Genomic DNA, 136,098 nt, shown 5'->3' with positions numbered 1-136,098 from the left:
GAAGGGAGAGGGAGAGAGAGAGAGAGAAACATCAATGATGAGAGAATCATTGATTGGCTGCCTCCTGCACGGCCCCTACTGGGGATCAAGCCAGCTGGTTTGGCTCAGTGGGTGAGCATGTGCCCTTGATGGGAATCAAACCCGGGACCCTTCAGTCCTCAGGCCGATGCTGTATACACTGAGCAAAACTGGCTAGGGCAGTGGTCGGCAAACCGCGGCTCGCGAGCCACATGCGGCTCTTTGGCCCCTTGAGTGTGGCTCTTCCACAAAATACCACGTGCGGGCGCGCACGTACAGTGTGATTGAAACTTCGTGGCCCATGCGCAGAAGTCGGTTTTCGGCCTGGGCGAGTCTGTTTTGAAGAAGTGGTTCTAACGCTGAGCCACACTCAAGGGGCCAAAGAGCCGCATGTGGCTTGCGAGCCGCGGTTTGCCAACCACTGGACTAGGGCAAGGGTCATTTTTTTAAAAGGCAAAATCATGACTCTCATACAGTATGAAATTAATACATATCAAAATTTTTATTTAACTAGTCAAATAATTAGGGAACACGTAGTATGTTCCAAGTGGTTCAAAGGAAATTGGAACAACACACATACACAGGTGGATAAGGAATGTCAACACGGGTCAGTAATCACAGGGCAACCATCAGTTGCATTCCACTGGACAAAAGTCATTGGCGTTTCTATGGACAGGAATAATTTGCATTGCAATAAGTTTTCTACAACTTAGATTTGCTCAAAGACCAAAAACAATCATTAAAGGCATGGGGGCCCTAAATAAAGAGAACACCCAGGAGTCTTTTTTGGTCCATTTCAAAGTCAGTCCAGTTTTTCCTGTTGCACAGGAGATAACTCCAGCCCTAACCGGTGTGGCTCAGTGGATAGAGCTTCAGCCTGTGAACTGAAGGGTCCCGGGTTCGATTCCGGTCAAGGGCATGTACCTTGGTTGCGGGCACATCCCCAGTAGGAGCTGTGCAGGAGGCAGCTGATCGATGTTTCTCTCCCATCGATGTTTCTAACTCTCTATCCCTCTCCCTTCCTCTCTGTGAAAAATCAATAAAATATATATTTTTTTTAAAAAAAGAGATGACTCCAAATGCAAAACTCAGGGACAAAACGTGCTTTAAAAATGCAATGGAATCACCCGAGCTGGTTTGGCTCAGTGGATGAGCATCAGCCCGAGAAAGGGTCCTGGCTTCGGTTCCGGTCAAGGACATGGACCCAGTTGCAGGCTGGATCCCCAGCCCTGGTTGGGGGGCGTGTGGGAGGCAAATAATCGATGTGTCTCTCTTACATCGGTGTTTCTCTTCCTCTGTCTCTCTCCCTTGTGCTCCCTAAAAATCAACGGGAAAATATCCTCAGGTGAGGATTAACAACAAAAAATAAAAAAAATTTTAAAAATGCAATAGAATCTGCTTAAATACAGGACTAAGATGAAATACTAGGAGAATTATGGTTGCAGAACAGAGTAGAAGTGTTATAAGCCTTGACCAAGTGAACATACTAGAATCAAAATCAGGAGTTTGGGCGGAGGGGGAGATGTATAAGGGGGACTAGTGACCTTTTCATCTCCAGAAATGATTGAGCCTGCCCTAAGTGAAGCAATTATTCGTCTTCCCTAAGACTCCATTCTCTTAATGATTTTCATAATCATTTTTTCTTAACATCAGAGAAATTCATTATGAACTAATCTCTTTTGTAGAAAGTAAAAATTTATCTAAAATTCAGCAACTTTTCAAGATTTTCTTTCCTGTTTTAAACTCAAGAAAAATTAAATACTTTTAGTTTAAAACAGGCGTCCTCAAACTACGGCCCGCGGGCCACATGCGGATGTTTTTGCCGTTTTGTTTTTTTACTTCAAAATAAGATACGTGCAGTGTGCATAGGAATTTGTTCATAGTTTTTTTTTTTAAACTATAGTCCGGCCCTCCAACGGTCTGAGGGACAGTGAACTGGCCCCCTGTTTAAAAAGTTTGAGGACCCCTGGTTTAAAATATCGTAGATGTGGCCGAAACCGGTTTGGCTCAATGGATAGAGCGTCGGTCTGCGGACTGAAAGGTCCCAGGTTCGATTCCGGTCAAGGGCATGTACGTTGGCTGCGGGCACATCCCCGGTGGGGGGTGTGCAGGAGGCAGCTGGTCGATGATTCTCTCTCATCGATGTTTCTAGCTCTCTATCCCTCTCCTCTCCCTTCCTCTCTGTAAAAAATCAAATATATATATATCGTAGATGTGGTACAATCCCATCTTTTAAAAATATTTGGACCTACTTACCTTTCTCTCTACCTATACCTCTTTCCCTCTCCAAAGTGCTCTGGGAAATGACAGTCGGCAAATGTTCACGCTGCGTGATAGGCCGTATGAAGCATCTACTCTGTGCCAAGGAGGCCGAGGTGCTGGGAAGACGGCAGAGAACAGAACAGATCAAAATCCTACCTCAGAAGCGGCTTTCTAAAGAGGGAGGGGTGTGTTGCTTCCTTCTTTGTACTTTCCTATATCGCTTGTTTTGTTTGAGAATTGAGCATGTATCATTTTTATAAAAACAATGTTCACTGCTTTCATACACACACACACACACACACACACACACACACACACACACACACACACACAACCTCAGATGATTGTTCCAAACAGCCAGAGTTGAGAACCACTACATTTTAAGCCATATATCTCACTGATACCTCAGTGTAAATGCATTTTCAGGAAGACAGCGTTTCTCTGCCCGAGGAGCCTCTCACTGTCATCCTTTAAAAAGAGAGAAAATCACCCGAGCTGGTTTGTCTCAGAGGACAGAGCGCTGGCCTGCGGACTGAAGGGTCCCGGGTTCAGTTCCAGTCAGGGCACATGCCTGGGTTATGGGCTCGATCCCCAGTGTGGGGTGTGCAGGAGGCAGCCAATCAATGACTCGCTCTCATCTTTGATGTTTCTCTCCATCTCCCTTCCTCTCTGAAATAAAATATATATATATTTAAAAAAGAGGCAAAATCATGACTGTCATACATAAAGTGAACACGTGTTAAAGAGTTTATTATAGTCCTAAATTGGTGAGAGAACCAAGCAGATATTATCGAATGTGAAGAACAGACACATTTATTGATCAGGAATATTTTTTAAAATATATTTTATTGATTTTTTTACAGAGAGGAAGGGAGAGGAATAGAGAGTTAGAAACATCGATCAGCTGCCTCCTGCACACCCCCCGATGGGGATGTGCCAGCAACCAAGGCACATGCCCTTGACCGGAATCGAACCTGGGACCCTTCAGTCTGCAGGCCGACGCTCTATCCACTGAGCCAAACCGGTCAGGGCTTGATCAGGAATATTGAAATGAATGTGCAAATGGAGGCAAAACTGGGGAGGGAGAGTCAGTTGGTGTTCCATAGGACAGCTCGGAATCTGCCGTCTATAGACAAGAATGGTTTGGCATGACTAGCAATTCCTACAATCTTCAGAGTTCATAGACTAGAATCAGGTAACCCCAGGAGTGCCCCGCAGAGTCGAGATAACACATAGCTTTTGCACAGATACATGAATATTTTCTTACAACCCTGACCACTGAAGTCCTTCACCTGGCCACATCAGCCCACATCTCATCCAGGAATCCTCCCTGGCTCCAGACTGGGGTAGGTGACACCCACTGGTCTCCCCCAGTCCTTGAACTTCTGATCACTGTTCTGTCTTCCCCATCAGACTTAGGAGATTCTTAAAACCAGCTGTGTCTTCTCCATCTTTCATTGTGCCTGTGAAAACTCGAGAAGACATTTTTTTTTTAAAATGTATTGATTTGAAAGAGAGAGTGAGAGTGTGAAAAACATTGATTTGATTTGTTGTTCCACTTATTGATGCATTCATTGGTTGATTCTTTTTTTGTTTGTTAAATATATTTTTATTGATTTCAGAGAGGAAGGGAGAGGAAGAGAGAGGTAGAAACATCAATGATGAGAGGGAATCATTGATGGGCTGCCTCCTGCACATTGGACCAAGCCCGCAACCCAGGCATGTGCCCTTGACCGGAATCAAACCTGGGACCCTTCCGTCCGCAGGCTGCTCTATCCACTGAGCCAAACCGGCGAGGGCTCATTGGTTGATTCTTTAAAAAAAATGTTTTATTAACTTTTACAGAGAGGAAGGGAGTGGGACAGAGAGTTAGAAACATCGATGAGAGAGAAACATCGATCACACCCTCCACTGGGGATGTGCCCACAACCAAGGTACATGCCCTTGACCAGAATCGAACCTGGGACCCTTCAGTCCGCAGGCCGATGCTCCATCCACTTGAGCCAAACCAGTCAGGGCTGGTTGATTCTTAAATGTGCCCTGACCATGGATGGAACCCACAACCTTGGTGTATTGGGACAACGCTCTACCCGGCCAAGGCTCAAAGACATTTGTTGACTGAATTAGAGAACAAAGGAACGATATGGATTCCTAAAACTAGGGTGGTCCATGGTGTGCCCCCAAAGACAGTGAAACTGGGAGGCAGCAGTGAAGGTCAGTAGTGCCTCATGCATGTGTGGAGGTTTCAGGCTTGAACCTAATAAGGGCTCCTCAGAAAGAGGGTCCCAAGAGCCAGGGAGCTTGGACATGCTGGGTCGAACCCACCCATGTTGTTTGCTGTTTTTCCTTTGAACCACAGCACTCCTGGGAGCCTTCGGTGTATCAAAGTGACCTGTGAACCTCTCAGAAGGAAAATGCAACGTTCCAGCGTTTTCCAAGCTTATCTGGTGGTCAGGCTTTTTTTTTTTTTTTCTTTAATTGGAGCAAAGATGAAGGTTCTGGAGAATTTACATTGAGAAACACCAATTCCATCCAACCTGCCAGATTGACTTAATATGTACACTGTGAGTGCCTAGGTCAGGATGCTGTGTGCCGCATCAGCGCTCCTGTGGCCTCGGATCAGTTTCCTAGTGTCTCCACTACCCACTGTCTTCGTCTGTAACAGTGGTCGGCAAACTCATTCGTCCACAGAGCCAAATACCAACAGGACAACGATCGAAATTTCTTTGGAGAGCCACATTTTTTAAACGTAAACTTCTTCTAACGCCACTAATTCAACATAGACTCGCCCAGGCCGTGGTATTTTGTGGAAGAGCCACACTCAAGGGGCCAAAGAGCCGCAGTTTGCCGACCATGGGTCTACAACGTGGAGCCGGAGAGAGAACTGGCCTCCATTCTGCTGGGAGGATTCAGTGAGTTGCTGTGAGGGGAACGCTTAGCACAGAGCCCGGTACAGTGTGTACTCAATAAATGTCAGCCATGCTGTCGCTATTCATGAGAGCACAAGGTACCATTTATTGACTGCCTCCTCTTGCTTGACCCTCGCCACAACCCTGAGGCCAGGGGAGGAAGATGAGGCAGAGGAGGATAGGAACCTTTGGAGGCGAAGTCCCTGGCCCGAGGCCTTAGAGCCAGCAAATGGCCCAAGTTCTTGGACCAGACTCAAGGCCCTGAGAACAAGCTAGCCGAGGGCTTGGCATGAAAGAGGTGCTAAATAAAGACTGTATTTTTTCCATCCTGCCCTTCTCCCTCCTTCCAGCCAACAGTCATGTGGGCCCCCATCTGAGGGTCACCTCTGGCCAGGGCTAAGGTGGATGCACAGTGCTTGAGGCCAAGGCTCCCAGGTGGTTGGGCAGGGCAAGACGTAGGCTAAACCTGACTTCCATCCCAGCTGAGGTCCACCCTTCCCTCCTCTGCCTCCTCTTCCTCATGCCTCACCCTCTGTGTACTCCCTCAGGTCTCTGGGGACGTGAGAACCCAGGGGTCCCTCCTCTTCAGCCATGACAGGACTCCACTCTCAAAACACCGAAAAGGGGCTTAAAGTCAGTATTGATCCCACGCATGAAGGAAGGAAGCCAGTGTTCTGGGCCTTGAGTGGGCCTGCCAGGCCACCTGAGGCTGTCCGCAGGATAAACACAGGCTCACCCAGCGCCCCACCCAGGCCTGACCGAAAATGCTGCCCCAGTGGGAGGCTCGCTCACTGAAATGACTCAGCTCCGGCGCTCAGATGCAGTTCCCATGTTCTGTGAACTAAAGGTGTTTTCCTAACAGCTCGTGGTGATGAGCGAGCATCGGTCTGTAAACAGCACCATAACCTGGTCCAAAATGCGGGTCTGAGCCCCCCGCCACTGAGGCTGCAAGCCCAAGGCGGGGCCTCCTTCATGACCAGGTGAAGCCAGCTCCTTGCAAATAGCACAGATCCCCGAAGTGACACGGAGACTCCCCCAGGCCACTTCCTTCACGGAGGGACCTGAGTCTGTCCTCCCCAGATGCCTCCAACCTGCTGTGGGACTGCAAGCCTTCCATGAGCCAGGGTCCTGGGACCAAGAATCTGGGGCCCAACACGGAGCCAGGGGCAGGGTGGGGAGGAACCACCACCCAGGCAGGGAAGATGCCCCCCCCCCCCCCCATCAATGACAGTCATCCTTGGGGACCATGACACAGATGGCGCCGAAAGAGCTGATGTTGTGAAACAAGAAGGGTGGTGCTTTATCCTACCTGAAGACTCAGAAGTCAGGGCTGCGGGGAGTGGGGCGGCAGCGCCCTCATTCACCACCACCTGCCCCCCACTCCTCATTCACCCTTTCAGTCCCTTATTGGGCATTTTCTAGGGGCCGACCTGCCCGCTTCACCCCAGGCTTTCTCATCTCAGCAAATGGCATCACCATCCTCCCAGCTAGTTTGAGCAAAAACCCAAGGAGTCATCTTTGATCGCCGTTTTTCCTGACCCCAGCAAATCCAGTCTGCTTTGCCTCCACTACACACCCAACATCAGCCCGCTTCTCAGCCTCCACCGCGGCCGGCTCTCACCTCTCGCTTGGACACTGCAGCAGCCACCAACTGGACTCTTGACCTTTGGCCTTGGCCTCTAAAACCCATCTCCAAGTCATCAGAGTTGCCTTGTCATCATTCTAACTCTATTTCCTGTCTTCGAGTCCTCCATTGAATCTTACCAAATAATGAAACTTTTTTAAAAATACATTTTTATTGATTTGAGAGAGGAAGGGAGAGGGGGAGAGAGAGAGAAACATCAATGATGAGAGACAATCATCGATTGGCTGCCTCCTGCGGAGATAGAGCCCACAACCCTGGCATGTGTCCTGACCGGGAATCGAACCGTGACCTCCTGGTTCATAGATTAGTGCTTAACCACTGAGCCACGCCAGCCGGGCCCAAAGAATGAAGCTTTTTAAAGAAATCAAGCAGACCCACTTTGGCATCCGGCGATAAAGAGATGAGATGGACAGAGGAATGGCCCAGAGGAAGAACTGTGCACAGATGAGAACTTGCTACATGACAGTCATCACCAACCAGTGAGGAAAAGACCGACTCTCATAAACGGTATGAAAACAAGCGGCGATCCATATGGATCCCCACCTACGCCCACACACATCTCCAGGTGCACTCCAGGCTTACATGTGAATAACAAAATTTAACACATTGAGAAGAAAATCCAGGAGAATATCTTTGTGGCCTCGGGATAAGGAATGATTTTTAAATAAATTTCCTGTTAGTTACAATCGGCACAACAAAAATGCATGCCTTAAGTGTGCAGCTCAGTAAAATTTCACAATCTGAAAAGAGAATCCAAATGCAATACATACCACCAGCAGGAGTTTAGTTTCCAGAATATGTAAAGAACTTCTGCAAATCAAGAAGAAAGACAAAGGACCCAAAAGCCAATTCACTGTAAGTTGTGAACAAGCACCTCATAGAAAAAGAAACCCGGAGGGCCCTAGCAAGTTTGGCTCAGTGGATTGAGAATCAGCCTGCAAACTGAAGGGTCCCGGGTTCGATTCCGGAAAAGGACATATGCCCAGGTTGCGGCTTGATCCCCAGTGGAGGGCGTGCAGGAGGCAGCCGATCCGTGATACTCTCTCATTCTATCTCTCCCTCTCCCTTACTTTCTGAAATCAATAAAAATAAATTTAAAAAAGAGAAACCCAGATGGCCAATCCTATATAATAAAAGCCTAATATGCTAAGTGTCCAGTCGTCTGGTTGTCCGTTCAACCAATCAAAGCATAATATGCTAATGATATGCTAAGGCCGCTCAACTGCTCGCTATGACATGCACTGACCACCAGGGCGCAGACGCTCTGACTGGTAGGTTAGCTTGCTGCTGGGGTCTGGCCGATCGGGACTGAGCAAGACGGGCCGGACTCGCCCTGGAGCCCTCCCGCATCCCTCCCCAGCTGACCAACCTCCCGCATCCCTCCCTGGCCCCGATCGTGCACCGGTGGGGTCCCTTAGATTGGCTTGTGATCTCTCACAACCTGGGACCCCTTGGGGGATGTCGGAGAGCTGGTTTCGGCCCGATCCCACCGGCCAGGCCGAGGGACCCCACTGGTGCACGAATTCGTGCACTGAGCCTCTAGTAATCCTATAAGAAGAGGTATCAGAGAAATGTAAATTAAAAGAACAACGAGAGATTATGACTTATTCACCAGATTGACAAAAAAAAAGTTGATGCCACCACATGTGGACTCCAGCCTTAAACACGGTGGGTGGAGTGGATTGGTAAAGCCACTTGGCAGTGGTACAAGGTGGCATCTTGCCAGGTTGGAGGTGAGCGTATCTGTGACTCAGGTCTTCTTTCTCCAGGTACCGACTCTCGCATGAGTGCAGCTGGAGGGAAACTGGACGCATCGCTGAATTCTGATTCGGTCACAGTCATGCAAGGAGATGGCCTGGCGAGTAAACACAATAAAAGTGAGTAGTCAAGCCCTAACCGGTGTGGCTCAGTGGATAGAGCGTCGGCCTGCGGACTGAAAGGTCCCAGGTTCGATTCCGGTCAAGGGCATGTACCTTGGTTGCGGGCACATCCCCAGTTGGGAGTGTGCAGGAGGCGGCTGATCGATGTTTCTCTCTCATAGATGTTTCTGACTCTCTATCCCTCTCCCCTCCTCTCTGTAAAAAATCAATTTTTAAAAAAAAGGTGAGTAGTCAAGATCAACTAGGACATGTGTGCAAAGGTGGCAAGACCAGAGAGCCTTTGGGAAGAGAGAGGAGACAACCGTCCCGCCCCCTGCCCCCTGCCCTTCCCCCACCCCGCCACCCCACGCCTGAAAGGACTGACTTTACCACTGGGGAGAATTTTTGTACAAAGAAACACCACCATTTATTTCTTTTTGCCTCACTCATTTCCCAGGTGGCAAAGGTAAGCTCCAAGAAGGAGAATGACTTGCCGTACTGGTGCCCAAGCTGAGAGGCGATTCTGTCTCCTTTCTTATTTTTTTTAATATTTTTATTAATTTCAGAGAGGGAGAGGGAGCTAGAAACATCCATGATGAGAGAGAATCATGGATCGGCTGCCTCCTGCACGCCCCACGCCGGGGATCGAGCCCGCAACTCGGGCACGTGCCTCCGCTGGGAATGGAACCGTGACCTCCTGGTTCTTAGGTCGACGCTCAACCACTGAGCAACACCGGCCGGGCTGACTCTGTTTCCTTTCTATTACTCCCTTTCCCCCCTCCTCCCCATGCTGTGGCCCCTCCTCCCAAAGGCCTGGACTGCCTCCTTTGACCACCCCGCTTCTCCTCTACTCTGCGCATGACCAGAGAGGCTTTCTTAGCCCAGCGCCGTGGTCACACCCCTCCCTACCCAGAAGCGCCCAGCAGCTCTCAGCGCTCCCGACGCTAAGGCCAAACTCGTCGTGTTCTCCTTTCCCGTGGAGCGAAACAACTGTTACTCGGCTCACGGGCTCTGTGGGCCAAGCATCGGGACAGGGCCCCGAAGGAACAGCTTGTGTTGGCTCCGCGACATCTGGGGCCTCAGCTGGAAGCCTTGAAAGCTGGGGGCTGCAATCCTGAAGGTGCCTTTACTCGCAGGGGATGATTCAGCAGCAGCTGGGCATCGGCTGGAGTGCTCCATGGGGCTCGGCCATGTGTGCTCGGCTTCCTCACAGCATGGTGGGCGGGCTCAGAAAGAGAGAGAGAGAGAGAGAGAGAGAGAGAGAGAGGAAGAGAGAGGAAGAGCCCGAGAGAGAGAGAGAGAGAGAGAGAGAGAGAGAGAGAGAGAGGAAGAGCCCGAGAGAGAGAGAGACAGAGAGAGACAGAGAGAGAGACAGAGAGAGAGACAGAGGGAGAGCCCGGCTGGCGCAGCTCAGTGGTGGAGCGTCGACCGGTGAACCAGGAGGTCCCGGTTCGATTCCTGGTCAGGGCACATGCCCAGGTTGCGGGCTCCATCCCCAGTGGAGGATGTGCGGGAGGCAGCTGATCCATGATTGTCTCTCATCGTTGATGTTTCTTTCTGTCTCTCCCTATTCCTTCCTCTCTGAAATCAATAAAAATATATTTTAAAGAAAAAGAAAGAGCCCTGACCGGTTTGGCTCAGTGGATAGAGCGTCCGCCTGCGGACTGAGGGGTCCTGGGTTCGATTCCGGTCAAGGGCATGTACCTTGGTTGCGGGCACATCCCCAGTGCGGGGCGTGCAGGAGGCAGCTGATCGATGTTTCTCGCTCATCGATGTTTCTAACTCTCTGTCCCTTTCCCTTCCTCTCTGTAAAAAATCAATAAAAATAAATTTAAAAAAAAAAGAAAGAGAGAGAGACACTTTACCACCTTTTATGACCGAGCCGTGGAGGCTATGCATTTTATTCATTCAGCAGCCACCAAGGCCTGCTCCATTTCAAAGAGAGGGGAAATGGACTCTACCTCTAATGGTAGCTCTGTGGCCATTGTTAGGTCACACACACAGGAAAATATTAATATTTAACGCTGCAGCCCAGCCAGTGTGGCTCAGTGGTTGAGCATCAACCCAGGCACCCAGAGGTCGCTGGTCTGATTCCCGGTCAGGGCACATGCCCAGGTTGCAGGCTTAATCCCTGTTGGGGGTGTGCAGGAGGCAGCCAATCAATGTTTTTCTCTCACTGAGGTTTCTATCATTCTCCCTCCCTATCCTTCTAAAAAGCAATAAAGGCGTATTTAAATATATATATATATATATATGTATATATATATATATATATATATAGAGAGAGAGAGAGAGAGAGAGAGAGAGAGAGAGAGAGAGAGAGAGAGCTGCAGAATCACAGCAGCCTCAGGCCTTGTGCAGAGGGAGAAGAAGCAGGGGGGCCAAGGACAGGAAGGAGGGACGGGGAGGGGACTTAGAGAGGGCCCGGATTGTGCCGAGGCCCAGTTATCATCTCAGCTCGGTCACCAGCGTGGCAGGTCATTTTCCTTCTTGGAGCTTACCTCTGTCTCCTGTAAACTGAGTGAGACAGAAAAAAAGGGAGGAGGTTTCTTTTCTTTTTTTTTTTCTTTTTTTTTTAATATATTTTATTGATTTTTTACAGAGAGGAAGGGAGAGTGATAGAGAGCTAGAAACATCAATGAGAGAGAAACATCGATCAGCTGCCTCCTGCACACACCCCCTACTGGGGATGTGCCCGCAACCCAGGTACATGCCCTTGACCAGAATCGAACCTGGGACCCTTCAGTCCGCAGGCCAACGCTCTATCCACTGAGCCAAACTGGTTAGGGCAGGGAGGAGGTTTCTTATTCATATTGTGGCTCCTGTGAGAATCTGATGACAGGAGTGAACCCTCTCCTCAGGGGAAGAAAGATGCATTCATTCACGCTCATAGGTGGGAAACTGGGCCGAACCTTCTGGAGCGCTCAGCGTCAGCCCGGCTCTGGTTGGGGACGGGGCTTCTGGACCCTGGATGTCTGTGTGTGTACCCTTCCTCACTCCTCACCAGGGGAGAGAAGAGACCTTGGGCAGCTGACTTGACCTCCCCGTGCCTCAGTTTCCCCCCACCCCGTAGCAGCTGGGAAGGACCCCAACTCTCAGTGACTACAGCAAAATGGCAGCTGTTCCTCTCATCTGGAAAAGCCCACCTGTGTGCTTGGTGGTGGTGGTTCTGGAGCTGAGACAGAGGATCTTTGTCTCTTCTCTTAGAAGATTTCTCTGCCCTGAAGACACCCCGCCCGCCCCACCCCAACCCCCGTCCCTTAATCTCATTGCTCAGAGTGGAACCACGTGACCGGCCCCTGTGACCAAGTGCCATGGCTCAGTAGCTCTCCACCAGGCCAGTACCGCAGCTCTACGGATGTCTGCAAATGTGTGGGGACAGTTCAGGGTGTCACAGTGATTGGGCATTTAGTGGGAGGTGCCCGCTACCACGCATGAGCCAGTCTTGCATGAAGAATGATCCCCCCTCCCCCCAAAATGCCAAGAGCATCCTCCATTGAGAAGCTGTGCAGCCCTCTGATCTCTGTAGCAAAGGCAATGAAGAAGGAAGGGTGGGAAGGAGGGCTGGATCAGCCAGCCCGTGGCATCCGCCACTGCGCCCCCCTCTTGGGCTGCTGTGAGGAGCCTGGGTCAGTGCTTAGGTCAACGCACAAGCAGATGCTGGGGTTCCCTACAGATCAAGAGGCTGCAGCCCAAACCGGTGTGGCTCAGTGGATAGAGCGTCAGCCTGCGGACTCAAGGATCCCAGGTTCGATTCCAGTCAAGGGCATGTACCTTGGTTGCAGGAGGCAGCTGATCGATGTTTCTAACTCTCTATCCCTCTCTCTTCCTCTCTGTAAAAAATCAATAAAATATATTAAAAAAAAAAAAAAAAAGAGGCTGCAGATGAGGCGCTCAGAAACCGTCGGGGGCCCTGCTGGGCCTGTGGCCGAGGCCTGAGAGGAGGCACTGCAAAGAACAGCCGCAGCCCGGGCGGCCGGCGCACGTGGGCCACAGCGTCGCTGCTGGCTCTCACCGTCCTCAGAGCTTCTTGCCTCTCCGAAGCCTGCCTGGCACTCGAGGGCTGCCCAGCGGGCCCTGCCACATCCGACAGTGTCACGCCACATCTCTCCGTCAGTCCCCAAAGGGACCCTGACTCAGCAGACACGGCAGAGCAGGGCAAAGGAAGTGGGGAGAACGTCACTGTAGCTTGTCACCACGTCCGTCCATCTGGCCCAGTTCCCGGCAGGCAGGGAGTCAGCCCCCCGGTGGGCGTGGGCCAAAGCCACAGCTCCGTCAGCGGGCCAGCAACGTGGCTGAGGACCCGGGGACGGGAGAAGTCTGGATCTGACCTCCGGCCTCAGGGCTGCTGCTCAAAGAAAGAGCACCCTGCCGGGCTGGCGTGGCTCAGTGGCTGTGCATCGACCTATGAACCAGGAGGTCCTGGTTCGATTCCCGGTCAGGGCACATGCCCGGGTTGTGGGCTCCATCCCCAGTAGGGAGCGTGCAGGAGGCAGCTGATCCATGTTTCTCTCTCATCATTGATGTTTCTATCCCTCTCCCTTCTTCTCTGAAATCAAAAAAGATATATATATTTCTAATTCCACGATTAGGTAAATTGTTTTAAAAATAAAAGAGAGCCCTGACCGGTTTGGCTCAGTGGATAGAGCATCGGCCTGCGGACTCAAGGGTCCCAGGTTCGATTCCGGTCAAGGGCATGTACCTTGGTTGTGGGCACATCCCCAGTGGGGGGTGTGCAAGAGGCAGCTGATGGATGTTTCTCTCTCATTGATGTTTCTAGCTCTCTATCCCTCTCCCTTCCTCTCTGTAAAAAAATCAATAAAATATATTTAAAAAAATAAAATAAAAGAGAGAGCACCCTAATCCCTTTTGGCCTTCCCCAAACTCAGGAGAAATCAATGTTCTCCCCTCCAAACGTGGCCAAGTTCTGGTGACTGCCGAGCCGGTGTTCGATGGAGGAATTCCCACGGGAAGGTGAGGGTCTCAGGCAGGGCTCTGAGAACCGGAAAGTCCTCAGGCGGTTCCAGCTGCCCGCCCTGAACACCTGCTGTGCGCAGGGCGCTGTGCCAAGCATTTTATAGAATTAGTTCATCCCGTGCTTATGACATATTCGCAGGGGAGGTGTCCTTACCCACAGGCGATGGATGAGGAAACTGAGGCCCAGCCGAGTTCAGCCACCGGTTAGCTTCCTCATTGATGGGTCAGGCATCTGAGGATGACCCGCCCAGCGTGGGGACCACACAGCAAAAAGGCTTGTCTCCCTGGGCTGGGCCTGGCTGCTTTGTTGGAGGACATTGGTCCTGGACAGAGGCCAGGCACTAAGGCTCGGATGGACATGTCAGGCCAGCAGCCAGGTTCCAGGCACCAGGCCTCCCCGACGTCTGCCTAATGCTGCCCCGTTGACTCACGGAGCGCAGAGAGTCCAGCTTTTATAAGGTCAACCCAAGTGCCCTGGGACTTCACACTCGGCCCTTGTTGACATGCAGGGCTAGACCAGCTTCTTCCGTCGGGTGTGCGGACACGGGTCACACACGTGCTCTCTGGCTCCTAGCCCCGTGGTCGGCAAACCGCGGCTCGCGAGCCACGTGCGGCTCTTTGGCCCCTTGAGTGTGGCTCGTCCACAAGATACCACGGCCTGGGCGAGTCTATGTTGAAGAAGTGGCGTTAGAAGAAGTTGAAGTGGAAAAAATGTGGCTCTCCAAAGAAATTTCAGTCGTTGTCCTGTTGATGTTTGGCTCTGTGGACTCATGAGTTTGCCGACCACTTGGGTAGACCAACATCCAGTCATAGGCGACAGCTTCTGGGCCAGGAGTGGGAAGACCTGGGCTGGAGACCCAGCTTCCCCCACCGACCCTGACCTTGGCCAGGTCTCCCTGTCTCCCTGAGCCTCAGTCTGCTCCTCTGAGGAAGCCTGACCCTGTGATTCCCAAAGGGCAGGGAAGGTGGAGATATACTTCTCCTTTTTTTAAATCTATTTTTACTGATGTCAGAGAGGAAGGGAGAGGGAGAAAAAGATAGACATAGAAACATCAATGATGAGAGAGGATCATGGATCAGCTGCCTCCTGAACACCACCCCCCACACACTGGGGATTGAGCCTGTAACCCAGGCATGTGCCCTGACCAGGAATCGAACCGGCCACCTCTTGGTTCCTGGGTCGACACTCAACCACTGAGCCACACCCTAGGCTGGAGACACGTTTCTTTTGTTCCACCCTCAGCAATGTCTCTTGCACCACAAATAGCCATTGTGTTTCACCTCCTGTGCAAATGCTGGTAGGTTAGCAGTGACTGTTTGGAAGACTGTGGGGAGAAGGATTGGTGTTTGGTGATGGATTAGCCATGTCTGTCATGGGCCAGGTCGGAGGGGCGGTGATACGTGTGCCGTGCATTTACCATAACTGTGATCCCCCCAAGCGTGCTGTCCGAAGTGAGCCCTCAGGGAGTTCCCCAGATGCTCCCCGGAGATAAGGTGCCCCAGTAACCCCATTTCTGTGAAGGCCGAGTCCTTGGAAAAATTACGCAGCCTCTGAGAGGGGGTTTTGCATTGGTTCAGGCCTCTCTTAGCCACTTCCTGTTCCAGATAACCGGCTCCAGTGGCTGCTCTGGGGTTTATCTGTGAGGTCACAGCTGCTGCCTTGAGGCCTTCAATTCTCCTGTCGGAGAACAGTGCTCACAGGCTGCCTGCTTTCCTGGCAGTGCCCCTGCTTCTAAATGCCCCCATTACCTAAACACATCCCCCCCCGCCACCCCCACAATCTCCCCCCCCCCCCGCCCCGCGTGACCCATTCTCTGCTGACATGCAAATGTAGACCTGGTTTATGGGGCTGAGATGGCAGCTGCCTGGCTCCCCCAGGACTGCATTCTCAAGGCAGAACCCGAAGTCTCTCTAATGATGGAATTCCAGACATTGTGGCAGGTCAGCGGGGACAGGGACGCATCGGAGGCTGTGGGGGCGGCCTGACATGCCTCAGATCCGCCAGGCTGCTGAGTGGCCAGGTCGGCCTGACCCCGCCCGTCACTGTTGGCCAGCCCTGAGCCGGTCTCTGCTGCGCTTCCTCCAGGGACAGACTTGTTCAGTCCTGATGGGTGATTCCACTCCACCCTGCCTCCCAAGCTTTCTGGGTCACAGGGCTCCCTACCCAGGGCCGAGGCCCGAGGGGAAAGCCCTGTGCTGGTCATTGGCTCTGAATCCCAGAGAACGCCCTGGCCGGTTTGGCTCAGTGGATAGAGCATCAGCCTGCGGACTGAAGGGTCCCGGGTTCGATTCCGGTCAAGGGCACATGCCTGGGTGCGGGCTCGATCCCCAGCGGGGGGCGTGCAGGAGGCGGCCGATCCATGATTCTCTCTCACCTTTGATGTTCCTCTCTCTCTCTCTTCCTCTCCCTTCCTCTCTGAAACCAATAAAAACATACATGTAAGCAAATCACAGAGAATGACTTGGGGCGGTGGGGAGCATTTTGCAGGATCCCAGAATTTTCCTGAGAGAAGGAACCCCACCTCTACCCGGTACACCTGTCCTTTCCACAACCCTTCGCCAAATGGATGCTCAGCTTCCGCTTAAATGGCTCAGTTGGGAGGGGGAGGGCTGGAAATTCTAGGCATTCCTCTTTTTTTTTTTTAATATATTTTTTTTATTTCAGAGTGGGAGAGAGAGGGAGAGAAACATCAATGATGAGAGAGAACCATGGATCGGCTGCTTCCTGCATGCCTCCTCCTGGGAATCAAGCCCGCAACCCAGGCATGTGCCCTTGACTAGAATCAAACCGGAACCCTTCAGTCCGCAGGCCGACGCACTATCCACTGAGCCACACCAGCTAGGGCTCTAGGCATCTTTTGTTTCTTCTTTGTGAAAAGTCGTTTTCCACAACAAAGTCATTCATTCAACACATATTTATGGAGCACCTACTGTGTGCCAGGCACTGTTGAAGCCATTGGGGATACAGCAGTGAGCAAAGCAGACAGAAACCTCTGCCCACGCAGAGCTGACATGCTATGGGGGGCGGGGGGTGGGGGAAGGAGATGGGGGAAAAGCAACAAACAAACCAATAAGGAGAATATACAGTGCGTCCACTGGTGAAAAGTATTATGAGGAAAAATTAATCAAGGAGCCGAAACCGGTTTGGCTCAGTGGATAGAGCGTCGGCCTGCGGACTGAAGGGTCCCAGGTTCGATTCCGGTCAAGGGCATGTACCTTGGTTGCGGGCACATCCCCAGTAGAAGGTGTGCAGGAGGCAGCTGATCGATGTTTCTCTCTCATCGATGTTTCTAGCTCTCTATCCCTCTCTCTTCCTCTCTGTAAAACATCAATAAAATATATATTTTTTAAAAATTAAGGAAGAGGGATTGGGAGTGCCATGTTTGCATTTTAGCATGCTGTAGGCAATGAAGGCACCATTCCAGCAAAGTCCTGAGAGAGGAGAGCAGGCTGAGGCACATGGGTGTCCGCTGAGAGGTCCGGATAGAGGGGACGGGCAGTGCAAAGGCCCTGAGGTAGGAGTGCGGCTGGAGAGAGAGGGAACCAACGGAGGCCAGCGCTCGGGAGCCAAACCAGCCAGGTGGGGACTGTGGGAGATGAGATGAGGTCAGGAAGGCACAAGGGTGGGGTGGATGGTGATTACATCGTATAGCTTTTGGTGTGTGTGTGTGTGTGTGTGTGTGTGTGTGTGTGTGTTTTGTTTTTAATATATTTTTATTGATTTCAGAGAGGAAGAGAGAGAGAGAAACATCAATGATGAGAGAGAATCACGTATCAGCTGCCTCCTGCACTCCCCCTACCGGGACCGAGCCCACAACCCCGGCATGTGCCCTTGACCAGAATCGAACCCGGGACCCTTCAGTCTGCAGGCCGACGCTCTATCCACTGAGCCAAACCGGCTGGGGCCATAGTATGGCTTTTGTAATGCAAGAAGCCAAATTTTTTCAACAGGAAAGAGTTGGATTCTAGTAGAAGCTCAAACCCAGACAAAAAGAAAACCCCAATCCGGTCCCGGTGAGCCAAGCGAAGACCACATCAGGACTGCATGATGAGACCGGCATTTCTGGAGCGCTGACGGTGCCTGGCAGGTCACCTGGAGCCAAAGGGACTGGGTAGCTGAGTTGTTACGATCAATTGTATCGATCCAGGAAAACGGAAACCAGAATAACTCTGTGAGGTCAGAGGCCTGACGGAAAAGGGCTGGGCTTCCTGGGGCACGGTGGGGGGGAGGGGGCGTGTTAGCGTTCTCATGCCTGGACCTGAGGAAGGGGGCGGAGGTGGGCATGGACTGGTGCCCTCCCCTGCCCCTTGGGCCAGGGAGTGACGCCCAGGGCCAGTCTTTGGCAGGGTCCAGGAGTTCGTTATGCAAACCTTCGTGTGAGTCCGGCCCAGCAGCCGGGCCTGCCCGGGTATCCAGACCCCTGAGGGCCAAACCCCCACCCTGGATGGCCGTTCAGGAGGCCACCTTCCAGAGGACTCCACTGGGTCCTCATGTTCCTCACCCAACTATTTTTTTAAATATATTTTATTGATTTTTTACAGAGAGGAAGGGAGAGGGATAGAGAGCCAGAAACATCGAGAGAGAGAAACATCGATCAGCTGCCAGGATCCTGCACACCTCCTACTGGGGATGTGCCCGCAACCAAGGTACGTGCCCTTGACCGGAATCGAACCTGGGACCTTTCAGTCCGCAGGCCGATGCTCTATCCACAGAGCCAAACTGGTTTCAGCTTCACCCAACTATTGATACGCCCACTGACCAGGAAGCGTAGGCCACTCAGATGTGCTCCATGATGTGGCCGCTAAGCTTGGGCCGAGGGCTTCCGTCCCAGGCCTACGCGACTGCCCCGTCTCTCCTGGAATGAGCTGAGGCTGTGCCAGGGAACAAGGACAGGCCCCGGGGACAAGGAAGGAGCCAACGGGCAGCAGCAGGAGGGAGGGTGGGAGATGGCGTGAGACGGGGCAGGAGTAGAGGGAGGTGGCCGGCCACAGGGAGCGGATGGCCACAGGGCAGCCAGGCAGGGCCCGCGGGAGAACATTCAGAACGCCCAGTCCTTCGCCAGAAGCTAACAAAAGTCATTGTTACAGTCACGGACATAGATCCTTATCTTCTAAATGGTATATTTTGGCGTGTGCGTGTTTATTCTCTTTGATGTTGGAAGAGAGGAGGCGGGATCACGTGGCCAGGCTTGGCACACTTTCACCCAGAACGGGCGCAGGGAGGCCAGGCCCTAACAGGGACTGTGGGTCCCACACTCCCCTTTCCACCCTCTGCCCCAGATGCCAAGTATCCTGCCCAAGCCCCGCCCCGCAGGGCACAGACAGTGAGCAGTAATGGCCGGGACCTGAGGGCAAACAGAACAGTGAGGTCTCTGCCCCCGCCACCAGCCCTTGCAGGGGTCACTGGGGTCAGCCGGTTACAGGTCCACCTTCTGGCTGTGCCACGTTCTGTACACGCGTCCTTGACAAGTTTTGTTTGTATGTTTAAATATGTTTTATTGATTTTTTTACAGAGAGGAAGGGAGAGGGATAGAGAGTTAGAAACATTGATGAGAGAGAAACATCCATCAGCTGCCTCCTGCACACCTCCTACTGGGGATGTGCCTGCAACCAAGGTACATGCCCTTGACCGGAATCGAACCTGGGACCTTTTTCAGTCCACAGGCCGCCGCTCTATCCACTGAGCCAAACCGGTCAGGGCTTGACAAGTTTTTTATTTTTGTTAATCCTCACCTGAGGATATTTTTCCATTGATTTTTTAAAATATACCGTATTTTCCGGAGTATAAGACGACTGGGCGTATAAGACGACCTCCAACTTTTCCAGTTAAAATATAGAGTTTGGGATATACCCGCCCTATAAGATGACCCCCAACTTCTGAGAAGATTTTCCTGGGTTAAAAAGTCGTCTTATACGCCGGAAAATACGGTATTTTTATTGATTTCAGAGAGGAAGGGAGAGGGAGAGAGAGATAGAAACATCCATGATGAGAGAGAATCATGGATCGGCTGCCTCCTGCAAGCTCCCAACTGGGGATCAAGCCTGCAACTGAGTCGCGTGCCCTTGACCAGAATCGAGCCTGGGACCCTTCCGTCCGCAGGCTGATGCTCTATCCACTGAGCCTTGGCAAGTTTTTTAATCCTAATGCCCTCATCTGTGAAATGGGCGTGCTTTATAGGGCTGTTTGGAGGATTACGTAAGACCTCGCATGTGAGGCACTTAGCACCGTCCGGCCAGAGAGCGAGTTCCGAGTGACTGTTACCATTACGCTTATTTTCATCATCATTACTGCCGGCGTGACCACCTTCCAATCTACTGTTGACACAGGATTTCACTGCCCGAGTGTGCGTTTGTGTGGATGGTTTGTGTTGGCACCGAGCAGTCCTTTTTAATTGCTGCTGGCTAGCAAGAGAAGAGCAGAGGCGGATTTAATGCGTAAATGATGTGGTGAAGCCAAGAGGAGGCCAAATGATGGAACAGCCCCCTGTGCAAACAGACGTATTGCAGTCATTCAAAGAGAGGAAAGTAGTGGGAGAACTGAGTCACCCCCGGCACATGGCAGCACCCACGGGCCTGTCACGTTCCACGGCGGGGGGGGGGGGGGGGGGGGGGCCTGCTCTCATTGGCCAGCCCCATATCTCCGTGTGCGGCAATTTGGTTTCAGCCAAACAGCATCATCCTTCCCACTGAACGAATGTTTCATGAATTGTGTTGAGTGTGTAGTTTTGTTTATTTTTATTGTGTCAATTTCTCTAGAAAGTATTGCTAAGTCAACATAAAAATTAAAAAAAAACAGCTTGACTGGTGTGGCTCAATGGTTTGAGTGTCGATCTATGAACCAGAAGGCTCCGGTTCAATTCCCAGTCAGGGCATGCATATGCCTGGGTTGTAGGCTCAAACCCTGGGGTGGGGCATGCAGGAGGCAGCTGATCAATGGTATAATATATATAAAAATATTGGCCAGGTAGGGCCAATGAAAATATATTAAAAAACAAACCAATAAAAAACCCCAGCCCTACGCAGATTAGCTCAGTGGTTAGAGCGTCGGCCTGCAGACTGAAGGGTTCAGGTTCGATTTGGGCCAAGGGCACAATCCCAGGGCTGTGCGGGAGGCAACCAATCAATGTGAGTCTCACGATGATGTTTCTCTCTCTGTCTCTCCCCGTCCCTTCGACTCTGTAAAAATCATATCCTTGGGTGAGGATCAACAAACAAACAAACAAACAAAAACCCAAATTATAATATGCTACCTTTTGATAAAAAAGGGAAATACTATAAGAATAGAGAGGTAGCCCTGCCAGTGTGGCTCAGGGGTTGAGCATCAACCTATGAACCAGGAGGTCACGGTTCAATTCCCGGTCAGGGCACATGCCTGGGTTGCGGGCTCGATCCCCAGTGTGGGGCGTGCAGGAGGCAGCCGATCAATGATTCTCTCTCATCACTGATGTTTCTATCTCTCTCTCCTTCTTCCTTCCTCTCTGAAATCAATAAAGATATTTAAAAAAAAAAGAACAGAGAGGTAAATGTATGTGTATATATAATTTTTTTTCTTTTTTGCAGAAAGGAACACTGGAAAGATCAATCAGATCCAATAAAAATTGGCACTCAGGTGTGGAGGGGTTTGCATAGAAGGAGCAGAGGTAGGAGCAAGACTGCTTTCTGTGTGGTTTTCTGTATCGTTTTGACCTTTGAATCATTTGGGATGGATGGTTGCATGAGAGCGAAAGGAGGACTGTATACCTAACATAACAGAAATCGCTTACCTCCGTCAGCCTTGGGGAGGCTGCGGGAGCCTCCTCCCTGTAAAAGGAACGAACTAGCCAAAACCGGTTTGGCTCAGTGGATAGAGCGTCGGCCTGCGGACTGAAAGGTCCCAGGTTTGATTCCGGTCAAGGGCATGTACCTTGGTTGCGGGCACATTCCCAGTGGGGGGTGTGCAGGAGGCAGCTGATCGATGTTTCTCTATCATCGATGTTTCTAACTCTCTATCCCTCTCTCTTCCTCTCTGTGAAAAATCAATAAAATATATTTAAAATAAAATAAAAAAGGAACGAACTAGGCTCAGCTTAGAGACCCCACGGACAGAGCGTTGCTTCCCAGGAGAACATCTTCCTAGAATACTATCTGGAAAGTATTTCTTCTCCCTAAAACGGAGACGGTCAGGAAGGCCAGTCCTGCCTCGACTCTCTGAGCAGAAACTCAGCAAGCACAGTGATGTGGCCGACACTGGGAGACAGTATAGCCACTGGTCCCCATGGGGCCAGACTGCCAGGCCCTCCCCCCTTAGAAAGCACTGCCCCCCAGTGTGTCTGCCATGGGTGCTAGCGCCTCCATCCCCAAGCTGGCATCCAGGTGTGAGGCCCTGCCAGCCTCCGTTATCCTGGTTCACGCGCCCCAGCCGGCGGCCCGCATGTTCTGCAAGTCATGAGGGGAACAAGTTGGGGAACACCGCCACAGAGGGCTGCGCTGACCTCTGACCTCAGACGCCAGAGGTCAGAGGAGCGGGCAGCTTACAAAGTAAGTACTAGGCACCGCGCGGGCCGCAGCAAAAGCTGCTGAGCCCACACAGCAATGCCAGGGAGGCTGGCCGCGCTATCGAGGAAAGAATAATAACCTGAGAGCACAGAGGAAGCGGCTGCAGTGAGGGCAGAGATTTAATCCATGAAAGCCTGGGTTTAGGCCAATGAGGAAGAGCTAGAAAAGCCCTCTGCCTTGGACGGAAGGACGGGATGACCTGATCACAGTGGCCATTGCCACAGGCCAGGCGCTGTGCTGAGCCTTTGCAGGCCTCGCCGGATGAGCCGGGTAGCTTGTCCCCCATGTTACAGACGAGGAAACTGAGGCCCCAGGGGGTTACATAGTTTACACAGGGAGCATTCAAGCGACTCTCAGAGCTGGAATTGGCCCCCGGGGCTGGGCTGGGAACCTGGGCTGGGACCACCGACCCCGGGGTTTGTGGCCAGGACCACAAATTACAGAAACACCAACCAGGTCACCTGGGAAGCGGCAGGCGACCAGCCTTTTCCAAGAAAGCGTCAAATGGTAATCAGAGCAGAGCTCCCCACATCACATTTTCCTAAGGAAACGGCTGGTGGCTGATTCAGCCACAGTTCTCTCTCCCTCTTCTAGAGGCGGAAAGCTTTCTTTCCATTCTCACGCCCCAGGTTCAAATCTTGGGTCGTCTTACAAATCCCCAGCAAGCTCTCCGGGCCTCAGTTTCTTAATCTGCAAAATGGGGGTAACCGTAGCGCCTGCCTCGATGACGTTAGGCGCCGCAAAGGAGGCCATTCGTGTCAAGTACTTCGCATAGTGCCTGAGATGGCATGAGTGAAGGCTGTGCGGGTTTAACTGTTAACCCAAAGCTTCCTTTATTGCCAGGTTTCCTACTAAAGCTGCCCACGTGGGTGTGGTATAGGGAGAAGCTGGGCAATGGGGGGCACCCCGTCCTTCCCAGGAGCCCACAAACCCATTTACTGGATTATGGAAGTCACTGTTTCTCCAAGCCGGCCCCCCACCCAGCATGGAACCCGGGAGGGTCACGAACAGTGCCTCCTGCGGAGGGCTGCACCCCTGTATGTCTCCTCCCCACAGTAGTCACAGGGGCCTTTTAAAAAGGTAAATTAGCCCTAACCGGTTTGGCTCAGTGGATAGCGCATCGGCCTGCGGACTGAAAGGTCCCAGGTTCGATTCCGGTCAAGGGCATGTACCTTGGTTGCGGGCACATTCACAGTAGGGGATGTGCAGGAGGCAGCTGATGGATGTTTCTCTCTCATCGATGTTTCTAACTCTCTATTCCTCTCCCTTCCTCTCTGTAAAAAAAATCAATAAAATATATTTTAAAAGGGAAATTAGTGCCCGGCTGGCGTGGCTCAGTGGTTGAGCGTCACCCTATGAACCAGGAGGTCAGGGTTCGATTCCCGGTCAGGGCACAGGCCCTGGTTGCAGGCTCCATCCTCAGTGGGGGTGTGCAGGAGGCAGCCCATCGATGATTCTTTCTCATCATTGATGTTTCTATCTCTCTCTCCCTCTCCCTTCCTCTCTGAAATCAATAAAAATATATTTTAAAAATATTTTTTTGTTTAAAAAAAGATAAATTAGTGAAATTCTCCAAAAACTGTCCACTGCTCTGAGAATTTAATTCATTCTGACTGGGCTGCCACATGCTCCAGGATCTCGTCCTTGTCTACCCCTCTCACCCCATCTCTCCCCCGCTCGCCCTCTCCACGCGCTTTGAGAAGTGTCTGCTCTCCAAGTGCACGAGCTCACGTGCCAGGCCTGCCTTGGAAGCCCGCTCGTCACACCTCAAATATCACTTCCTCCCAGGCGCCTGCGCTGACCACCCAAGGGACTGTCCCGGGCATAACCACATCACCCTCTCTATGATTTTTCGCCAGAGTACTTCCGATGACCCGAACGTCTCTGATGAACTGGCTTCTCGTGCTGTCCTCTGCCTCCCTCACCACCGCTGGCGCCCTGGAGGAGGTCCTGCAGCCGGCGGGCTCTCAGTCCGTGTCTGAGAGGTGAGTGAATGAACTGCCTGCTGCACAGTCCACCCTCCACAGAGGTTTGTTTTTTTTTTAATATATATATATATATATATTTATTTTATTTTTTTAAATATATTTTATTGATTTTTTTACAGAGAGGAAGAGAGAGGGATAGAGAGTTAGAAACATCGATGAGAGAGAAACATCGATCAGCTGCCTCCTACACACCCCCCACTGGGGTTGTGCCCGCAACCAAGGTACATGCCCTTGACCGGGATCGAACCCGGGACCCTTCAGTCCGCAGGCCGATGCTCTATCCACTGAGCCAAACCGGTTTCGGCTTAATATATATTTTATTGATTTTTTACAGAGAGGAATGGAGAGGGAGAGAGAGTTAGAAACATCGATGAGAGAGAAACATCAATCAGCTGCCTCCTGCACACCCCCCACTGGGGATGTACCTGCAACCGAGGTACATGCCCTTGACCGGAATCGAACCTGGGACCCTTCAGTCCGCAGGCCGATGCTCTATGCACTGAGCCAAACCGGTTAGGGCTCCACAGAGGTTTTTATTGTCACACATAACATATCCTCATCCCAAGCCCTCTTCTTTTTTTAAAAAAACATATTTTTATTGATTTCAGAGAGGAAGGGCGAGGGAGAGAGAGAGAAACATCAATGATGAGAGAGAATCATTGATCGGCTGCCTCCTGCATGCCCCCCCACTGGGGATCAAGCCTGCAACCCGGGCATGTGCCCCTCACTGGAATCGAACCCGGGGCCCTTCAGTCCGCAGGTCGATGCGCTACCCACTGAGCAACACCAGCTAGGGCCCAAGCCCTCTTCTTGCTCCCAAGCCTCACCCGGGCTCCTGGGAACTTCGGGGGAGGTCTCCTTCAGCTAAAAAGCGCTCCACTGTCCGTGAGAGGCCCTCACTGCTTGCCACCCGAGGTTTTCTCACCTGGCATGTCTGGCACCCTCTCTGCCCAGGGCAGCCCCTTGGGCACTGGCAGCGCTGGCGCCTTTCATGTGCGGGCGGCTCAGGGCGGACTGCTCCCCAGGTGTTCGCACCGTGCCCCGCTGAGCCAGGGCACCCTCCCTCCTCCAGGTAGTGGCTAACTCCCCCCCCCCTCCCAGCAATGTTTGTTTTAGGGATTAAAGTTAAGGTGGCGGAGCCTGTCATTTCCAGAATCGTCTCTTCCTTCCCTGGCAGCCAGCAGTACGTTCGTTATTTTATTTTCCCAAGACCCTGATCATAGCGTCCCAGACAAGTTGGTTGATAACAGCATCCGACGGAGAAGAAAACTCGCCGATGCTGCGCTGTGCCATGGGGGCAGACTTGCTGGCTTCACGGGGGGGGGGGGGGGGGGGGGGGGGGGAGCCTGGACCCAGAGTGGCACCCCTTTCGCTCCTTTTTCGGGTCAGCCCTGAGGCCTAGTCATTTTCTCCTGTTTCTCTTTTCTTTTTAAGTAGTGCAGTAATGCCGAAACCGGTGTGGCTCAGTGGATGGAGTGTCAGCCTGGGGACTGAAGGGTCCCAGGTTCGATTCCGGTCAAGGCCATGTACCTTGGTTGCGGGCACATCCCCAGTGGGGGGTGTGCAGGAGGCAGCTGATCGATGTTTCTCTCTCATTGATGTTTCTGACTCTCTCTCTCTCTTCCTCTCTGTAAAAAAATCAATAAAATATATGTTTTTTTAAAAAGTAGTGCAGCCGAAACCGGTTTGGCTCAGTGGATAGAGCATCGGTCTGCGGACTGAAGGGTCCCAGGTTCGATTCCGGTCAAGGGCATGTACATTGGTTGCGGGCACATCCCCGGTGGGGGGTGTGCAGGAGGCAGCTGATCGATGTTTCTCTCTCATCGATGTTTCTAGCTCTCTATCCTCTAGCTCTCTATCCCTCTCCCTTCCTCTCTGTAAAAAAATCAATAAAATATATATATTAAAAAAAAAAAGTAGTGCAGTAACCCCCACCCAGACACACTGCCTTTATCCGGCACAGTGCAGAAATGGGCTGCCCTGGCAGGTGTGGCTCAGTGGATAGAACATCGGCCTGTGGACCAAAGGGTCCCAGGTTCAATTCCGGTCAAGGGCACGTACCGTGGTTGCGGGCTCCTCCCCAGCCCGGGCCCTGGTCGGGGCGCGTGCAGGAGGCAACCAATCGATGTGTTTCTCTCACATTGACATTTCTGTCTTTCCCTCTCTCTTCCACTCTCCCTAAAAATCCATGGGAAAATATCCTCGGGTGAGGATTAACGAAACAAAACAACAAGAAACTTAACTCTAGAAGAAAACAAAAAAGAAAATGGGCTACGTCATGTTAGTAAATTTTCAAAATCATGTCTTTCAGGCACCAACTCTGGGAACAAATATATTTTATAAACAGCCCTGTTGAGGTGTGATTGACACGCTGTAAACCGGCATGTTTAACGTGTACAGCTTGATCTGTGTTGACGTCCCCATACACCCGTGAAACCATCACCACCCTCTAGATAATGAACCGATCCATCATTCCCAAGAGGTTCCTTCCGCCCCGCGGCCCCCCTCCCCGGCCGCCACCGATCTGCCTTCCAAAGGCGCATTTGAAGCCGAGCTGCCTCACCCACTTCCCCACCCTGTAAACAGGGTGATCGGCCCGATTGTTCCCGTCCTGGCTCAGCATGATCATTAACGTTACTGAAAGCCGTGTCCTCAGATGTCAGGGGGAGACGAAGCCTGTTGGCCGCGCGCACTAAATGGCCCCATTGTTGCACTGCCGTGCCTGGCAGTTTGGGGTTTGGGAAGTTTCTCCCTCGCTGCCAGAGTTCCCAGCGGACCCCTCCTGGGGCCTCGCAGGCTGCACACCACCACCTCCCCCGCGCCATTCCCACTCCTCACTCCCCATCGGTGGTCCTCAGCCAGGGGCACTTTTGCCCCCCAGGGGACCCTTGGCAGTGCCTGGGGGACATTTTTTTGGCTGTCCTAATGGCGGTGGGTGTGCTGCTGGCACCTCCCAAGTGTTTAGAGACAGGGGTGTTGCTAAACATGCGAGGCGCACAGGACAGCCCCCCGAAAAAAAAACAGTGATCCGGCCCAAGATGTTCAAGTGCCGAGGTTGAGAAACCCCTTCCAGATGCCAGAACTAACTGGGAAAGGGAACAAGAAGTCATGACAATGGACTGCTTTACTTTTCTGGATCAAGAGGGAGGAGCCCTGGCTGGTGTGGCTCAGTGGATAGAGCATCAGCCTGTGGACTGAAGGGTCCCCGGGATGATTGCGGTCAAGGGCACATGCCCAGGTTGTGGGCGTGCAGGAGGCAGCCGATCCATGATCATGGATGTTTCTATCCCTCTCTCCCTCTCTCTTCCTCTCTGAAATCAATAAAAAATATTTTTTTAAAAACAGGGAGAAGCCAAAACCGGTTTGGCTCAGTGGATAGAGCGTCGGCCTGCAGACTGAAAGGTCCCAGGTTCGATTCCGGTCAAGGGCATGTACCTTGGTTGCGGGCACATCCCCAGTACGGGGTGTGCAAGAGGCAGCTGATCGATGATTCTCTCTCATCGATGTTTCTAACTCTCTATCCCTCTCTCTTCCTCTCTGTAAAAAATCAATAAAATATAAAAATAAACAAATAAATAAATAAAATAAATAAAAACAGGGAGAAGGCAGAGGTTTATTGGAGCTGCAAGGCCACACAGTAGGACCGAGTCAGGAAGACCTTAGCTGTCTCAGCTACCTCCTTCCAGGCGTGGGCGCTGGCTTCCGAGCACTAGCTCTAAGGGACTCCGCTTGAAGCACCAGGGCCCAGCACTCAGTAGGTGCTCAATGAATGTCTATCCGATTGTCTGATTGCACCCAACACACCTACTCGGTGCCCAGTCCTGGGGTAGCAGTGGCTAGACATGGATGGCAAGGCAGGAGACACAGAAGGGGGCCATTAAACCGACAAGTGAGTGTGGGACTTGGCAGAGCCCGCTGAGGAAAGATAAGTGCGACCCAGCCCAGTAACTGGGAAAAGGAGGGCTGGCCGTGACGGGATCCTGTCCCAGCGATCCGGCTATTTCACCACCCAATCACTTCTGGCTCCTCCCCCCACCCACAGGCACCCTTTCTGCTTGCCATATAAAGGAGACTTTCCCAAGGCGGTTTAGCCAGAACGGGCAGGGCCCTGCCCCAGGTTGGGGTAGGAGGAGCCTGGCTGAAGCTGGATGGTGACGTATGGGCATGATTCCTTCCACTCTGCATGACTTCAAGGTTTTGTTCCTTTATTATAAGTTACTGTGGACCAGCGGCCGCCAACCTCTCAGACCTCACGGCCCACCAGTTGGCGACCACGGCTGTAGACCCTCCTGAAAACGCGTGTAAGCAAAAAGAAAGCTCACAAACCCCACCCTTGCAGAGAAAACCATTTTGTGTGGCCTTCTATGCAAGCATGAAGGTGGTGTAGACATTTTTTTAAAATATATTTTTTTTATTGATTTCAGAGAGGAAGGGAGAGGGAGAGAGAGAGAGAAACATCAATGATGAGAGAATCAGCGATGGGCTGCCTCCTGCACGCCCCCTACTGGGGATCGAGCGCAATGTTGGCATGTGTCCTGACTTGGAATCGAACCATGACCTCCTGGTTCATAGGTCGATGCTCAACCACGGAGCGTTTTTATGAAAACCAGGTGTGGGTGCTGCGACCAAAGGCTTGAGGTGCCTGAGAGTTGAGGAGGAGGAGGTTTTGAGAGGAGGGGACCCCAGAGAGCACACCAGGGGGACACTGGAAGTGCCCATGGTGAGTGTGACTGGGTGGGTTTAGCTGAGTGGTTGCTCTCCAGAGCCTCCCCAAATCCAGAGAAAAAGAGGCCTGGGAGGCTGGAGACTTCTCTCCCGGGTCTCCACAGGCAAGGTGAGAACTCCCTCACAGCCTTCCTTCCTTCCTTCCTTGGGCCTTAACTAACCATCATGCCCTGCTTCTCCCCACAGGTGGTCCTCCCTCCTGTTTGCCAGGCTTCTGTCACAGGGTGCCCCATCCTATTGACCTCTGTGTCCAACTGATCAAGTAGGGTCCACAGGTCAGTACCGCCCCTACACCCCCAAGTCCCGACTCCTGGGCTCCGGGGGAATTCACTTCCTAGGGCAAGCATGTCCAACTCAAAGGCTCACACGGGCCAAATAAACGAAGCATGCGGCCCGCGGGCCGTGAGTTTGACATGCTTGTCCTCGGGCCTTAAGGCCTCTGATACGGATATCAGATATCGGAGGGGAGTGACAGAGAGAGCAATACCTGCCCACGGGACTGGCTCCAGTGAGATAAAGGACCTGGCTGGCTATCCGTCAGCGATTGAAGCAAGCTGGGACTCCCTCCAGAGGGGTCTCGAGGAGAGTGGTTGTAGCAACAGCACTGTGGTAAAATACAACCCCAGGTGCAACCCTGGGTGAAGCCAGGACAGGTGCTCACTTGCTCAGTCCGAGCCTCTCCCCTCCCTTCTGCGATGCACCTCTGAGCAGCACCGGTGCAGGATTTCAGCTCTCAGTGCCAAAGGCAGGCTTGGGGGGCCTGGCTTGGGGGAACGGGGGAAGTTCAGTGCTGCCTCTTCCTTCACCCCAGACCCCTGAGGCTCCCCTGGGACCAACCTCCCGGACGGGTGGGGCGCCTAGAGGCAGCCAGTGTTGCTTTCTCTCTGGCTTGACCTTCTAGGTCAGAGGACAAGTGGGAAGGGCACTGGGAGGCTCCAAGGCTAGATGGGGCCAGCCCTGTCCCAGTTTCCCCTCAATGGGGTTCGCTTGCTCAGACGAAGGAAGAACCGTGACTCACTTCCTGCCTCGTTGGGTCTGACTGCAGAAGTATTGTTCCTACCGAGCGCGGCTGCTGCTGGTGGGGCTACCCCAGTGTGGCCCCTAGCAGTCAGGCCCTTGTTGGGGAACGTTCCCGCTCCCAGTCTTCTCCCCCAGCTAAGCTTTGGGAACCCCTCATTCTTCCCCCAAGTTCCCGGTTTTTGCAGCCTTTGTAAGGATGCCTGTATGGTACCTTATCCTATTAACTGAATATTCTCTCCATTTTTAAATTTAATTAATTGATTTATTTTTGGTATTCCTCACCCAAGGATATTTTTCCATTGATTTCTTAGAGAGAGTGGAAGGGCAGGACAGAGACAGAGAGAGAAGCCCCGATGTGAGAGAGACACATCGGTTTGTTGCCTCCCGCATGCGTCCCCGACCAGGGCCCAGGGATCAAGCCTGAAACCGAGGTACGTGTACGTGCGCCCTTGTGCCCTTGACCGGAATCTAACCCGGGACCCTTCAGCCCGCAGGCCGACAGTCTATCCACTGAGCCAAACCGGCTAGGGCTATTATCTCCACTTTAGAGGGGTAAATTGAGGCTTCGTTATTGTGTGTCTAACTAAGGTGGCGTAAAATAGCACAGCAGGGTTTGAACCCAGGTTTGCTGATTGCGTGTCACAGAGTGAGTCCTTAGGAATGTCACTTAACCTCTCTGGCCCCGATTTTGTCCTGTGGAAAATGTAGTGATTCATGAAGGTACCCGAAGGAGCCTGGCCAGTGTTGCTCAGTGGTTGAGCGTCGACCTATGAACCAGGAGGTCACGGTTTGATTCCTGGTCAGAGCGCATGCCTGGGTTGTGGGCTCCATCCCTTTTGTGGGGGGGAAGGCGGGAGCATCAATGATTCTCTCTCATCATTGATGTTTCTATCCCTCTCCCTTTCTCCCTCTGAAATCAATAAAAACATATATATATGTTACATGGAAAGAGCATATTTTATTGATGTTTTACAGAGAGGAAGGGAGAGGGAGAGTTAGAAACATCGATGAGAGAGAAACATCGATCAGCTGCCTCCTGCACACCCCCTACTGGGGATGTGCCCGCAACCAAGGTACATGCCCTTGACCGAAATCAAACCTGGGACCCTTCAGTCCGCAGGCCGACGCTCTATCCACTGAGCCACACCGGTCAGGGCTGGGCCCTGTTCGTTTTTGTCCTTATCCCCAAACCTGTGTTGAGGAGGCCACTGGATAGGACTGTGCTGCCAGGTTATCTCACAGGGAACAGGAAGGGATGGGCAGACTGCTCGGCGACCTTGGAATAACCTAGCCTGGGGAACTCTTGGCCACAGTTCCCCTCTTTTCTCTCGCAGCTCGAGCAGGGGCGGCCTGGCCAAGTAGCACAGACGTTTTCTAGGGCAGGGACCCAGGGAGAGAGCCGAGCTGGCGAGCGCATTGCAAGGACTGGGACCCAAGGACTGGGATCCGCGGCCTGCTAGCTTGGGGACTCGGACAAGTTATTTAAACTTCGTACGCCTCAGTTTCCTTATCTGCAAAATGGGATTAGTGTCAGCTTGAAAGGATTATGTGGGTTAAATAATGTACATAAGAAGGAGATAATGGAAAGTGGCGGGCCTGGCGCCCGTCCGGCGGTTCCAGGAAAAGGCGATGGGCTTCTCGTTGTGCTTATCCACCTGTCTATACCGATAACAGGTTCAAAGCAGATCTTGGCTCCGAGGTCCGAGGTTTGCCGCCTACTGTGCAGTCCGATCACGGGCGGGGTGCCCCAGATCCGTCGTCCAGGGCACTGACCCGGTCACGCTCAAACTCGCGGCTCAGGAGTGGCAAGTGGGGGGTGGTGGGGAGGGCCGGTTCCCCCCAGAATCCAGCCGCCACTGGGCTCCGAGATCCTCCCCAAGTCCCTCCCCGCCCAGGCCCAGGGTTTGCGGGTCTCCGCGCCTCCGGCCGGAGGAGCTCGCAGCGCGCAGAGCCGAGCCGGGGCGCGGGCAGCGGGGCCTGGGGGATGCGCCCGGAGCCCGCGATGGCGTGGGGATCGCCACCCCCGTTTCCTACCCGCCACTCCCGGGAGCCGGCGGCGGCGGCGGGCGCCCCAGCGGCTGCAGGGCCTCCGCTGGGGGCCGGCGCGCCTCTCCACGCGGGCCGGGCGGCCTGGGCGGCGCGGCGGCGGCGGGGCGGCGGGCCGGAGGCGGCGGCCGGGAGCGCGGAGGTGGCGCCGCGCGGGGGGAGGGGCGCGGCGGCGGAGGAGGAGGAGCCGGGGCCGCCGCAGCCGCTGACAGCGGCCGGAGTAAACAAGCCGCGCCGCCGCGGCCCGGCCGCTGCCCCCGCCCGCGCCGGAGCCCGAGCCCAGGCCGAGCCCTGCCCTCGTCGCCGGCCGGGCCGAGGCCGCGCCGCCGCGCCGCCCGCCCGCCCGCCCGCCTCCGCGCGGTGACGCCGCTGCCGGGCGCGGGGAGCGCGCGGAGCTCAGGCCCCGCCGCCGGGCTCTCCGCTCGGCCGAGGGCGCCCGAGCCGCCGCCGGCGCTCGCCCGGAAAAGTTTCCCCGCCCGGGCTCCCCGAGGTGAGCGGCGAGGGTGCGGGGCCTGGGAGCCGGGGAGCCGCGGGCCGGGCCCGCGCGGGAGGCGCCCCCCGAGCGCGCGGCCCGGCCTGCCCGCGTCGGTACTTTTCCGCTGGGGCCGGGCGAGCCCTCTGACCCCGGGGAGCGCCGCGGGGCCGCCGGGGGCGGGATGGGGAGGGAATTCCAGAGGCGCCGGCGCCCCCCTCCCGCCCCGCCGTGCCCCGGGGGCCGCCCCCGGCTCGGCCCCTCCGCGCCGGGGGAGGAGGAGGAGGAGCTGCTGTTGGGGGGGGCGGGGGTGGGACCCGGCCGGGCCTCGCCCCGCCCGCACACCTGGGCTGCCGGAGACTCAGGTGCGGGACCCGCGGCGGCTGGAGGCCGGTCAGGTAGGTTCCGGGCTGCCTCCCGCGGAGGCCTGGCCGAGGCGCCCGCTGCCCCGGACGGACGGACGGACGGAGGGGCGGCCTGCCTGCCTGCCAGACAGACAGGTCTGACAGCCGTCGGTCAGGTCGGAACCTGCTCTCCCTCCGTCCCTACTTCCTCGTCCCTGGCTCCAGCCCCGCTTTCCCGGGAGGGGGGTGGAATTCTCTGGGACTCGGACAGCGCGCTGCGAGCCGGCGAGGTGGCCTGGCGAGGGCCGGGCAGCTGTGGCCAGGTGTGGACACGGCGCCCGAGAGCAGTTGAGCCTGAGCCTGCTCAGCCCCAGTGGCCCCAGGGTTACAATCTACTACCTTGGGCTTCCACGTGTACGATTTGATCTCCCCCCCTCCCCCTTTAAGGATTCTGTGGCTTTAGAAAAAAGTTTGAAAAATCTCTTGGCTAGCAGTTTTGACCACCAAGGAAACTGAGGCTCAGAGAGGAAGTGACTTATCTAAGATCACACAGCAAATGTGAGTTGAGCAGGGCCTGGAAGTCCCAGTTTCAGGGGAGCCTTTGAGTGTAACAGGACCTGGCCTGGTGGGAGAGACCGGAAGGAGAGACGGGATCAGGTTTCCCCGGGGCAGCCTGGTCCGCGCCAGACCCCCAGTGCCTGGCCCACAGCGGCCGGACCCGGGGGGGCAGGTTCGGTGTGGGTGCCTTGGAGTGGCTGTCGGTGTCCGGGCCTGGGAAAAGGGAGAACACAGCCGGGAGCCGCGTCCCATGTGAGAGGGCATCACGGGAGGCTAGAAATACAGCAAGAAACTGGGACTCAGGGTGAGTCAGAGTCTGGGATGGGGGTGGGGAGAAGCCCATTCATTCATTGTTCTCAGCGCCGGCTCTTTTGGGAATTGGGGGGTCCCAGCTCCCTCCAGGATGCTGAGGCAGGGCTGTCTGGGGCGGGGGGGGGGGGGTGTCCGGGCTCTGTGGAAGCCATACCCCCCTGCCACAGGGGGGGAACGTTGGTCCCGGCGAGCCCGCCCGCCCGCCCTTGGGGATTGTTCGTCAGCGCCTGTTTTCTTTCCGGGTGCTGCAAGGTAATTAAATAGTTGGTTAATCACCTTTAACGCCAAGCAGCTGCCGCTCGCTCCATCCACGTTCCGCCGGAACTTGGGCTAGACCGAAATGAACCCCGTCTGAGTGTGTGGGGGTTCCAGCGGCCGGCTGGGCGCACAGCGCTGGGGTCGGGGTGACTTTGCGTGACATCTGGACCCAGGAGGCAGCTATCGTGGTGGCAAGAAGGGGAGACCAGGCCTCTTTCCCCAGAGCCTGTCCCCAGAGCCCCAATATCCTCTGTTCAATGAGGGGCTTGGGGGTCCCTTCACCTCCCGGGGTCCGCCTGTCCAGCCATTGCTTAGACCAGCTTCCTGGAACTGGGCCGCCCAAGGCCTCCCGGGGCCGTGGCTTCTGAGCCCCGTCCCGGGGAGCCGTGTGGACTTTGACCCTCCAGGGTGAGGAGCTGCGGGGTGGAGGCCGCCTGCCATCAGCTGTCAGGTTATTTTGGTGTAAACTGAAAATACTCCAGGAATAGCCCGCGTCCCCCCGGCCTGCGTGGTGGGGCTGCCACAGGAGGGAGGCTGGTCGTGGCTGAGGGCTGCCCTGGAGAAGTGATGGGTTCCCAGGGGTGAGCCTGCCCCCCCCCCAGTTCCCAGGGCCCCCCCGGTGAGCGGGGAGCTTCATTTTGCCGCCTGGCAGAGTGGCCTTTTGTGGAGCTGGGCCGCGGGAGTGGCGGGGCATCCTGGGCCCTGTGGGCAGGCCTTGGCACTGAGATAGGACACCTTCAGCAGCCCCACAGGGACCTCCCCCAGCTCCCCCTGCCCCCGTGGTTGGCTTCTGGGTATTTAGGGGCCCTCTGTGGGGACAGTTATGTGGCCCTGGGCAGAGAGGTCCCCCTGTCTGTTTGCTGAAGGAGGAAAAACAACACGAGGTCTATTGATTCAGCCTCACCTTGGGGCTCCTGGCTCGGCAGCGTGTTTGCCCTGGCTGCCCGCTTGCTGGGATTGCGAAAGGCCGGTGGGCGTGGAAGGAGCAGGGGGGCTGCTGGCGACCTCCAGGTCCAGGGGGGATAGGGCTGGGCAGCCCCAGCGTCCCCCAGGAAGCAGGAAAAAGGAATCTGGGCCCCTGGCTTGGATGGTGGCCGAGTAAGCCATTGCGATCCCTGCCCTTAGCCCGGGCCAGGCCCCCCTCCCACCCGGGCTCACCAGGGTTTCTTCCCTGTGCCTCTTTGCAAGTAACTCGGGGGCTGGGGCTGCTTTGCCGAGCCAGGAAACCCCCATGAACGTGGTCGAGGCCGCCCGTTAAGAAACTTGAAAAAGCCAACATTTTATTCCTGTATAAAACATACCTGGTCATTGGGAAAGCAAACAGTGGCACAGAGGAGAAAACAGTTCCTCGTCATCCTCACTGTTTTGAGAAAGCCATTGTTCATGTTTTAGCGTGCGTCTGCCCAGATTTTGTTTTGTGGTGCTATATAAACACACATGTATAAATAGTTTTTTGAAGACAAAATGGAATCACTTGTACACGCTGCTTTGGAACCCATCTCTTTTGCTTCGATTCTGGCGAGCGTTTATTTAGTTGCTCCTGTTCCGAGTGACTCAAGCCTGGATGTTCTTCGTCCCACTTGCGTGTTCTTACGCGGAGGGAGGCTTGGGAGCTGCGGGTGTGGAGGGGGCCGTCTGCCTACCTCGCCGGCTGACCTTGGGGGCTGGTGTTCGCGCCTCTCCCCCAGGGCCCTGGAGGCCTGCACGTGTGGGAAGGAGCTTGAGCCCGTGGCTGGGCGGGGGGACACTCACTCTCTCCCCCTTTCCTCCCTTGTCCCCCGCAGAGCCTGCAGCCCGCATCCTCCCGCCACAGCCCTGCCCGTCTCGGCCCCATGCCCCCGCCAGCCAGCCCCGGGCCACAGGCGGTGTGTCGGCACGTGGGAGCCGAGGCCCTGTGACCAGGCCGAGGAGGCGAGGGCTCTGTGGTCCCAGTCACCTGTCCCCCCATGGAGCTGAGGCCCTGGTTGCTATGGGTGATAGCAGCAGCGGGACCCCTGGTCCTGCTGGTGGCTGATGCCCAGGGCCAGCAGGTCTTCACCAACACCTGGGCTGTGCACATCTCTGGAGGCCCGGCTGTGGCTGACCGCCTGGCACGCAAGCATGGCTTCCTCAACCAGGGCCAGGTAGGTTCTTACCGCCTGCCGGCCTGCGCCGAGGGCTTTGCGGGGGGGTGGGCCGGTGAGGGCAGGGGTCCTGGCACTGGGCGAGAGCTATGGGGCCTGTCTTCTCAGGGGCATGTTCCCAGTGGTCAGGGGACGCGAGCAGTGCTTGCCCTGTCCCTGGGCTTCTAGCCGAGGTTGCTCAGAGGACCCGTGGACCCCAGGGCGGGTCAGTCCCCCTCGGCCCTCTGCGCCTGGGGGACAGGGAGCAGGTGCCCTGCCACGCCCTGCCGTGGTGTGCCTCCCCGGAAGCCCGGTGCCCACCCCCAGTCCCCCCCCTCCCCGGGGACTGGCAGATGGACAGCCCAGCTCCCTCTTCCTGCTCGGTTGCAGATCTTCGGCGACTATTACCACTTCTGGCACCGAGCTGTGACAAAGCGCTCCCTGTCGCCTCACCGCCTGCGGCACAGCCGGCTGCAGAGGGAGCCTCAAGTGAGTGCAGCCCCGGCCTCTCCCGCCCCACCCTTTCCTTCCTCCCCCTCCTGCGCCCACACCAGCTCCCCCACCCCCTCGCAGGTGCAGTGGCTGGAGCAGCAGGTGGCAAAGCGGCGAACCAAACGCGACCTGTACCTGGAGCCCACGGACCCCAAGTTTCCCCAGCAGTGGTACCTGGTACGTCACTAGGCTCTGGGTCCCCCTCTCCTTCTTCCTCTTCCTGTCTGCTGAGCTGCCTTTCCCTATCCCTCCCTGCTGAGCCTGGGGGTGCCCTCCCAGAGTTCTTTTTTTTTTTTTTTTTTTTAGGTAAACCATACTTTTTTAAAAAGTATGTTTTTATTGATTTCAGAGAGGAAGGGAGAGAGAGAAACATCAGTGATGAGAGAGAATCATGGATCGGCTGCCTCCTGCACGACCCCAACTGGGGATCGAGCCCGCAACCCACGCATGTGCCCTGACCGGGAATCGAACCCCGTGCCCTTCAGCGCTCAGGCTGACGCTCTATCCACTGAGCCACACCGGCTAGGGCTCCCCGAGTTCTTGACCCTTCCGTGGAGCCCAGACAACCAGCTGTGGCATTACAGGCGCAGCAGTGGGTGGAGGAGGAGGCGTTGAGATGGTGAAGGGGTTCTTCCAGGTACCCTAACGTCACCCAGTTAACCACCCCTCCTAAGTGCCGGGTGATGGGGGTGGGCGTCTCCGCAGTCTGGCGTCACCCAGCGGGACCTGAACGTGAAGGAGGCCTGGGCCCAGGGCTACACGGGGCGCGGCATTGTGGTCTCCATCCTGGACGACGGCATCGAGAAGAACCACCCAGACTTGGCAGGCAATTATGTGAGCAGGTGGGGGTGGGGGCCGTGCTCCCTGTGAGGGCGCCCGGGGCAGTCCCCCCCCTGCCCGCCTGGCTGGGCTGCTCCCGACAACAGCCGTGTCTTTTCCAGGATCCGGGGGCCAGTTTCGACGTCAACGACCAGGACCCTGACCCACAGCCTCGGTACACCCAGATGAACGACAACAGGTCAGAACCCGCGGTCCCGGGCCTCTGCCCCCCTCCGCCCCTTGCAGCGAGGAAGCGGGGCTGAGCCCGGGGCAGACGCATAATCCCCCGACAGGCTGACGTCTCTCCTGCCGCCCCGGGCCTGCTGGGGCTCCGAGGGAGGGTTTGGTCAGAGCGGAGGCGGCCACGGCCCAGGCGGAGGGGGCGGCAGGGGGCTGTGCTCACACGGGGACAGAGGTCATGGGTGGAGGGGCTTGGGGACCCTTCTGCTCCGCAGGCCGCGCCTGCCGGGCTCTCCCCACCACTCACGCTGCGCTCTTGGCCCTGGCAGGCATGGCACACGGTGTGCGGGCGAAGTGGCCGCGGTGGCCAACAACGGCGTCTGTGGCGTGGGGGTCGCCTACAACGCCCGCATTGGAGGTGGGTGTCGGCCTCGGCCACCCCCCGTCTTCGGGAGGGCCCCCTGGGGGGCGCTTTTCTCTGTCCATTTTCCCACTTGGGTCCTGTGGCCACGTGGCTAACCTTAGACGGTTCTTAGCACCTCAGAGAGCCGAACCCCAGTGCTGGGGGCCCTGTGCTGGGGTGGGGGAGTGTTTCTTAGCAGGCGTCTCCCTCCTTCCTCACCAGCCATTCCGAGTCCTTCCATGGCAGGCTCTGATCGCCGCGCTCCTGTGGGGACCCAGAGCCTGATCCAGAACCTTCTTTTTCTCCCCTCCCTGCGTCTTGTCTTTGAGAGGAAGAGGCAGGTCCGGGAGTTCGGGCTCCGGGTCTCCCTGCACAGCCTCTCTCCTCGCCTGCCCATCCTTCGGGTGCAGGGCGGGGGTGCTCCAGGGTACCCCTGGCAGCGGGACCCATGCGGCATCCCTCCCCCCCCTTGTGGCCAGGGGTGCGCATGCTGGATGGTGAGGTGACAGACGCGGTAGAGGCACGCTCGCTGGGCCTGAACCCCAACCACATCCACATCTACAGCGCCAGCTGGGGCCCCGAGGACGACGGCAAGACCGTGGACGGGCCAGCCCGCCTCGCCGAGGAGGCCTTCTTCCGGGGCGTCAGCCAGGTGAGGCGGGGCCAGGCTCTCTGCCTCCCACGGCTTCTCCCTCGTGTTTCTGTTTCTATTTATTCATTTTGGGGCTCAATTTTAATTGTACACAAAGCACGTTTATTAAAATGTTAGGAGACTAGAAGGACAGAAAAAGAGAAAAAGCCAATTAAAATCACCCATAATGCCACCCCCTGGAGTCACTGCTCTGAGCCTCTGTTGGTCTGTGCGCGGACAGACAGACGGGCCTGTTGACCTAACCCACCAGGGCCTCTGGGGCGGTGGGCAGGGGGTCCCCGAGAAGGAGGCCCCAGCCTTCCCCGTCTCCAGCTGCATCTCCTCCTGCCAAGCCTCCCCCCAGGCCCGTTCCCCAGTGACCCCGCTCCACGCTGTCCACAGGGCCGCGGGGGGCTGGGCTCCATCTTCGTCTGGGCCTCGGGGAACGGGGGCCGGGAGCACGACAGCTGCAACTGCGACGGCTACACCAACAGCATCTACACGCTGTCCATCAGCAGCGCCACGCAGTTCGGCAACGTGCCCTGGTACAGCGAGGCCTGCTCCTCCACGCTGGCCACGACCTACAGCAGCGGCAACCAGAACGAGAAGCAGATTGTGAGTCTCGCCCGCGGGCGCGGGGAAGCGGGCCGCTTGCCAGCTCTGCCCAGACCCATCTGCCTCCCACCCGCACGCGCCTGGTGGCATGGCTCCTGCATCACGGTGTGGGAGTTGGGGGGCTCTCTAAGACTCTTGGGAGCCGTGGAGCCCCTGAGAAGTGTAGACACCCCCTAAAAACCATCGTTCTCTTTTTTTTAAGTGGTTTTTTTTTAATTGATTTCAGCGAGGAAAGGAGAGGGAGAAAGAGAGAGAAACACCAGTGATGAGAGAGAATCATGGATCGGCTGCCTCCTGCACGCCCCCTACTGGAGATGGAGGCCGCAACCTGGGCCTGTGCCCTTGATCAGAATCGAACCCGGGACCCCTCAGTCCTGAGGCTGACTCTCTATCCACTGAGCCACACCGGCCAGGGCCAGTCGTTGCTCTTAATGATCTCCAACCTCTAGTGCAATCCCCTCGTTCCCTGGGAGGCTGGGAAGGAGTCCGGCATTGGCCTGTCCCCAGCAGGACCGCCTGGGACATGGACTAGCCCTGGCTCACCACACCACCCGTGGGCTCAGGGCCCGTAGGAGAGGGAGGGCGGGCAGGTGGCCACTCTGGCCTCCACTCACCACGTGCCCACCACCTCCGTTGCCCCTGCAGGTGACCACTGATTTGCGGCAGAAGTGCACCGAGTCTCACACGGGCACCTCGGCCTCTGCCCCCCTGGCCGCTGGCATCATCGCGCTCACCCTGGAGGCCAAGTAAGTGGCGGGCGCCGAAGGGGAACGTTCGTACAGCGCCCCCTGCAGGGCAGCCCTGTGTCTCTAGCGCCTGCGCCCAGAGACTGAGCCCGCCTCTCCCTCCCTCCCTCCTTTGCAGTAAGAACCTCACCTGGCGGGACATGCAGCACCTGGTGGTACAGACCTCAAAGCCAGCACACCTCAATGCTAACGACTGGGCCACCAATGGCGTGGGCCGGAAAGGTGGGGACGGGGTGGCCCAGGGGGCCGGACTGGGGGGCGATGGGGAGCTCTCTGTGCCTCCCGGCTGACCCACCTTCCCCTCCCCACAGTGAGCCATTCCTACGGCTACGGGCTGTTGGACGCAGGCGCCATGGTGGCCTTGGCCCAGAACTGGACCACGGTGGCCCCCCAGCGCAAGTGCACTATCGACATCCTCACCGAGCCCAGGTGAGGGCTGGGGCTTGGCTGGGGGGCGGGGGGGCCCTGAGAGGGGCAGGGGTGCCCTCGGGCCCCTCCGGGCTCAGCTGAGGGACCCTCCTGGTGCTCTGTGCTCAGGGACATCGGGAAGCGGCTGGAGGTCCGGAAGACGGTGACCGCCTGCCTGGGAGAGGCCGGCCACATCACGCGGCTGGAGCACGCGCAGGCGCGCCTCACCCTGTCCTACAACCGCCGGGGTGACCTGGCCATCCACCTGGTCAGCCCCATGGGCACCCGCTCCACTCTGCTGGCCGCCAGGTGCTTGCCCTGTCCCCTGCATGGCCTGACCTCCCCTCAGGCCCACACACATTCATTCATTCACTCACTCATTCACTCATTCACTCACCTAGTCCTGATGGTCACCGAATGCTCCCCCTGCTGGCATTCTGGCAGGGATGGTTTTGTCCTATGGGACCGTCCATACTGCAGGAATCCCCCATTCCACCCACCAAATGCCACGTCTGGGTGCCTTCCCTTGCACATTTCCAGAAACTTCCGGTTAAGAATATCTGGCCTAATGGGAGTCAGAGCCAGCAGGCATTTCCGGCCCTGCGGCGGGGTTGGTGTTGCAGGGGGAGGGTGTGCGGTGGGCTTGGGGCTCCCGGCTGGGGTCCCCCCGGGCTTGAGACGGCTGTGTGCACCCCACTCCCCAGGCCACACGACTACTCGGCGGACGGGTTTAATGACTGGGCCTTCATGACCACCCACTCCTGGGACGAGAACCCCTCTGGCGAGTGGGTCCTGGAGATTGAGAACACCAGCGAAGCTAACAACTACGGTACGGGGGACACTCGAGGGCGGGGGGCGCAGCGGGAGAGCCGGGGTCCCCGTGGGGTCCCAGTGCCGCTCACTCTGGCCTCCTCCCCCACCTGGAATAGGTACGCTGACCAAGTTCACCCTCGTGCTGTACGGCACGGCGCCCGAGGGGCTCCCCACGCCGCCCGAGAGCAGCGGCTGCAAGACGCTTACGTCCAGCCAGGCCTGTGTGGGTCAGTGACGGGTGCTGCTGGGTTTGGGGCCCGAGGCTCGGGGACACGGGGTGCTTGTCCCAAGCCGTGCTCTGGGAGGAAGGGGGTCTGAAGGGATGCTGCATCCCGTGGGGTGACAGTGCTGGGGCTGGGAGCTCCCGGGGATCGTGGGGACTGCCTGGTCCCGGGGCTCACCCGCGCCTCTCCCTGCCGGCAGTGTGCGAAGAAGGCTTCTCCCTGCACGAGAAGAGCTGCGTCCAGCGCTGCCCCGCAGGCTTCGCCCCGCAAGTCGTCAGCACGCACTACAGCACCGAGAACGACGTGGAGCCCATCCGCGCCAGCGTGTGCGCCCCCTGCCACCCCTCGTGTGCCACGTGCCAGGGGCCCGCGCCCACAGACTGCCTCAGCTGCCCCGGACACTCCTTCCTGGACCCCGTGGAGCGGGTCTGCTCGCGGCAAAGCCAGAGCAGCCGAGAGTCTCCGAAGCAGCCGCTGCCGCCGCCGCCGCCCACCCGGCCCGCCCAGGAGGTGGAGGTGGAGCCGCGGCCCCGGGCGGGGCTGCTGCCCTCGCACCTGCCCGAGGTGGTGGCCGGTCTCAGCTGCGCCTTCATCGTCCTGGTCTTCATCACGGTCTTCCTGGTCCTGCAGCTGCGCTCGGGCTTCAGCTTCCGGGGGGTCAAGGTGTACACCATGGACCGCGGCCTCATCTCCTACAAGGGGCTGCCCCCCGAGGCCTGGCAGGAGTGCCCGTCAGACTCGGAGGAGGACGAGGGCCGGGGCGAGAGGACCACCTTTATCAGAGACCAGAGCATCCTCTGACGAGCGCCCGCCGCCGCCCCGCCAAGCCCATCCCCTCCTTGGGCACTTTTTAATTCACCAAAGTATTTTTTTACCTGGGACTGGGCTTGGACCCCAGCTGGGGAGGCACAGGGAGCAGGGATGGCTTCCCACCTCACCCTTGGGCCTCCTGGCTGCCTGAGGTGGGGCCCCAGGACCAGCTGGGGGACAGGGGAGGGCCTCACCCCCTCCCACCCCACCCTGCTCAGCACCCTCGCTGCGGGGGAAGGAGCGAAACCTTACGGACAGCTTTCCGAGCGTGTCCAGGCCTCGGCCGGAGTTCCCTGCGCGGTAAAGAGGGGAGGCCCTTCCATCGGGGTCCCTGGCCCGGATGCAGCTCTGGCTTCTTGTCCCTCTAAAGCAATAACGGTCCCCAACCAGGCAGCAGGGAGGCTGGCGCAGGGACACGGGAAGGAGGAGGCCACCTCTTCAAGGGCTTGCGCATCCCCGCCACCGCCCCCGCCTCTGATGAGCCTCAGGCAGAAGCAGTGATGGAAGGAAGGGACCAAGGCGAGGCAGGTGCTTCCAGGGTGCGTGTGCGCGCACGTGTGTCTGTCTGCTCACCACAGCTGGCTGCCCGCTGAGCGAGGCCGGCCCAGCCAAGCCCCACGCCGGCGTCCTGCCCACCCCCTCCTGCCGGGGCCCACGTCCCCGTTCTCTGAGCCCGGGGCTGCCTGGGCTGTGGGCACTCAGCCCCGGAGCCCCTGGGTGGGTGCCGGGGAGGGACGGGGGCCAGCCGGCCCCTCCCGCCTCCCACCCAATGCTGCTTTCCCCTGTGGGGATCTCAGGGGCCGTTTGAGGATATATATTTTCACTCTGTGATGATTTCACTTTAGATGCTGATTTTTTTTTTGTTTTTTGTATTTTTAACGGGGGTAGCAGCTGGACCACCATCTCCCCACACCCACTTTCCACCCTGCGGTTCTCCCAGCTGCCCCGACCCAGAGGTGTGGGGGGGCTGCAGCATGTTGCTGGGGAGTGCGGTGTAGCTGAGCCCCAAGTTCTGAGGAGGCTGGCCAGGGGGGGCCCTTGGAAATGGGGATTGCGTTAGGAGGGGGGCGACTGTGGTCCTGTTTCAGATGGGGCTCGCCGTGCCGAGGGCTCATGGGTCACCGGTTCTCCAAGTGCCAGGGGTGGGCAGGCGGCGCCGTGCCCCCTCCAACACTGTGCCCTGGTGGAGAAAGCACTGTCCTGGCCTGCCCCCCCCCCCCCCAAGTTCCGCTCTTCTGACGTGCCTTTTGCACCCCTCCCCCTAGGACAATCAGTCCCCTTCTGTTTGGGAGCCCTCTTCTTTCTCACCCCTAACCCCTCCCGGCACCCAGCCCCCTGCCCAGGGGTGCCTGCTCCCCGCCCCCCCCCCCCCTTGTGGCCAGCCCGGCTGGTTTTGTAAGATACTGGGTTGGTACACAGTGATTTTTTTTTTTTCCTCCTTGTAATTTAAACAGGCCCAGCATTGTTGGTTCTATTTAATGGACACAGATAACGTTAGAAGTTTTAAAGTGATTAAACTTGCATACCTATGCAATCGAGACCTGGTCTCCAGTGTGGTGGTACTGTTCTTCCCGGGACCCCAGGACCGCATGGGGTGGGGATGGGGGTGATCAGCTGCCCAGCGTGATGTCCCGAGTGCCTCGAGATGGGCCCAAGTCGGGACGCCAAGGCCTGTCTGCTGAGGGGTTCCGGGGCCTCCGTTAGGGAGCAGAGGGGTCTCGGAGGAGACAGCAGCTGGAGACCAGCCCCTGGGGTGGGAGAAGCTGAGCACCCCCTCCCACAGGCCTGGTGTCCAGCAGGGGGTGCCCCGGTGCTCAGGGTCTCCCTTGGCTGGAGGAAGTGGCCTGGGGCCTCCGGTGGGAGCCAGCTGGGTAAACGCGACTCCACTCCCCAACCCCACCCCACAGGTCTCCCTGGGACAGGAAGCTCCTGCCGGGGGCAGGGGAGTGGGGATAGGTCCCTCAGGACCTGTGCCTGGCAAGCAGGCCTCTCCTTGGTAGACGTACTGGGAAGTTTTACGTAAATGGAGCCTGCACCTGGGTGCCCCTTGGGGAACGCTGGGGTGGGGAGTACCTGGACGACGCTCTCCGTTACTCTTCTGGCCACCGGGCTGCTGCTGGGACCGCCCACCTGCCACGGGACCCCCGGCTCAGAGGCCCAGCACCTGCCCGTAGCCTCTCGCAGTGCCCGCCCCCTCCTAGGCACCCTGGGGCCACTCTGCGTCCCCACCCCAGGCCCTGGGGATTGCTGGCCCAGGCTGCCCTCTGCAGGGCTATTCTTCCCCGGCCCCTCCTCCCTTCCGTTTCCGCGGCTGGAGCTGGGGCTGGGCCGGAGGGCCCGGCAGGCATGGGGGCTACTGCCCGCCCCTTCCCCTCGGCGGCCCGCCCCGGGGCCTGAGCCAACTGAAACCGCGGGAGGAGGAAGCACCGAATCAGGAACTGGCCAGTTGGCCGGGCCTAAGTCAGCCCTCTGCGCCCCCCGGGAGCAGCTGCCCAAGCCGTGAGTGAGTGGTAACGTCTAGCCAAGGCCCAGGAGGCAGGCAGATGGGGGAGGGGGGTGGCCCAGGAGCAGGGGCTGGGGCTCAGCAGGCCGGCAAGAGACTCAGGACCGGGTGGGGCAGGAGGGGCTGCAGGGGCAGGGCCCAGGCTGGGGCTACCTGGGGCACCTGCTGGGGAGACCTTGGCCCTGCCAAGGGCCCAGGGTGCATGCGCCCCTGGAACGGGTGCTGGGTGGAAGCCCGGGGAGGAGATCCCTCCTGGTGGCTCTGTCCCGGGACTGGGGAGCGGACCCCTGTCCCAGGCCTAGGCCCGGCACACGGGAAGCAGTGAGAGTCTGTCCCAAGCCAGGTGGCGTTGGTACCTGTGACTGCCCGTCAGCAGGACAGGCCCCCACCTTCCTTCCTCCCTCCCTCCCTCCCGCCTGCCTGCAACTTCTCTCGGTCCTCAGCCCCCCAGGCCTCCCTGCCCTACTCCTCCGCCTCCAGCAGCTGCCTCCCCCACCCACAGCCTCTCCTTCCTCTGTCCCCAGAACAGCGCCATGGGCTTCTCGTCGGAGCTGTGCAGCCCGCAGGGCCACGGGGCCGTGCAGCAGATGCAGGAGGCCGAGCTGCGGCTGCTGGAGGGCATGCGGAAGTGGATGGCCCAGCGGGTCAAGAGCGACCGGGAGTACGCGGGGCTGCTGCACCACATGTCCCCGCAGGACGGCGGCCAGAGCCGGGCTGGTTCCGACAGCCCCATCAGCCAGGTGGGCTTCAGGGGGCCGCGGGCCTCCTCGCTCCCTTCCCGCCCTCGCCCGCCCGAGGAATTCCTGTGGGTCCCAGGGTTATCTGCGTGCCCCTTCCTTTCCTGAATGCTCCTGGGGGGGGGGGGGGTTAGAGAGGGGGGCGGTCCCAGGCTCCGCAGCCACCCTCCCCTCCCCGCCCTGCAGTCCTGGGCAGAGATCACCAGCCAGACGGAGGGCCTGAGCCGGCTGCTGAGGCAGCACGCGGAAGATCTGAACTCGGGGCCCCTGAGCAAGCTGAGCCTGCTTATCGGGGTGCGCCAGCAGCTGCGCAAGACCTACAGCGAGCAGTGGCAGCAGCTGCAGCAGGAGCTCACCAAGGTGGGTGGGTGTCCTGGGCCCTGTCGCCTGGGCCTTTCGGCCTGTGCTCGGAGCTGAAAGGGCTGGCCTTGCACAAGAGCCGCTGGATTCACAGGGAAGTGGAAGTCCTGACCGCAGGCCTGCGCCCCGCAGCTTCCTTTCCCGCCGGGTGGGCTGCCCTACAGCAGGGCCTGCCCTGTGCGTTTTCTGTCCCTCTGTGCGTCCGGGCAGAGTGCTGGGAGTTCAAGGACGAGGGGTCCCGCCATTGCCTGGGGAGCGCAGGACACCAGCTGGCTCTGGGGCTGAGAGACAGAGAGAGGAATGAGGGCTAGCCTGTCTGGCCTTGTCCCGGGGGGACTCCTCCCAGGGCCCAGGAGACACCACAAGGTGAACACAAAGGTTAAAGACTGGGCCTGTGGCCCTGACCGGTGTGGCTCAGTGGATAGAGCGTTGGCCTGGGGACTGAAGGGTCCCAGGTTCGATTCCGGTCAAGGGCATGTACCTTGGTTGCGGGCACATCCCCAGTAGGAGGTGTGCAGGAGGCAGGTGATGGGTGTTTCTTTCTCATCAGTGTTTCTAACTCTCTATCCTCCCTTCCTCTGTAAAAAATTAATAAAATATATTTTAAAAAAATAAAAAAAGACGGGCTGGGAAGTCAGCCTGCCTGCATTTGAATCCGGCCCAGCTCCTACATCTGTTGATCTCCCAGCGCCTGGCACTGTTGATCGGGGTGTTTCAGTCTTGTCATTCAGCGGTTTTCAACAGGTGTGCTGCGGCCCACTGGTGCGCCACAAGGATTTTTTTTTTTAAATATATTTTTATTGATTTTTCACAGAGAGGAAGGGAGAGGGATAGAGAGCTAGAAACATCGATGAGAGAGAAACATCGACCAGCCGCCTCCTGCACGCCCCCCACCGGGGACGTGCCCGCAACCAAGGTACATGCCCTCGACCGGAATCGAACCCGGGACCCTCCAGTCCTCAGACCGACGCTCTATCCACTGAGCCAAACCGGTTTCGGCCACAAGGATTTTTTAAAAATATATTTTCATCGATTTCAGAGAAGAAGGGAGAGGGGGAGAGAGAGAGAAACGTCAATGATGAGAGAGAATCATGGGTCAGCTGCCTCCTGCACGCCCCCTACTGGGGATCAAGCCCGCAACCCGGGCATGTGCCCTTGACCGGAATCGAACCCGGGACCCTTCTGTCCACAGGCCGACGCTCTATCCACTGAGCCAAACCAGCTAGGGTGCCACAAGAATTTTTAAAACTTGTAATACCTGACTGTTTAGTCAGGGCCACTGACCTCTTTTCCCTAGATTGTCAAGTAAAAAAAATGACAACAGCCAACAAAACAACAGCTCTCCAGCGTGAATGCCCTGTCTTGAACCATAAATAGATAAGTCATATAATGGAGTGCGTCTTGCTGATCATGTCACATAATAAGGTTGTGTCTGACTGGTTAATTCTTGGTACCAGAAATCCTTATATACAAGTATAGACACCTGATTTTTTTTTTTCCTTTTTTTTGGCACCTGATTTTTTTAAAAGTCACTTTGGAGCAAAGGGGTAGGTAATTACTTCTTAAAATCCTCACCCGAGGATATTTTTCCATTCATTTTTAGAGAGAGTAGAAGAGAGAAGGGAAGACAGAGAAATATCAATGTGATTGAAATACATGGATTGGTTGCCTCTGGCACATGCCCCACCCAGGGCCAGGGAGGACCCTATCACGGAGGTATATGCCCTTGACTGAAATCGAACCCGGGACCCTTCAGTCCGCAGGCTGACACTCTATTTATTCACTGAGCCAAACCAGCTAGGGCAGTAATTACTATTTTTATTATTAGTAGTAGTATTTTGTAAGTCAATCAAAATCACCCCTCTTTCTTTTGTCAGACCGGCAAAAATATTTTTTTTTTCGGTGTGCCGCAGAATTTTGGTGATTAGTTTATGTGTGCCACGAGAAGGAAAAGGTTGAAATTGCTGTTCTATTTCAATGTACCGGTCAGGTCCCTGTACCACCCCCTTCTACTAGCGCAAAAGCCAGCCTTGCTGTAGACCCACAGCGGCCCCTGGTGGCCAGTGTCAACCCACTTCTCTCTCTCCCCGAAAGCTTATCTTAAAAACAGGGTTAGCCAGCCCTGGCTGGTTTGGCTCAATGGATAGAGCATCAGCCTGCAGACTGAAGGGTGCCGGGTCCAATTCCAGTCAAGGACACATACCCAGGTTGTGGACCCAATCCCCAGGTTGGTGGGGGGGGCATGCAGGAGGCAGCCAGTCAATGATTCTCTCTCATCATTGATGATTCTATCTCTCTCCCTCTCCCTTCCTCTCTGAAATCAATAAAAATATATTTTAAAAATAATAATAATAAAATAAAGACAGGATGACCTGTGGTTATAGGTACTTCTGGCACACAGCCACACCTACCCATTGATTCTCATTACCTATGGCTACTATCGAGCGACAAAGGCAGAGCTGAGTAATTGCAACAGACTATGTGGCAAATATGCCTAAAATGTTCACTGGCCCTGGTCGGTTTGGCTCAACGGATAGAGCATCAGCCTGCAGACTGAAGGGTCCCGGGTTCGATTCCAGTCAAGGGCTCATGCCCGGGATCGAAGACTTGATCCCCGGTAGGGGGTGTGCAGGAGGCAGCTGATCAAGGATTCTCTCTCATCATTGATGTTTCTATCTCTCTCCCTCTCCCTTCCTCTCTGAAATCAATAAAAATATATTAAAAATAACAAAATAAAATGTTCACCAGCTGGCCCTCAAAGGAAAAGGCTCAGTTACAGATGGGGAAACTGAGGCTCAGAGAGGCCGGGACTGGCCCGACAGCATCCCAGTATCTCGCAGGGGAATTGGGATGAGAACTCTGGTCTCGACCATCTATTTTGCCTGCCACCTTGCAGGACTCCGTGCAAAATGAAAATGTGGGGCCCTGTCCAAGAATTATTATTTTTCCCCCAAGGAAGTCATTTTATTCTCATGAAATATAATAAAACTAAGCTGTGCTATTTTGTTATGGCAGCCTGAGCTAAGTCATTCACCCTGCCAGACTCCTTTATTTATGGTGATTTTTTTTCTTCTTTTTTTATTTTTTTAGCATTTTTAAAAATCTTTATTGTTGCAAGTATTACATATACCCCCCTTTCCTCCCCATTGACCCCTTCCAGCTCACCCCCTGTCCCAGGCCCTCATCACCCTATTGTCTGTGTCCATGGGTTATGCATATATGCTTTCCAGGTCTTGTCAAAGAATTATTATTTTTTTATATTATTATTTTTTTTTAAAATATATTTTATTGATTTTTCACAGAGAGAAAGGGAGAGGGATAGAGAGCTAGAAACATCGATGAGAGAGATACATCGACCAGCTGCCTCCTGCACACCCCCCACCGGGGATGTGCCTGCAACCAATGTACATGCCCTTGACCGGAATCGAACCTGGGACCCTTCAGTCCGCAGACCGACGCTCTATCCACTGAGCCAAACCGGTTTCGGCAATTTTTTTTATATTATTTTTTATTGATTTCTCACAAAGAGGAAGGGAGAGAGATAGAGAGTTAGAAACATAGATGAGAGAGAAACATCGATCAGCTGCCTCCTGCACGCCCCCTACTGGGGATGTGCCCGCAACCAAGGTACATGCCCTTGACTGGAATCGAACCCGGGACCCCTCAGTCCGCAGGCCGACGCTCTAGCCACTGAGCCAAACTGGTTTCGGCTGTCTTGTCAAAGAATTACTGATCATTTCTGGATGGCATCAGCAGAGCACGTTGCTCAGTGTGGAGCTCTGTGTGCCTGCAGCTGGGCCTGCTGCCACCAGATACCCCTCTGGGCCGAGGAGGGGCGGTTGTAACCTACCTGGTCCCCTCCCTGCCTCCCCAGGGGCTGGCCTCAGCCCGGCTCCTCTGCCGTCGCCTCAGCCGCAGAGGGCAGGCCCCCGAGGCCCGTCGGCGCTTCCTGGGGGCTGGCCTTGGACTTGCTGCCTTTGGGAGCTGCTGGCCACACCGCCTCTTCTCTCCCCGCAGACCCACAGCCAGGACATTGAGAAGCTGAAGAGCCAGTACCGAGTCCTGGCGCGGGACAGCGCCCAGGCCCGGCGCAAATACCAGGAGGCCAGCAAAGGTGTGTGGCTTCCCTCGGACCCGTCCACAGGTGCCCGGGGAGCGGGAGCGGGGGGCGCTGCCTGGGCCTCTGTCCTGTCACCCACACCCCCAAATACCAGGAGGCCAGCAAAGGTGTGTGGCTTCCCTCGGACCCACCCACAGGTGCCCGGGGAGCCGGGGGGGGGGGGGAGGAGGGGGCTGCCCGGGCCTCTGTGCTGTCACCCACACCCCCTTCCCCCTAACCTGGCAGACAAGGACCGCGACAAGGCCAAGGACAAGTACGTGCGCAGCCTGTGGAAGCTCTTCGCGCACCACAACCGCTACGTGCTCGGCGTGCGGGCTGCGCAGCTGCACCACCAGCACCACCACCAGCTCCTGCTGCCCGGCCTGCTCCAGTCACTGCAGGACCTGCACCAGGAGATGGCGTGCATCCTGTGAGTCCCGGGCCCCCGCCGCCGTGCCCAGGGGCAGGGCCCAGAGAAGTCCGTCCTGGAACAGTGAGGGTCGTAGAGTCACGTGGGACAGGCCTTGGGCTGAGGGTTGGAGCTGTTCAGTTCATATCTGAATGACATTATCCCAGGGCCCCTTATTCCAGGGCTTGTTATATATATATATATTTTTAAATATATTTTATTGATTTTTTATAGAGAGGAAGGGGGAGAGGGATAGAGAGTTAGAAACATCGATGAGAGAGAAACATAGATCAGCTGCCTCCCGCACACCTCCCACTGGGGATGTGCCTGCAACCAAGGTACATGGCCTTGACCGGAATCGAACCTGGGACCCTTCAGTCCGCAGGCCGACGCTCTATCCACTGAGCAACACGGGCTAGGACTGTAGCTCACTTTTTTAAAAAATATATATTTTATTGATTTTTTACAGAGAGGAAGGGAGAGGGAGAGGGAGAGGGATAGAGAGTTAGAAACATCGATGAGAGAGAAACATCCATCAGCTGCCTCCTGCACACCCCCCACTGGGGATGCGCCCGCAACCAACGTACATGCCCTTGACCGGAATCTAACTCGGGACCCTTCAGTCCGCAGGCCGACACTCTGTCCACTGAGCCACACCGGCTAGGGCTGTAGCTCACTTTTAACCAGCACGTTCATCATGTGTACCGCACACCGTGCACAATCTCACTGGGCCTCATCCCCGCTCCCAGCACCCCCGTTACCCACAGACAGGGAGCGAAGGTCAGGAGGTGGTCAGTAGTTTGCCTTGTGGACTGGTCATCTGGCTGGTAAATGAGGAGGTGGGGGCTCAACCCCACCGCTGACTCCCAACCCAGAGTCGAGCCCCCCGCTTCCCGGCCTTGCCCAGGCCCGAGGCCCGGCTGACCCGGGTCCCGTCGGGGGGGCAGGAAGGAGATCCTGCAGGAGTACCTGGAGATTAGCAGCCTGGTGCAGGAAGAGGTGGTGGCCATTCACCAGGAGATGGCTGCAGCCGCTGCCCGCATCCAGCCCGAGGCCGAGTACCAGGGCTTCCTGCAGCAGCATGGGTAAGCCCCTCCTCGCCCCTGCCCCGCACCGCCCCGGAGCGGCTGGCCCGTTCCCTGACGGGGCCCTGTCCCCCCGCAGGTCCCCCCCGGATGTCCCCCCCTGCATCACCTTTGATGAGTCGCTGCTGGAGGAGGGCGAAGCCCTGGAGCCCGGCGAGCTGCAGCTGAACGAGCTGACGGTGGAGAGCGTGCAGCACGCGTGGGTGGCCGGCACGGGGCGGGCGCTGTCCACACCGCCGGGGCGGCTTGTCTGGCCCTGCAGGGTGCGTCTGGGGGGCGGCTCCAACCCTGCCCTTCCTTCCGGCACAGGCTAACGTCAGTGACCGAGGAGCTGGCTGTGGCCACCCAGAGGGTGCTCGGCCGGCAGGAGGCGGTCACTCAGCTGCAGCGTGAGCTCCGGCATGAGGAGCAGGCCATCCACCCGCGGCAGCGGTGAGTGGTCCCACCTACAGCGGCTCCCCACCACCCTCCCGCTGCTGCTGCAGGCTGAGCCCTCTCCCCGCTCCCCGCCCCCCTGCCTGCTGCAGGGTTTACCTGCTGAGCAAGAGGCAGGTGCTGCAGGCTGAGCCCTCTCCCCCACCCCGCCCCCCCTGCCTGCTGCAGGGTTTACCTGCTGAGGCAAGAGGCAGGTGCTGCAGGCTGAGCCCTCTCTCCCCCCACCCCCCCTGCCTGCTGCAGGGTTTACCTGCTGAGCAAGAGGCAGGTGCTGCAGGCTGAGCCCTCTCTCCCCCCTCCCCCCCCTGCCTGCTGCAGGGTTTACCTGCTGAGCAAGAGGCAGGTGCTGCAGGCTGAGCCCTCTCCCCCCTCCCCGCCTGCCTGCTGCAGGGTTTACCTGCTGAGCAAGAGGCAGGTGCTGCAGGCTGAGCCCCCTCTCCCCCTGGCCCCCCTGCCTGCTGCAGGGTTTACCTGCTGAGCAAGAGGCAGGTGCTGCAGGCTGAGCCCTCTCCCCCCTCCCCGCCTGCCTGCTGCAGGGTTTACCTGCTGAGCAAGAGGCAGGTGCTGCAGGCTGAGCCCTCTCCCCCCTGCCCCCCCCTGCCTGCTGCAGGGTTTACCTGCTGAGCAAGAGCCAGGTGCTGCAGGCTGAGCCCTCTCCCCCCGCCCCTCCCCCCTGCCTGCTGCAGGGTTTACCTGCTGAGCAAGAGGCAGGTGCTGCAGGCTGAGCCCTCTCCCCGCTCCCCGCCTGCCTGCTGCAGGGTTTACCTGCTGAGCAAGAGGCAGGTGCTGCAGGCTGAGCCCTCTCTCCCCCCCCTCCCCGCCTGCCTGCTGCAGGGTTTACCTGCTGAGCAAGAGGCAGGTGCTGCAGGCTGAGCCCCCCCCCCCCCCCCGCCTGCTGCAGGGTTTACCTGCTGAGCAAGAGGCAGGTGCTGCAGGCTGAGCCCCCTCTCCCCCCGCCCCCCTGCCTGCTGCAGGGTTTACCTGCTGAGCAAGAGGCAGGTGCTGCAGGCTGAGCCCTCTCCCCCCTGCCCCCCCCCTGCCTGCTGCAGGGTTTACCTGCTGAGCAAGAGCCAGGTGCTGCAGGCTGAGCCCTCTCTCCCCCCCTCCCCCCTGCCTGCTGCAGGGTTTACCTGCTGAGCAAGAGGCAGGTGCTGCCTGCCTGCTGCAGGGTTTACCTGCTGAGCAAGAGGCAGGTGCTGCAGGCTGAGCCTTCTCCCCCCGCCCCCCTGCCTGCTGCAGGGTTTACCTGCTGAGCAAGAGGCAGGTGCTGCAGGAGGAGCTGCAGGCGCTGCAGGTGGCGCTGTGCGGCCAGGCCAAGCTGCAGGCCCAGCAGGAGCTGCTGCAGGCCAAGCTGGAGCGCCTGGGCCCCGGCGAGCCCCCGCCCGTGCCCCTGCTGCAGGATGACCGCCACTCCACGTCGTCCTCGGTGAGCGCCCCCCCCCCACACCCCCACCCACGGGGCCACCCCGCCGGCCTGCCCAGGCCGAGCTCCTCATTCTCGCCCTCCCCCTCCCCAAGCCTGGCCACCCGCTGACGTCTGTCCCTGGCCTCAGGAGCCGGAGCGGGAAGGCGGAAGGACGCCCACCCTGGAGATCCTGAAGAGCCACATCTCAGGAATCTTTCGCCCCAAGTTCTCGGTGAGTGAGGGAGGCCTGGCCGGCCCGCGCCTCTGCCCGCCCCTCCTCCAAGGGGGTGGGCCGGCCAGGATCTCAGAGATGCCCCCCTCAGCCCCTCCCACATGGTCACTGGGTGGCCCACGTAGAGAGAAGGCTCTGTCCAGGCTACTTTTTTTTTAAATATACTTTTATTGATTTCAGAGAGGAAGGGAAGGGGAGAGAGACAGAGAGAGAGAGAGAATGATGAGAATCATCGATCGGCTACCTCCTGCACACCCCTCCCTTCTGCCGCCACTGGCTGGGGGCACCTGCAGCCTTGGTTACCTCACAGCTCTTCCAGAATGTTCTGGGAGGCGGGGGGGGGGGGGGGGGCGGGGGGAGGCTGTGGCCTGGTAGAAAAGGCAAAAGCATGCATGGTATGGGGTCAGCCAGCTCTGCCTGGAGCGAGCCGAGCTAGCGGGCGCCGTCCTCAGCAGCCTCCCCTGGGGCGTGTGGACGGCTCTGCCCGCTCCTAGGCTGGTCTGGGAAGACGGAGGGGCATGAGAGACAGGCGCCCTGCTGACCCCCAGCTGGCCTCGCGGTCACCCCCCCCCTCGCTCCTCCCCTGCCCCTCCCCAGCTCCCCCCGCCGCTGCAGCTCGTCCCCGAGGTGCAGAAGCCCCTGCACGAGCAGCTGTGGTACCACGGGGCCATCCCGCGGGCCGAGGTGACCGAGCTGCTGACGCAGTCCGGGGACTTCCTGGTGCGGGAGAGCCAGGGCAAGCAGGACTACGTGCTGTCGGTGCTGTGGGAGGGCCAGCCCCGGCACTTCATCATCCAGTCTGCCGACGTGAGTGCGCCCGGGGGGGGGGGGGGGGGTGCCTCCCTGGCAGAGCGGCCCGGGCCACAGAGACCCCCCAGTTCCTGCCGCCAGACAGGCTTAACCCTACCAGACCTGAGGCCCTGAACCTAACTGTCCCCTGGACCTGGGCTCCTGAGCATTAAAGAGAAAAAAATCAACATGATATAGAAAAATGTTAGTTACAGGCAAACAAGTGGTTAGAATACGATGGAACTGGGAGACGTTGTAGAAAACAGGTCTGCCTTTCATCTAGCGCCAATATTCCGCCTCAGAGTCTGAATCAACCCAAGTATCGCTCACCTGTTGGACTGTGATCAGCCCAGACCTACTTCGCTTTCCTGTTGCAGTGCCTGGTTCATCAGCCGCTCGTTTCATTGGGAATTTTCAGAATTATTTTATGTCAAACCACACAAAGTCAATTCAAGCACATGGGGGCAGACATCTGCAATGGCTAACCATGAGGTTTGACCGCGATTGGTTGGTTATTTTTAGTTTGTGACGCATTTTTTTCACGTACTAGGCAAAGTACCGAAAATGAGGTACAGCGGTATAGCGGCAGATTTGGAAATTACCGAAAAATCAGTACAGCGGTCTGGTAGGGTTAAGCCTTCAGTGCGGGTTCTCCCCGAAGGAGGGGAGCAGGCATATTGGGCGCCATAAGGTTATGCCTTCCTTCCTGCCTTCCTTCCTTCCTTCCTTCCTTCCTTCCTTCCTTCCTTCCTCCCTTCTTCCCTCCCTCCCTCCCTCCCTTCCTTTTCTTTTCTTTTCTTTTCTTTTCTTTTTTTTTTTTAACATGTTTTCATTGATTTCACCGAAGAAGGGAGAGGGAGAGAGAGATAGAAACATCCATGATGAGAGTCATGGATCAGCTGCCTCCTGCACGCCCCACACTGGGGATCGAGCCCACAACCCGGGCATGTGCCCTGACCGGGAATCGAACCGTGGCCTCCTGGTTCATAGGTTGACGCTCAACCACTGAGCCACACCGGCCGGGCAGGTTATGCCTTCCTGCAGTGTCTCTGCCTCTCCTCCTGGGCAGACCCTGCTGCTCCCCCCGCCGCCCCCCCCCCCCCAGGGCTCAGGTCCCCTCAGCAGTGGAGGCTGCTGACCCCAGGACCCCCTGCCCCACAGAACCTGTACCGACTGGAAGGCGATGGCTTTCCCAGCATTCCCTTGCTCATCGACCACCTGCTGCGCTCCCAGCAGCCCCTCACCAAGAAGAGCGGTGTTGTGCTGAGCAGGGCTGTGCCCAAGGTAGGCCTGCGCCCCGGCCGCCCACCCCGCCCGCCGCAGGCCTGGGGGAGCCGGGTTCAGGCCCAGCGATCAGGGCAGGAGGCCCTTTCAGGTCCCCGTCTCTGGTCTCCATACGGGGGCGGCCGCCTGCTGGATTCGGAAGGTCAAGTCCTCTCCCCTCCACAGACCGGCGCTCTCCCCGGTCCCCGAAGTTGTCCGAGTGGGACCCTGATAGGCTCCAACCCCCAGTTTACAGACTAACAAACCGAGGCGCCCAGACAGACAGACGGAGCCTTGGTGGGAGATGCTCAGTCTTCCCTTCACTAGCTTCTGACCACCCCCTTCCCCAGGACAAGTGGGCGCTGAACCACGAGGACCTGGTGCTGGGCGAGCAGATCGGGCGGGTGAGTTGCGTGCCCTGCGGCCTCCTGGATGCCTGCGTTGTCCCACTTCCTTCCAGCCCCCGTCCCCCCCCACCCCCGTGAGTCACCCTGAGGCCCCCTTCCCAGAGCTCCTCTGCCTCCATGCCTCTCTGACCCCCAATGCGTACCCTGCTCCCCTCCCAGCCACCACCACGCACCATTCTGCAGGAAACGAGGAAAGTCCCTGCGGCTGGCACCCCCCCATACCCGGCCCTACCCCCCCACCCCACCTCACAGGCCCTACCCCCCCCCACCCCACCTCACGGGCCCTGCCTCCCCACCCCGCCTCCCCAGGGAGCTCTGGTGTGCAGTGAGACACACCGTGTTCCTGGGAGCTATCAAATCCCTGCTTCAGAAAAAAGACAGTTTCCTAAAGATCACAAAGCTTTTCCAACCCAAGGGAAAGTGGCTCTTGCTATTTTTGTTGTGTGTTTTTTTTTTTTAAATATATTTTTATTTATTTCAGAGAGGAAGGGAGAGGGAGAGAGAGAGAGAAACATTGATGAGGAGAGAGAATCATGGATCGGCTGCCTCCTGCACGCCCCCCATTGGGGATGGAGCCCGCACCCTGGGCATGAGCCCTGACCGGGAATCAAACCGTGACCTCCTGGTTCCTAGGTCGACGCCCAACCACTGAGCCACACCGGCTGGGCGGAAAGTGGCTTTTGGATGGTCCATGTCACTTCTCTTTAGTGAACGTGTCCGAAGTGACATTCTCGGCCTGTCCCCTGTGTATTCCCTCGGCCCCCCAACCGGGGGTTAACTAGAGAGCCGGGATGGGGCGCTGAGCGAAGGGCGGGTGGGGACCGGAAGGGCTGTCCCCGGAGACACGGGGACTGGGGTCCAGAGAGGACGGGCAGGAACCCAGCACCGTTGCAGGGGAACTTTGGCGAAGTGTTCAGCGGGCGCCTGCGAGTGGACAACACGCTGGTGGCGGTGAAATCCTGTCGGGAGACGCTGCCGCCCGACCTCAAGGCCAAGTTTCTGCAGGAAGCCAGGTAGGGGATGGCCTAGTGGTCCCCGCAGTGGCCCACGGTGACAGAGAGCGCTTGACTTCCATGGTGTCACGTCATCCTCACGGACCCCCACCAGGGCAGAGGGGTTGAGGCTCAGTGACCCCCCCCGCCCCGAGGTCACGCGTCCAGGCCTCCTGACCTCATAGGCCACGCTCGCTCTTCTCCCTTTCCCGTCCTCCCTCGGGCTCCCTGGGGTTCCCTGGGGTTCCCTGGGGTTCCCTGGGGTCCCTGGGGCTTGGGCAGGATGTATAAGCCCCCCACGGTGGGAGCCTAAGCCGCAGTGCCCGCCAGGATCCTGAAGCAGTACAGCCACCCCAACATCGTGCGTCTCATCGGCGTCTGTACCCAGAAACAGCCCATCTACATCGTCATGGAGCTGGTGCAGGGTGAGCGCAGGGCCAGCTCTCCAGGGGTGGGGACCCCAGCCCCCTGGGTCTGGAGGGGGGGGCGGGGGGGTCCCTGCAGGAGGCTCAGCAAGGCTTCCCCCATCCACCCCCAGGGGGCGACTTCTTGACCTTCCTTCGGACGGAGGGAGCCCGGCTGCGGATGAAGACGCTGCTGCAGATGGTGGGGGACGCAGCAGCGGGCATGGAGTACCTGGAGAGCAAGGGCTGCATCCACCGGTGAGCGAGCGGGGAGCGCCCTCCCGCAGCCCAGCCTCCCCCGGAGCCCCCCCTCGTAACTCCCCGAGGTTCCGGCTGTGCTGTCACCCAGCACCCCTCATTCACCAGCAGGTCCGACTCCCGCGCTGGGGTTCGCCTCTCCCATGGACCATGAGTCCCAGGGCAGAGAGCAGTCTTTTATTTATTATTATTTTTTTTTTAATTTCAGAGAGGAAGGGAAAGGGACAGAGAGAGAGAGAAATATCAATGATGAGAGAGAATCCTCGCTCGCTGCCTCCTGCACGCCCCCCACTGGGCAGTTGACTGGAATCGAACCTGGGACCCTGCAGTCTGCAGGCCGACGCTCTATCCACTGAGCCACACCGGCCAGGGCAGAGAGCAGCCTTTGTTCATGGGTGTGTTCTGGGGGGGCCCAGGTCAGGCAGGCGACAGGTGGCTGAGGGAGCTCCTTTCCCGCTTCACCCAGGGACCTGGCCGCCCGGAACTGCCTGGTCACGGAGAAGAACGTGCTGAAGATCAGTGACTTCGGGATGTCCCGGGAGGAAGAGGACGGCATCTACGCCGCCTCGGGGGGCCTCAGGCAAGTCCCCGTGAAGTGGACGGCACCGGAGGCTCTTAACTACGGTAAGCGGATGGCATTCAGGCCTCCGGTGGCCCCCCCCCCCCCGGGCGCCCCTGCCTCTGACGGATGGACGGGGGCGGCCCTCTCACGCCCCCCCCCCCCCCCTTGCAGGCCGCTACTCCTCCGAGAGCGATGTGTGGAGCTTCGGCATCTTGCTCTGGGAGACCTTCAGCCTGGGGGCCTCTCCCTACCCCAACCTCAGCAATCAGCAGACTCGCGAGTTCATAGAAAAGGGTAAGGCAACCCGCTGCGTGGCAGCAGCCTCACAGGCAAGTTTTTGGGTTGGTTGTATTTTTTTTTTTTTTTTTAAGATTTTTGTATTGATTTTTAGAGAGAGAAGAAGGGAGAGGGAGAGAGAGAGAAACGTCAATGATGAGAGAGAATCATGGATCAGCTGCCTCCTGCACGCCTCCTACTGGAGATGGAGCCCGCAACCCAGGCATGTGCCCTGACCAGGAATCAAACGGTGACCTCCTGGTTCATAGGTCGATGCTCAACCACTGAGCCACACCGGCCGGGCCCAAGCTTTTGTCCCTATGCTGCAGGGGGACTCTCCCGGGTCCCCTCCCCTTCCGTCTCACTGGGGCGGAATAAGATCGGTCAGTCCTGTAGCTGCCACTGAGCAGGCCCAGCAGGTGAGGCGGGATGACTCTGTCCCTTTTACAGAAGGAAAAACTGAGGTCATACAACCAGCGCACAGTGGGGCTGCGATGAGGACCGCTGTGTCCTTGGGGCTGTTGGTGAGAAAGAGAGGCCCCTCAAGAGCAGGGCGGTCTCCTCCGTTCCCATTGCTCACGGGGTTGCCCCCAGGGGCTGCGAGGGGGACCTCAGACCCCCCTCCTCACGCCCGGGGTGCTGTGCTCGTCCTCACAGGGGGCCGCTTGCCCTGCCCCGAGCTGTGCCCCGACGCTGTGTTCAGACTCATGGAGCAGTGCTGGGCCTACGAGCCCGGCCAGCGGCCCAGCTTCAGCACCATCTACCAGGAGCTGCAGAGCATCCGAAAGCGGCATCGGTGAGGCCGGGCCCGCGATGTTGTGCCTCCTCCCCAGCTGCAGCTCCCAGCCTGGGGGCTCTCCAGCGTTCTGGACTCCAGCCACCCCGCGCGCGGCCCCCTGTCCGCTGTGCATCCGCGCTCCTGCCGGGGTCCCTCCTCTTCCAAGCAGAAATAATAAACCACTTGTGCCCGTCTAGTGCTCTTGGCATGTGCGCTCCCCCGGAGGGCAGGTCGGAGGAGGAGCCGAGGAAGGAGGACGGGCCGCGTCCACGGGGCAGAACCCACGTGGTTCGAGGGGCCTGTGCGGATGTCAGAGGGACGTCCAAGTCTGGAAACCCAGACGCAAGTAAAGGCTGGCACTTGAGGCCTGAACGTCAGGAGCTTATCGGTGTGAGAGAGCAGCTGACACTACGGATGTGTGCATCAGTCCCATGAGATGCGGGAGAGAGGAGCGGGTCGGGGGGCTGTTAGAGCTTCCCTCGGAAAAGAAATCGCTTCTCAGAGAGTTTCTCTCTCACACACACGAGCTTACCGAGCTGTGCGGTAGCCGAGCTTTCCCCTCCTCCCGTTAGTCCCCCTGAAATCCACAAAATGATCTGAAACTGAACCAGCAGCACCAGTGAAGGCCCAGCAGAGAAGTATGGACACACTGAAAAGCATAAACAGGAAAGATGTAAAGAAGAATTAAGCAGCCCTGACCGGTTTGGCTCAGTGGATACAGCATTGGCCTGCGGACTCAAGGGTCCCAGGTTCGATTCCGGTCAAGGGCATGTGCCTTGGTTGCGGGCACATCCCCAGTGGGGGGTGTGCAGGAGGCAGCTGATGGATGTTTCTCTCTCATCGATGTTTCTAACTCTAGCCCTCTCCCTTTCTGTAAAAAAATCAATAAAATATTTATTTTTTTTTAAAGAAGAAGAACTAAGCAGAACTTTGAGGCCAAATGGCCATCCCCCAAGACAGTTTAGGAAATAGTTGACATCTCTTTTCAAAGACATGAAAGGCCTAGAGCTTCTTTAAACAAGAGGAAACAAGTTCGAGTGTGACTAAATGGAAGTATTAAGAAGTCAAATCCTATCTTCATTGGGAGTGGGAGAAAGCAGAACTGAAGAACTTCTGCTTCTGGGTCGGATGTGGTAGGTCTGTGCAGGCCACCACGCTCATTGCAACAAGGAGGAGGAGACAAGAAGACAATCACCATTTTTTAAAAAATATATATTTTATTGATTTTTTTACAGAGAGGAAGGGAGAGGGAGAGAGAGCTAGAAACATTGATGAGAGAGAAACATCCATCAGCTGCCTCCTGCACACCCCCCACTGGGGAAGTGCCCGCAACCAAGGTACGTACCCTTGACCGGAATCGAACCTGGGACCCTTGAGTCCGCAGGCCGACGCTCTATCCACTGAGCCACACCGGTTTCGGCAACAATCACCATTTTTTAAAGAGAATGGAGAGTGTTAGGAGAAATAAGACCCAGATGAGCTAAAACGTCAAGGAGGAAAGGGCCCGCCCAGGTGAACGCTTGATGGGTGGTTACTTACGTCCCTGAGACATTCGATGACCAAAATTGCCCCCGACAGAGAGACTGTCCTGAGGGAAGGAGCAGCGAGCCGTTTCTGTGCTATGGATTGGGCCCCAGAGGAGCCTAAAATGCAAAGCCAGTGTTTCCCACGGAACATGTGCTGGGTTCGGGCCATTGGAAAGGGGCTGGGCTGGGAAGACAAGTCCCACAGCCCTGCAGGATTGAGAGGGGGGAAACCTGAAACAACTCCCCCTGAAGAGATTGGCCAGATCTTGAACCTGTGGATTGGGAGGCTAAAGAGCTAGAATCTCTGAAGAGCAGATTTTTGAAAGCTGAGAGAGATGGAAACTGGCCAGGCTTTCAACCCCAAATCCAAGAGGGCCACTCCTAAGGGGCAGGGACAATCCAGGGGAGGACATCAGTGATGAGAATGAATCATTGATTACAAACTCATTGGATGGGTTTCATAAAAAATAAAGGAAAAAGTCACACTTCTAGAGATTGAAGACAGATGCAGTGAACCTGAAGATAGATTAATAGAAGGTATCTAAATTGAAGTAGAGAGAGAGAGAACAAGAATTGGGGGGGGGGGGGGGTGGAAGCAGCCTAAGGCACAGATGGGACTTCATTATATGAGCGATTGGAGTTCCAGAAGGAGAGAGACTCACAGATTTATAACTCTGCCCCAACCTAGCTCAGTACTGACTACTGTCTGCAACAGGAACAAGAAAACTATCTCGAGGTGACTAGATCCTCTGGGTTGGGAGGTAGGGGTGGGGAAGAAGAAAGGAATAACATAGGCTGAAGTCCCTAACCTTCTTTTTCTTCTTTTAAAAAAATATTTTAAATTGATTTCAGAGAGGAAGGGAGAGGGAGAGAGAGATTGAAACATCAATGATGAGAATGAATCATTGATCAGCTGCCTTCTGCACGCCCCGTATTGGGGATCGAGCCCACAATCCGGGCTTTTGCCCTTGACCAGAATGGAACCTGGGACCCTTAAGTCTGCAAGCCGATGCTCTATCCACTGAGCCAAACCAGCTAGGGCATATCAGTCCTTATTTCTGCCCAGGTAACCTCACTGCTGCCAATCTGTCCTAAGGCAATAATTCAAAAAGGAGACAAAGGTGGAATTCATGGAGATGTTCATTGCAGTAGGATTTATTCTGCTTCAAAATTACAAAACTCTCCCCAGCCGGTGTGGCTCCGTGGTTGGGCATTGACCTATGAACCAGAAGGTCACGGTTAGATTCCAGGTCGGGGCTGGATCCCTAGTTGGGGGGGGGGGGGGGGGCGTGCCAGGAGGCAACCGACCCATGATTTTCTCTCATCACTGATGTTTCTTTTTTAAAAAAAAATATTTTTATTGATTTTTTACAGAGAGGAAGAGAGAGGGACAGAGAGTTAGAAACACTGATGAGTGAGAAACATCTATCAGCTGCCTCCTACACCCCCCCCACTGGGGATGTGCCCGCAACCAAGGCACATGCCCTTGACCGGAATCAAACCTGGGACCCTTCAGTCTGCAGGCCGACGCTCTATCCACTGAGCCACACCGGTTCCAGCTCATCACTGATGTTTCTACTCTCTCTCCCTCTTCCTTCCTCAATGAAATCAATTAAAAAATAATAATTTTAGCCGAAACCGGTTTGGCTCAGTGGATAGAGCATCGACCTGCGGACTGAAGGGTCCCAGGTTCGATTCCGGTCAAGGGCATGTACCTTGGTTGCAGGCACATCCCCAGTGGGGGGTGTGCAAGAGGCAGCTGATCGATGTTTCTCTCTCATCGATGTTTCTAACTCTCTATCCCTCTCTCTTCCTCTCTGTAAAAAATCAATAAAATATATTTTTTTAAAATAATAATAATTTTTTAAAAACCACAAAACACCAAAATGACAACACCCAGACGCCAGGAAAAGGAGGATCACCCAGACAATTTAGATGATGTTTTAGTCGTTGGGTGGCGAGCTGGGAAAGGATGGGGGCGGATGCTAAATCGTTCCGCTCCCCGGCTCGCGGGACTGCGCCTGCGCACTGCGGCCGGTCACCGGCGCGGGGCGGAAGGGCGGGGCGGGGTGGGGCGGCGCGGCTGGCCCCGCCCCGCACGCAGCTCCGCCGGCGGCCGCGGGAGGAGGAAGGGCCGGGCGGCCGCCTTCCCCGCGTCGCTGCCTGGCGCGGGGCCGCCACCCTCGGGGATGCGAGGCGCAGCGCGAGGCCCGCGGGGCCCGGAGCGGCGCGAGGCCGGCCGCCGAGGGTAAGGCGCCGGGCGGACGCGGGGGAGGGTCCTGCGGTGCCGCCGGGGCCCAGTTTGGGCAGCAGGAGTCGGAGGCGGCCGGCGCCCCGCACCCCGCATCGGGGCAGCTGTCTCGGTCCCGGGACCGGCCGCCGAGTCCGGGGTGTCGGGGGCGGGCCGACCCGGCGCAGGTGCCTGCCTCCCGGGTGAACCCTCCGTCTCTCTCTCTCTCTCTCTCTCCAGCTCCACCCGCTTTGGCCCGGAACCAGCCCCCAAAGGCTAAAAATACTGCCCCGAGGCTTCTGGGCGGAACCGGATCGCGCTAACGGGGCGCGAGGCAGCGGCGGCGGCCAGCGGCCTCTCCCCGCGGAGCAGGCAAGTCGGGGCCCGAAGTTACCTTCCAACCCAGCCTGTCCTCTCCCTCCCCAGGGTGGGGGGGATCCCTTCAGCATCAATCCCTGCCGGCTCCCCAGGGGGTCCCCTAAATGCTGCCCAGGCAGAGAGGGCAGTTACCTCCTGCGGCATCAGAACTAACGGGGAGAGGACCAGAGGACTGAGTCTGTGAGAGAAACATAAGCTGCTTGTGTGTAAATCCATCCTGAATGTCCTAATGCAGGGGTCCTCAAACTTTTTAAACGGGGGGCCAGCTCCCTGTCCCTCAGGCCGTGGGAGGGCCGGACGATAGTTTAAAAAAACAAAAACAACTATGAACACATTCCTATGCACACTGCACATATCTTATTTTGAAGTAAAAAAAAGCAAAACGGCAAAAACACCCGCAAGTGGCCGAAACCGGTGTGGCTCAGTGGGTAGAGCGTCGGCCTGCGGACTCAAGGTCCCAGGTTCGATTCCGGTCAAGGGCATGTACCTTGGTTGCGGGCACATCCCCAGTAGGGGGTGTGCAGGAGGCAGCTGATCGATGTTTCTCTCTCATCGATGTTTCTAACTCTCTATCCCTCTCTCTTCCTCTCTGTAAAAAATCAATAAAATATATTAAAAACAAAAACAAAAAAACACACACCCGCAGGTGGCCCGCGGGCCGTCGTCTGAGGACGCCTGTCCTAATGAGAGCGGAGCGGAGGGCAGGGAGAAAGGCTTTCCTGTAAGTCTCTTGGGGTCTTTAAATCAAAATAGAGATAGCCGCTTATTCCTCGGGAACTAGAACCACGTGGTCACGGAGCCTGGGCGCCCACCTGCCGTGCCCGCCGGTCTTCCTCCATCAGCTCGGGGGAGGCTGGTTATAATCAGGAGGCTGTGCGGTGACCTCTGGAGTCAGAGCTGGGAAGTTTGTTATCTCGCGTGTTTTTTTTTTTTTTTTTTTTTTATAGCATCAGCCCCGGGAGAGAGAGATTCTGCTTCTCCCTAGGGGAGAGCTGCTCTCCCGAGGCGGACGAGGCAAGACCAGACTCGGATAACAGTCTGTGTCTCAGCCGAGAGAGTAAGATCCCGCTGGGGTGAGGGCCCACCATCAGCGCTGGGGACTCTGGGGCAAATGTAGGTGTTTCTCTCTTCTCCGCGTCCAGCACGGAAAAGGAGCGGGTCTGGTTCCTGAGTATAGAGGAGCTGGGGATTAAGAAATAGAAGAAAGAAAGAAAGACCAGACACGAAGATAGAAAAAGCTGGGAGCCGGGTGGGACACCGTCCTCTCTGATGGAGGGACAGGGACCCAGAGCCGACGCAGCAAGTTGATTTTATACCCCCAAATACCCCGGGGTTTCCCCAGAACTTAGGATCCAGGGAGCTTATTTGCATTCTTGGGTAGCCCGAGGATTCCTGGGCAAAGTTAAGAGTCAGTACCGATAACACATCCACCTTTTTGGTGAATGTGTATCCAAGACGCGGCTCTGCCTGTCGCCTTGGACTCCGCTGACAATAATTTTTTATTTATTTATTTTTAAAATATATTTTATTGATTTTTTACAGAGAGGAAGAGAGAGGGAGAGAGACTTAGAAACATCAATGAGAGAGAAACATCCATCAGCTGCCTCCTGCACACCCCCAACTGGGGATGTGCCCGCAACCAAGGTACATCGAACCTGGGACCCTTGAGTCCGCAGGCCGATGCTCTAAACACTGAGCCAAACCGGTTTCGGCATCAACTGACAATAATTTAAAGAAATGCCCGTAACAGTCTGTGTCTCAGCCGAGAGAGTAAGGTCCCGCTGGGGGTGAGGGCCCCCCGTCAGCGCTGGGGATTCGGCTGCTGCAGAGCTTGCTCTTCTTGGGAGTCGGGCAAATAGATGTTCCTTGGGAGCAGCTCTTGGGGTCTCATTGGAGCATTGGGTGGGAAGATCCCCAAAGGGATGCTGGCTGTGGGAGCTGAACACGGGGCCCCTCCCGCCAGGTGTGCGCGGAGGCCAGGATGAAGCTGAAAAAGCAGGTGACCGTGTGCGGGGCCGCTGTCTTCTGCGTGGCCGTCTTCTCCCTCTACCTCATGCTGGACCGAGTGCAGCACGACCCCACCAGGCACCAGAATGGCGGGAACTTCCCCCGGGTGAGTCACGCCTGGCGTCTGAGGTCTTCACGGATACGTCGTCAGGGCTCAGCGCCCAGCTGGAGAGCCGTGTCAGCCCGGGACGAGGACATTCCTTCCCCAGGGGCAGCTTTTCTAGAAACCCGGAGCTAACAACGAGGATGCCAACGGAAGGAGGAGGGGGAAACGGCATGATGGACTGTTGCTCTGTCTGGGGAATTTTTTATTTTAATATATTTTTATTGATTCCAGAGAGGAAGGGAGAGGGAGAGAGAGATAGAAACATCCATGATGAGAGAGAATCACGGATCGGCTGCGTCCTGCACGCCTCCTACTGGGAATTGAGCCCGCAACCCGGGCATGTGCCCTTGACCGGAATTGAACCTGGGACCTCTCGCAAGCCGATGCTCTATCCACTGAGCCAAACCAGCTAGGGCGGTCTTGGGAATTCTTTTTTTATTTTTTATTTTTTTTATTTTTATTTTTATTGATTTCAGAGAGGAAGGGAGAGATAGAAACATCAACGATGAGAGAATCATTGATTGGCTGCCTCTTGCACGCCCCCCACTGGGGATCGAGCCCGCAACCTGGGCCTGTGCCCTTGACTGGAATTGAACCTGGGACCTTTCATTCCGCAGGCCGACACTATCCACTGAGCCAAACCAGCTTAGGGCGGTCTTGGGAATTCTTGGCAGCTATTGCTAATGGGTTGCACCATGCATCCCCACGGAGCCCAGATGCAGTCCTTGTGGGCACAGGCAGTGCCGGGTGGAGGATAGGCGTGTGAGGGGAAACCTCGGCCTCCCGGAGCTGGAGGGCGAGGGTGCTCCCAGCCCAAGTGGATTGCAGCCCTCCAGGGTGATTCACGCCTCCTCCCGTATCTGGCCCGAGCCGTGGCCCCGTAGGCTCGTGGTTCTGCCTTCCTCGGGGCGGGCCAGGGTCGTAGTCAGGCCTCGGGTGCGGGCCTCAGGCCGAGAGCACCCCGAGGCGGAGGGAGGCGTGGAGGGTGATTGCTCTCTGGTTTTCTGGCAGAGCCAAATTTCTGTGCTGCAGAACCGCATCGAGCAGCTGGAGCAGCTGCTGGAGGAGAACCACGAGATCATCAGCCACATCAAGGAGTCCGTGCTGGAGCTGACGGCCAACGCCGAGGGCGCGCCCGCCCTGCTGCCCTACTACACGGCCAACGGCTCCTGGGTGGTGCCGCCCGAGCCCCGGCCCAGCTTCTTCTCCGTCTCCCCCCAAGACTGCCAGTTTGCTCTGGGGGGCCGGGGCCAGAAGCCGGGGCTGCAGGTAAGAGCCAGAGCCGGCGGGGACCCCCCGTGGCCAGAGCGGCGCCGCTGAGCCGGCGCCTGCTCCGCAGATGCTGACCGTGTCGGAGGAGCTGCCTTTTGACAACGTGGACGGCGGCGTGTGGAAGCAGGGCTTCGACATCTCCTACGGCCCCCACGACTGGGACGCCGAGGACCTGCAGGTGTTCGTGGTGCCGCACTCCCACAACGACCCAGGTGAGGGCCGGCGCCCCGCAGCCGGGCGGGCAGCGGGCTGGCTTTTTTTTTTTTTTTTTAAATATATTTTATTGATTTTTTACGGAGAGGAAGGGAGAGGGATAGAGAGTTAGAAACATCAATGAGCCGAAACCGGTTTGGCTCAGTGGATAGAGCGTCGGCCTGCGGACTGAAGGGTCCCAGGTTCGATTCCGGTCAAGGGCATGTACCTTGGTTGCGGGCACATCCCCAGTAGGGGGTGTGCAGGAGGCAGCTGGTTGATGTATCTCTCTCATCGATGTTTCTAACTCTCTATCCCTCTCTCTTCCTCTCTGTAAAAAATCAATAAAATATATTTAAAAAAAAAAAAAAAAAAACATCAATGAGAGAGAAACATCAATCAGCTGCCTCCTGCACACCTCCTACTGGGGATGTGCCCGCAACCAAGGTACATGCCCTTGACCAGAATTGAACCTGGGACCCTTCAGTCCGCAGGCTGACGCTCTATCCACTGAGCCAAACCGGCCAGGGCTAAAAATATTTTTGTATTGGTTTCAGAGAGGGAGAGAGAGATAGTGATGAGAGAGAAGCATCCATAGGCTGCCTCCTGCACGCCCCACACTGGGGATCAAGCCCGCAACCCTGGGGGGCATGTGCCCGGACCGGGAATCGAACCATGACCTCCTGGTTCATAGGCTGACACTCAAACACTGAGCCACGCCGGCCGGGCTCGGTGGGCTTTCTGATGGGAAGGGTAAGGGAGAGACAGTCGGAGGAGGTGTGGCACCCTCAGGGACCCTGTCGCTCCCCAGGCTGGATCAAGACCTTTGACAAGTACTACGCGGAGCAGACCCAGCACATCCTCAACAGCATGGTGACCAAGCTGCAGGAGGACCCCCGGCGGCGCTTCCTCTGGGCCGAAGTCTCCTTCTTTGCCAAGTGGTGGGACAACATCAACGCCCAGAAGAAAGCGGCGGTCCGGAGGCCAGTGGCGGTCGGGAGGCGAGGGAGGGCTGTCCTCTGGGCCTAGGATGGGTGGGCAGGTTTCGCCTAAAGCTGTGGTCCCTCTGTGGCAGGAGAGGCGAGGGGACATGGCAGGGGTGAGGCGTGATGGTGGAGGGGCCCAGATGAGATGGGAGGGGCTGAGATGAGGTGGGAGGGGCCGAGATGAGATGGGAGAGGCTGAGAATGAGATGGGAGGGGCAAGATGAGATGGGAGGGGCTGAGAATGAGATGGGAGGGGCTGAGAATGAGATGGGAGGGGCCAAGATGAGATGGGAGGGGCTGAGAATGAGATGGGAGGGGCCAAGATGAGATGGGAGGGGCTGAGAATGAGATGGGAGGGGCTGAGAATGAGATGGGAGGGCCCGAGATGAGATGGGAAAGGCTGAGAATGAGATGGGAGTGGCCGAGATGAGGTGGGAGGGGCTGAGAATGAGATGGGAGGGGCCGAGATGAGATGGGAGGGGCTGAGAATGAGATGGGAGGGGCTGAGAATGAGATGGGAGGGCCCGAGATGAGATGGGAGGGGCTGAGAATGAGATGGGAGGGGCTGAGATGAGATGGGAGGGGCTGAGAATGAGATGGGAGGGGCTGAGAATGAGATGGGAGGGGCCGAGATGAGATGGGAGGGGCTGAGATGAGATGGGAGGGGCTGAGAATGAGATGGGAGGGGCCGAGATGAGATGGGAGGGGCTGAGAATGAGATGGGAGGGGCCAAGATGAGATGGGAGGGGCTGAGAATGAGATGGGAGGGCCCGAGATGAGATGGGAAAGGCTGAGAATGAGATGGGAGTGGCCGAGATGAGGTGGGAGGGGCTGAGAATGAGATGGGAGGGGCCGAGATGAGATGGGAGGGGCTGAGAATGAGATGGGAGGGGCTGAGATGAGATGGGAGGGGCTGAGAATGAGATGGGAGGGGCTGAGATGAGATGGGAGGGGCCGAGATGAGATGGGAGGGGCTGAGAATGAGATGGGAGGGGCTGAGAATGAGATGGGAGGGGCCGAGATGAGATGGGAGGGGCTGAGAATGAGATGGGAGGGCCTGAGATGAGGTGGGAAAGGCTGAGAATGAGATGGGAGTGGCCGAGATGAGATGGGAGGGGCTGAGAATGAGATGGGAGGGCCCGAGATGAGGTGGGAAAGGCTGAGAATGAGATAGGAGTGGCCGAGATGAGATGGGAGGGGCCCAGGTGAGATGGGAGGAACTGGTTGGAGGGTCACTGTGTTAGGAGAAATCAGAGTTCTGTGAGCACAGGGAAGAGAAAGCCAGGAGCCAGGCCCCTGGACGCTCAGGTGGCGTCCATAGGTCCGCAGGACCAGGACAGCAGGGACGCTGGCTAGCGGGAAAGGAGGGCCCACGTCTGTCCCCTTGGTCCCAGGTTCGTGTGAGCTGGCTCAGAGAGGCCAGTGCGCCCGGGTCCCAGCCTCTTCTGTTTGGCACGACTGGGCAGGTGCCCCCCTCGCTGCCCGCCCCCCAGACCCCCGCTGAGTGTGAGTCCTTCCCTGCAGGCTGGTGGGCAGCGGGCAGCTGGAGATTGCGACAGGAGGCTGGGTGATGCCCGATGAGGCCAACTCCCATTACTTCGCCCTGATCGACCAGCTCATCGAGGGACACCAGTGGCTGGAGAAGAATCTCGGTGAGGCAGGCTGCGGAGAGGGCGCCTGGCCCCACAGCTGGCCCAGAGGGGAGCTGGGGCTGTAAGGTGCCGGGCTGGCAGGTGGCATTACCTTTGTGTGCTGGTTCCCCCACCCAGGGCCGGTGTGATGGCCAGAAGGGAGCTGGGACCAGTCCCAGGAGGCCCGGCGGGGGGTGTTCAGGGCTCTGGCTTCCGTTCCCCTGCCCAGGTGTGACCCCGCGCTCGGGCTGGGCCGTGGACCCCTTCGGCCACAGCCCCACCATGGCTTACCTGCTGCGCCGTGCCAACCTGACCGGCATGCTGATCCAGAGGGTGCACTACGCCATCAAGAAGCACTTCGCGGCCACCCACAGCCTGGAGTTCATGTGGAGGCAGAGCTGGGGTAAGGCCGGGTGCGGTCGGGGGGACAGTGGTCGCTCTCTTGGGGAAGGGCAGGGACCTCAGAGCAGGTCACCGGAAGCACTCTGTCCCTCAGGACGGGTGGAGATCACGCTGACCTGGTCTCTGTGGGATCTGCTGTTCATCCCGAGGGTCTGGGCGTGCCGTACCCGGGGGAGCTGTGCACTTCTGAGCCTTCCCTGCGTCCTGACCTTTGACCTGCACATCCTCTGCAGTCTTAAGTCTAGGTCGAGCCTCCCCGCCCCCCCTTTTTTTTTAATCCTCACCTGAAGATATTTTTCCATTGATTTTCAGAGTGGAAGAGAGAGAAAGACAGAGAGAAACATCGATGCGAGAGAAACACATCGATTGGTTGCCTCCTGCACGTGCCACGATCAGGGCCCGGGCCGGGGAGGAGCCTGCAACCCAGGTCCATGCCCTCGACCGGAATTGAACCCGCAGGCCGACGCTCTAGCCACTGAGCCACCCCGGCCAGGGCCGAGCCTCCCCTTCCTCAGGGGTGCCTGCAGCTGGAGCGGATCGCTGTCCTGCGGGCGCCCCTGTGCCCAGCTCCCCACACCGCCGCCGGGGGGCTGACCTCCCTCTGTGTCCTCCTCAGACACGGACTCCAGCACAGACATCTTCTGCCACATGATGCCCTTCTACAGCTACGACGTCCCCCACACCTGCGGCCCGGACCCCAAGATCTGCTGCCAGTTTGATTTCAAACGCCTGCCTGGCGGGCGCATCAACTGCCCGTGGAAGGTGCCTCCTCGTGCCATCACCGAGGCCAACGTGGCCGAGAGGTAGGCCGCCAGCCCGCCCGGGCTCTGCCGCGTGGGCTTCGGAAGAGGGGAGCGGGCTCGGGGGGTGCGTCAGGCCCACAGCCACTTGGGTGGTGGCTTCCTTCCGAGTCTCCCTGGAGAGTGGAGTGGCTCAGGAGCCACCTGTCCCACGTGGTCTTATTTCCTAAGTGAGCCTGTCTTTTTTTTTAAATATATTTTATTGATTTTTTACAGAGAGGAAGGGAGAGGGATAGAGAGTTAGAAACATCGATGAGAGAGAAACATCCATCAGCTGCCTCTTGCACACCCCCCACTGGGGATGTGCCCGCAACCAAGGTCCATGCCCTTGACCGGAATCGTACCTGGGACCTTTCAGTCCGCAGGCCGACGCTCTATCCACTGAGCCACACCGGTTTCGGCAAGCCTGTCTTCCTGGGTCCTGACGAACTGTCAGAGCTGCATGGCTGACCCAGAGGGGAATACTTCTCAGATCGGTACAGTTCCTTCCAACCTTCAGCCCGACATGACCTCAGTCAGCCGGGACCCTCCGTGCTCCAGGAACCCGGAACCCTGCGCAGGGGTGCGTGTGGTGCTGCCTCTGAGAAAGCAGGCTCGTTCCCTTTGAGACAAGCGCTGGGGACCCCGAGAATGTCACTGTGGCTGAAATGGCCCCCTGGGGACGGGCAGGCTAAGAGGGGTCAGAAACAGCGATTTAGCCAGAACCAGTGCGGCCCGAAGAATACAACAGGTTGAACTGGTTTTCAGGCTGCAGCCTCGGATTTCCATGGTGGCCGAGAGGTAGAAGGGCATGTGACCGGAGGGAGAGAAAGGCGTCTTTTGTTTCCAGATCTGGAAACCTAAATGCGGCTCCCAAACGCGCACCGAGGCCCGGGCTGTGGAGGCAGGACTTTTATTATTTCTTTTAATTAAAAAATATTACTATTACTTTTAATCCTCACCAGAGGATATTTTTTTCCATTGGTTTTTAGAAAGAGTGGAAGAGAGAGGGAGAGACAGAGAGAAACATCGATGTGAGAGAAACACATCAATTGGTTGCCTCCTGCACGCACCCCGACCAGGGCCGAGGAGGAGCCTGCAACCGAGGTACGTGCCCTTGACCGGAATCGAACCCGGGACCCTTCGGTCCATAGGCCGATGCTCTATCCACTGAGCCAGACCGGCTACAGGTGCCAGCCCAGGTGTGCAGCAAGCAAGTCATGGAGTAACTTCATTTTCTCCTTTGAAAGACTTCCTGGATCAGTGGTTGGCAAACTGCAGCTCGCGAGCCACATGCGGCTCTTTGGCCCCTTGAGTGTGGCTCTTCCACAAAACACCACGGCCTGGGCGAGTCTCTTTTGAAGAAGTGGCATTAGAAGAAGTTTAAGTTTAAAAAATTTGGCTCTCAAAAGAAATTTCAGTCGTTGTCCTGTTGATATTTGGCTCTGTTGACTAATGAGTTCGCCGACCACTGTCCAAGGTGGATAAATGAGGGGGAAATGGTATTTGAGGAGTCCTCTCCTGAAAACAAGATAGAAAAGTAGTAGTTGACCAGCACAGTACGTAGCTTAGTAGCTGGTTGAACTGCGACACCATATTTTTGTAGGTTGATCTGAAAAGAGAACGGCGGCCCGGCCAGGTGTGGCTCAGTGGGTGAGCATCGACCCAGGAACCAAGAGGTCACCAGTTCGATTCCCGGTCAGGGCACAGGCCCGGATTGCAGGCTCCATCCATCCCAGTGGGGGGCGTGCAGGAGGCAGCCGATCAGTGATTCTCTCTCATCACTGATGTTTCTATTTCTCTCTCCCTCTCCCTCCCTCTTTCTCTAAAATCAACAAAAATATTTTTTTTTTAAAAAAAAAAGAGAAAGGGGCTTTGATGATATGCTACAGGTACCTGTTTGTTGATTTTACCAGTAACTTGGATGAGAAAGAAAATAAACGTTTCTATGTAGTTTCTACGAGGTGCCAGGCACTGTTCCGGTGTTCTAGCAGGTATTAGTTCATGCACTTGGTTTTAATTCTCAGAAAGGTCTGATGGCAGATACTGATAGTGTCCTCATTTTATGGGAACTGAGGCCCAGAGAGGTTGAGTCACCCGCCCCAGGTCACACAGCTGGTGCAGGCCCCTCGCTCCAGGGCTGCCGCACTCGCCGGTGGACAGAACGAAGCCGCGTGTCAGGATCTGGGTCCCAGCCCTTTGGCATGTGGGTCGAATCTGACCGCTGAGCTTTATTAGGCACAGGTGTAAGTTTCCACCCTTAGCTTCAGAAAACAAGAGACATTTCAGGATGAGGAGAAAAGACCTCGAGAGCCACACGCATGGACAGACGGCACTGTGGGGTGGCCAGGGGGGCTGCTCACCACACCCACGTGAACACGCCGCTCCCATGGGAGCGCCGGGCAGGACAGCGGGGGTTCTGTCTGCCCTCGTGGGCCGGCCCACCCTCGTCCCCGTATCCATCACCGGGTCCCTGCACGGAGGAGCGTGGGCGCATCTTTGGGATGTTTTAACATACATACATGTTTTATTGATGTCAGAGAGGAAGGCAGAGAGGGAGGGAGAAAAACATCCATGATGAGAGAGAATCATGGATCGGCTGCCTCCTGCACGCCCCCCACTGGGGATTGAGCCCACAACCTGGGCCTGTGCCCTTGACCAGAATTGAACTTGGGACCCTTCAGTCCACAGGCCGACGCTCTATCCACTGAGCCACACTGGTTAGGGCCTGTGGTGTGTTTGAAGGAGAATCACAGGGGAGGAGGACTGGCCTGTTGTGTGTGGGGCCAGGAGATTGAACCATCCCTGCAGCCCGGCACAGGCCGCTCTCCGCCCGTCAGCACCGTGGAGAGCGCCGGGCTCCAGGCCTGGATCCTACCCTGGAGGTGGGCACCTGCAGGCCAGGGACACCCCCACGGGGGCTCTGCTCAGCATCCTGTCACACCGGTCCCTGCCCCCCACAGGGCCGCCCTGCTCCTGGACCAGTACCGCAAGAAGTCCCGGCTCTTCCGGAGCAACGTCCTGCTGGTGCCGCTGGGCGACGACTTCCGCTACGACAAGCCCCAGGAGTGGGACGCCCAGTTCTTCAACTACCAGCGGCTCTTCGACTTCCTCAACAGCAAGCCCGACCTCCACGTGCAGGTGCGGCCCCGGCGGGCGGCCCCCAGCCTACCCGGGAGGCTCCAGACCGGGGTTCCCTCCCGGCCTTCCCAGGACTTCTCTCTTCTTTCTTTTTTTTAAAGGTTTATTTTTTTACTTATTTATCATGTTTTTTCAATCCTCACCCGAGGATATTTTTCCATCGATTTTTCGAGAGAGTGGAAGGGGGAGGGAGAGAAACGTCGATGTGAGAGAGACACATCGATGGGCTGCCTCCTGCACGCACCCGACCAGGGCCGGGGAACCTGCCACCGAGGTGCGTGCCCTTCACCGGAATCGAACCCGGGGCCCTTCAGTCCATGGGCCAGTGCTCTATCCACTGAGCCACACTGGCTAGGGCCATACTTTATTTTTTATTATTTTTAATTTTAATTTTTAAAAAAATTTCTTTATTGATTAAGGTATCACATATTTGTCCTCATCCCCCCATTCCCATCCCAAACCCCTCCCCACGCATGCTCCCCACCCCCCTGTTGTTCTTAACCACTGGTTAGGTAATTTTAATTTTTTAAATACATTTTTATTGATTTCAGAGAGGAAGGGAGAGGGAGAGAGAGATATTAACATTAATGATGAGAATCATTGATTGGCTGCCTCCTGCACGCCCCCTACTGGGGATCGAGCTCACAACCCGGGCACGTGCCCTTGACCGGAATCGAACCTGAGACCATTCAGACTGCAGGCTGATGCTCTATCCACTGAGCAAACCCGGCTAGGGCTATTTTTTATTTTTTTAAGTAAACTTTTTATTGTTGATAGTATAATAGGTATTTCCCCTTTACCCTCCTTTACCCCCATCCTCCCAACCCGTTCTTACCAACCCCTCTCCCAGTCTTCACTACCCTATTGCCCATGTCCATGGGCTATGCATATAAGTATATAAGTTCTTTGGTTTATCTCTTCTCGTCCCCCCAACCCCACATCGAGCTGTGTCAGTCGGTTCCATGCCTCTTATTTTGTTGGTCAATGCATCCTGTTCATTAGATCCCACAGATAAGTGAGATCATGTGGTATTTGTCTTTCTCATCTGCCAGAATGGTCTCCCAGGCCCCCAGGGTGGGGCCAGAGGGTGGCCAGGACAGGGACTGAGTAGGGTGGGGCATGGGGTGTGGGGCCAGAGGGTGGCCAGGACAGGGACTGCATAGGCAGGATCGCGGCCGCAGCCCTGGCTGCGGCACTGAGGGGAAGGGGTTTTCGGGGTCCCCGCAGGCCCAGTTCGGCACCCTCTCCGACTACTTTGACGCCCTGTACAAGAGGACGCGGGTGGAGCCAGGGGCCGCGCCCCCGGGGTTCCCTGTGCTGAGCGGAGACTTCTTCTCCTATGCGGACCGCGAGGACCACTACTGGACCGGCTACTACACCTCCCGGCCCTTCTACAAGAGCCTGGACCGCGTCCTGGAGGCCCACCTGCGGTGAGCGCCGGCCGGGGCCCGGGGTGGGCGGGAGGGGGACCCGGGAGGCCGCGGGCGGCCGGGCGCTGACGCCCCTCTCCGCACAGCGGGGCGGAGATCCTCTACAGCCTGGCAGCCGCTCACGCCCGCCGCGCCGGCCTGGCCAGCCAGTACCCGCTCTCGAACTTCGCCCTCCTGACCGAGGCTCGGCGCACCCTGGGGCTCTTCCAGCACCACGACGCCATCACCGGCACCGCCAAGGAGGCCGTGGTGGTGGACTACGGGGTCAGGTGCGGGCCCCGTCCCCCCGGGCTCCACGCCCCTGCCCCCCATCCCAGAGCAAGGCCGTGCGGGCGGTCCGTGGGCAGGCCGTGTGTGACCGTCTCCCCCACATTCCCTCCCCTGTCCCCCAGGCTGCTGCGCTCCCTGGTCAGCCTGAAGCAGGTCATCATTAACGCCGCTCACTACCTGGTGCTGGGGGACAAGGAGGCCTACCGCTTCGACCCCGAGGCGCCCTTCCTCCAGATGGTGAGTCCTTCCTGCACCTGCTCGGGACCCCCCCAGGAGCAGGGGGTGAGGGTCTCGCTCCTCTTTCCTGCCCTGTCCTGGGGTGAGTGCAGCTGCCCGTCCCCACCCAGGACACGGGTGGGGAGGCGGCAGGATGCCGCCTCAGGCTGAGTCCCCTGATGGCTCTTCCCTTCCCACCATTTTTTTTTAATTATTATTATTATTTTTTAATATTCTTACTGATTTCAGAGAGGAAGGGAGAGGGAGAGAGAGATAGAAACATCAGTGATGAGAGAGAATCACCGACCGGCTGCCTCCTGCACGCCCCCCACTGGGCATGAAGCCAACAACCTGGGCATGTGCCCTTGACCAGAATCAAACCCGGGGACCCTTCAGTCCGCAGGCTGTCGCTGTATCCACTGAGCCAAACCGGCTAGGGCCCCACCACTTTTTTAATACATTTTTTTTTTTATTGACTTCAGAGAGGAAGGGAGAGGGAGAGAGAGAGAAACATCAATGATGAGGGAGACTCATTGATCGGCTGCCTCCTGCACGCCCCCTACTGGGGATCGAGCCTGCAACCCGGGCATGTGCCCTTGGCCGGAATCGAACCTGGGACCCTTCAGTCCGCAGGCCGATGCTCTATCCATTGGGCAACACCAGCTAGGGCCTTCCCACCGTTTAATTCCAGGATGACACCCGCTTAAACCATGACGCCCTGCCAGAGCCCACGCTGATCCAGCTGGACGCCTCGCCCAGGTGAGCGGGACCAGGCCGGGCCGGGGCAGAGCCGCTCCCTCCCCCCTCCCCCCCACCTGCCCCAGGCGCAGAGGCCGCCTGGCCAGCTCACCTTCCACCCGCAGGTACGTGGTGCTCTTCAACCCGCTGGACCAGGAGCGGCTCAGCGTGGTGTCCCTGCTCGTCAGCTCGCCCCGGGTGCGCGTCCTGTCGGACGAGGGCCAGCCGCTGGCCGTGCAGGTCAGCGCGCACTGGAGGTCCGCCACCGACATGGTCCCCGACGTCTACCAGGTGACCCCCCGCCCGTCCCGGGCCCCTGTCCCTCAGCACCGGCCTCCCGCCCCCTCCGTGCCCCCCGGGGTGGGGACCGGGGTCCTGCGGGGCGGGGCCGCCCAGGGGACAGTCGCCGCTGAGGTTTCTGTCCTTGAAGGGAAGGCGAGGTCTGGAATAGTCCTGGTGAGAGTCACAGTGGCTTTCTATTGCCTGTCACTCTTTTTTACAGCAAACCTTTATTTTTATTTTTTATTTACCATATTTTCCGGCGTATAAGACGACTTTTTAACCCAGGGAAATCTTCTATATGCCCAGTCGTCTTATACGCCGGGAAATACGGTATTTGTTTTAAATAATAATATTCACTTTTTTATTTTTATTGATTTCAGAGAGGGAGAGAGAAAGAGAAACATCAATGATGAGAGATCATCATGGATCGGCTGCCTCCTGCACGCCCCCTATAGGGGATTGAGCCTGCAACCCGGGCATGAGCCCTGACCGGGAATCAAACCCGGGACCCTTCAGTCCGCAGGCCGGTGCTCTGTCCACTGAGCCACACCGGCTAGGCGTGGGGTTGCCACGTCATAGTTTTTCCAGTGTCCTTGAGATTCATAACAGTCTGACCGGGGACAAGTAATACCACCCCCCCTTGCCGAGGAGGGACGGAGGCCCCGGCGGGTACAGGGACTTGCTCAGGCCCCAGGCCCCGGATCCCGGGCCTGCGCCCAGAACTGACGCCCCCTGTGCCATAGGTGTCTGTGCCCGTCCGCCTGCCGGCGCTGGGCCTGGGCGTGCTGCAGCTGCAGTCGGGCCTGGACGCGCCCCGCACCCTGCCCTCCTCCGTGCGCGTCTACCTGCACGGCCGCAAGCTGGCCGTCAGCCGGCACGAGGCCTTCCCTCTCCGCGTCATCGACTCGGGCACCGGTGACTTCGCCCTCAGCAACCGCTACATGCAGGTCTGGTTCTCAGGCCTTAGCGGGCTCCTCAAGGTAAGGCCCGGCGGGAGCCAGAGGGTGCGGGTGCCGCGGGTGCCGAGGGCCTGGGGGGCTCCTGGGGGAAGTTCGTCCGCGCCCTCCCGGGGGCAGGCCTGACATGCCGGCGTGGGGCCAGGGGTCAGGGCTGTGTGTTTTGGCAGAGCGTCCGAAGGGTGGACGAGGAGCGGGAGCAGCGCGTGGACATGCAGTTCTTGGTCTACGGCACCCGCACGTCCAAGGACAAGAGCGGCGCCTACCTCTTCCTGCCTGACGGCGAGGCCCAGGTACCCAGGGACACGGCGGGACCCCGGGGGCCGGGGCCTCCCTCCCAGGGCACCGGAGATTCTCCCTTCGGGGCCTGGCTGGGCTGCCTCTGAGAGGTGGGAGGAGGGGCGAGGGGCTCACCGGGGGGCTTGGCCCAGCTCAGCCAGGGTCTCAGGCCAGAGCCTGCCAGGCCCTCCTCCTTCCCGGCCTGGCCCTGGGCTGGCCCCTCCCGCTCTGCTCTGTGCCGGGGCTCAATGCCGCCTGCTTGTCCCCAGCCCTACGTGCCCAAGGAGCCCCCCGTGCTGCGCGTCACCGAGGGCCCCTTCTTCTCGGAGGTGGCGGCGTACTACGAGCACGTCCACCAGGTGGTCCGGCTCTACAACCTGCCAGGTACGCCCCGGGGGGCGTGGGGCGGGCAGGAGGTGAGGGCCGGGGCTGTGACACGCGCTTCCTCCTGCCCGGGCCCGCAGGGACAGCTCTTCCCGACCAGTGATCGTAGGAGGCAGGGCTGATGCTTCATTGATTCTCGGGGCGTAAAGGGTGTCCAGGGAGAAACGCTGGGGGTGGCCTGGGGGTGTACAGCCTGCCCAGCTGCCTCTCCGCCGTGGCTCAGCCCCCCACGCTCCCTCTGTCCCCGTGCCCAGGGGTGGAGGGGCTGTCGCTGGACGTGTCGTCGCTGGTGGACATCCGGGACTACGTCAACAAGGAGCTGGCCCTGCGCGTCCGCACGGACATCGACAGCCAGGGCACCTTCTTCACGGACCTCAATGGCTTCCAGGTGACCCCGGACCCGGGGCCTGGGGAGCCCTCGGAGCAGAACTGGGACTGGGTTTTGCTTCCGTCCGAGGCCCTGGGGTGAGGTCGGGAGAGGTGTCCGCCTGATGGAGAAGGGGATCCAGGCGGGAGTGGCCAGGGCCCCCTTCAGACTGGGGACCCCCTGGGTCCCAGCCGGGGCCTGGGTGCCCTTGACCGGCTGGCCTCGGCCCACAGGTGCAGCCCCGGCGGTACCTGAAGAAGCTGCCCCTGCAGGCCAACTTCTACCCCATGCCCGTCATGGCCTACATCCAGGACGCCCAGAACCGGCTCACGCTGCACACGGCACAGGCCCTGGGCGTCTCCAGCCTCCACGATGGTGAGTGGGAGCAGGAGAGGGCGGTAAAGGGCAAGAAAGGAAGCGCATCCTGCCCCCAGAGCCTCTCCGCTCTATAGTCCCCCCTCTCCTTCCAGTTCGCATCCCCCTCCTGTCCTGTCCCCCATTCGATAGGGGGTGAGCCAGTAACAGCTGCCAGTCACAGGCGCCACTGTCACCCTCTCCCTGATGGAGGCGCCTGGGGGTGGGTGCCCCTCAAGAGGCATCAGAATATTGAACAGTGATTCTCTTTTTAAAGAAAAAAAATTTTTTCCCTAACCGGTGTGGCGCAGTGGATAGAGCGTCGGCCTGCGGACTGAAGGGTCTCAGGTTCGATTCCGGTCAAGGGCATGTACCTTGGTTGCGGGCACATCCCCAGTAGGGGGTGTGCAGGAGGCAGCTGATCGATGTTTCTCTCTCATCGATGTTTCTGACTATCCCTCTCTCTTCCTCTCTGTAAAAAATCAATAAAATGTATTTTAAAAAAGAAAAGAAAAAAAATTTTTTACTGGATTTCAGAGAAGAAGGGAGAGGGAGATAGAAACATCAGTGATGAGAGAGAATCATTGATCAGCACGCCCCCTAACTCAGAATCGAGCCTGCAACCGGGCACGTGCCTTGACTGGGAATCGAACCCGGGACCTCTCAGTCCATGGGATGGCGCTCAATCCACTGAGCCACCCCAGCCTGGCTGAACATTACTTCTCAGCTGAGCTGTGCAGTCCCCTCTGGCCAGGGATGGGAGAGGGACCGTTGGGAAGGGCATCGGTGTGGTAATGAATTATTTAGCAAAGCAGAAAAAGGTGTACATCTTCCTACTCACGGTCATTAAACAATGAGAATGGCATTCTTCAGAACCAGAACAAGGGCAGGAGGTGCAGTAGCCTGGAGCGGGGCAGCCAGGCGAGCGAGCCCAGGAGCCCCGTGCCCTCGGGGCGATGTGAACAGCTCGTACTTCAGCTCTTCCTTCCGGGCGGGCGGGGGGGGGGGAGGGGGGGTCTGTGCAGGGCCGAGCGGAGGCCCATCGGGCTGTGCAGGGGCCGGCGGTGAGGGCAGTCCTGGGAGAGTGGACTCTGCTGCCCCCTCCCCGGGGTCTCCCGGATGTAGGACTCTCCTGTGGTCTGTCTGCCACAGGGCTGTGCCCACGCTTGGTGCTCTCTGCCCTTCCGGGAAACAGCGTGCTAAGAAATGATTGTTTCATTTTTTTATTTTTATTTTTTAAATATATTTTATTGATTTTTTACAGAGAGGAAGGGAGAGGGATAGAGAGCTAGAAACATCGATGAGAGAGAAACATCCATCAGCTGCCTCCTGCACACCCCCCACTGGGGATGTGCCCACAACCAAGGTCCATGCCCTTGTCCGGAATCGAACCTGGGACCCTTCAGTCCGCAGGCTGATGTTCTATCCACTGAGCACACCGGTTTCGGCTGTTTTATTTTTTTATTTATTCATTTGAGAAGGGGAAAGAGGGAGAGAGAAAAAGAAAAAACAAACATTAATTCTTTGTATCCCTTATTTGTGCATTCATTGATTGATTCTCGTATGTGCCCTGACCGGGGATTGAACCCACAACCTGGGCGCGTCGGGATGACGCTCTGAACAGCCATCCAGCCAGGGTCTGAGAAGTGACCGTTTTATACGCCAGGGGTCTGTTGTAGGCTTTTCAGCCGCCTTTCTGTGATTGCTCGGTGAAGACTGCCGAACCGCCGACGTCAGAACCAGGGCTGGGATGGGGGAGAGGCGGGAGGGCCATGGTGTGGGAAGGCCCTCCAGAGGGTCTTTAAAAAGCAGGCGCTGGGAAAACCCTCCCCCCAGCAATACATGTCCGCTTTGCAGTGCGCCCCGTCCCAAGTGCATTTCAGAGAGAGAGCCCGGGCCATCACTGCCGTCTCTTTTCCCCTGGGCAACCCCAAGGACCCCCCCCCCCGCCCCCAGCCTCTGCCTGGCTGTCCTCTCGCACCCCTCCTGCCCGAGGAGCTGGAGTCTGTCCCCGCCTGGAGCAGGCCGGAAAGCGGGTGTCAACTGCCCAGTTAGGCCTGGGAGCAGCTGCTGAAGACCGGCCGGTGATGGCTGTGTGTCTGGGAGACACGGGGCAGGGCCGAGATCTGCCGGGGCGGCCTCCCCCGCCGGGCCTCGACTCCAATGTCCTCCTCTGCGAGGCCAGTCCTTCACGGAGCCCCCTCCCAGCTCTAGCCCCAGGGCTTCTCTCCCTCCCGAGTGACTCAGCTTCCGGCCACCCCCACCCCCACCCCGGCTTCCCCGGGCTCTGTGCTGGGTCCTTCTGAAGGTCACTGTCTGCTCCCCGGGCACTCACAGTTCACTCCCGCAGGCCAGCTGGAGGTGATCCTGGACCGGCGGCTGATGCAGGACGACAACCGAGGCCTGGGCCAGGGGCTCAAGGACAACAAGAGGACCCGCAACCACTTCCGCCTCCTCTTGGAGCGCCGCACCCTGGGCAGTGAGGTGAGGGTGGCCCTGGGGTGCAGCGAGGGCTCGGGGAGCACAGCTAGAGCTGGACGGGGTGGCGAGAGGACGGCCTGGTTCCTGGGTCAGGGGGAGTCGGGCTAACGCCCTGGAGCTCCATCTCCTGCAGCCTGGCGCCTCCCTCCCCTGCACCCCGTCTCCAGTGCCCTGTGCTCACCTCCCGCCTCCCTCTCTGCACCTCCCCCACCCTATCCCTCGGCCCCCCTGGCTCCCCAGCCTTCTCTCCACCAGCCCTCTCACCTCATGGCTTTTTAAAAAACATTTACATTTTAATACCTTTTTTAAAAGATATTTTTTTATTGATTTCAGAGAGGGAGAATGAGAGAGGGATAGAAACATTCATGATGAGCGAGAATCATTGATGAGCTGCCTACTGCACACCCCACACTGGGGATCTAGCCAGCAGCCCGGGCATGTGCCCCGACCGAGAATCGAACCCATGACCGCCTGGTTCATAGGTCCGCACTCCACCACTGAGCCACACCGGCCGGGCCTGGCTTTTTCTCCAAACTGGCACCATGTTGAGGGCCTCAGTCTGTCAGCAGCAGGAGCATAACTGAGAGAAGGGCCGGCAGGGGGTGCTGAGCTGTGTCACTTAGCAAGTTGTGGCTGGAATTGGAGCGGTGTCAGCCTGCCCCTCCGGCCGCCGTGTCTGTGCCTCAGACAGAGCCTGCGCTCTCCGGATACTGACTGCTCTCTGGCAGTTCATTCGCGGTGTGTGCGGGGGCTGAGCCACGTGTGTGGAAAGATTAGGTACAAGATGGGGTGTCCACCGGTTCTGAGGAGCCAGAGAACGTTGTGGCCCAAGGGGGTCGAGGACGGCATCCTGGAGGAGGTGCCAGCCAGGCGCGGCTCTGATGAATGAGGGTCTGATCTCCACACGCGGCCCAAGGCCCAGAGCGGGCCCAGGTGATAGGGAGGAGCAGTGAGTCCGCTCAGACCGGAGCTGCCTGACCAGTGTGGGAGCCACGTGGCTGTTTAAATTAATTAGAGCTGCCCGGCCGGCGTGGCTCAGGGGCTGAGCATCAACCTAGGAACCAGGAGGCCACGGTTCGATTCCCGCTCAGGGCACAGGCCCGGGTTGCAGGCTTAATCCCCAGTGTGGGTCGTGCAGGAGGCAGCCGATCCATGATTCTCTCTCATCATGGATGTTTCTCTCTCTCTCCCCCTCTCCCTTCCTCTCTGAAATCAATAAAAAACATATAAAATAAATTTTAAAAAAAAACAAATCAATGGAAAAATAACATCAGGTAAGGATTAACAAAAAAACATGCACAAACCAATTAAAAAACAATAAGTTAATTAGAGCTACATACAGTAACCAATTAGTTCTTCACTCAGACTGGCCACATGTCGGGTGCTCGGTGGCCACGCATGGCTAGGAGGGACCGTATTAGTGTAGACTAGCATGTTCCCATTACTGCAGGGCGCCCTCCCAGCGCTGGGCCAGCACGGGGGTCTAGGCAGCAGGTGGCAGTGGCCTTGAATGCCTGGCTAGGGGTCTAGGCTTTACTCAAGGCCATTGAAGGCTGTGAGGCAGGAGGGACATTGTCGGGACGCGTCCCCTAAGCACATCACTCCGACAGCAGAGCCGGGGAGGGGGGATGTGTGGGAAGAAAGACTGGAGGCTGGGTGCCAGTTGAAAGGCCATTCAAGTCCCAGCCGGTTTGGCTCAGAGGATAGAGCGTCGGGCTGAGGACTGGAGGGTCCCGGGTTTGATTTCTGGGTTGCAGGCTCGATCCCCAGGGTGGGGCGTGCAGGAGGCAGCCGATCCATGATTCTCTCTCATCACTGATGTGTCCATCTCTCTCCCTCTGCCTTCCTCTCTGACATCACTAAAAACGTATTTGAAAAGAAAGGCCATTCAAGCAGGACAGGCTGGTGGCTTGAACCCGAGCCGTGGGAGGTGGAAGTCGGGTGGATGTGAGGACACAGCAGAGGTGGGACGAGACCGGGCAGAGGGGAGTGAGGTTCTGGGCAGATGGGAGGAGGGTGGGACTGGGGACAGAACTGCAGAGCCGGGGAGGACAGTTCAGCTCAGCCTGTGAGTGACGTCCAGTCGGCCATCCAGGTGTGTCAGTCGGCTCAGCCGTGGGGACCGCTGGGCCCGAGGGTCAGGGCCGCTGCTGTGGACGTGGAGGGTCACGCGGAGGACCTTCTCCACCAGCCCGTGTCCCCTGGCGGAGTGCACATCTTCCGGCCAGCCTCCCCGCCCTGAGACCCTAATCTCTGAGGGGGTGCCGCTGAGGGGAGTGTTCACAATCGTGTCACGGGAGCAAAAAACCCCCAAAAGTAGAGGAGAGTGAAGTAGGCCCCCCCTTTTTTTAAAATTGATTTCAGAGAGAAAGAGAGAGGGAGAGAAACATCAATTGTGAGAATTATTGAACGGCTGCCTCCTGCACGCCCCCCACTGAGCACTGAGCCCGCAACCCGGGCATGTGCCCTGACCGGGAATCGAACCCTGACCTCCTGGTTCCTAGGTCGATGCTCAACCACTGAGCCACGCCGGCCGGCAAGGAGCCCTTTCCAAGTGGTGTGCGATGGGAAGTGGCTGCACTTGACGGGTCCTGGAGCCAGGCCCCCTTGTATCCAGACCCGTCAGGGAAGCTCTTTCCAAAGGAACTGGCCTGGTTGTGTTTCATCCTCACCTTCACCCCTCACCCTGGCTCCGTCCCCTCACCCGCGTCTCGGGCCGATCTTGCAGGTGTCAGACGGCCACTCTACCAGCTACCCGTCCCTCCTCAGCCACCTGACCTCCGTGTACCTGAATGCCCCGGTGCTTGCCCTGCCCGTAGCCAAGCGGCAGCCCCCGGCTCCCGGTCTGCGCTCATTTCATCCTCTGGCTTCCTCGCTGCCCTGCGACTTCCACCTGCTCAACCTGCGCACGCTCCAGGCTGAGGTGAGGATCCCGCTCAGCCCCGGGCCTCCAGGACCAACTTCCGGCCTGTCCTCACCCAGGCTCCTCTTTGTCCCAGCACCGCCTTCGGGCAGAGGTGCTGCTGCACCTGTGAGCCCCGGGGAGCACCTGTGAGCCCCGGGAGCACCTGTGAGCCCCGGGAGCACCTGTGAGCCCCGGGGAGCACCTGTGAGCCCGGGGAGCACCTGTGAGCCCGGGGAGCATCTGTGAGCCCCGGGGAGCACCTGTGAGCTCCGGGGAGCACCTGTGAGCCCCGGGGAGCACCTGTGAGCCCCGGGAGAACCTGTGAGCCCCGGGGAGCACCTGTGAGCCCCGGGAGCACCTGTGAGCCCCGGGGAGCACCTGTGAGCCCCGGGAGCACCTGTGAGCCCGGGGAGCACCTGTGAGCCCCGGGAGCACCTGTGAGCCCCGGTGAGCACCTGTGAGCTCGGGGAGCATCTGTGAGCCCCGGGGAGCACCTGTGAGCTCGGGGAGCACCTGTGAGCCCCGGGAGCACCTGTGAGCTCGGGGAGCACCTGTGAGCCCGGGGAGCACCTGTGAGCTCGGGGAGCACCTGTGAGCCCTGGGGAGCATTAGTGAGCTCGGGGAGCACCTGTGAGCTCAGGGAGCACCTGTGAGCCCCGGGGCACACCTGTGAGCTCAGGGAGCACCTCTGAGCTCGGGGAGCCCCCGCCTCACTGCCTTGTGCTGTCTGTCACCAGGATGAGCCCTCCTTGCCCTCGGCAGAAGCTGCACTCATCCTGCACCGCAAAGGCTTCGACTGCGGCCTTGAGGCCAAGAACTTGGGTTTCAACTGCACCACAAGCCAAGGCAAGGTGAGCAGGGCCCCGTGAGGGAAGGGAGCCCCTGAGGAGGGAGGGAGGGAGGTGGGCAGTGAGGGAGGCGTGAGAGAGGAGGGTGAGGCTGCAGTGAGGTCAGGCAGCGGTCGGGGGGCAGGGGGCACTGGGTATTTTAGAGAGAAAAGTGGAAGCTGCTGACATTGGTTTTCGAAGCTACGGAGGCCCGGCGGGGCAAGTTCTAGACGAGAACAACTGTTCTATCTGGACAACTGCTCCTGAGCAGGGATGTCCATCAGACACAGAAATTAAAAACCAACAGCACCCCGGCCGGTGTGGCTCAGTGGACAGAGCGCCAGCCTGTGGGCCAAAGGGTCCCGGGCTCGATTCCGGTCAAGGGCACCTACCTGCGTGGCAGGCTCCTCCCCAGCCCGGACCCTGGTCGGGGCTCATGCAGGAGGCAACCAATCGATGTGTTTCTCTCACATCGATGTTTCTGTCTTTCCCTCTCTTTTCTATTCTCCCTGAAAAAAAAAAATTAAAAAAAATCAATGGATGAGGATTAACAAAAAACAAACACACACAAAAACAAAAGCCGTCAAGCTGTATTCGTTGTTTAAGCCGGCCGGCACCCACAAATGCCTCCACGCGCCAGGTCCTCAGAAGAGGACCAAGACATGGCCCGTCTCCCAATAGCTCACCGCTGGGTGCAGCGGTCCCGACCCCAGGTTCAAGGTCAGGCTCGGGCTGCGCACATCTGGGTGAGCCTGAGCCTGGGGCAGACCCGCCTGTGCACGTGGGCACCCTGCTGCTGGCGGGCACAGCAAGTATTGGAGGGAGAGCTGCCCTCCCTGGCGTGTCAGCACCCAGCACGGCCCCCCTCCCTTCCCTCCTCCGCGCAGGTGGCCCTGGGGAGCCTCTTCCACGGCCTGGACGTGGGCTTCCTGCAGCCGACCTCCCTGACGTTGCTGTACCCGCTGGCCTCGCCCTCCAACAGCACGGACGTGTACCTGGAGCCCATGGAAGTTGCCACCTTCCGCCTCCGCCTGGGCTAAAGGGGAAGGCCAGCCGCAGAGACCGCCTCCAGCGTAAGGTCGGGTTGGACCAGCCACACCGGGCACCCTGTCCCGCTCTGCCTCTCAGAACTGTGACAGACTGAGCTCGGCCTCGCTTCCTGTTTGTTGTCGCTGCTTCTGTGTTCGGGGGCAACCCGCGGCCCGTGCTGGGCGGCCAGGGCAGACGCTGGTGAGACCCAGGAGAGAAGGCCCTGGGTCAATGGGCAGGCCCGCCTCGGCTTTGGGGTGTGAATGGCCGCCCAGCTGGGCACTGGCTCAGCGCCCGTCCTTTTCCCAAAATGGGACGGAGGAGAATCAGGAGAGGAGGTGGGGAGGCTGAAGGGGTCACCGCCAGCCTCAGGGTCGGCTGGTCCTAGGGGGTCCTGGGGCCGTGTAGGGACTGTGTCCCGGGGTGCTGGGAGGAGGGGGTGGAGGAGCAGGAGGACTCCCGCTTTCTGTGAGGGCTCCGCTCTGAGTGCTCCCTGGCCCGCACGCCCTGGAGACTGTCGTGGCCAGAGGTCAGGACACTTCAGGTGCAGAATCCCCAGCTCAGACTGGGTGCCTGGTCTGGGTGTTGATCTGGGGGATGGAGACCCTCCCCCCTGCGGACTCCTCTCTGGTTCCTGTCCTCTGCACACCACGGTCCCCACGAGCCCCTTCCAGCCCCTTCCAGCCGTGGGGGTGGGGGGGGACCCGGCGCATCTCCTTTCCCGGGGGAGAAAGCGCCGCTCCAAGATGCCCTGTGCCTGGGCGAGCGCAGGCGGCCTCGCACCGTCCCTGCAGCCAGGCCTCGGCCTCCCCGCGCGTCTCCAGAAGAATCCGGTCCCGGCACGGGGACCAGGGGCGTGGGAGTGACTGGGGCACTGGGGCTGCTCACCGGCCTTCATCTCAGCTTCGATGAATAGAGAACGTTTTGTGATAGTCTCTATAGATGCTGAAACGACATTTGGCAAAATTTACAATCCATCCCTTATTAAAACTCCTAAGATTAGAAAGAGACATATTCATCCAGGTAAAGGTCTCTCAGAAACCAGCAGGTAATGGCATTCTGAAAAAGCCGACTCCAGGCGTTCCTGGTCAAGCCAGAAACCAGCCGAGGGCTCACCGTCACTTGGGGAGATCCTGACACTGCTGACCCGCAGCGGGCAGATGACGGGGAAGAGAGAGTGGCAGTTGTCATTGGCAGACGCTAGAAGGGCCGACCTATAAAATCTGCGTGTGTCCATGGAAGACCTATTAGCATTCTGTAAGTTCACCCAAATGACACATATCGATTTCCTGTATAGACTGGCTCTCTCCATACAGCCCACGCGTTCCTGCTATTCCCTGATTTGGGGTACCTTTTGGAATGTGACAGGTTCTGCAGTTCACTGGGAAGAGTAAATGTGTGAGAGTACAAAGTGATTCTGAGTCCTGATGAGTCGGGGTGGGGGGGTGGCCGCGCTGGGGCGGGGGCGGACACTTGTCCTTCGGGAGTTCCCAAAGGACGCCCAAGCGACCGTGAGTTGAGCGCGTGTCACCTGAGTGGGAGCCGGCCAGTGGGCTGGTGGGACATGCACAGACCGGCTATTTGGGGATTTAGGATAAAAGGAGTATTTAAGGGGGAAAGATGGATTATTTAATAAGCAGTACTTTAGGACAAACTGGCTCTGTGAAAGAGTTCCAGCTCTACCTCCGAGTTTCCACAAAAAATAGTTCCAGAGGGGAAAAACAATAAACTATAAAATTCCTGAAGGAAATATAGGATATTTTCAAACCTCTGGTACGGGAAGGCCTGGTATAAACATGACAGGAAACCTAAAAGGTTTATAATAATAAGGGAAATGATACAATGAGGGAAAAGAAAGATTTTACCACAAAATATTTAAGGTTTCTGTATGACGGAAGACATCAGGGTTAAAATGCAAAGGACAGATTTGGGAGACAATATTTGCCCAAGCCTGTTTGGTTCAGTGGATAGAGCGTTGGCCTGCGGACCGAAGGGTCCCAGGTTCGATTCCAGTCAAGGGCTCATACCTTGGTTGTGGGCTCCTCCCTGGCCCAGCCCTGGTCGGGGCTCATGCAGGAGGCAACCAATCAATGTGTTTCTCTCACATCGATGTTTCTCTCTGTCTTTCCCTCTCTCTTCCACTCTCCCTAAAAATCAATGGAAACATACCCTCAGGTGAGGATTAACAAAAATAAATAAATAAGTGGGTGAGTACCATTACTTTAGGGGGAAAGCTTGCTGTGGGGCCCTTAGGGAGACACTGGGCCTGCTAAGCAGCTCCCTGAAGCTTCAGGGCGACATAGCTGAGTTCTTAAGGCCACCCAGGGCCCAGGGAGTCCTGCCTCTGTTACCGGGAAGAAATGAGGTTACTGTGAAGGGCTTAGCATTGTGCAGACAGGAGCTCCACAAACATGAGCTGTAATATTAATAAAGGAGGCCAAGCAGTTACAGCATAGCAGGTTTTGTTGTTTTTAAATACATACCGTATTTTCCGGCGAATAAGACGACTTTTTAACCCAGGAAAATCTTCTATACGCCCAGTCGTCTTATACGCCAGGAAATACGGTATTTTTTTATTGATTTCAGAGAGGAAGGGAGAGGGAGAGAGAGACAGAAACATCAATGATGAGAGAGAATCATTGATCAACTGCCTCCTGCACACCCCCTACTGGGGATCGAGCCTGCAACCCAGGCATGTGCCCCGACCGGAACTCGAACCCTGACCTCCAGGTTCATAGGTCGACACTCAACCACGGAGCCACGCTGGCCGGGCAGCAGGTGGTGGTTGCTAGCATATGTGTAATCACAGGAGGGAGGATCTGTGAAGCCCCTAGGAAGTCAGCAAACAGGCCTTAGATGTGCAATGAAGTTACTCATCTGCTGGGGATGAGAGCGTGTATCCCTACGCACCGGCCTCCCGGAACTATGCGGGCAGCGTTGCGCAGGGAGCAGTCAGGTGCACCAGCATCTCGTGCTGAAATTCCAGCTTGGCCCGTCCTGACAGGCTGCTCCCTCCAGGGTCTGTGGAGCTGAGCTCCGGCGACCTGGGACTGACATGTGACAAGAACAAGAAATGAAACCTCACTGTAGTGCATGGGGAAAGGCTGTTGGACAGTCTCTGGGAGCAGGGACCAAAGAATCAGCATGTGGACAAGCCCCGGTGGGTCTGCCCACTAATGTGGAAATGAGCCTGCAATTGGAAGGCAAGCAGCAGCCTGACCATGGAGCTCTGGCACTGAGGCCTCCCAGTTACAGTCAAACTGGAACCAGGACCTACAGCCCACCGACCTGATTATTTATAAAGAACATGACCTCATAATGTGAGGTTTGTAAGACATCAAGTACCTCGTGATGGTCTATATTTTCACTAGTGGCCCGGTGCACGAAATTCGTGCACATTAAAAGGGGGTTAATTAGAGGAAATAATTTAATATTGCTATTTGCCCTTTCTCTATAATAGAAGTGTCAGAGATGAAAGAAGATTAGTAAAATGTATATGAAAACCTTCCTCCTGTCAGAGTCTGGGGCTCACCACAGGACCCAGAGTCAAGTCCCCGCCCACCCACATGTGCCTCAAAATCGTGTGAGACCCAGACCCGGCCAGTCCCACCCTTGTCAAGTCCTGCCAGGCAGGGGGCGTAGCCTCAGGTGCCCTGGCCCTGTGCCAGGATGGGGGGTGTGGCCTGAGGTCACCCGTCAAGCCCCACTGGGCGGGGGGTGCAGTCTGAGGTCCCCTGGCCTGGCACTGGGGCGGGGGGAGCAGCCTGAGGTCCCCTAGCCCAGCACCAGGACGGGAAGCGCACCTTGAGGTCCCCCGTCAAGCCCTGCCGGGTGGGGGGCCGGCCTGAGGTCCCCTGTCAAGCCCCACGGGGCAGGGGGAGGGCGTAGCCTCAGGTCCCCGCTGATGGCTCGTTAAGGCTCCTTAAGGGAACTTGGCCTCAGCTGTGGGTGCAGCCATCTTTGTGACGGAGTGATGGTCAATTAGCATATCCCCTCTTTATTCGATAGCATTCTGAAGGTACAGAGGAGTTTATGTTTGTTAAATATCCTGAAACTTAAATTGAAACCACTTAAAACTGCAGAATTATTTTAAAACTTTGGTAAATATTGTTTTTAAAATCTTGTAATCCCACCCCCTGAAAAAACTAATAATAAATAACACAACAATCCCCAATCTCCAAAAAGTACTGCACCTTGCACTGCTTTAAGAGGTAAGAGGATTACACTGAACTTCTGAACTGATCGGTTTATCAGGGTCTGTCCTGAAACTCATTTCCTTCTTGTTAATCTTATATTTCCCCCTCCCCCATTGATTTTTTTTTTAATCCTCACCCAAGGATATTTCTTTCCATTAATTTTTTTTTAAGAGAGAGTGGAGGGAGGGAGGGAAATTGTGATGTAAGAGAGCCACATTAATTGGTTGCCTCTCACACAAGGAATCAAACCTGCCATTTTTTAATCCTCACCTGAGGATATTTTTCCATTGATTTTTAGAGTGGAAGGGAGGGGGAGAGACAGAAACACCAATGTGAAAGAGACATATCAATTGGTTGCCTCCAGCGTGCTCCCCGCCCCCCCCCCACACACACACACACACACACCCCGCCCCAACCAGGGCCGGGAGCCTGGGCATGTGCCCTTGACCGGAATGGAAACCCAGACCTTTCAGTCCACAGGCCGAGGCTCTATCCACTGAGCCAAACCAGCCAGGGCAAACCTGCTATTCTTAAACGGAATCGAACCCATGACCCTTCGGTAGGCGGATCAAGGCTCTAACCAGTAAGCAACACCAGCCACGGCAAACTCATTTATTTTTAAAGTCATCATTTTGTTGCCCTTTGCCCCCCCCCCCTTTTTTTTTCCTGCAGAGAGTGCACTGGGCCTGCTCTGGGTGAAAAACCATCCCGGCCCAGAACGAAGTGGCTGTGACCTAAAGGTGCCCCAAGTGCGCCCTTTCCAAGGGGCGCATAAACCTCAGCGGCTCCGCAGAACCCGAAACTCCTGCGATACGCCCCACCCCGCCCCCCCAGGCACATGCCACTCACAGCACCGCAGCCTCCCAGGTCCCGCCCACCCGGGCTACGTGGGAGAGGCTGCTTCCGGAGCAGCCGGAAGTCCCTGTGGCTTAGCAACCAGGTGACAGGCTGCGACACGGGCCTATCCCGTGGCCGCTCCCGCGCTGGGCAGGAGCTTCGAGCAAGTCGGCGGCACGCCTTTCCAACACACCGGCCCCCCTGGCCCGACTGGCCCCAGGAGGACTCCCCCGATTCACGGAGCATCTGTCAGGTTCCTTCAGGCACGTCGTGCTATGGAGCCCTGGGAATTCATCACCTTTCTCACCGATAGGAAACCAGGTGGAGGTGAAGGCCCTCAACCCGAGGGACCTGGCTCAGGGCAGGAATCCCACCTTCCGGTTCCCCATTCCAGCGTCTGGAGAAGGAGCAGCAGCTCAGACTGGACCCGAAATGCTTTATTTCCCACTAGAGGCCCGGTGCACGAAATTCGTGCACGGATGGGGGGTGTCCCTCAGCCCAGCCTGCACCCTCTCCAATCTGGGACATCCCTCTCACAATCCAGGACTGCTGGCTCCCAACTGCTCGCCTGCCCGCCTTCCTGATTGCCCCTAACCGCTTCTGCCTGCCAGCCTGATCACCCCCTAACCACTCCGCTGCCAGCCTGATTGATGCCTAACTGCTCCCCTGCCAGCCTGTTTGCCCCTAACTGCCCTCCCCTGAAGGCCTGGTCCCCCCCAACTGCCCTCCCTTGCAGGCCTGGTTCCCCCCAACTGCCCTCCCCTGCTGGCCATCTTGTGGTGGCCATCTTATGTCTACATGGGGGCAGGATCTTTGACCACATGGGGGCAGCCATATTGTGTGTTGGAGTGACGGTCAATCTGCATATTACTCTTTTATTAGAGAGGATAATGGCTATGAAACGAGCGTCCATCTAAGCCCAAGTGCCCGGGGACCAGAGATCCCGCCTTGCAAATGGCAAACAGACCCCGGGCCTGAAGGGCAGTGAGTGCATTAGAAGCGGACGGGGTGCGGCCGACCCCCACCATCCAGGCTCAGTGTACTTGGCAGGAGGCCTTCAGGGTGACAAAGGGCACAGGTCTGGGGCCACTGGGCCGAGTGAACCACGAAGGGCCGAGAGGCGCCCGAAGGCTGGAGAAGGAGTCCCCTCGGGCCGGGGCGAGGCGGGAATCGGGGCTCCGCTCACAGGGTCAGCCCCCGCTCCCTGAACAGCTGCTGGAGCGCCTCTTCCAGCCGCGGGCTGGTGCCCTGCAGCCCTCGCACCACCTGCGCCGCCCACTCGAAGTATTCCTGGACCCGATGCTCCGACCATCCTGCAGGGGACGGACAGAAGACGGCCCGTGGCACGCGGGCTCTGCCGGCTTCCTGAGGGCTGGGTGGCGGGACGTGTCCCGAAAGGCTCCCCCGCAGACCCGAGTGGTCCGGTGGGATTCGTTTAGGGAATGGACCAGAACGCCCAGGCTTCCCCTCCTCCTCCTCCCCCCCCCCAGGGGAACTGAGCCCCCTGGGCCTCCAGAGGGTGGGCCCTCCCTGCCCCCTCCGAGCCGGTGTGTGTGTGTGGGGGGGGGGCTCCTACCCTTTGGGGTGCAGCGATTCAGGTCCCGCAGGTTGTACAGCTTGTCGGCCAGCTTCACCAGCTTGGCGCCCGGGCTGCTGTGGGGAGCGCGCTCCACCTGCAGCCGCTTCCTCTCGGGCTTGGGCAGCGTCTTGTCATCCGTCACCTCCTCCACCAGCCGCCGCACCCGCGCCCCGAAGCGCAGCTCCACCTCCTCCAGGGTGGCGTCCGTGTCCTCCACCGTGTCGTGGAGCAGGGCCGCCTGGGGACAGGCTCCCGCTCAGCCCCGCCACGCCGGCCAGGGGGTGCCCAGCGCTGAGCGGGGGGCCCCCGGTCCCCACCCCAGCCTCCTGGCGGGCGGAGTTACCTGTAACACCGCCAGGTCGGTGACGCCCGCCTCGTGGGTCAGGATCCGGGCCACACCTGACGGGCAAAGCGGGCAATCAGGCCGGAGCGGGGGGGGGGGGGGGGTGTCCCCAGCCCGCGTGTGCTGCGTTTTCTGGAGCCGGATGTGGCCCCGCACTCACGGGGTGTCCTCGGACCTGCCCCCCCCACCCCCCACCCCCGATGGTTTGGGGCGCGATCACCCACCACGCGCGGTCCAAAGCTGGGTGCAGAGCAGGTGCTCAGTGCGGTGCCCGATCCCCCCCCACCCCGTCCCCCCCGACGCCGCCGAGGTCACGCCCCGGGCCGCACGCCCACCGATAGGGTGGTTGATGTAGGGGGTCCCTTCGGGGTCCATCCGCCGCTGCCGCCGGTGCTTGTGGGCCGCGAAGTCGGCAGCTTCCAGCAGCTGCGCCACCTCGGAGCCCATCGCGCCGGCCGGCGGGGCGAGCGCCTGAGGTTCGGGGAGGAAGAGAAGCGGGCCGAGCGCCACAGCGCCCCCTGGCGCCGGGAGGCCGAAGAGTTCCTCGCAGGCGGCCTCAAACTACGGCCCGCGGGCCACAGGCGGGTGTTTTTGCCATTTTGTTTTTTTACTGCAAAATAAGATATGTGCAGTGTGCATAGGAATGTGTTCATAGTTTTTTTTGTGTTTTTTTTTTTAAACTATAGTCTGGCCCTTCAAGGGTCTGAGGGACAGTGAACTGGCCCCCTGTTTCAAAAGTGTGAGGACCCCTGCTTGGGGGTGCCATCCTGGTGGGAGTGGAGGTGGGGGGGCGGGCAGCCCCTGGTTCAATGCGCTCTGCTGTCCTGGGTCTCTGAGGCCGCACAGTGTGCCGATTGCAGGGCGTGAAGGCGCAGATGGCTGTTACTGAGGCGTCAGGCAACTCGCCTAACTAACTGTTAGGTGGAGGCAGGGGGCATGTCCAGAGGTGATGCATGCATCTGCAAGGTGGATGGTGACAAAGATAACTGGCACCGTCCCTGATAGATCCTCCCTTCCCCCAACTGATGGGCGGAGTATGACGTACACTCCACCTGCAGCCGGACATTGCTGAACACCTTATATGGACTGTACATTGAACCACCAATCAGCACCTGCCATATACCCTAAGCCCCCGATTCCTAAATCCCTAGGCCCCTAACCATGTACCTTACATGAAACCACCAATCAGCGTGGGCTGAGTGCCCTAAGCCCCGTCCCCTCTTTTCCTCCTCTTAAAAGGCACTCTCACCCCGGTAAGCTCTCTCTCTCTCTCTCTCTCTCTCTCTCTCTCTCTCTCTCTCTCTCTTCCCTTTTCCCCTCTGGAAGGCGGCCGGCAGGGTGATCTCCAATAAAGCCTGTGTCCTGGTATCCCATGGTCTCCGGCCCTCTGTTTCATCTTTCAGTCCCAGACCCCTGCCCGAAGCAGGAATCCCACACCTCTCCTGCCCTCCCCCCTCCCCTCACGAACCAGCTGTATAAAAAGTACCTAAGCCCCCTTTTTGGCGCGAACTTCCCTGGCCCACCCTCGGACCAGTGAGTTTCGCCCGGGAGCGCAAGATTAAAACCTCCCCCCGCCCCCCTTTTCATCGCCTGGACTCTGTGTCTTGTTTCCCGCATGGCAAACCTTTCACTAACCTCAAGGTCAGAGCCAGCTTTTCCCAGGAGGGACTTCTCCCCGCCAGGAAGACAGGCTTCAACCTATCAGTGCTCTGAAAATTCCCAAAGTGCTCTAAAAATAGCCCCCCCCCCCACACACACACCCCTGTAGGGCCTGGCCTGGCTGCTATGGGCACAGAGCCTCACTTTTGGACCCAGAAGACCCTGGGGCCTGACCTTCTGGAAATGGGAGCCTTTGCTGGGAGCCCTGCTGGGTTGCTTCAGACTCAGGCTCCTAGCCAGCAGTGATGTTTCTGCAGGAACTGACTTTTTTTTTTTTTTAAGTTCGTGATTAACAGTGGAGTTGCTGATTTGTTAAAAAAATATATATTTTTATTGATTTCAGAGAGGAAGAGAAAGGAAGAGAGAGCTAGAAACATCCATGATGAGAGACAATCATGGATCGGCTGCCTCCTGCACGCCCCCCCCGCCCCCAGGGGATTGAGTCTGCAACCGGGGCCTGTGCCCTGACCAGGAATCGAACCGTGACCTCCTGGTTCACAGGCGGACGCTCAATCCCTGAGCCACGCCGGCTATACAGGAACTGCCTTCTTTTCTCTCAGGTGCTGGGGCAAAATTTGCATTTCTTGTGCCATAAGGGTTCGTGCATCAGTCCCCGGACACCGGCTGTGGGCTCTGGGGTGATGTGTATTGTCACTGCTGTTGTGGGAGCATGACATTGTCAGGCCTCAGGCAGGCACTAGATTAACACTTGCTATTGCTGGCGGGCGGCCTCCGGCCTTTGGAATAAAGTCCTTTTCAGGGGAAGGCGGCTATGAGGTAATGAGGGGTAAGAGGACCTGCAAACCCTACAAGAGCTTTGCCTGTGACATGGGTCAGCTCGTGGCTAAGTACACGCCAATCAGACAGGCAGTCTGTGTGCTCTGGCTAGCAGCTGGTGCAGATGAGGGCTCCGGGGAAACGTCAATGGAAGGACTCACCCTTGGTTTTCACCCACTAGCTTTGGTGGTTAGGGAGGGAAGTTCCAAATGCTTGAACTGAGGCCCCTGGCGCCTGAAACAGAGCCGTCAGAATTCCCAGGGCCTCAGCCTGAGAGCTGAGAAAGGTTCTAAAATGCTTATCTGGCCGAAACCGGTTTGGTTCAGTGCATAGAGCGTTGACCTGCGGACTCAAGGGTCCCAGGTTTGATTCCGGTCAAGGGCATGTACCTTGGTTGCGGGCACATCCCCAGTAGGGGGCGTGCAGAAGGCAGCTGATCGATGTTTCTCTCTCATCGATGTTTCTGACTCTCTATCCCTCTCTCTTCCTCTCTGTAAAAAATCAATAAAAATATATAAAATAAAATGCTTATCTGTTCATGAGGCTGATGGCTCAACTTCTTTCTCACCCCTCATTCTGCCCTCTAGTCTTCTGAGCCTTTCCCCTAGAGCGGTGGTCGGCAAACTCATTCGTCCACAGAGCCAAACATCAACAGGACAACGACTGAAATCTCTTTGGAGAGCCACATTTTTTTCAACTTAAACTTCTTCTAATGCCACTTCTTCAACATAGACTCGCCCAGGCCGTGGTATTTTGTGGAAGAGCCACACTCAAGGGGCCAAAGAGCCGCATGTGGCTCGCGAGCCGCAGTTTGCCGACCACGGCCCTAGAGCTCAGAAAACCTTAGGCAGCTTGGAGCCACAGTCCCCACATTTTTTCTTTTTTTAAATATATATTTTTGATTGATTTCAGAGAGGAAGGGAGAGAGGGGTGTGTGTGTGTAAACATCAATGATGAGAGAGAACCATGGATCGGCTGCCTCCTGAACATCCCCCACTGGGGATCGAGCCCACAACCCGGGCGTGACCTCTTGGTTCATAGGTAAAAGCTCAACCACTGAGCCACACAGGCCGGGCAACAGAAGACAGACACTCCATCACTTTTAACTCTCCCTGGAGGTCTGTGCCAGAGTGTTCAGAGCCCAGGGGCCTTGGGGCTTTGATTGTTATTCCCTTATAGCTTGCAGCCATAGCTCAGTAAGAGAGATGTTGGGGGTCTCTAGGACCAGGGCAGAAGTGGAGGTGACCTCTCAGGGACTCCCAGAGGACGCTGTCCTTAGAGATACCACTGCTCTTCAGCTGGATGACCCTTGCCCAGCCGACCTCTCTCTCAGGTACAGCAGTCTCTTCCGTACCCCCCCCACCCTGACCCACTTCCGGTCCCCTACTCTCTCAGCAGGAACTGAGCTCCTCTGGGGAAGCTGGCTGGGAGGCAGGGAGCCTGCCCTTCTGGTAAGAGCTGACCCCTTTCACTCTCCCCGAGGCGAGGCATGGAGTAGGCTGTGGGCAGACCATTTCTGCCTGTCTCCAGCCCCCTGCCCCTCCTCCCTTCAGCATTGGCTCAGCACCCTCACTTGTGCCAAACCATCCACCCAGGATGCCAAGAGCCTGGTTTCTTTCTTTTTTTAATATATATTTTTTATTGATTTCTTGTAGAGAGGAAGGAAGAGGGACAGAGAGTTAGAAACATCTATGAGAAACATCGATCAGCTGCCTCCTGCACACTACCCACTGGGGATGTGCCCGCAACCAAGGTACGTGGCCTTGACCGGACTCGAACCCAGGACCCTTGAGTCTGCAGGCCGATGCTCTATCCACTGAGCCAAACCGGTTAGGGCAAGAGCCTGGTTTCTTGTCCTCAGCTCTCTGGTGCTCCTGGGGTAGCCTCCTGCTGCCAGCTGCAGGCTGCAGGGGCTCCGGAGGCACCTGGGCTGACCTGCCCACTCCTCAGCCTCAACCCATCCTCAGGTGACACCTCCAGCCCCCAAGCCCCGGGCACGCTGCCAGGGAGTTCCAGGATCCGGGGCTCTGCATTCTGGGACACGGGAGGCCTGTAGCTTACAAACGAGTGGCGAGACAGACCTCAAACTGACAATCACGTAAACATATGATTGCAAACAACTCGGTGAAGGAAAAGTCCCGGGGCCCTGAAAAGCAGGTAACAGGGGGCCATGCATACGTTGTGGGGCGAGGGTCAAGGATAACAAACAGCCCTAGCCGGTGTGGCTCAGTGGATAGAGCGCCGGCCTGCGGACTGAAGGGTCCCGGGTTTGATTCCGGTCCAGGGCATGTACCTTGGTTGCGGGCACATCCCCAGTAGGGAGTGTGCAGGAGGCAGCTGATGGATGTTTCTCTCCCATCGATGTTTCTAACTCTCTATCCCTCTCCCTTCCTCTCTGTAAAAAATCAATAAAATAATTTAAAAAAAAAAGGACAACACACATGATAGTCGGGGTTTGCAATCTTGAGTCTTCCCATGGATGGCTGCAGGGCACCCGGGAGCCCCTGCATTAGTGTGGACAGTCTGCCTTTATCCGGGGAGGAGCATGAGCTTTCTCCGAACTCGCACCTCTCGGGGGGCCAGTGACTGCACCGGCGGGAGCCAGCCCCCCGGCGCTGTCCCCTCGCCCACAGGGGCCCGCTCCTAGCGCGGGGCCGCCACGGGCTGCGGCTCGCGACCCTGGAGACCTCAGACCTCGCGCACGCCTGCGCGGCGCGTCTCCCTCGGGGTGTTCCCCCGCGCGCCCCCTGCAGGTCTCGGTGGGAACAGGCCAGGCGCGCTCCCGGCTTCTCTGCGCATGCGGAGCCGGCCGCGCGGCCCCGCCCCTCCCGGCGCGCGCACGGCCGTCGCCTCTGACGTCAGAGGGGGCGGGGCGCCCCACAGCGGATTCCGGAGCCTGGACGCCGCCCGCCCCCAGAGACCGCGTCGGCGCGCGCCCGGGAGGTCCTCCGCGATGGCTGTGAGTGGTCCTGGGACCCCCCCAACCCCTGCACCCCTTCGCACCTGCTCGGACCACTCCCGGCCGCCCCCCCGTCTCCCCTGTCTCGGCCCTCCGTGGGGCGCTGGTCCCCGACCCCCCGGACCCCCAAGCCCACGCTGACGTTTGCACCGCTCGCTCCCCTCCGCAGGCCAGCTCGGTGGAGCAGCTGCGGAAAGACGGCAACGAGCTGTTCAAATGCGGGGACTACGAGGGCGCCCTGACGGCCTACACCCAGGCCCTGGATCTGGGGGCGACGCCCCAGGACCAGGCCGTTCTGCACCGGAACCGGGCCGCCTGCCACCTGAAGCTGGTGAGGGAGCCCCCCTGCTCTTCCCCGGGCCCGCCGGGTCCGCTTTGTAGATCTCGCCGCTGCGTGGGCCCGTCCACCTTCTCCGGCCACCCACACCTGTTAAATGTATTTTATTGATTTTTTTAAAAATATATATTTTATTGATTTTTTACAGAGAGGAAGGGAGAGGGATAGAGAGTTAGAAACATCGATCAGCTGCCTCCTGCACACCCCCTACTGAGGATGTGCCCGCAACCAAGGTACATGCCCTTGACCGGAATCGAACCTGGGACCCTTCAGTCCGCAGGCCGATGCTCTATCCACTGAGCCAAACCGGTTTCGGCTATTTTATTGATTTTTCACAGAGAGAAAGGGAGAGGGATAGAGAGTTAGAAACATCGATGAGAGAGAAACATCCATCAGCTGCCTCCTGCACACCCCCCACTGGGGATGTGCCCACAACCAAGGTACATGCCCTTGACCGGAATCGAACCCGGGACCCTTCAGTCCGCAGGCCGACGCTCTATCCACTGAGCCACACCGGTTTCTGCTCTTGTTTTTCTTTTGCAGGAAGATTACAGCCAAGCAGAAGCCGAGGCCTCCAAAGGTAGAGACCGTGGTGCCTGGGTGGAGGGAGCCTGGGGCTTCTGTGGTGGGCGAGGCCCCGGGGACCACGTCACCCTCACCTCCTCCTCTTCGCCCCCCGAAACACACCTGCCTTCTTTCCCACTTCCTCGGGCCTTTCCTTTTCTGCAGCTGCCCTCACCTTTTCTGAGGCTGGAGTGCTGAGCCCCCCACGCGTCCCCCCACCTTCCTCTGGCCCTCGAGATCTTTCCCTCCTGGCCTCCTGGGTGCTGACCGCGCCCCCGTTTGTGCTCAGCCATCGACAAGGACGGCGGGGACGTCAAGGCGCTCTACCGGCGGAGCCAAGCCCTGGAGAAGCTGGGCCGCCTGGACCAGGCCGCCCTGGACCTGCAGAGGTGCGTGAGCCTGGAGCCCAAGAACAGAGTATTCCAGGAGGCCCTGCGCAGCATCGGGGGCCAGATTCAGGAGAAGGTACGTGGGTGACGTGGGGGGCACGTGGCATCGCCTGGTGGCGGAGGGACCCTGGGGAAGGGGCGTGGGCCGAAGGCGGAAACACGGTCCTGCAGAGAGGACGGCCCACGAGCTTCCAGAACGCTGCTCAGCCTCGCCAGCGGGTGGGGGAACGCAAACTAAAACACCAGCAAGGTGCTGGCTTCTCGCCGGGCTGTCTGGCACTATTTATTTATTTTTACTTTTTATTTTTTTAAGATATATTTTATTGATTTTTACAGAGAGGAAGGGAGAGGGATAGAGAGTTAGAAACATCCATGAGCCGAAACCGGTTTGGCTCAGTGGATAGAGCGTCGGCCTGCGGACTCAAGGGTCCCAGGTTCGATTCCGGTCAAGGGCATGTACCTTGGTTGTGGGCACATCCCCAGTAGGGGGTGTGCAGGAGGCAGCTGATCGATGTTTCTCTCTCATTGATGTTTCTAACTCTCTATCCCTCTCTCTTCCTCTCTGTAAAAAATCAATAAAATATATTTAATAAAAAAAAAAAAAAAGAAAAGAAACATCCATCAGCTGCCTCCTTCACGCCCCCCACCGGGGATGTGCCCGCAACCAAGGTACATGCCCTTGACTGGAATCGAACCTGGGACCCCCCAGTCCGCAGACCGACGCTCTATCCACTGAGCCAAACCGGTTTCGGCTATTTTATTGATTTTTTTTTACAGAGAGGAAGGGAGAGGGATAGAGAGTTAGAAACATCCTTGAGAGAGAAACATCCATCAGCTGCCTCCTGCACGCCCCCTACTGGGGATGTGCCTGAAACCAAGGTACATGCCCTTGATCAGATTCGAACCCGGGACCCTTCAGTCCGCAGGTCGATGCTCTAGCCACTGAGCCAAACCGGTTAGGGCTATCTGGCATTATTTAAAGTTTGTACACTGGCCCTAGCCAGTTTGGCTCAGTGGCTAGAACGTCGGCCTGCGGCCCGAAGGGTCCTGGGTCCGATTCTGGTCAAGGGCACGTACCTTGATCGCAGGCTCCTCCCCAGCCCAGGGCCTCGTTGGGGGGCGCCTGCAGGAGGCAACCAATCGATGTGTGTCTCTCTCTCACATCGATAGTTCTGTCTTTCCCCCTCTCTTCCACTCTCTCTAAAAATCAATGAAAAAATATCCTCGGGTGAGGATTAAAATAAATAAATAAAGTGTGTACACTTGGCTGGAAGGAGGGAGGGAGACACTGAAGGGGTGAGGTTAGGGGTGTGAGCCTGCTCGTGGCTGCTGGGCGGGCACACGCTGGTGCCGCTCCCCGGCAGAGCGCTTTAGCATCTCTCTTAAAACAGTAAACGAGCAGGTGCCGTGATCCAGCGTGTTTACCTGTCGCACCTAAAGTCTAGCCCGTGTACACAAGCTGGCGTGTGTGTTTATGGCAGCCTTGTCGGTCTCCATGGAAACCCGGAGCTTGCCTAAATGCCCAGTAGCAGGGCAATGGCTGACTACGCTGGGTGGCATCCTACAGGGCAGTTACCGAGAGCAGGGAGTAGGTGGATCCACATGCATAGACACGGAAGGCTGACGCTTAAATGGAAAAAAAAAAGAGAAAAACATACAATAACACGGTATGATGTCATTTATATTGAAATGTTTTTTCCCACAGCCCTAACCAGTTTGTCTCAGTGGATAGGGCGTCGGCCTGCGGACTGAAGGGTCCCAGGTTCGATTCCGGTCAAGGGCATGTACCTTGGTTGCGGGCACATCCCCAGTAAGGGGTGTGCAGGAGGCAGCTGATCGATGTCTCTCTCGTCGATGTTTCTAACTCTCTGTCTCTCTCCCTTCCTCTCTGTAAAATATCAATAAAATATATTTAAAAAAATAAATAAAATGCTGGAACAGTAGAAGCAAATAATGCGATGGCTAATACCTTATTGAAAGGTTGAGACCTGAAAAAGCAAACTGTGTTCCTTTTTTTTTCTTTTAATATATTTTTATTGATTTCAGAGAGGAAGGGAGAGGGAGAGAGAGAGAGAAACATTAATGATGAGAGAGATTCATGGATCGGCTGCCTCCTGCACGCCCCACACTGGAGATCGAGCCCGCAACCCAGGCCTGTGCCCCGACCGGGAATCGAACCGTGACCTCCTGGTTCCTAGGTCGATGCTCCACCGCTGAGCCCCGCCGCCGGGCCAAACTGTGTTCCTTTCAGTGCCAGCTCGGTCTGATTCCCGGGGTCTGCCTAGAGCCCTGTGTTGAGAAGGATTAGGCAGCACCTGGGCCGGGCAGGAGCGTGTGCTGTGACTGCTGAGTCACGTTGGCCGTGGGTGCAAGTGGGGCAGGGACCCAGGACCCAGGACCGTGGGGAGGGAGAGGCCTGGGGTGATCCTGATCATTCAGATTATTTTCAAAAACTCAGAAGGAGGACACCCTACCCTCACCACCTGCTGGCTCCCTTGCAGGAAGTGTAAGCGCTGCCCCAGCAGAGGTGGCGCCTCTGGGAGGGGTAACCTTTGTCGGAGAGGATGCCTCCCTCTGAGTGGCACTGCCCTCCGCACGGTGCCGCCCCTGCTGCCCAAGCGGGAAGTCGCTCAGGGAGGAAAATAGCCGCGGGACCTTCGGGAGAAGCCGCCAGGCGAGTCCCATCCTGCCCACGGGAGCTGGGTGCTAGCCCTCACCCAGACATCCTCCAGGGCCTCCCAGCGACGGGAGCCAGGCCCGGGAGGAGCCGAGAGAACAAAGGGCTATGTGTGTGTGTGTCTTTTAAAAAAAAAAAAAGATTTTATTGATTTTTTACAGAGAGGAAGGGACAGAGATAGAGATTAGAAACATCGATCAGCTGCCTCCTGCACGCCCCCTACTGGGGATGTGCCCGCAACCAAGGCACATGCCCTCGACCGGAATCGAACCTGGGACCCTTCAGTCCGCAGGCCGACGTTCTACCCACTGAGCCACACCGGCCAGGGCCGTGTGTGTGTCTCTGGCCCGAAGCGGCGATGGCCCCATGCTTTGTCGCTGTGTCGCAGGTGCGGTACATGTCCTCCACGGATGCCAAGGTGGAGCAGATGTTTCAGATCCTGTTGGACCCCCAGGAGAAAGGCACCGAGAAGAAGCAGAAGGTGAGGGGCCTGGACCGAGTGAGAGCTGGACTTCGGGTGGGGCTGCCCGGCCGCAGTGCCCTGTGTGCTGGGGTGCACCCAGAAGCCCCCGGGGTCCCCCATCCCTGCCCTTCATTCTCTGCCAGGGACTCGGGACCCCACGTACTCTACCTACCAGTCCTGAGAGCAGGCTCTTCCCCTGTGTACAAAGAAGGGGCCCGGCCGGTGTGGCTCAGGGGTTGGGCATCGACTTATGAACCAGGAGGTCACGGTTCGATTCCCGGTCAGGGCACATGCCCGGGTTGTGGGCTCCATCCCAAGTGAGGGGCGTGCAGGAGGCAGCCGATCAGCGATTCCCTCTCCTCAGGCAGTCGATCAATGATTCTCTCTCCTCATTGGTGTTTTTTCCTCTCTCCTTCTCCCTTCCTCTCTGAAATCAATGAAAAAAAATATATATATATTTTTAAATATATTTTATTGATTTTTTACAGAGAGGAAGAGAGAGGGATAGAGAGTCAGAAACATCGATGAGGGAGAATCATTGATCAGCTGCCTCCCGCACACCTCCTACTGGGGATGTGCTCGCAACCAAGGTACATGCCCTTGACCGGAATCGAACCCCGGACCCTTCAGTCCGAAGGCTGATGCTCTATCCACTGAGCCACACCGGTTCCGGCTCAATAAAAATATATTTTAAAAATTCAAAAAAAAAAAAAAAACACACAAAAAACAAAGAAGTGCACTGAGGTTCGGCGACGTGAAATGTACAGCCAGGGTCACAGCTGGGCCGGAGCCTGGGCCTTTGCCTGCCCGGCCCAGCCTTGTGCGTGGGGTCCGTGTTCCCACGCGCTCCCGTTCTCGCAGGCTTCCCAGAACCTGGTGGTGCTGGCCCGGGAGGAGGCGGGGGCCGAGAAGATCTTCCGGAGCAACGGCGTGCCGCTCCTGCAGCGCCTGCTGGACACGGGCGAGACCGACCTGATGCTGGCGGCCCTGCGCACGCTGGTCGGCATCTGCTCTGAGCACCAGTCGCGGGTAGGTGGGGGGGCCGCTTACAGCCGCCGTCCGTCCGTGCGTCCGTCCTGCCTTCCCGCCCTCGTCGTACTCCAAAGACAGCTTGAGGCAAGAGTGCGAGGAGACGAGAACAGAACACGGCTCCAAAAAGGCCAAATGTTTCGGGCCGCCTGGGTCCGGGAAAGGGCAAAGCCACCCACCGACACCGGGGTGCTTGCTTTGGGGGGGGCTTCGGAGCGTGGCCAGTCGCTCCTGCAGCTGCTCACGGAGAGGCCCGGTCGCTGACTCACTCGCTGTCCGTGCGGTGCAAGCAGGCTTGTCTTAGACACAGGGCACCCCTCCTTCCCTGAGCACCGTCTGGCATTTCCCAGGGGGGTCCTCACGCGGGAGGTGGTCAGCGACGTCACCACGGTGTCTCTACCCCCGAGACAGAGACCAGATCTGAGGGGCCTGTCACTCAACTGACTCTCAGCGCAGACACGTCAGGGGGAACATCAGGGGACACGGACTGATGTGTCAGGGGCCGGGGACTCGACCGTGGCTGCTTCTAGAGGAGCCCACGGTTCCTGGATCAGGGGTGGAACTGTGACATGTCCCGTGAAGGTGGTTTAGGCCAAACTGGAGCTCCGGCCGCACTGGGGACCCGCGGTTAGGGCTCTCGCTTGCCGGCTGCCCTTCCCCAACCAGGGGCTCTGTCCTCTCTCCCCCAGACAGTGGCCACGCTGAGCGTGCTGGGGACGCGGCGGGTGGTCTCCGTCCTGGGGGTGGAGAACCAGGCCGTGTCGCTGGCCGCCTGCCACCTGCTGCAGGTGATGTTCGATGCCCTCAAGGAAGGCGTCAAGAAGGGCTTCCGAGGCAAAGAGGGCGCCATCATCGTGGGTGAGTGGAGGCAGGGCTGTGGTCGCCTGGGTTTGTCATGGGGGGGGGGGCGGGCTGAGCCGCCAGGCCTTCTGGGAAAATGGCCTGGTGACTGTTTCCCTCCAGGTCCTAAGCAGCCAGGGGCTTGTGGGGAAGCTGGAGCCCAGCCTAGGGATCAGGACGCAGGTCCCCTCCCTCTGATTTCAGAGAGGAAGGGAGAGGGAGAGAGAGAGGAGCATCAATGATGAGAGAGCATCATGGATCAGCTGCCTCCTGCACGCCCCACACTGGGGATCGAGCCCACAACCCGGGCATGTGCCCTGACCGGGAATCGAACCTTGACCTCCTGGTTCATAGGTCGATGCTCAACCACTGAGCCACGCCGGCCGGGCCCCCTTTCTCTTCATCTCTGGCCCCTTGGGAAAGTTCAAAGGTCACACAGGGCTGGGCCACCGTGTCACCTAAGGTCTTCTTGCTGCCAGACCCCGCCCGGGAGCTGAAGGTCCTCATCAGCAACCTGCTGGAGCTGCTGACCGAGGCGGGCGTCTCGGGCCAAGGCCGGGACCACGCCCTGAGCCTCCTGATTAAGGTGGTGCCCCGCAAGTCTCTCAAGGACCCCGACAACAGCCTCACCCTCTGGGTCATCGACCAAGGTAGGTGGTGCTGCCTTAGAGAGAGCCAGGGACTGAGCACACGTGTGGCCTCGCTTGGAGGGGCTGCCCCGAGCGCACCCTGGGGCCTGTGCCCACGCACGCACACCGGGCAGGCCCGCCCGCCAGCAGGTTCCCGGGAGGCTGGACCCGCTCTCTGTGCCTGAAGGTTGTTCAGGGAGCGAGTATTGCTTCTGTACTCAGGGAGGAAGGGAGAGGGAGTGAGAGAGAGAAGCATCAATGATGAGAGAGAATCATTGAGCGGCTGCCTCCTGCACGCCCCCTCCTGGGGATGGAGCCTGCAACCCAGGCATGTGCCCTGTCCTGGAATTGAACCCAGGACCCTTCAGTTTGCAGGCCGACGCTCTATCCACTGAGCCACACCAGCTAGGGCTGTGATTGCTATTTTTCACTTCAGTGTTTTTTTTTAATATATTTTTTATTATTTTTGTTAATCCTTTACCTGAGGATGTTTCCCCATTGATTTTTTTTTTTTCTTAGAGTGGAAGGGAGGGGGAGAGACACAGAGAGAGAAACATTGATGTGAGAGAGACACATCAATTGGTTGCCTCCTGCCCTGACCCCAACCAGCAGGGCCCGGGTGGAACCTGCAACTGAGGTCCATGCCCTAGACCGAAATCGAACCCGGGACCCTTCAGTCCGAAGGCTGATACTCTGTCCAATGAGCCACGCCGGCTAGGGCTTCCCTTCAGTTTTACACCCGAGGAACCTCAGAGCCCCAGACCTCACTGCGGCAGCCGGTCAGCCAGCCGGACAGCCTGCCCCGCACACGCCGCCCGCGCCCGCCGCCTGTCCAGTGCGGTCCTGCCGTCCCGTGCGTTTCCCAGAAACCTCTGCCCTGGGCCTGCCGGGGCTGGACTTGCTGTTCTGCTTCTAAGCAGGGTGTCCCCTCAGGTTTGAAGAAGATCCTGGCAGTGGGGGGCTCCGTGCAGGAGCCTCCCGGGGAGCTCTCCGTGACCGCCAACAGCCGCATGAGCGCCTCCATCCTCCTCAGCAAGCTCTTCGACGACCTGAAGTGTGACGCCGAGAGAGAGAACTTCCACCGTCTGTGCGAGAACTACATCAGGCGAGCGAGGCGCCGTCTCCGCGGCCGGGCCCCAGCCTGGGTTCTGGCTCCTTGGGGGGCGGGGGGGGGGTGGCAATGAAAGGCTGTCAACGCGGGCAGTGGCCTGGGGAGGACGCGCAGGGGCCCCGTGTCCAGGCCCACGCCTCTTTGCACAGGGACCTTCTTTCTCAGTTCTCTGTGATGCCCTCTCACGCCCAGACTCAGCGTGCCCCGAGCACTGGCTATGTCTCTCTGAACACCGCGGTGCCACATGCCAGTCCTGCTCTTTTTTTTTTTTTTTTTAATTTTTAAGAAAAAGATATTGGGCCCTAGCCAGATTGGCTCAGTGGATAGAGCGTCGGCCTGCGGACTGAAGGGTCCCGGGTTCGATTCCGGTCAAGGGCATGTACCTTGGTTGCGGGCACATCCCCAGTGGGGAGTGTGCAGGAGGCAGCTGATCGATGTTTCTCTCTCATCGATGTTTCTAGCTCTCTATCCCTCTCCTTTCCTCTCTGTGGGAAATCAATAAAGTATATTTTTTTAAAAAAGAAAAATATATTTTATTGATTTCAGAGAGAAGGGAGAGGGGGAGAGAGATAGAAACATCGATGATGAGAGAGAATCATGGATCGGCTGCCTCTTGCATGCCCCTCACGGGGATCGAGCCCGCAACCCGGGCCTGCGCCCTTAGCCGGGATCAAACCTGGGACCTTTCAGTCCTCAGGCCGACTCTATCCACTGAGCCGAACGGTTAGGGCTGTCCTGCTCTTAAGGAGCTTGCAGCTGAGAAGACTCGCGACAGATGATGAACTAAGGCCAGTTTCCGATCTCGCTGAGCACAGGAGACGGGCAGGGCGGTGTGGGTGAAGGCGGTGTGTCGGCGGGGAGGGCTCGATGGGCTGCACTGCCGTCCGGGAAATGGCCTTGGCCGCTTCCCCTGCCGTTCCCGCCACGCGTGCGCGTGCCTGGCCGGCGGAAGGGAAGGGGGGTCCCCTGTGCCGGGCCTGGGGTGACGGCCGCCCCTGTGCCCGCAGGAGCTGGTTCGAGGACCACGGGCTGGCCGGCAAGCTGCGGGCCATCCAGACGGTGTCCTGCCTCCTCCAGGGCCCCTGTGACGCCGGCAACCGGGCCCTGGAGCTGAGCGGCGTCATGGAGAGCGTGATCGCCCTGTGCGCCTCGGAGCAGGAGGAGGAGCAGCTGGTGGCCGTGGAGGCCCTGATCCACGCGGCCGGCAAGGCCAAGCGGGCCTCCTTCATCACGGCCAATGGCGTGTCGCTGCTGAAGGACCTGTACAAGCGCAGCGACAAGGACAGCATCCGCATCCGGGCGCTGGTGGTGAGACGGGCGGCGTCCCCCCGCTGGCGTCTCGGGGTGCAGCTCCAGCTCAGGGCCTGTCCGGGCCAGAGGCCTGGGCCCTGCCTCGTCCCAGAGGGCTCAGGGTCCCGGCAGAGAGGGGAGCCCTGGGCAGAGAGGGCCCCTGACGAGGCCCGGGCTGCCCCGTGGAGGCGGGGCGGGGGGGGGGGGGGGGGGCGCGCAGCTCCAGGAGGGGGCGATGGGGAGTTTGGAGGACACGCCGGGCCAGGCTGGTGAGAAGCTGTGCGGAAAGGCTGGGCCTGCAGGCGGTCCCGGGAGCTGGTGGTTGGGGGCCGTCTGGCCGCCAGGAGCCTGCAGCCCTGCACCCGGGGAAGCCCAGGGCGCTTGGTGTCTTCACCCCATAAGGACCTGGACCTTGGCTGAGGCCCCTGTCTTCCCCCCACACATCTTGGCTCCGCCTGTGAAAAGCTTTTTTCCTTTTTGGGGGGACGATGTGGAAAACAGCAGTGCCTCCCGGGGTGCGGCCCACAACAGCACAGCGGCCCGTGTGTCCGTCCCTAACCGGGTGCTGTGTCCTTGACCACCCCAGGCTCACCTCTTGCCGCCAGATGCTCCAGGGGGGAGCCTGGCGGGGGTGCACGGCCTCCGAGAGCCTGGCGGGTGCCGGGACGGCCCACACCGGGGTGCAGCAGCCCCGCTCCACCTCCGCCCCCCGGAGGCCAGCTGGTCCCTGCTCTCCCTCCAGGGCCTCTGTAAGCTCGGCTCGGCCGGCGGGACCGACTTCAGCATGAAGCAGTTCGCGGAGGGCTCCACCCTCAAGCTGGCTAAGCAGTGTCGGAAGTGAGTCACTTGGCGTTGCTGTGGCCCCACCCCTCGGCCTGCCCTCAGGAGGGGCTCTGGGAGGCGGCGGGGGCTCCTCACCACCCTGTCTCCCCCGGGCGGCCCTCCTGGTTCTGCCCTGGGAGCTGCTTCCTGTTTTGAGCTGATGCCCCAGCCCCTGGCGCTCCCCTCCCTCCCGATCCCGGTGAGCCCCTTTCACACCGCCCGCCTGACGGTTGTCCCCTGCCTTGCCTGTCCCCAGGTGGCTGTGTAATGACCAGATTGACGCGGGCACTCGGCGCTGGGCCGTGGAGGGCCTGGCCTACCTCACCTTTGATGCTGACGTGAAGGAGGAGTTCGTGGAGGACAAGGCGGCCCTGAAGGCTCTGTTCCAGCTCAGCCAGGTAGCTCCTGGCTCTGTGGTCACCCGGGAGCCCAGCAGGCTTCCCCGGCAGACCTTGGCCAATGGTGCTCGTGGCCCCAGAGGGCTGGCAGCCGGAGTGGTCACACTGTGTGGTGTCTGGAGTGTTCCCACTGTGTGGCGTCCGGAGTGGTCCCACTGTGAGGTGTCCGGAGTGTTCCCACTGTGTGGCGTCCGGAGTGATCACATTGTGTGGCGTCCGGAATGGTCCCACTGTGTGGCGTCCGGAGTATTCCCACTGTGTGGCGTCCGGAGTGATCACACTGTGTGGCATCCGGAGTGGTCCCACTGTGTGGCGTCCGGAGTGGTCCCACTGTGTGGCGTCCGGAGTGGTCCCACTGTGTGGCGTCCGGAGTGGTCCCACTGTGAGGTGTCCGGAGTGGTCCCACTGTGTGGCATCTGGAGTGGTCCCACTGTGTGGTGTCCAGAGTGGTCCCACTGTGTGGAGTCTGGAGTGATCACACTGTGTGGCATCTGGAGTGGTTCCACTATGTCGTGTCCAGAATGGTCCCACTATGTGGCATCCAGAGTGGTTCCACTATGTCGTGTCCAGAATGGTCCCACTATGTGGTGTCCAGAGTGGTCCCACTGTGTGGCGTCTGAAGTGGTCCCACTGTGTGGCATGGGCATAGTGGCCGCCCCACAGTGTTAGAAGTGATGAACTCTCCAGAGGAGTTGGGGGTCACATGCTTGAGCTCCCCAAGTCTGGAGCCAGGCTGGGGCCTGGGCACGTTCCCAGATTCATGCTGGTGCCCAGGCGGTCCAGCCAAGGGCTGAGCTGGGGTCCTGGGCGCGGCCAGCATTGGTGTCAGCGCTGCTCTGCCCCCCCCCTTCCCCCCCCCCCTCCTCCCGGCAGTCTGAGGAGCGGGCGGTGCTCTTTGCCGTGGCCTCGGCGCTGGTGAACTGCACCAACAGCTACGACTACGAGGAGCCCGACCCCAAGATGGTGGAGCTGGCCAAGTACGCCAAGCAGCACGTGCCCGAGCAGCACCCCAAGGTGAGGCGCCACGGAAGGGGCTTGGGGGAAGGAGCTTCCCTGGGACCGGCTGCTCCGGGGCACCCACAGCAGACAAGCCTTTCACGTAAGGGGGTTCTTCCCGTTGTTGTCATGTTCATCCGTCTGTGCTGTGAGGAGGGTCCCCGCTCCCTGTCTCATGAGCCGGAGCCCCTTGCTAAGCCGCCTCCTTCCCCAGGACAAGCCGAGCTTTGTGCGGGCCCGGGTGAAGAAGCTGCTGGCTGCGGGTGTGGTGTCCGCCATGACGTGCATGGTGAAGACCGAGAGCCCCGTGATGACCAATTCCTGCCGGGAGCTGCTGTCCAGGTGAGCCCGCGCCGTCCGAGGGAGCAGGTCCCGGGGCCGTGGCCTCTGGGGCCGGGGCGCGCTGCTCGGCCGCCTCCCTCCACTGAGCCCGCAAGTGGGATGTCTGCCCGCCCCCCACCGCCGCCTTCTCCCCGCAGGGTGTTCCTGGCTTTGGTGGAAGAGGCGGAGGACCGCGGCACGGTGGTGGCTCAGGGCGGGGGCAAGGTGAGCTGTCCGCACCCCCTCCTGGGCTGTCCTGCAGAACCTGACTCCGTGGCGGCTGCTCCAGCAGTTAGTGTTAGACGTGGAGCAAAAGGCATTATAACTGGCCCTGGCTGGTTTGGCTCAGTGGATAGAGCGTCGGCCTGCAGACTGAAGGGTCCCGGGTTCGATTCCGGTCAAGGGCATGTACCTTGGTTGCGGGCACATCCCCAGTGGGAGGTGTGCAGGAGGCAGCTGATCAATGATTCTCTCATCATGGATGTTTCTCTCTCTCTCTCTCTCTCTCTCTCTCTCTCTCTCCCCCTCTCCCTTCCTCTCTGAAATTAAAAAAAAAGAGCATTATAAATGGCAGGGAGGAACGTCCTGCCGCTGAGTGGGTGATGCTGAGGGGCTGGGCCTCCTGTTACGGTGCTGAGTCAGCCTTTCCCTGCGTCGTTGACCTCCTCAGCCCCCTGCCCAGCACAGCCCATGTCTAGCCCTTAAGTGGTGTTTCAGGACGTGTTGGGTGGCCTAATGGGAGACCTCAAAGAGGGGACGAGGGTCTGAGCCCCTTGATCTGCAAGCCTTGGCGGGGCGCGGGGGGGGGGTGGGGTGGGGAGAGCAGCGAGGGCGCACAGTCAGGGCCTCGGGGCCTCACATCCGGGCACGTCGTGATCCCCGAAGGGCTTGTCCCCACAGGCTCTGCTCCCGCTGGCCCTGGAAGGCACTGACGTGGGGCAGACGAAGGCGGCCCAGGCGCTCGCCAAGCTCACCATCACCTCCAACCCGGAGATGACCTTTCCCGGAGAGCGGGTGCGTGTCCCGCCCAGCGTGGCCTCCCCTGCACCCCGCGCTGGGCCCCGATGGCCCCTGACCCGGCGGTGGCTCCTCCTGAGGACCCACAGGAAGGGGCGGGCAGCCTGCTGCTGGGCGGACCGCCCGCTGCGGGGTCGGGGGGCTGGTGGGGGCTGGGCCGGGCAGCCCTGACAGGGGGGTGCACCTCGCAGGTCTATGAGGTGGTCCGGCCCCTTGTGTCCTTGCTGCACCTCAACTGCTCCGGCCTGCAGAACTTCGAGGCGCTCATGGCTCTCACGAACCTGGCGGGGATCAGTGAGCGGCTCCGGTGAGGCTCCTCGGGGTGCGGGCCTGGGCGGGGTTTCAGGGCTGAGGCCAGCCCCTCACAGTTTGGAGGGCAGTCTTTGGGCCTTGCTGTATTTTATTTTATTTTTTAAATATATTTTATTGATTTTTTTACAGAGAGGAAGGGAGAGGGAGAGAGAGTTAGAAACATCGATGAGAGAGAAACATCGATCAGCTGCCTCCTGCACACCCCCTACTGGGGATGTGCCCGCAACCAGGGTACATGCCCTTGACCGGATTCGAACCCGGGACCCTTCAGTCCGCAGGCCGACGCTCTATCCACTGAGCCACACCGGTTAGGGCGGTCCTTGCTGTATTTGAGAGCCCTCTTCCATACAGCTGAGGGGATAGTTCCATGAGAACAGGGTTCTCGGCCGTGGCCTGGCCGGTTGGGCTCAGTGGATGGAGTGTCAGCCTGCAGCCCGGAGGGTCCCGGGTTTGATTCTGATCAAGGGCACGTACTTGAGTTGCAGGCTTGTTCCTCGGCCCCAGTCGGGGCATGTGTGGGAGGCACACAATCCATGTGTCTCTCTTACATCGCTGTTTCTCTCTCTGTGTCTCTCCCTCGCCTTTCCACTCTCTCTAAAAAAAACAAAAAAATCAATGGAAAGATATCTTTGGGTGAGGATTAATGAAAAGAAACAAAAAAAGGCTCTTGGCCATCACTGCAGGCTCCAGAGTCAGCTGCCTGGGTTCGAATCCTGGTTTCTCTGGTTACTGGCGTGTAACCTCAAGCAAGTTACTTAATCCCTCCATGCCTCAGTTTCCCCTCTGTGAAATGGGATGGTTGTAGTACCTGCCTCGTCGAATCATGGTGAAAAGAATTAAATGAGAAAGTACATCTAAAAGCTCTTACTACACAGATGCCTGGCTGCCAGCGATGTGCCCAGTTGATACATATTAGCTGTCCTTACTTACACCTGGCTCAGGCCACAGCTTTGGTTTTCTCCTCTGCAAAGTAGTCATGCCAATCACACCTGCACCTCCAGCAGGGGGTGTGGGGAGGATGAGGTCAGACAGCCTGAGTGCCAGGTCAGGGCTGGGGCTCGATGGCAGTGTCAGCATCGCCATCACCCCCACCCTTGTCCCTGAACTCCTGGTCCAGAGCCTTTCCCACGGTCTCACGTGAGCTCCCAGGCCTGGTGAGAAGGTTGGAAACCACTGCAGTTCACGCCTGGTGCAGGAGGGCCGTGCCCAGGGCCGGGTGGTATGGGGACACGGTGGCGGAGCCTTTGATGGCGCCAACCCGCCCGCCCTCGGCTCCGCAGGCAGAAGATCCTGAAGGAGAAGGCTGTGCCCATGATTGAGGGCTACATGTTTGAGGACCACGAGCTGATCCGCCGTGCGGCCACGGAGTGCATGTGCAACTTGGCCATGAGCAAGGAGGTGAGGCGTGACCCAGGCCGTCCCGTGGGCAGGGGTGCAGACGTGCCTGCGCCTGGGCGGGCCTGGCCGCAGCGGACCAGGTCACCTCCCCCTTCTGGCCACAGGTACAGGACCTCTTCGAAGCCGAGGGCAATGACCGCCTGAAGCTGCTGGTGCTGTACAGCGGGGAGGACGATGAGCTGCTGCGGCGGGCGGCCGCCGGGGGCCTGGCCATGCTCACCTCCATGCGGCCCTCTCTGTGCAGCCGCATCCCCCAAGTGGTCAGTGCCTCTCCCCTGGGGGGAGTGGAGGCGGGCACGGCCCCAGCGTGGCATTGGCGGGTGGGTGTGCCCCCTGTGGCTCGGTGCTCACGCGACTGTTCCCTGCAGACCACGCACTGGCTGGAGATCCTGCAGGCCCTGCTCCTGAGCCCCAACCAGGAGCTGCAGCACCGGGGCGCCGTGGTGGCGCTGAACATGGTGGAGGCCTCGCGGGAGACGGCCGGCACCCTGATGGAGAGCGAGGTGCTGGAGATCCTGTCGGTGCTGGCCAAGGGCGCCGAGGGCCCCGTCTCCAGGGCGGCCGTGGCTTGCCTGGGGAAAGCGGTGGAATACGGGCTCATCAAGCCCAACCAGGATGGGGAGTGAGGGGCTGTCTGGGCACCACTGGGCACCACTGCACCGCAGCCCGGGGACCAGCACGTGCAGCCGTGGCCTCCTCCCTGGCTGCCCTGGGAAGTCCTCTGTCCGGAGTCAGGGCCACACGCCGCCAGCACTACCTCCAGCCTCACGTACAGGGCTTTTCCTGCCACCGCAGACACGGGGACAGACGGGCGCACTCACTCCGCACTCAGCCAGGGTTCCCGCAGCCCGCGGCACATCCCGCAGGCAGGGAGCATCACAGCCGCTAGCGGGACGGCCCGCCCCTAATAAAAGCGTGTGGAACTCCAGCGTGTGGCCTGTCCGTGCACGGCCCGTCTCTGTCTCTGGAGCCGGAGCTGTGGGCCCAGTGCCCGCGGGAGCCACTCTGCGAAGGAACCCCGTGGATCCCCCGCCCCCGGGCCCGTGGGTCGCTGCTCATCCCGTTGGAGGCTCAGGGGTTGAGCCCAGAATCGAACCAATGAACAAGGGAACGGGTTTAGGGCACAGACTCCGGAGGCGGCCTTGACTCTGACCACGCGCAGGGCTGAGACTCGGGTGGGCGTGTCCCCGGGCTGTTCTCCGGCACCTGGGCCGGCGGGCCAAGCCCAGTCGGAGCTCATTGGCTCATCGGGATAGATGACAGGTCCCGCAGCCAATGGGAGGTACGGCGGCGGAGGCGCCCGCCTACTACCGCTGCTTCCGGTCGGGCCGCCGGCCCCTGCTCGCCACCCTTTCGTCTCCGATCCTTAGGAGGGTCCCCGAAGGGCTTCCAGGCTGTGCTCGGCGGGGGGCCGGGACCCCCTGGTCCACCTCTGCCTCGGACCCACGCCCGCCGGAGGTTCGTCCCCTTAGCAGCTTGGGCCGCACTGGCTCCGCGTGGGCCGCGGGACGGGCTCCGCGGGACCGGGGCTGGACCGGCCGCGGCGGGACCGCGGGCACCGAGGTGAGCACCGCCCGCCCGGGCGTGACGCCACAGCCCTGCGACAGCCAATGGGAGCCTCGCCTGGCGCGGGCCTCCCACGCTGTCCCCTGCGCCGCCCGCGGGCCCTGGGCAGGTGACTCCTTCCTGGGTGCCGCCCGCGCCCCGCCCCCCACCCTGGATTCTGCCCCTCGGAAGGGGCTGCCCGAGGGGATGGAGGGCACAGGGTCAAGACCAGAGTCATCCCTTGCGCCGGGGTGGACACGGAAGGGGTGAGGGACCCAGGTCCGAGTCCAGGAGCTTTGGTCTCAGGGGAGACCCAGGATCTGACCCCAAAGTTCTGATCACGCTGCACGGAGAAAGCGGGGTGCTGTTGTAAGCCCTAGACGCCTGTCTCCCCACTGATGTGTGGGCTCCTTGGGACAGACGGCCGTCCCTCTCGGGCCCGAGTAAAAGGATCAATACATGCGTGTGGAATGAATGAAAGACTAGATGGGGCCCAGGTGAAAATGTCCTTATAGAGGCCCCCGAAAACCCACAAGCACCCGGTCATTTTCATCTACTCGAAGGACTGGATGTGATAAGCTAGGACCTTGTGCTTACGGTGGTAGTGCCGGCCCTCGAACCCTTTATTTGCCTCCACCCCACAAAATGGGTACAAACATCCCATCCCCCACCTCCGCCTTTGTCAAACCGAAGACACGGAATTGAGCCTAGAGAGCTGAGGACACGGCCCTGCTGGCTGCAGAAGCAAACCTGTGAGCCCGGGGTTGGGGGTGCGGGGGTGGGGGGTGGGGGGGGCGGGGCTGTCTCCCTGCGGCTCTACAGCTCCCTCTGGTGGGAAGAGCACTGTGCGGGGAGTCGGGGACGGGACCGGAGTTAGCCCTCTGCCCCTCTCGGTCCTAGGCTGCGTGGCTGGGTAAGAGTTCCTGGCTCTGACTGTCAAATGGGGACAGTTCTAGTTCCCAGCATGACATGGGATAATGAGCCGGACACTGGGAATTTGGGAGCCACAGGGGCTCAGATCCTCGTCCAAGGCCCCAGGGAGAGGGCGCTTCAATCCCTGGGGCCCCCTTTGTGGGACGCTGAGCTTGCTTGAGCCAAAAGGGAGGACAGGGACGTGGCCCCACTCCACGCAGCTCAGAATCCTCCTGCACCTGGTGGGACCTGAGCCAAGGCTCCGGCCCGCGAACGTGTGGAGTGGATGTCGTCCGGCTCTGTGGTCAGGAGGGTGGTGCTCTCCCCCGCTTACAGGTCCCGCCAAGGGCCGCCCGCCTGCGAGGTTCCAGTCCCGTCGCCTCCCCAACCGTGTGGCGGCCAGCAGAGGGCGCCCTAGGGCATGGCCGAGGAGCGCCCCGGGTCCTGGTTCGGCTTCGGTTTCTGCGGCTTCGGGCAGGCGCTGGGCTCGGGCCGCGGGCGCCAGGTGCTCAGCCCCGAGCCGCTGCGCGTGCCGGACGCGGGCACCGACATCTGCGGAGTGAGCGCCGCCTGGAGCTACACCGCGATCGTGAGCCGTGAGCGCCCCCTCCCTTCCTCGGCCTGCCCCCTCCCGGCCCCGCCCACTCCAACTCCGGCCCCGCCCACCCCATGCACGCCCGGTCCCGCCCCCGCTATGTGTCCCCGCCTCCTGCTCACCCGCTCCCCTCCCGGCCCCGCCCACTCCAACTCCGGCCCCGCCCACCCCATGCACGTCAGGTCCCGCCCCCGCTATGTGTCCCCGCCTCCTGCTCACCCGCTCCCCTCCCGGCCCCGCCCCCTCCCTCCAGGCCCCGCCTCTGCCGCGTGTCCCCGCCTCCTGCTCACCCGCTCACCTCCCGGCCCCGCTCCGGCCACGTGTCCCTGCCTCTTGCTCACCCGCTCCCCTCCCGGCCCCGCCCCCTCCCTCCAGGCCCCGCCTCTGCCGCGTGTCCCCGCCTCCTGCTCACCCGCTCCCCTCCCGGCCCCGCCCCCTCCCTCCAGGCCCCGCCCCAGTCACGTGTCCCCGCCTCCTGCTCACCCGTTCCTCTCCCGGCCCCGCCTCCTCCCTCCAGGCCCCGCCCCAGCCCGTGTCCCCGCCTCCTGCTCACCCGCTCCCCTCCCGGCCCCGCCCCCTCCCTCCAGGCCCCGCCCCAGCCCGTGTCCCCGCCTCCTGCTCACCCGCTCCCCTCCCGGCCCCGCCCCCTCCCTCCAGGCCCCGCCCCCTCCTCCTGCTCAGCCCGCCTCTCCCGCAGGTGCGGGCCGGGTGCTGCTGTCGGGCTCGGCGGGCGGCGCGGCCGAAGGCTGCCGGGACGCGTGGGCCTCGGAGACGCTGCTCGTGGTGCTGCGCGACGGGCGGGGACCCAGGCCCGGGGCCGAGCTGCAGGCCTGGGCGCCCGGCTCGGCGCTGCGCGGGGAGCCCCTCTGGGCCCAGACCGTGGCGCCGGAGGCCGGGCGGGAGGACGGAGCGGGCTTTGGACCCCGGGCCGGGCCGCTGCCCCTGCTGCCCTGCGCTCGCGCCTACCTGAGCCCGCGGCCGCCCGTCTACCGGCCTCTGGCCCCGGAGCTGCGGGCGCGTCGGCTGGAGCTGGGCGCCGAGCACGCGCTGCTGCTGGACGAGGCGGGCCAGGTGTACTCCTGGGGCGGGGGCCGGTGAGTGACTGCGGAACGGGGCCGGGGACCCCGGGGGGTGACCGGCGCTGACGGGGGTTCCCTCGTGCAGGCACGGGCAGCTGGGCCACGGGACCCTGGAGGCGGAGCTGGCGCCCAGGCTGCTGGAGGCGCTGCAGGGCCTGCGCGTGGCCGAGGTGGCCGCCGGCGGCTGGCACTCCCTGTGTGTGAGCGGTGAGTGACAGGTGTTGGAGGCCCCAAGCCTTCCTCCTCGCCCAGGCTTTTGGGGGGCTTAGCCAGCCAGTCCTCCTTGCAAGCTCATCCCACGTCAGTCAGCTCGGTCATTCACGACCCCAGTGCCTCTCAAATTGAGCTCCTCGGCCACCACCGTCACCCGCTCACACTTCCGGCTTCTGTTAGGGGTGTCCCCACCCTGTCCATCCGCCTCCAGCGAGGGCTGTCCTTCTAAAATGCCCCCTCAGGATGCCCGGCTGGTGTGGCTCAGTGGTTGAGTGTCGACCTGTGAACCAGGAGGTCATGAGTAGATTCCCCTGTCGGGGCACACACCTACCTGGGTTGTGGGCTCGAACTCCATCCCCAGTGTGGGGTGTGCAGGAGGCAGCTGATCGATGTTTCTCTCTCATCGATGTTTCTACCTCTCTGTCCCTCTCCCTCCCTCTTTGTAAAAAATCAATTAAAAAAAAAAGTGCAGCAATTAAAAAAAAAATCAATGGAAAAATACCCTTGGGTGAAGATTAACAACAACAAAAATAATAATAATAAAAATAAAAACCAATGGAGGTGAGGATTAACAAGAAAATAACACACACAAAAAAAAAAGGAGAAGAAGAAAGAAAAGTGTGAGCTGAAGGCACTTTAGGGGAAGGGACCCTGTTAAGACAGATGCTGTTGCCCTAGTGGATAGAGTGTTGGCCTGGGGAACCGAAGGGTCCCGGGTTCGATTCCGGTCAAGGGCACATGCTCGGGTTGGGGGCTCGATCCCCAGTAGGGGGCGTGCAGGAGGCAGCTAATCCATGATTCTCATCATGGCTGTTTCTGTAAATTAATAAAAAAAAAATATTTCAAATAAAAAAAAGACAGACGCTGCGGGTCCCGGGCTGCTGACTCGGGCAGGCTTGGCCTCGGTTGTCCCCGGAGAGCTAGTGGGGTGGCGGGGGGTTTGGAGAGGTGCAAGGGGCTGAGGAGGCGGAGGGGACTCACAGCCGGTCTAATGGGCCCCTTTCTCTCTCAGAGACCGGCGACATCTATACCTGGGGCTGGAACGAATCGGGGCAGCTGGCCCTGCCCGCCCGGGGCCTGGCGGAGGACAGAGAGACAGTTGCCAGGGAAGGTGAGTCTCAGCTATTTTTTTTTAAAAATAATTGATTGATTGATTTTAGAGAGAGAGGAAGGGGGAGAGAGAGAAACATCGTTTTGTTCCACTTATTTATGCATTGATTGATTGATTCTTTTTTTAAAATAAGTTTTTATTGATTTCCGAGGAAGGGAGAGGGAGAGATAGAAGCATCAATGAGAGAATCATGGATCGGCGGCCTCCCACATGCCCCCCTACCGGGGATCAAGCCCACAACCCCGGCATGTGCCCTGATGGGGAATTGAACCGTGACCTCCCGGTTCATAGGTGGACACTCAGTCATGATCCACACGAGCTGGGCCATGGGTTGATTCTTGTCTGTGCCCTGGCCAGGGAGCAAACCCGCTAACCTTGGCGTTTGGGGATGATGCTCTGAGAGGCTCATCCAACGGAGTCTAACCAGCTGAGCTACCCGGCCAGGGGAGTCTCAACTCCTTACCCCCACACGTTTCTGTCCTTCCTGACGCCTGGCCACAGGCTGGCCTGAGAGCTCACAGTGCTCGGGAGGGACACGTGACTTCCTCGGGACCCAGGACACACGCGCAGCGAGGCCGATGCCCACCCCTGCGCTGCAGCACTTCCTGGGGGCGCGGGGCGGGGCGCCAGCTTCGCAGGCGGCTGCCTTAGACTCCGTGTCAGCCCGCCCTCGCTCTGCCTTCTCTGAAGCCCCTGCACCGGAGGAAGACGGTTCCAGGGTGACGGGGCCAGCGGGGCCTGGGGATGCAGCCGCCGCCCCCTTCATCGCCGTGCAGCCCTTCCCGGCCTTGCTGGATCTGCCCCTGGGCTCGGACGCGGTCACGGCCAGCTGCGGGTCCCGGCACACGGCCGTGGTGACGAGTGAGTGCGCCCGCAGGGCCGGGTCGGGTGGGAGCGGATGTCAGTCCCGCTCTCCAGCGGGTGGCTGCAGGCGGGGTGTCCCCCAAAACACCCCCTTCGTCCGCGTCCGGACGGACGTGCAGAGTAGCTGCCTCTGCACCGAGAGTCCCGACCGCCCAGACGGCCCCGGGGGTCTCTCTGGAGGCTGGTGCCGGGGGCCTCTGCGCAGGCGCAGACCGGCCCGGCCTCCGGTCAGCTGACGGCAGCGCCCGCCCCGTCCAGCTGCGGAGGCGCCTGCGCTCAGGCTCGGAGCTGTGGGGTGCCGTTGGCGGGCGTGGGGAAGGCGACCGTTCTCGGGGCGGGTCCTTGAGCAGCCGAGGGGGGATTGGCGGGTTAGGAAGAGCCGAGCCCGTGCCGAGGGGTGCGCTGTCCGCCCCTCGATGGACATTGAGTGGCTCAGGCACAGTGACCGCCCACTGTCCTTTGGGTTGCAGGGACCGGGGAGCTGTACACCTGGGGCTGGGGTAAGTACACCGAGGGGAGGGGAGGGGAGCCCCTGGCCCGGGGGAGGGGAGGGCCCGACGGAGGAGCCGTCTCTAAAACAGGGCTGGGCACTAGGCTCAGACTGTCTACTTCCCATCTGCCTTTCTTTTTTTTTCTCCCTAAATGTTTCTTGTTTGTTTATATATATACTAGAGGCCCGGTGCATGAAATTAGTGCTTTTTTGGGGTAAGGGGGTCCCCGCAGCCTGGCCTGTGCCCTCTTGCAGTCCAGGACCCCTCACTCCTTACCGCCCTCCTGCTGTGGAGGCAGGAGAGGCTCCCGCCACCTCCGCTGCTCTTGCCAGCCATGAGCCTGGCTTCTGGGTGGGCGGTGCCCCCCCTGTGGGAGCGCACTGACCACCAGGGGGCAGCTCCGGCGTTGAACTTCTGCCCCCTGGTGGTCAGTGCACGTCATAGCGACCAGTCATTCCGCCATTTGGTCGATTTGCATATTAGGTTTTTATTAGATAGGATATAGACATTTTTCCATTGATTTTTAGAGAGAGTGGGAGAGTGAGGGAAAGACAGAGAGAAGCATCGATGTGAAAGAAACATATCGATGGGTTGCCTCCTGCACAAGCCCCGACCAGGCCCGGGCCAGGGAGGAGCCTGCAACCGAGGTCCGTGCCCTTGACCGGAATCAAACCTGGGACGCTTCAGTCCGCAGGCCAGTGCTCTACCCGCTGAGCCACACTGGCCAGGGCCCCATCTGCCTTTCTGGAGAACGGTTTGTCTTAGGGGAATAGTTAGCCAGCGTGTGTGAAACACCTTGTGGTCTGGCCCTGGGCTCGGCGCCCCCGGGGACCTGAGAGGCAGCGGGCCGGAGGCTGGCCTCCTGAACTCACAGCAGAGGCCGCGGGTGCTGGCTGAGGCCCACCCCGGGCTGGTTTCCTGCGTGGCGGGGAGCAGCCCCGAGGAAGGCCCACGGAGGGCATGGCCAAGGGTCTCGTTTCCCGGTAGGTAAGTACGGACAGCTCGGCCACCAGGACACGACCAGCTGGGACCGGCCCCGCCGGGTGGAATACTTTGTGGATAAGCAGCTCCGAGTAACGGCCGTGAGCTGTGGGCCCTGGAACACCTACGTGTACGCAGTGGAGCAGGAGGAGAGCTGATGTACGTAGGCAAGGGCATGAAATGAGTGCACGGCGCAGCAGAGGGATAGAGCCGACACCTGTGAGGCCCGCACCAGGGCCAGGACCGCCACGGAGGCCCCGGGGCGCCGCCCGTCTCGGCCTTTCCACGGCCTCCCCTTCGACCGGCGTTCTCAACTTGGTCCTCAGGTTGGAAACACCCAGAGAGCTTTGGAAACGGGTGCCCAGGGCCGGCATCAAAGGGCTGAAATCAGCCCGGCCGGTGTGGCTCAGTGGTTAAGTGTCGACTCTGAACCAGGAGGTCACAGGTTCGATTCCGGTTGGGACGTGCCCAAGTTGTGAGCGCGATCCCCAGTGTGGGGCGCAGGAGGCAGCCAATCAACGATTCTCTCTCATCATTGATGTTTCTGTCTCTCCCTTCCACTGTGAAAGCAATAAAAATATATTAAAACACAAACGTGAAATCAGAACCTCAGGGGTAGATTTGAGAGCTCCCCCCCACTCCCCACCCCCGGTGATTTTCGGCAGCGCCAGGATTGGACCCACTGGGGTCATCTCCGTGCCGGGCGTCTGCTTTTATTGAGAATTGGGCCACCCCGTGTGCTCCCTGTACAACACAGTGTCGTGTGTCTGTTCTTGGACTTGAGGTAAATGCATTCATTCTGTGTATGTTCTCCCGTGTCTCTCATTTTTATTCAGCAACACCTGGCCTTCCATTGAGGAGTGTACCTCAGGTATATCTTCTTTGGTTGATGGTCATTTCAACCTATTTTTTTTTTTTTATCTTTTTTTTTTTTTTTTTAATTTCTTTATTGATTAAGGTGTCACATATTTGTCCTCATCCCCCCATTCCCATCCCACACCCCTCCCCTTGGATGCCCCAACCCTCTGTTGGACTTAAGCATTGGTTAGGCTCATATGCATGCACACAAGACCTTTGGTTGATCTCTCCCCCCTCCCCCCCACCCTCCCCTATCCTCCCTCTGAGGCCCGATAGTCCGATCGATGCCTCCTTGTTTCTGGTTCTGTTCTTGTTCATCAGTCTATGTTGTTCATCATTTCCCCTAGATGAGCGAAATCATGTGTCACTAGAGATATACTTATAAGAATTGAATGTGCGACGAGCAATAATAGTTATGCTGACAGGCAAATGAATCAGTCTGTAGTGAGTTTCTTTCTGGACCAACAGTTCTTTTGAGACCCAATATCAATGTCCACCAGTTCCCTATGAGTACATGTCGGCACTGACCCCTCCGCTCTGGATGGTGGACAAATGGTGGTAATGCAGGTCCGACTCCCTCTGGTTTGGTCTCGGCCGGACCCAGGGGCACTGATTCACCCGGATCCAGGGGCCCACGGCCTCACCTGGACCCGGGGCCAGGCTCACCCGGATCCAGGGGCCCACGGCCTCACCCGGACCCGGGGCCAGGCTCACCCGGATCCAGGGACCCACGGCCTCAACCGGACCCGGGGCCAGGCCCACCCGGATCCAGGGTCGCGTGGCCTCACCCGGACCCGGGGCCAGGCTCACCCGGATCCAGGGGCCCGCGGCCCCCTGGACCCGGGGCCAGGCCCACCCGGATCCAGGGGCCCGCGGCCCCCACCGGACCCGGGGCCAGGCCCACCCGGATCCGGGGGCCCGCGGCCCCACCCGGACCCGGGGCCAGGCTCACCCAGATCCAGGGGCCCGCGGCCTCACCCGGACCCGGGGCCAGGCCCACCCGGATCCAGGGGCCCGCGGCCTCACCCGGACCCGGGGCCAGGCCCACCCGGATCCAGGGGCCCGCGGCCTCACCCGGACTCGGGGCCAGGCCCACCCGGATCCAGGGGCCCGCGGCCCCACCCGGACCCGGGACCCAGGCCCACCCGGCTCCAGGGGCCCGCGGCCTCACCCGGACCTGGGGCCCAGGCTCACCCGGCTCCAGGGGCCCGCGGCCTCACCCAGACCCGGGGCCCAGGCTCACCCGGCTCCAGGGGCCCGGGGCCCAGGCTCACCCGGCTCCAGGGGCCCGCGGCCTCACCCGGACCCGGGACCCAGGCTCACCCGGATCCAGGGGCCCACGGCCTCACCCGGACCCGGGACCCAGGCTCACCCGGATCCAGGGGCGCATGGCCTCGCCCGGACCCAGGGGCTCGTGGCCTCACCCGGACCCGGGGCCCAGCCTCACCCTGACCCAGTTCCCAGCCTCACCCGGACCCAGGGGCACGCGGCTTCACCCGGATCCGGGACCCAGCGGAGTTTCGTCTTCTTGATCCCAATTCCTGTTGGTCAATTCCCTCTCAGCAATTCCTTCGGCCATTTTCTCAGAGTTCCAGGGCAGCCACCGCAGAACTCGTTGGGCGGCGGGCTCGGCAAAGCTCCGGTGTGCCCGGTGCGCGGCGGCGGGCTGGTCCGGGGTGGCTGCGTCGGCCCTTGGGTCTGCAGCGGTGGCCGGTCGCCGAGCGTGCGCACCTGGCCGCTTCCGGGGCGTTAAGATTCTTGAAGGACTCGGAGGTCAGCAAGCGCGTAGTCTCCCGCCCCATGTCTCCCAGGGGCTCGTCTGTCCGTGCTCGGCAGCGAGTGAAGCCTTCCCCTCAGCCGGAGACCGCTGGGGGAACTGCGCCGAGCACGTTCCAGGCCGCCATTGTGTCGCCTGAGCCGTAGTTTTTAAAGTGTGGTCTTTGGGTCACCGGCATCAGCTTCATCCCGCGTACCCCTCTCTTTTATTCTAGTTGTATAGCATCCGCTCAGTTAGCCCTCCGGTGGTTCTGGATGGTGTCCGCTCCGCTCTCCCGTTGTAGACTCAAAACCGTTGTGGTAGGCAGCAATCAGGCTTCTGCCCTATGCCTCCATCTTGGTCCTTGTTTGTATAGTTAAGTCTTGATTGTTGTTGGTGTCACTGGGAGGAATTGTCCTCCAGGCCTATTGGCCGTGCGGACCCTCTGTGTCTATAAAGGAAGAGTTGCTGTGCGGGAGACACGCCTATGTGCCGGGTCTTGGTGCAGCAAGGCTTCGGCGCTCACTGCGTCTGCCTCTTGAATGTGTCCCTTATGGGAGTGGTCGAAATCTGATGTCATCTCACACCGACCTCTAGATGCCTTCGTTTCTGGGTCTCCAATGGAGTGTAGGTCAGCTACTGCCTGTGGCCCCTCAGCAGGAATTACAGCATCCCTTATATTCGTGACCTGTTTCGGTGTCTTCCCCTTTTGGCTGCCTCCCTATCGCTCAGCTTCCCCAATCTCCCTAGGTGATCGCTCTTGATACCCCCCTTTGTGGGCTGAGTGCAAAGTCTTGGTGTTGTTAAGCCTTGATTGCTGTTGGTACACTGGGAGGATGTGACCTCCAGTCCAATTGGCTGTGAGGATCAGCTGTGTCTATGCCGGGAGACAGCCCCATTCAACTAGACTTGCAAAATTGTAAAAGCCTCTGTGTTCAGCTTGGATGGGGTGGAGTTACAGGGCGGAGCCTACCGCCTTGGCTTCCCGTCAGCCCCGCCCTATGAGGTTCCTGTGTCTCAGTGTCCCTCCGTACTCCCAGCAAACACCTCTGAGAGAAAAGCGCCCTGGAGTTTCGCGCGCTGCCAAACAGTCTAGTCTCTCCCCCAATGAATCTGGATTCCCAGATTCTCGCCCGGAACTGGGTTTCCGTGTAGTCAGAATTGGGGCTCACCTCAGTCTGGCGCTTTTGTCTCCTTCCCTCCAGGGCGACTCAGCGGCACAGTCAACAGCCCATCCTCCGCGCACAATCCTGTGTGCGCCTCCGGTGCTCTGTTCTTCGCCGCCTCTCTGCATCTCTGCCTTACAGCCCAGCTTTCCCCAGTATGAGCATGGCTTCCCCGGGTCTTTCCCGGAACTGGGGTTCAGTGCAGTTGGAACTGGGGGTTCAGCACAGTCCGGAGCTTTTGTCTCCTTCCCACTAGGGCAATCCAGCGGCACAGGCAACAGACCCTCCTCTGCGCACATTCCCGTGCGCGGCTCCGGCGCAGCTCCTCTGTGTCTCCGTCCCACAGCTCAGACTCCCCCAGCATGAGCCCGGCTTCCCAGGGTTTCGCCGGGCACTGGGGTTCAGTGCAGTCGGAGCTGGGGTTCAGCACAATCTGGCGCTTTTATCTCCTTCCCGCCAGAGAACGCCAGCCAGGCGGCCAGCCGCCCCTTCCTCTCCGGCTCCGGCTTCCCCGCACGCGCGCGGGCTCGTGTCTCTGCCCGTGTCTCCATACCTCAAGCTTTTACGGCTTCTCTGATTTTCCTTGTGGTTTTCTTTTTCCTTCTAATTGTGCGCATTTCAGTCAGCCAGCTTTCCTGTGGTTCTGGATGATGTCCGTTTTGACTTTTAGTTGTGTTTTTGATATTGTTGTGCCCGGCTGTAGGTTAGGTGTTTAACCTATGCCGCCATCTTGGTTTTCTCTCTCAACCTATTTTTAATTGAGCTAAACTACACATAAAAATTTACCACTTCCCCGCTGGCGTGCCTCAGTGGTTGAGCATCAACCTGTGAACCAGGAGGTCATGGTTTGATTCCCGGTCAGGGCACTTGCCTGGGTTGCAGGCTCGATTCCCCAGTAGGGGGCGTGCAGGAGGCAGCCGTACATGATTCTCTCTCATCTCCCTTTCTCCCTCTCTGAAATCAATAAAAACATACTTTAAAAAAAAAAACTTAGCATTTTTCAATATATATTTTTATTGATTTCAGAGAGGAAGGAAGAGGGAGAGGGAGAGAGAGAGAAACATCAATGATGAGAGAATCATGGATCGGCTGCCTCCTATACACCCCACACTGGGGATGGAGCCTGCAACCCGGGCACGTGCCCTGACAGGGAATCGATCTGTGACCTCCTGGTTCGTAGGTTGAACACTCAACCACTGGGCCACACCGGCCCGGCTGGTCATTTCATTTGTAATTATTTGAGAAGCCTGCATACTATTTTACATGGTGGCTGTACCATTTTACATTCCCACCAACAGTGCACAAGGGCTCAAATTTTCCTATACCGCATCAGCCTTTATTTTCTGGGTATATTGTGGTTTGTTTGCTATCGTGGCCATCCTCACGGTGGGAGGTGGTGTCTCCTAGTCTGGGTTTGCCTTTCCCTGTTGCTCAGGGATGTTGAGCATCATCTGTGTGTGTGTGTGTACTGGCCCTTTGTGTGTCTTCTTTGGGGAAATGTCACTCAGCCCTCTGCCCCTTGTTGAATCGGGCTGATTGGTGGCTGAGTTTTAGGAGCTGTGTACGTATTGTCTTGTATCCCAGGTCCTCGGGATACAAGAGCGGCTGACAGTCCCTCATCAGATATGTGCTTTCAACGTCATTTCCCCGGCTGTGTGGGTTGGCTTTTTACTGTTGATAGTGTCACTGGATGTAAAAAAATTTGTGGTTTCCATGAAGTCCGGGTCGTGTACTTCTCCTCTGGGTGTCTGTGCCTTCGATGTCGGAGCCTAGAACCACTGCCAAGTCCGGTGTTGAGAGGCTCCTGGGATTCCGTGTTTATTGTATGAGGTCGTACGCGGAGACCGTCGGTCCACTTTGAGTTGTTGGTTTGCTTGCTCTGGGGGTTTTTGATGACCGAGACGGTTATTAAAGCTGGACAGCGACAGCAGGACCGGCCTAGCGTCGCAGAAGCAGCAGGAGAGCTGGGCCGGCGCCGCGGCGCACGGAGAAGCCAGAGGAGAGGGGGCCGTGGGGACGGTGCCATTGCCCATGGCTCCCCGGCTCTGAGCATCATGGGAACCCTCGAGTTTAGGGGATGCATGACTGTGGGGCGTCGGGGGAAGGGAAGGCGCAGGTGTGCTCAGGGAGGGAGAGCGCCCCAGTGAATTGTGGGACAAGCTTTGAGATACCGTATTTTCCGGCGTATGAGACGACCCCCAACTTTTCCAGTTAAAATATAGAGTTTGGGATATACTCGCCGTATAAGACTACCCCTCTTCCAACGCACACCAAATAAAAATTAAAAAACACACATCAGATTTGATTTCAATATGGTAATTTTAATTCAAATGCTTATGACATGCAGGTACTTAGCAGGAAAGCTGTCACTTATAAACATAAGGCTGTTTGTCATCAAACATGTCAACAGAAAACAGTGCAAGTGGATTAAACTTTTCCTCATTCACTCTAAAGCTGAAAGGAAGGATAAGACAACAAACCCATGGGAGCTGCCATGCTGTTTGTTTTCTAAGCTGTCGACCAAACTGGAACTGATGATGATAGGAGGAAGATAACAAACAATAGAGAGAGAGCAAGTGCCGGGCAAGTCCCTGGCGAGTTAGCAACGCCGCTTCACTGCAGTCCTCAGGAACAGAGATCTGAGAGGCAGAGGAGGAGGTACGGTAACAGGATACAAGGGCGGGCCAGACGGGTGAAAGAGGCGTGTATTTCTGGGCGCAGTTCTATCTCTCTTTTCCATACCCCGGGCGTCCTGCAGCTTGCTCTGCCCTTCACTTACACCTTCCCGGTGAGGCGCCCCCTCACCTTGTCATCGGACCGCGTTAAGTCACTTCTTTCCACGAATCCTGGTGAGTGGATTTTCTTCTACCGTACTTGTACAGCGCCGCCCTTGCTGCTTTCATAAGGTCTCCACATATGGTGGGGGGGAGCTCACAAACGGCCGCAGCCGCATCCCCACCACCACCATATGCGGCGAGCACCCGGCCGCACTCCATTCATTGCAATGGAGCCGGAGACCGTATGCGGCACAAAAAGGAGCCGACCGGAGACACTTGGGGTCTCTGGCTCCACTGAAATGAATGGAGTGCAGCCGTTGTTGAGCTCCCCCCACCGTATGCAGCGACCACAGATTCTCCAGTCTGGGCTCGGAAGTTTCAGCACCCGCCCTATAAGACGACTTTTGAGAAGATTTTCCTGGGTTAAAAAGTCGTCTTATATGCCGGAAAATATGGTACTGTCCTAGATGATGTCTCATTTTGTTGAGCATAGACCCATGCACTGGTGTGAGGTCACATGCCTGGGTTGTGGGCTGGATCCACAGTAGAGATTGTGCAGGTGGCAACCAATCCCTGTTTTTTGCTCATCCCTGTTGCTCTGTCTCTCTCGCCTCCCCCCCCCCCCCATCCTTTCTACATCTAAAATCAATAAAAATATAGATTTACTTTAAAAAACATACCTGCAGTTTCGTTATTGAGCTCACTATTCACTCCAAGTCTGCACATTCTGGAACCTGTGTCTGGAGGACCTCGCACTGATTACACTGGTCGCCAAAAACAAGGTCCACATCGTGAAGCCCTCCTCCTGGCCTTTAGAGTCTGGGCTCAATGTCTGTTCAAAGTCCCCAGGTCCCTGGGCTACAAGAGCGGCTGACTGACCCAGGACTCTACTATCTCAGAGGCCACAAGTGTGCGAGGCCCTGAAATAAGCTCCACAAACCCTCACACCTGATCGATTCTGCATTAGAAAGAAAATGTCTGTTGAGAGCCTGCCAACCACCAGGCTCTCTGGGCTCAGGCTGCCCAGGACCCTTGCCCAGCCCGGAGGCCAGGTGCCCTCCAGATGCCTGTGTGATCTCAGGGCTCAGTCCTCAGTGCTCACTCCTGCCAGTTCCCTTGTCATGTACAGGACTTCCCCTTCCTGTCCACAACCGCTGTCCTCTGTCTTCTAGTCTGTTCTTCCTCTCAGCAATGTCAGGGAAAGTTAGAACCCTACCTCAGAAAATGACCCTCTTTTTTTCACAACCATCTATGGTCCCAGCGTTTGAGAATGAAAGTAAAACTCCCAACAAAACCACACCTTGCCCTTGTAAGACTCCCAGAGGGAGACCCTTACTCTGTCCCACGGATCGACGGCAACCCCAATCAACCGCAGGAGGCGTCACTTGATGCAAACAGCAAGAGGCTTTATTCCAGCGCGCTGGGGCTCAACTCGTAACTCACGCAGGAGCAGAGGAGTCGAGCCCCGAGCAGAAAGTCTTACAAGCATATATAGGCGAAAACCACACATCGGGAGGGGTTACACACGGAGGGGGGAAGAGGGGAACAAAGCCGCTGGGGAATTCCAAAGGGGAACTGGGCTCGTTAATAACATGTTTCATGACAGGGCTTAAGCTTAGTCAACAGTCCCATCTGGTAATCTCATATCCTGTTTTTCTTTTCTTTTCTTTTTTTAAAAAAATATATTTTATTGATTTTTTATAGAGAGGAAGGGAGAGGGATAGAGAGCTAGAAACATCGATGAGAGAGAAACATCGACCAGTTGCCTCCTGCACACCCCCTACTGGGGATGTGCCTGCAACCAAGGTACATGCCCTTGACCGGAATCGAACCTGGGACCTTTCAGTCCATAGGCCGACGCTCTATCCACTGAGCCAAACCGGTTTCGGCTCCTGTTTTTCTTAACTGTCAGAGCACTGTTTGCTCTGTTTGCTCTTTGCTCGGGGCTGTTTCCTGGAACAGTTTTAAGGGTTTTGTTCCCATCACTGGCGGGGGACCTTGGGGAGTTGAGATAAAACAGGCAGCTTTAAAAATTTTTATTCTTTCATTCCCCCATTTGCTTTTTGGTAAGTTCTAATCATGGAACTTCTGTCTCTACACATACCCTTCTCCGAGGCTGTCTCCCTGGCGGAGGGACTGGTAGTGTTGCCTGAGCATTAGTACCTGTACAGCGCTTATTCTCTCCCTGATGAAGGTGACTAGGCGATTTAAGATGCAGGGCCCAAAAGTGAGAATTAAAAGCAGTATAATAAGGGGACCCATCAGGGTGGATATGAGGGTGGTGAACCAAGGGGACCGGTTGTACCAACTCTCAAACCACCCTTGATGCGCTTCCTGATCTCGTTGTCTTGTTTCTAATCTTTCTCTAAGTTTGGACATGGGATCTTTTATTACACCAGAGTGATCTACGTAAAAACAACATTCTTCTTTTAGTGAAGCACAAAATCCACTATGTTTGAGGAATAGGAGAGCTAAGCCTCGCCTATTCTGTAGTACCACCTCAGATAAAGAGGTCAGTGACTCTTCTAATTTTGTGATTGATTGCTTTACATCTTTTAGATCTTCATTTACAGCTGCTTGTAACGCCTCGATATACTGAGGAGTCTGAACGAGCGTGGCCGTCCCTGTTCCTACTCCGGCCGCTACCCTCAGACCCAGCAGGACGGCTAAAGTGAGCGAGAGCGGTTCCCTCTTCTGTCTACGGGGCTGTAGGTCGAACTCAGCCTCGAAAGAACCTGCCTCGTGGTAGATAACTCTAGGCACCAGCTGTACGAGGACACAGTAGTCTTTGGTGGTGTCGAACACCGATGAGGAAACACATGGGGTCAGTCCTGTACTGCAGGCCCACCATCCACCTACGGGGGGGACCAGATAGTAGTTGGTAGTTGTTTGGGGGCTTCCTATGGTCCGATTGCACAGATGCTTACGGTTTGTAGGAACTGTGCCTAAGCAAGTGCCACGCCCAGAGACTTCTGTAAGGGTAAGTTTACTCTTCGACCCCCAGCTACAGGAGTCATGGGAGGTGGTATTGTTAAAGGTCCCTGAGAAGGCAATCCCCTCGTAATAGGGAGGGCCTGACACTAGACATAGCCAGCAAGACTCAGTCAGGTTAGGGTTGGAAGCATTGAGAACGCTGAAAGCTCCCTGTATCAGATTAAGGAGTCTCTGCCCTGTGCTCGGTACCTTGGGTGTATTTGCTAGGCCGGGGACCGAGGGGGTTGTAACTGGGTTGAGCCGAGCTGTATCATTGGACTTATTTGTTGTGGCTCGGGGAACAGGCGGCCTGATATGGGCGGTTGGTGACCACTGTTCAGATAGTACCAGGTTAGGCCCTACTTGGACGGCGGTCGGGGTTTCAACCTTGAGCTTGATAGAGAAGGTAAATCCCTTGTCCCACCCTGACATATAGAAACGGAATCCCCATGTTCTCCCTTGTATCCAAGCTCGGGCTTGTCTCCCGCTCTCCGTGAAGGAAATATTGAGGGGGTTTGACCCCGCCCCAGTACTGCTCCTTTTTACGGTTATCAAGTCCCAGGAGGAGGTGGGATGCCAGTGGGCCTCTCCAGTAGTTTCACATGTCCATTGCTTACAGTAGAAATTTTCTACCCCCCCCGCATCTCTTGGCCTCGCTCTTCGATCTCCCATCCCGGGGACAGACGTAAAACTGTGTTAGCCGCATCCGGCGTTGGGCAGGCAAGTTACTACAGCCAGGGGCGTCTGCAATATACTGGCCTCGGGATGTGGAGCCTTGGGTAAGTGAGCGCTTTGCCAAGTAGCGCTCAGAGTGTGATGGAACCTCCTCAAAGGTTATACTGGGGATATCCCAATTCTCTAATCCAGCTACTAACGCGCAAATGTCTGGGGTTAAGGACGGCCACCAGGCCCAAAGGGGGTTCTCCTTGGTGGTGCTCCATATTATATCTCCAGTCTGGGAGAGGACCTGCCATGTTAGTCGTTGGGGGGCATGAGGGTTAGGACTACTTATCGGCGGGAGGTGCGTCAACAGGAGCAGGAACATGGTGAATGCGGAGCTTGAGGGGGTTGTCCATTTTTTCCACTTTCCACGCTGGGTCTGGTGGTGGCGCGGGCTCGACATGTGAAGCGTGGATCCAGGCGGCGATGCCATCGACCTTGACTGCAGTCGGAGTTGTGAGCAGCACTATGTATGGTCCTTTCCACCTCGGTTCTAAGCTGGCCGCACGGTGGCGCCGAATGTACACCGAGTCTCCGACCTGGAACTGATGAGGTACTTGCAGGTCTGCAGGCTTGTAGGCCTCGGCCAACCGGTTCCACACTTCCCTCTGCACAGTCTCAAGGGCTTTTAATCTGGTGTACAGAGATTGAGAGGAGTAAGATTCTGGGGAAGGAAGGTGCTGTATGGTAATGAGTGGGGGGTGAGTCCCATAAAGAATTTCTAAAGGAGTTAGCTTGAGGGAGCCAGGGGTATTGCGTACCCGAAACAAAGCAAAGGGAAGGGGGACTGTCCAGTCTGTTATGCCAGTCTCTAAGGATAATTTAGTCATGACCTCTTTTAAAGTTCTATTCATTCTTTCTACTTGCCCTGAGCTTTTGGGGAGTTGAGATAAAACAGGCAGCTTTAAACATTTTTATTCTTTCACCCTAACCGGTTTGGCTCAGTGAATAGAGCGTCGGCCTGCGGACTCAAGGGTCCCAGGTTCGATTCCGGTCAGGGGCATGTACATTGGTTGCGGGCACATCCCCAGTAGGGGATGTGCAGGAGGCAGCTGATGGATGTTTCTCTCTCATCGATGTTTCTAACTCTCTATCCCTCTCCCTTCCTCTCTGTAAAAAATCAATAAAATATATTTAAAAAACAAAACAAAAACCCACCCCTCACCTCTTTGTTGCCTTTAGACCCCAAACAGGCCGGGGTTCCCGAATCCTCCCAGCTCAGTGCCACCATCACGTCCTCACAAGGCGGCCCTGCAGCCTTCCACCCTCTTCCCCATCACCCACGTGTCACCACCAGGGACTCACCATTCTGGACGCTGGGACCTGGGCGGCAGGACCTGAGCGGCGCCGGCCCCCAGGCTGGAGGGTTCAGGGGGTCAGGCTGCGGGAACGCTGTGAGCTGAGAGGCGTCCGGGAGGCACGGGGACCCCGATCTCGGTCTGTTGGGGCGCCAGGGGCCTCAGACACACCCTGCACCGCAGGCAGCGGCCTCCCAGGCCTCCTCCTACTCACGTCCAGCGCCCTGAAGCCTGTGGGTCTGTGAACAAAGACTTGATAAGTTAAAATGACCACCACGAGGAGGAAGGCGGAAGTCCCGCCTTAACCGCATGCGCAGACACCAAAATGCCCTTTAGCACCGCCCACACGAGTGCAGTGCCTTCTGGGTAATGTAGTTTTCTCAACCGCCCAGGGGAGTACTAGCATCCCATCCAATGACAGGTGTTGTGGCCCAGTGAGTGAAGCCTGGGGAGGGACTCGATGGGGCCAGAGGCCTGGCTGACTGGCGCGGACTAACAGATCTCTGAGGGGAAGGAGGTGGGAGGAATGCAAGAGATCCACCAGAGAATATACACAGAGCGGGAAATGGGAGACATCCATAATGCTATCAACAATAAAAAATATATGTATTTTCGTAAACTTTAAAATAATGTAGCTGATGTAGCTCAGTCGTTGAGCCTCGACCTATAACCAGGAGGTCATGGTTCTTTTCATTTTATTTTTATTTTTAAATTCGTTATTGTTTAAAGCATAACATATCGTATTACATACAACTCCTTTTTCCCCCTTTGAGCTCTGCCCAGCCACCCCCAAGCCTCAGCACATGCCCTCACCTCCCTAGTGTCTGTGGACATTGGTGCTGCTTATATACATGCACACAAGTCCTTTGGTTGATCTCTTACCACCCCCCCCCCCCCAAACCCCTGCCTTCCCTTTGAAGTTTGTTGGTCTGTTCGATGCTTCTATGTCCCTGAATCTATTTTTGTTCATTAATGTATGCTGTTCTTATATTCCACAAATGATGAGGTCATGTGATACTGGGTCTTTCCCTGGTCAGGGCACATACATGGGTTGCTGGCTCAATTCCCAGTGTGGGGGTGGAGTCATGCACGAGGCAACTCATCAGCAATTCTCTCTCATCACTGATGTTTTTAATTCTCCCTCTCCCTTCCACTCTCTAAAATCAACAAAAATATTTCAAACCAAGTATGTACATAGATGCATAGGCCATGGACCTAGACAATAAGGCGGTGAGGGGCTAGAAGCAGAGGGGGCAGGGTAGAGGGAGAAAGGGGGGAGGAGAATGGGGGGAGATTAGGAACATCTGTATTAGAGTCAACAACCCTATCTAATAACAATAAGCAGGGCTTCATGGGGGCTCTCAGGCCACACCTCCCGCCCCTGTGGGGGGCCAGGGACCTGAGGCCATGCCCCTGGCCTGGTGGAGCTTGACGGGGTACCTCAGCCCACGCCCCCCAAGTCTGGCAAGGCTTGACGGGGGACCTCAAAGCCCACTCCCCGCCCCGGCCCTGGTCTGGAAACCTCAGGTGGAGCCTTCCACCCCAGCGTTGGGCCAGGGGACCTCAAGCTGTGACCCCTGCCCTGGAGCTGGGAGAGGGACCTGAGGCTACAGCCCCCGCCACAGCACCAGGCTGGGGGACCTGATGGGGCTTGATGGGGGCCCTGAGGCTGCGCCCCCCACTTGATGGGGCTTGATGGGGACCCTGAGGCTGTGCCCCCCACCTGGTGGGACTTGACAGGGGACCTGAGGCTTTGCTTGACAGGGGTGGGGCTGGCCGCCTCTGGATCTTGCCCAATGGAGGTGGGGCCGGCTGGGTCTGTGTCTCTCATGATTTCAAGGCGCAGGTGGGTGGGGCCTTGACTCTGGGTTCCACAACGCACCCCAGACTCTTGACAGGAGGAAGATTCTCAAATACATTTTTACTAATTTTCTTTCATCTCTGACACTTCTATTATAGAGGAATGTCACGTATGGTCAGGGCAATATTAAACTATTTCCTCTAATTAATACCCTTTTAATGTGCACCCATTTTGTGCGCCGGGCCACTAGTGAAAAACAGCGTGCCCAGCCGGTGGGGCTCCGTGGTTGGGTGTGTGCCCATCAACCAACATACCGCTGGTTCGATTCCAGGTCAAGGCACAGACCCATGCTGGGCGGCTCCATCCCAGCAGAGGGAATATTGGAGGCAGCTGGTCAAGGACTCTCTCTCCTCATTGATGTTTCTTCCTCTCCCTTTCTAAGACATCAATAAAGACATTTAAAAAACCAACAGTGTTAAGACTGATTTGACTCAACCACAACAAAGTGATTGTGGGCCTTCACGTTTTCTTCCAAGTCTTGTAAGCAAAATCAGGCCTTGTTCTGTCTCTCTCTCTCTCTCTCTTTTTTTTTCAGTCTCTGCGCTTTATTGATTGGATCAAGTTCGGCCAAGTGCCTCCCGGCGCTCAGAGGGGCGGCGCCTAGGAGGCGGGCGGGCCGTCGGTCTGCGAGCCCAGCGCGAAGGGCAGCTGCGGGGCGCACCCCGGGCCGCGGGGTCCGTGCGCCGGGTCCCCCGCCGGCCTGTGCATGGCGAGCGGCGCGCCCATGGGCGGCGAAGGTCTGGGCGCTGGCGTCGGCGCCCGGGTTCTGCTTCTCCCACTTGGTGCGGCGGTTCCGGAACCAGATTTCCACCTGCGTCTTGGTGAGGCTCAGCGACACCCACCTGGTTGGGGTCGCCGGCGAGGGCGCGGGGCCCCAGCTCCTTTGCGCGGCGGGCGCCCCCGGGTTGCGGGGACGAGGGCGCACGGGGCCCGGGGCGCACGGGGACGAGGGCGCACGGGGACGAGGGCGCACGGGGCCGGGGCACACGGGGACGAGGGCGCACGGGGACGAGGGCGCACGGGGACGAGGGCGCACTGGGTCGGAGCGCACGCGGCACGCGCCACGGGGCCCAGCAGGACGCAGCGGCGTCTTGTGCTGTTGAACTTGTTGGGGTCCAGGATGTCCCGCACCGAGAAGGGGTGGGGCGCGGCGGCGGCCTTGCTCTGTCTTCACCCAGGCTTGTCCCAGGCATCACTTTTAGGGAACAGGAGCCTGCCTGGAGCCGGTCTGGCTCAGCTGGGCCTGTCGTGTTTGAGTTCTGGACTTCATGCAGAAAAGATTGCACTACAGGAGTCCAGAGATTTTGAGGGAACATTTATTAAAGGTGGGGATAGTGAAAAAAATCTGGGGCTTAGGATAGAACAAGGAACAGCAGAGAGACTAGGCGGGGCTCGTGGGGCTCTCTAGAAACACGACTGTGAGCTAGCTCCCTGGAGAATCAGAAAAGGAGGCCTTGAGCACAGGTGCAGGGGGTTAGCCCGGGATGAGCGGTCGCTGCTCATTGCTGCCCTGGTTGCAGGTGGAGCGGGATCCCTTACAAGCTTAGGAGAGCCGGGCTGGTGTGATTCAGCGGTTGAGCATTGACCTATGAACCTGGAGGTCACGGCTGCATTCCCAGTGA

General features: G+C 58.2%; 6 protein-coding genes across 17 annotated transcripts; 5 read left to right on the top strand and 1 right to left on the bottom strand.

The window, feature by feature from the left end:
• Positions 1-32,299: 32,299 nt before the first annotated feature.
• On the top strand, positions 32,300-43,716 carry FURIN (furin, paired basic amino acid cleaving enzyme). 5 transcript variants are annotated; one of them, XM_079764076.1, is made up of 16 exons: positions 32,300-32,474; positions 35,713-36,051; positions 36,421-36,519; positions 36,604-36,699; positions 37,228-37,356; positions 37,464-37,540; positions 37,851-37,939; positions 38,404-38,576; positions 38,958-39,170; positions 39,816-39,916; positions 40,035-40,138; positions 40,228-40,345; positions 40,454-40,633; positions 41,029-41,153; positions 41,254-41,360; positions 41,561-43,716. In XM_079764076.1, the coding sequence occupies exons 2-16, from the start codon at positions 35,875-35,877 to the stop codon at positions 42,320-42,322; spliced, it is 2,550 nt and encodes an 849-aa protein (XP_079620202.1). In that variant the 5' UTR covers positions 32,300-32,474; positions 35,713-35,874; the 3' UTR covers positions 42,323-43,716. The 5 variants fall into 5 exon arrangements, with proteins under 5 accessions (XP_079620202.1, XP_079620198.1, XP_079620199.1 ...); XM_079764072.1 differs by having other exon boundaries at positions 32,302-32,474; positions 41,254-41,364; positions 41,561-42,304; XM_079764073.1 differs by lacking the exon at positions 32,300-32,474 and adding an exon at positions 32,710-32,854 and having other exon boundaries at positions 41,254-41,364; positions 41,561-42,304.
• Positions 43,717-44,566: 850 nt separating this feature from the next.
• On the top strand, positions 44,567-59,373 carry FES (FES proto-oncogene, tyrosine kinase). Of its 2 annotated transcripts, none has more exons than XM_079764070.1 (19): positions 44,567-44,670; positions 45,199-45,414; positions 45,598-45,771; positions 49,789-49,885; positions 50,117-50,300; positions 51,227-51,364; positions 51,444-51,563; positions 51,674-51,796; positions 53,039-53,225; positions 53,353-53,436; positions 54,034-54,243; positions 55,387-55,509; positions 55,839-55,892; positions 56,790-56,908; positions 57,218-57,312; positions 57,426-57,549; positions 58,016-58,173; positions 58,283-58,405; positions 59,045-59,373. In XM_079764070.1, exons 2-19 carry the CDS (start codon positions 45,208-45,210, stop codon positions 59,185-59,187), a joined length of 2,463 nt encoding a protein of 820 aa, XP_079620196.1. In that variant the 5' UTR covers positions 44,567-44,670; positions 45,199-45,207; the 3' UTR covers positions 59,188-59,373. The 2 variants fall into 2 exon arrangements, with proteins under 2 accessions (XP_079620196.1, XP_079620197.1); XM_079764071.1 differs by having other exon boundaries at positions 44,568-44,674.
• A 3,421-nt stretch (positions 59,374-62,794) lies between these two features.
• On the top strand, positions 62,795-87,751 carry MAN2A2 (mannosidase alpha class 2A member 2). Of its 2 annotated transcripts, XM_079764032.1 has the most exons (24): positions 62,795-62,939; positions 63,162-63,293; positions 65,263-65,412; positions 66,424-66,681; positions 66,752-66,896; positions 67,688-67,859; positions 69,387-69,514; positions 69,723-69,896; positions 70,512-70,698; positions 73,638-73,815; positions 75,043-75,245; positions 75,332-75,514; positions 75,638-75,752; positions 76,423-76,490; positions 76,595-76,760; positions 77,495-77,731; positions 77,878-78,000; positions 78,256-78,370; positions 78,625-78,758; positions 78,971-79,112; positions 81,442-81,575; positions 84,301-84,495; positions 85,215-85,328; positions 86,192-87,750. In XM_079764032.1, the coding sequence occupies exons 3-24, from the start codon at positions 65,281-65,283 to the stop codon at positions 86,342-86,344; spliced, it is 3,456 nt and encodes a 1,151-aa protein (XP_079620158.1). In that variant the 5' UTR covers positions 62,795-62,939; positions 63,162-63,293; positions 65,263-65,280; the 3' UTR covers positions 86,345-87,750. The 2 variants fall into 2 exon arrangements, with proteins under 2 accessions (XP_079620158.1, XP_079620157.1); XM_079764031.1 differs by lacking the exon at positions 62,795-62,939 and having other exon boundaries at positions 63,168-63,293; positions 66,445-66,681; positions 86,192-87,751.
• Positions 87,752-87,829: 78 nt separating this feature from the next.
• Positions 87,830-93,774, bottom strand: HDDC3 (HD domain containing 3). The gene is made up of 4 exons (XM_079763838.1): positions 93,624-93,774; positions 93,289-93,344; positions 92,943-93,183; positions 87,830-92,679 (listed from the first exon to the last, which is right to left on the bottom strand). Exons 1-4 carry the CDS (start codon positions 93,733-93,735, stop codon positions 92,549-92,551), a joined length of 540 nt encoding a protein of 179 aa, XP_079619964.1. The 5' UTR covers positions 93,736-93,774; the 3' UTR covers positions 87,830-92,548.
• A 4,812-nt stretch (positions 93,775-98,586) lies between these two features.
• On the top strand, positions 98,587-114,179 carry UNC45A (unc-45 myosin chaperone A). Its single transcript, XM_079764062.1, has 20 exons — positions 98,587-98,683; positions 98,853-99,014; positions 99,564-99,600; positions 99,874-100,049; positions 103,039-103,131; positions 103,975-104,142; positions 104,832-105,000; positions 105,462-105,632; positions 106,545-106,716; positions 107,730-108,030; positions 108,755-108,849; positions 109,091-109,232; positions 110,106-110,246; positions 110,443-110,570; positions 110,708-110,774; positions 111,450-111,563; positions 111,758-111,873; positions 113,159-113,276; positions 113,381-113,536; positions 113,645-114,179. The coding sequence occupies exons 1-20, from the start codon at positions 98,678-98,680 to the stop codon at positions 113,900-113,902; spliced, it is 2,790 nt and encodes a 929-aa protein (XP_079620188.1). The 5' UTR covers positions 98,587-98,677; the 3' UTR covers positions 113,903-114,179.
• A 357-nt stretch (positions 114,180-114,536) lies between these two features.
• On the top strand, positions 114,537-121,945 carry RCCD1 (RCC1 domain containing 1). Of its 6 annotated transcripts, none has more exons than XM_079764099.1 (8): positions 114,537-114,839; positions 116,070-116,322; positions 117,026-117,422; positions 117,493-117,614; positions 118,633-118,731; positions 119,422-119,592; positions 120,066-120,095; positions 121,074-121,672. In XM_079764099.1, exons 1-8 carry the CDS (start codon positions 114,552-114,554, stop codon positions 121,223-121,225), a joined length of 1,512 nt encoding a protein of 503 aa, XP_079620225.1. In that variant the 5' UTR covers positions 114,537-114,551; the 3' UTR covers positions 121,226-121,672. The 6 variants fall into 6 exon arrangements, with proteins under 6 accessions (XP_079620225.1, XP_079620226.1, XP_079620227.1 ...); XM_079764100.1 differs by having other exon boundaries at positions 117,026-117,399; positions 121,074-121,213; XM_079764102.1 differs by having other exon boundaries at positions 114,702-115,573; positions 116,070-116,329; positions 121,074-121,945.
• The last annotated feature ends 14,153 nt before the right edge of the window (positions 121,946-136,098 follow it).

Source organism: Cnephaeus nilssonii (assembly GCF_951640355.1).
Source record: "Cnephaeus nilssonii genome assembly, chromosome: 24".
Taxonomy (NCBI): domain Eukaryota; kingdom Metazoa; phylum Chordata; class Mammalia; order Chiroptera; family Vespertilionidae; genus Cnephaeus; species Cnephaeus nilssonii.
The sequence above is the reverse complement of the archived record's forward strand: the minus strand, read 5'-3'. Positions and strand labels throughout refer to the sequence as shown.

Bases quoted from the DNA above. Each gene is read 5' to 3' on its own strand.
- FURIN (XM_079764076.1), top strand. From the start codon at position 35,875: ATGGAGCTGAGGCCCTGGTTGCTATGGGTGATAGCAGCAGCGGGACCC. The intron at 36,520-36,603 runs GTGAGTGCAGCC...ACCCCCTCGCAG, and splicing joins GGCTGCAGAGGGAGCCTCAA to GTGCAGTGGCTGGAGCAGCA. The intron at 41,154-41,253 runs GTACGGGGGACA...CACCTGGAATAG, and splicing joins CAGCGAAGCTAACAACTACG to GTACGCTGACCAAGTTCACC.
- FES (XM_079764070.1), top strand. From the start codon at position 45,208: ATGGGCTTCTCGTCGGAGCTGTGCAGCCCGCAGGGCCACGGGGCCGTG. The intron at 45,772-49,788 runs GTGGGTGGGTGT...CTCTCCCCGCAG, and splicing joins TGCAGCAGGAGCTCACCAAG to ACCCACAGCCAGGACATTGA. The intron at 56,909-57,217 runs GTAGGGGATGGC...AGTGCCCGCCAG, and splicing joins AAGTTTCTGCAGGAAGCCAG to GATCCTGAAGCAGTACAGCC.
- MAN2A2 (XM_079764032.1), top strand. From the start codon at position 65,281: ATGAAGCTGAAAAAGCAGGTGACCGTGTGCGGGGCCGCTGTCTTCTGC. The intron at 75,515-75,637 runs GTGCGGGCCCCG...CCTGTCCCCCAG, and splicing joins GTGGTGGACTACGGGGTCAG to GCTGCTGCGCTCCCTGGTCA. The intron at 79,113-81,441 runs GTGAGTGGGAGC...TCACTCCCGCAG, and splicing joins CGTCTCCAGCCTCCACGATG to GCCAGCTGGAGGTGATCCTG.
- HDDC3 (XM_079763838.1), bottom strand. From the start codon at position 93,735: ATGGGCTCCGAGGTGGCGCAGCTGCTGGAAGCTGCCGACTTCGCGGCC. The intron at 93,184-93,288 runs GTAACTCCGCCC...GCCTGTCCCCAG, and splicing joins CCGACCTGGCGGTGTTACAG to GCGGCCCTGCTCCACGACAC. The intron at 92,680-92,942 runs GTAGGAGCCCCC...CGTCCCCTGCAG, and splicing joins GAATCGCTGCACCCCAAAGG to GATGGTCGGAGCATCGGGTC.
- UNC45A (XM_079764062.1), top strand. The intron at 108,850-109,090 runs GTGAGTCACTTG...GCCTGTCCCCAG, and splicing joins CTGGCTAAGCAGTGTCGGAA to GTGGCTGTGTAATGACCAGA. The intron at 113,277-113,380 runs GTGAGGCGTGAC...TTCTGGCCACAG, and splicing joins ACTTGGCCATGAGCAAGGAG to GTACAGGACCTCTTCGAAGC.
- RCCD1 (XM_079764099.1), top strand. From the start codon at position 114,552: ATGGGAGGTACGGCGGCGGAGGCGCCCGCCTACTACCGCTGCTTCCGG. The intron at 117,615-118,632 runs GTGAGTGACAGG...TTTCTCTCTCAG, and splicing joins GCACTCCCTGTGTGTGAGCG to AGACCGGCGACATCTATACC. The intron at 118,732-119,421 runs GTGAGTCTCAGC...CCTTCTCTGAAG, and splicing joins AGAGACAGTTGCCAGGGAAG to CCCCTGCACCGGAGGAAGAC.